At 43.5% G+C, this 144,179-nt stretch overlaps 2 protein-coding genes, 2 non-coding genes and 2 pseudogenes across 5 annotated transcripts in view; 3 read left to right on the forward strand and 3 right to left on the reverse strand.

Moving 5' to 3' along the window:
* Positions 1–9,050: 9,050 nt before the first annotated feature.
* On the reverse strand, positions 9,051–10,036 carry LOC142452661 (peflin pseudogene; annotated as a pseudogene).
* Positions 10,037–23,566: 13,530 nt separating this feature from the next.
* TRNAL-UAA (transfer RNA leucine (anticodon UAA)) lies at positions 23,567–23,649 on the reverse strand. The gene has a single exon. It is a non-coding gene; the product is annotated as a tRNA-Leu (tRNA).
* Positions 23,650–37,859: 14,210 nt separating this feature from the next.
* Positions 37,860–38,330, forward strand: LOC142452662 (galectin-1 pseudogene; annotated as a pseudogene).
* A 4,467-nt stretch (positions 38,331–42,797) lies between these two features.
* STX11 (syntaxin 11) lies at positions 42,798–78,659 on the reverse strand. Of its 2 annotated transcripts, none has more exons than XM_075554435.1 (2): positions 78,346–78,477; positions 42,798–46,047 (listed from the first exon to the last, which is right to left on the reverse strand). In XM_075554435.1, the coding sequence occupies exon 2, from the start codon at positions 46,040–46,042 to the stop codon at positions 45,182–45,184; it is 861 nt and encodes a 286-aa protein (XP_075410550.1). In that variant the 5' UTR covers positions 46,043–46,047; positions 78,346–78,477; the 3' UTR covers positions 42,798–45,181. The 2 variants fall into 2 exon arrangements, with proteins under 2 accessions (XP_075410550.1, XP_075410549.1); XM_075554434.1 differs by lacking the exon at positions 78,346–78,477 and adding an exon at positions 78,503–78,659 and having other exon boundaries at positions 42,799–46,047.
* Positions 78,660–96,738: 18,079 nt separating this feature from the next.
* On the forward strand, positions 96,739–96,902 carry LOC142453842 (U1 spliceosomal RNA). The gene has a single exon (XR_012785426.1). It is a non-coding gene; the product is annotated as a U1 spliceosomal RNA (small nuclear RNA).
* Positions 96,903–135,880: 38,978 nt separating this feature from the next.
* Positions 135,881–144,179, forward strand: part of LOC142452663 (uncharacterized) — a 9,376-nt gene continuing 1,077 nt past the window's right edge. Inside the window, exons 1-4 of the mRNA XM_075553892.1 lie at positions 135,881–136,013; positions 141,443–141,569; positions 142,481–142,628; positions 143,777–144,179. The exon at positions 143,777–144,179 is cut by the window's right edge and continues 1,077 nt beyond it. Of these exons, the coding sequence (XP_075410007.1) occupies positions 136,011–136,013; positions 141,443–141,569; positions 142,481–142,628; positions 143,777–144,179 (681 nt within the window). The 5' untranslated portion in view covers positions 135,881–136,010. The remainder of the gene's footprint in view (positions 136,014–141,442; positions 141,570–142,480; positions 142,629–143,776) is intronic.

Genomic DNA, 144,179 nt, shown 5'->3' on the forward strand with positions numbered 1-144,179 from the left:
TGCTGAAGATCAACGAGACACAATACGACTGGCTAAGAAGAAGCATTGCTGTTGACTAATGACTACAACTGTAATGTTTTCTGATCCTGGTTTGTGGGAACCTGTTAACTTCCCTTATAAATCCCCATAGTATGTGTTCATCCAATAGAGAAGTAGAATGTCATGGGAGGAATCGTTGAGGGTCAGAATTGGGTAAAAGGACAGAAGGTGGGAGATACAGTTGATCTCTGTCTTGTGGCAATTGGTCTTGGTTGGTATAGAGTTTGATTCTCTGCCTCCCTGCTGAATCTGCAAGAAGTCAGAGGAGGCCCCCAATAAATTTTTTCAGAGATCTTCCATAGTTTGTTTAGATGGCTTCCACCTCTGTCCATCCCTCCCACCACATCCTACTATTTATTTCCTTTCCAGATTGTATTACAAATTCAAGTTTCCCTGTTGGTCTACCTGTTTTAGTGTCTACTCTGTTTCCACTTCTAGACAGGGGCGGGGTTTCAGCTCTCTTATTCAGAGATATATCCTATTATTATCTCTTCTTATAGGAGATGCTCAAAGATCATGCTGTAAGGAAGGATGTGGAAGGGGGAGGAAGGGAGATGAAAGAAAAGGAAGAGAGGAGCGGAGGAAGAGAGGATCACTGGCAGATCAAGTGAAGAGGAGGTTTGGAACCTGGACATCCAGGAGCTCTTCAAAGGATGGATTACAGATTTCTACACAGATCTCTGAATTTAAATTTCTCAGGGGGAAATTGTGGTCATCTGTAGATTCTTGCGTAACAAGCACTTCAGGTGAGTGTTACCTTCAGACAAACTGAGGACATTTCACAGACCAGTGTGAAGCCAAGAGCAACAAGTTCTCAGGCCTCACTCCAGACCTAATGAATCAGAATCTGCATTTAACCAGGTTCCCACATGACTGCAAACTACTGAGTCAACAGCTGGCCTCTTACCATAATGCCATTTGAGGTCCTTCCACCTTTGAGTGGAACATGGAGTCCTGGGCGCCCTTGTGTGGGAAGCAGGGCTATAAATGTTCCTACTCTGTTTGGCACTTCTAGGCAGATGGCAGCCTCAATCATGGGAGTTTCTTAAAATTGGAAGCACGGGAGTCTTTTAAAGAGCAGTTATTCAGAGACATTCCATTCTGAAGCCAAAAAGCGATCTCCCACCCAAGAAAGGAACTCCAAAGAGCCACACCAATGAAAGTTAATCACCACAAGGAGAGAGAGAACCACACAGAACAGCCACGTACTAACGCAGAGAAATTATCTGTCCATTCAGTAAAACTCTAAGGTCTGCTTGTGGGGAAATCTGTAGGATGAGGGCAGAAATTAAAGGAGCGGGAACAGGCCAAAATCCTTCCATGAATCATGGACTCTGTAAACTGGTATCAGATGTTCTCTAGCCAAAGAGCTGGGGAGAGTTGAGCAACATTCCAGATTCTTCCAAATAAGGCAGCCCCAGTGGAAATCTTCTGCTCTAAAAGGCAAAATAAAATTCCTATTACCTGATGGTTGATTTGGCTTAGAATGAATTAATTGCTATAAAACTCAAGTGCATATATTTACGAGAGCCTAGGATTGTGGCGAGCTATTTTTAAGAAAGAATAGAAACACTTTTATTTTTTAACAGAGTGAGATTTTCCAAGTATCATTTGGGGATACGGGTAGCAGAGATCCAGGGAGAGAAGCTGCCTTTGGTTTCACTTGGTAGTCAGGGAGGAAGCGGGGATTGGTTTTCCCACTGTAACATAGCAACATAAGCCAGTGCTGCTCCTCTAGCCTACATACAAGGAGAGATGCCAACTGTCTCACAAAAGGCTTTTCCAGAAGGTACAGAGATGGCCCTTAGCGAGCCTGTGACTCCTAGACACCATACCAGAAGTGACTACTTGAAACTGCATTTGGATTTCGCCAAAACAAAATTCACTGCCATCGAGTCAATTTCAACTCTCTAGAGATCCCATAGGACAGAGTAGAACTGACCTTAGGAGTTTCCAAGGTTGTGAATCTTTTTTAAAAAATCATTTTATTGGGGGGTCTTACAGCTCTTACAACATTCCATACATCAATTGCATCGAGCATATTTGCACATGTGTTTCCATCGTCATTTCCAAAACATTTTCTACTTGAGCCCTTGAGGCTATAAGTCTTTATGGGAGCGGAAAGCCTCATCAGTCTCCCACAGAGCAGCTATTGGTTTTGAACTGCTGACCTTGTATCTAGCAGCCCAAACTCACGACTCTTCCAGGATGCCCTAGCCTTCACCCTTACCCTCTCCTATTCTCTCTTCCTTTCCCTCTCCTGTTTAGGGGAGGTGGGGGAGCAAATAATGGTATAGCGTACATCATCACCACATGCAAAAAATGTGACGATGGCATTAAAATGACAGATTTGGAAAACACTGTCCATAGGGATGCTTGAATCCACTCTCTACTTTCTCTGAAAAACAGCAAAACGCACTGCCTTTGAGTCTCGTCTGATGTGTAGTGGCAGTATAGGACACGTAAACCTCCCCTTGCAGATTCCCAAGACTGAAATTATTTTTTTATTTTTTTCCCCCGGACAAAGATCAACACTCTAATAGAAATATCAAGCTTATAAAAAAGAAGAAAGCATTAATGGATAATAAACATTTTTTCTTTAAAAAATTTTTTTTTCTTTTTTTACATTTTATTAGGGACTCATACAACTCTTATCACAATCCATACATATACATACATCAATTGTAAAAAGCACATCCATACATTCCCTGCCCCAATCATTCTCAAAGCATTTGCTCTCCACTTAAGCCCTTTGCATCAGGTCCTCTTTTTTTTTCCCCCTCCCTCCCCTTTCCCCCCTCCCTCATGTGCCCTTGGTAATTTATACATCGTTATTTTGTCATATCTTGCCCTATCCGGAGTCTCCCTTCCCCCCCTTCTCTGCTGTCCCTCTCCCAGGGAAGAGGTCACCTGTGGATCCTTGTAATGAGTTCCCCCTTTCCAACCCACTCACCCTCCACTCTCCCAGCATCACCCCTCACATCCTTGATCCTTATTAAATAAACATTTTTTAAAAGATATTTCAGCTTACTTACTGGGGTAGGTAGATTTTTGTCAAATTGAATGTGTTTGACACTGTTGGGACAGAGCCCAACCTGTCAATATGCTCCCAACCTGCTGAGCCTCCTAGGAAGCTTTTTATGGCAGATCCCGGGGAACCTTCTTCTTTCCCTCTGCCTCTTTGCTTTCCGGCTTGCTAGGACTCTGCCTGCCTCCAGATGCAGGACCACAACCCTGAGAGCTGCCAGCACCCTACCATGTTTCTATGGTTCTTGGATCCACGTGACTCTGCACATACCAGCCTGTGATCTTCCTGCATCTAACTTCACCTGTTGTGTCATCATTTCCCATCCAGTGTCCTGAGTTCCTATCTAGGAATCATACATTTCAAGATCTGTCTTGAAGTACAATGCTGTGTGTGATAGGATCATATCTATCTGAATGTAAGGAAGTCCAGTCAATACAACTGTTACTCACATCTGTGCACCAACTACTAAAGGTTCTGACGCAAGTGATGGAGACATTGAAGAATTCTCCCAACATCTTCCGTCAGAAATGGATCGGGCATACAATCAAGATGCCTTGATAATTATTGGTGATTTAAATGTAAAAATTGGAAACAAAAAGGAAGGGGCAGGCACTAGTTGGGAAATATGGCCTTGGTGATAGAAACAAAGCTGGAGATTAGATGAGAGAATTCTGAAAAATCAAGGACTAATTCATAGCAAATATCTTTTATCAACAATATTAAAGGTAACTACACATGGGGACTTCTCCAGATGTAACAAACAGAAATCAAATTCACCGCATCTGTGGAAAAGGCAATGGCAAGTTCAATAACAGCAGCCAAAACAAGGTCAGGCGCTGACTGTGAAAGAGAGCACAACAAATTGTTCATATGCAAGTTCAGATTGAAGCTGAAGAAAAAATGGTAAGTCTATGAGAGCCAAAATATGACTTTGAGTCTATCCCACCTGAATTTTGAGAACATCTCATGAAATGATTTGACATATTAAACACTAATGGCCCAAGACCTGATCAGCTGCTGCTGCAAAAGACCTCTTCAAAGTGTTGAAAAGCAAGGATGTTACTCTGAGTGTGCCTGACCCAAGCCATAGTGTTTTCAATTGCCTCATACGCAATTGTGGTAGTGACATAATCTGTTGTCAATTTGAGAGTCTTAAGAGTGAAGGGGTGGAGGTTAGCCTGACAATCGGGTCACAGCTTGATGACCTCATCTGGAGGGGCTAAGGAGATAAATAGCTGTTGGAGGCCGGACACATGCTGTGAGACATTCCTGTTGAGAAGTCACATGGAGCTACGCTAGAGCCCTGGAGCTGAAGGACCCGCATAGAGACCCCTGCCAGCCCTGAGATGCTTCCACTACCACTGGATCCACAAGACTTTCCACCCACTGGGCAGTGATCTTCCTGCATTCAGCATCATTGCATGTGTTGTGTGAGTCTGAAGATGAATTTATAGATTAGTATCGGACATATAGGCTAATATCGGATTTATGAACTTGATCTGGATTGGGCTGAGATATTTTCTCAATATTCAACTGCTCTTTCTCATACACATATGAGTGTCTATGAATTTGTTTCTCTATTCTACCTGGACTAACACTTGGATATAAAAGTTGGACATTGAATAAGAAAGACCAAGGAAGAATCAAAGTATTTGCATTATGGTGCTGGCAAAGAATATTTACAGTATCATGGACTGTGTGGTAGTTATATAATCATTTGTCAATTTGAGGATTAAGAGTGTAGGGGTGGAGTTATCCTGTCAATCAGATCATAGCCAATGAAGTCTCTGTGTGGGCATGTCCTTCTCCAGAGAATTTTTAGAAATCTGTATTTTTTCCTACTTGAAGGCGGGAGATTCTCAGTCACTGCTCACTCCCATGGAGACACTCTACTGACAAGACACATGGCACTACGCTGATAGACCCTGAGCCATGGGAACTGGAAAAGCGACTTGGAGACCCATGCCAGCACTGAGATGCTTACAATGACACTGGATCCAAAGGCTTTCCACACACTGGCCTATGATTGTCTTGTATTTGGCATCATTATATGTGTTTTGTGAGTCTGAAGAGGACTTTATAGATTGGTATAAGACATATGGACTAAATATTAAACTTAAGGACTTTATCTGGACTGGACTGGGATGTTTTCTCACTATACAATTGCTCTTTTATATAAAGCTCTTTCTTATACACATCTGAGTGTCCATGAATTTGTTTCTCTTGTCTACCCAGACTAACACAGGCTGCGAACTGCAAGGTAGATTAAAAACACCAGGCAGCTTTGGAGACAGACAAAGCTTCCTACTCCCCCATACTCTCAGGAACAGGCCTAAAAACCAAGACACAATATACATATAGTTGTTGGGCTATTATTAATCATTAGAGAGACACAATCAAAACTCTCTCACTATAGCAATAATAGTACTTTTATAAACAAACAAAAAATAACAATAACAGATTCTGGTGAGGTTGTAGGGCTATTGGAACTCTCATACAACCATTGTGGAAAATGGAAAGTACTTTCTCAAAAAGCTAAACATAGAAATAATATCAGTAATCTCACTCTTAAGTCTATATTATAGGGAAATGAGAACTTTGACCAGAATAGACATATGCACACCCATGTTCATTTCACCATTATTCACAATATTAAAAAGATACAAACATCCCAAGTGTCCTTCAATAGGTAAATGGATAAACAAATTGTGGTACATGCACTATGTGAATTACTATGCAAAGATTAATCAACAAAACACCTCACAACATGGACGAATCTGAAGGACATTATGTTGTGTGAAAATAAGTTACTCATAAGAGGACAAATATTGTATGAAACCACTCTATAGAAAGTCAGATTTGCTTTACATCTATAAGGAAACATTCTTCGATGGTTACTAGGGATGCTAGCAGGAAGGAGGGAGAATGATGACATAGATAGTGCACACGTGTTAAATCTGGGAAATGGAAAGGCAATATGCAATATGGAGGAATTCATCACAATGTGACAAAGGCATAAGGAAGACAAGTGCTCAAGAGTAAAGGCCAACTACAGTAAATACTACAACTGAAATAATCCCTCACCAACAGTGATAACAAAGTAACCTGTGAGGGGATGCATTAGATGATATATATGCTAAATAAGTGTGGGAAGATGTACGAGATTACACCTGCATGCACATCGCGATCAGTACCGCTGTGAATTTTTCTACCTACATATTTGTAGGTGATGCCTATATACCAGTACACAGATATAAATGAACACATAGGGGGGCACGGACATGAAAACTTCTTAAATATAACCCAACACCACACAGGTCTGAGTAATTGGGGTTGAAGGGTAAAGACAATAGTCCTGGGAGGTATCTAGACCAAGTGGCATAACTTAGTACATAAAGACATGGCTCTACATTCGGGTTTGGTGATTAGCATCTGGAGTTTGAAAAACTTTGGAGCAGACAACTACAATACAGCTACTGAGCTCTTCCTGCCAAGAGAAAGCAAGGTGTGACTGTGACGGAAACCCAAGACTCAAGGAAGTCATTAGGCCAAAGGACTTGTAGTTCACAGGAACCCCAGCACCTTCTAACCTGAGACCCAAAGAACTAGGTGGTCCCTAGCCACCAATACTGATTGTTCTGACCAGTGACATAATAAAAGGTCCCGGTTTGAATGGCAGAACAATCTATAAGAAAATTCAAATTCATAAAAGAGAACAAAGGTCCAGACTTATCAGTGTGCTAGAGACCAGAGGAACCCCTGAGACTATTTCTCTAAGTTACCTTTCTAATGTAAAACTGAAGCAAATACCAGAGGCCACCTCTGAAACATATAATAGACTGGCCTGTAACACAAATAATAACACGGGGGAGGAATGTACTTCCTTAGAAAAATCGATTACAAAAATGACAAAGGCAGGGAGGGGTAGAGAAACTGGAGGAATGGAAACAGTACCCAAGGAGGACATGGGGGAAAACACTGACACATCTCGGATTACAACCAATTCCTCAATGTGTTGGTTAGAATTTATGTCAAGTAGACACTCCTGGGTGAAGGGAGAGAGGGAGTCCAACCTATCAATCAGGTTGCAGCCTAACGACACCTTCTTGGTGTCATTATTGCCTCTCGTCTTATAACTGAACTTAAGTCATAGTGAAGTCCAGATGGTGATCCAGGAAGAAATGTACGACACTCCTAAAGAACTGCTAGAGTTTTCTAAAATGTACAGACAGAAACCTGGAGAATATGTGTCGAAATGGTTGTTAAGTGTTTAGGATAATGATACAAGGACCATAAACTTGTAACCGCGTGAGTTTACCGATACGAACCCACCAAGTTTAGATTCCTAATTCAATGTTCAGCTCAGGATATTAGAAGGTCTAGTAGGTTATTTGTTTAGTTTGCTGAAGCATGGGTTGCAAGATGGCCGACACCAAGTCAAGTCAAGTTGGTGTATTATAGAACAAATGCTATTATGGTAGGAAAAGCCAGTGGGAACCATTAGCGCTTCCTCTGCCTGGGAAAATAGTAAACCAAGAGCAATACCACATTCCTGGAAGGATGGCAGAGATTAGTGTCACCATCAAGGACTTGAAGGATGCAGAGGTGGTAATTCCCACCACATCCCCTTTTAACTTGCCTATCTAGCTTGTGGATAAAAACAGATGGATCTTGGCGAATGACAATGGATTATAGTAAGTAACTAGGTGGTGACTCCAATTGCATCTGCTGTTCCAGATGATGTAGTTTCCCTGCTTGAGGAAATTACTCTCTGGTTGGTATGCAGCTATTGATCTGGCCAATGCCTTTTGCTCATTTCTGGTTTCGAAGGACCACTAAAAGCAGTTTGCTGTCTGCTGGCAAGGGTAATGATATACTTTGACAACCCTCCCTCAGAGCTATGTCAACTCTCCAAGATGATGGCATAATTTAGTCCACAGGAAAAGATGAGTTTGAAAAATATTTTCAAGAATGGAATCACAGATTTGACTAATGTAATAAGTGTAATGGAGAGTACTTTGAAGGTGATAAGGTTGTTTTGTAAAAAGGAAAATAAAACCAATTTAATACATAGCTTTGGGGATAAAAAAAATCCATTTCGTTCTTATTTTTTGTTTGTTTGTTTTTTTGCAGGAGTTACACCTCGTACTACTCCTAATCATCTACTTACCACATTTTTGCTTCCTGCCCATGTAATCCTTTGCTCTTCTGGCCCAGAGGTCTTAGTTCCAAAGAGAGAAGCAAGCCTACCTGGAGACTAAGCATGATTCCATTGAATTGGAAGTTATGAATGCCCCCTGGCCAATTTGGATTCCTCATGCCTCTGGATCAACAGGCAAAGAAGGCAATTCCTATATTGAGTGTTGTCATTGATCTTGATTAGCAAGGGTAAATTGGATTAATATTTCAAATTGGAGGCAAAGAAGAATATGTCTTGAATCTAGGAGATTCCTTATCTCTTAGTACTACTATATCCTGCGATTTAAGTCAATGATAAAGTACAGGACATCTAGTCTGTTGTTGCTTTGTTTTGCTTGTTGTTGTTGTTTTTTCTCAGACACCTCATTGTTTTATTGAAGCTTACACTTTCACTGGACATTTGGCCCCAGATGTAACACAAAACAGACCCTGGCAAGTGGATAAACAAAACACCCCCCCCCACACACACACACCCCTTGGCAGTGGGAGGTGGCAACCGTCAGCCAAGCATGGCAGGCAAGTGGGACTCCAAGCTGGGAGCATGGCAGCCTGGCCCAAGTCCCTCCAGGCAGCTGGAAGGTCCCCCCACCCGGGGACGTGCCGGAGTGACGGGGGGCGGGGAGGGGGGCTGAGTGTAAACACGCGGGGGGCAGGCAGCTCTCTCGGGCTCGGTCAGATCCCATTTCGCAGACAAGGGGCTCAGCAGGGAGGACGCACAGGTGAGGGGTGTAGCTGCTAGCAAGGGCTTCCCACTGGTGTCAGGACAGAGGAGGGAATGCTAGAGTATGGGCGGGTCCCAGCTGACTGGACCCTAAATCCATGGCCACAGCTGGTGACTCTGCTGCCTGGGGCTGTCAGGACATCCACTGCCTAGGCCGTCCTCATGCCTGGCCCCACCTGTTTGGTGGCTCTGACGCAGGAGCCCCCGCCCTCCTGGGAAGCGTGCTGTAGAAGTCCAGGGAGAAGGTTTTGCTAGGAAGGGCAGGGGAAGGGGAGGCCCACATGCCCCTCCCACTCTAAGGGGCCCAGAACAGGCCAATCTGGAGATGGGCGGGGTCAGAGCAACCGAGAGGCTGTCATGGTGACGAAGTCCTCGAAGCTGAGCCGAATGTTGCCCTGGACAGCGGTGTCTTTCTCCCTGAAGGCTTCGGTCAGCACCTGCAGCTGGGTGCACACCTGGATGAAGCGGTCCAGCTGCATGGAGGGATTGGCGGAGCGCGGGCAGCAGCGGGAGACCAGGAGTTGGCTGAACTGGGGGCTCAGATTGTAGCCCATCTGGGACAGAGCCTGCTGCAGCTCCGAGTAGCTGATGGAGCCCGAGCGGTCGCGGTCACACTGCTGGAAGAGGCTCTTCCATTGCAGGATGAACTTCCACAGGGCTGAGAAATCGTAGATGTCGATGCGTCCCGACTTGGTCTTGTCAAACATATTTATCATCGTGAGGCAGGTCTCGTCGTTGAACGAGGACCAGTTGGAGTTGACCAGCGCCTGCTTCAGCTCCTTGATGGAGATGTAGCCCCTGTGGTCAGCGTCCACCGACTGGAAACAGGAGTAGGCCTCAGGATCCACATTGGGTGGAACCCCACCTGGAGGGCCCTGCCCATAAGGCCCGGGCTGCTGGGCACTGTAGGCGTTTGGAGGCGGCTGACCATAGGGGCTCCCCGGGGCTGCACCGCCATATGGTCCTCCTGGCATTCCAGAAGGAAGTCCCCCAGGGTTGGGGTGACCATAGGGTCCGCCACCAGATGGTGGTCCATAAGGCTCTCCAGGGGCAGGTAGCTGGACATGGCGACTCTGACGATCTTGTTTGTTTTTAGAAACAAAATTCACATTTTAGATGGAAACAAACTATACAAAATCGATTTTCTTTTTTTTCTGTTTCGAAATTTTCCCCTCCTTCTTTTTATTTATTTAAATCATTTTACTGGGGTTCATGCAACTTTTTTTTCTTTTTAAAAAAATCATTTTATTGGGGGCTCCTACAATTCTTACCACAATGCATACATACATACATACATACATTGTGTCAAGAATATATGTACATCTGTTGCCATCATTCTCAAAACATTTGCCTTCTACTTGAGCCCTTAATATCTGCTGCTCCATACAGCTCTTATCACAATCCATACATACATCAATTGTGTAAAGTACACTTATACATTCATTTCCCTCATCATTCTCAAAATTCGCCTTCCACTTGGGTTCCTGGAATCAGCTCATTTTCCCTTTTTCCCTCTCTCTCCCTCCCCGCTCTCCCCTCCCTCATGAACCCTTAATAATTTATAAATTATTATTTTATCTTATCTTACACTGCCTGGCGTCTCTCTTCACCCACTTTCCTGTTGCCCACCCCCCCCTCCCCAGAGAGGAGGTTATATGTAGATCCCCAAGATAGGCTCCCCTTTTCTACCCCCACTTCCCTCCCAGTATCGCCACTCTCACCGCTGGTCCTGAGGGGTTCATCTGTCCTAGATTCCCTGTGTTTCCAGATCCCATCTGTACTGCTGTGCATCCTCTGGTCTAACCAGGTTTGCAAGGTAGAATTGGGATCATGATAGTTGGGGGGACAAAATTGATTTTCTTTATGAAAAAATATCTGTAACATTCCCTGTATGATTCCTAAATAAACCACAAAACATTTCATTTGTTTTTTCCAGGTTTTGCTTATAAATCTGTATGAGGCAGTGGGTATAGTCATGGGAAAAGGCCAAAGAAAACAGAGAACATCAGTTGCTGGTGTCCAAGGCCTCTAATTCTGTATTCACCACGAGACAGTGCAGCACACCTATTTTAATATCACTAAGAGTCCACACTCTTCAATACCCACCAGGCAGAGACTCGTGACTTGCTAAGGGCAAGGGAAATACAGAATGGGCAGTGGAAAAGGATAGTTCTAAATACCAGTTATGGCCATGTGACCAGCTGCAGAAACAAGGACTACAACTGTTAAGAGAATTTCTGAATTGTAGGTGTGTCCAAATATTTTTGTTTTGTTCACTTAAAAAATATAAGATAATAGTGGGGTTAGTCTGGTTGGTAGGCCTGCTAGTTGTATCATGCTAGGAAAAAATGTGATTTTATTATTGCCTTTTTTTGGTGATTATTTATGTCTAAAGAGTTGTGTACAGGTGCCAAGTTGGCAAGGGGTGGTCTGTGATGGTTGCTGGAATTTATGTCAACTAGGCACTTGTGGGTGAAGGAAGGAATGGAGCCCAAACTATCAATTAGATTGAAACCTGGTGACACTTCATTGGAGTTGTGGCCATTTGTATGAGAGAGAGAGAGAGAGAGAGAGAGAGAGAGAGAGAGAGAGAGAGAGAGAGAGAGAGAGAGAGAGAGAGAGACCCTAAGTAGAGCTGAGTTCTCTTTGGCCTTTCACCTTCTGCCAAAGTTGGATCTTGAGTCTGGTTCACTGATCTCCTGTTGTGTTGCCTGCTGACTCCAGGAGTTGTCAGCAGACTGCCGTCAGCAGATTCATTTGGCTAACTACAGCTACAGAAGAAGCCTGACTTGAACCAGGCTGGCTTACTTACTTCTTCAATGGTATAAGCCATTTCTTTATATAAATCTCTTTCTATATACATACCCATCTGAGATAGTTAAGGTTTATTGTGCCAACCTGGCCAATAAACACAGGTGGGATTAATTGAAAGGTGGAGAGATAAAATAGCTCGGTGAGCCTCGCCTTTCAAGTTGATGGTCTGCTCCTTAGTCAGCCCCTGGCCTCATTTTGGCTGCTGATACTAAGCTTCTTCATTGTCTCTTATCACAGATGTAGTCACTTTGATTCCTGTGTGTTCCCTGTGGAGAAGTCCACATACATAATTGCCATTTATTGAAGAAAAAAAGGATATGCAATGAAGACATCCTTGGTCGTTCAAAATTCCATCATGAGAGCTCCAGCTTTGTTTCTATCACCAAGGCCATATTTTCCAATTACATCTTTCCTTTTTATTTCCAACTTTTTAATTCCAATCACCAATAATGATCAATGCATTGGGATTGCATGTTTGATTAATTTCAGGCCAAAAAAAGTTAGTAGAATTCTTCAGTTTCTACATCACTAGTTTTAGTGGCTGGTGTATAATTTAAATAATAGTTTTATTAACTGGATTTCCATTAATTCATGCCAATAGTATCCTATCACAGACAGTATTGTATTTCAAAATAGATCATGAAGTGGTCTTTTTTGATAACAAATGTGATTGCCATTCCTTTTGAATTTTCCTTTCCTGGCATAATAAATCATATGAATACCTGATCAAATTGATCAGTATCAGCCCATTTCAGGTCACCAATGTCTAGGATGTTGATCTTTATGAATTCCATTTCATTTGTGACAATTTTCCATTTTCTTAGAATCATACTTCATATAAAATATGTTTGCAGCTGTCTCTTCTTATTTTGAGTCATCTCCCATCAGTAAATGAAGGTCCTGAAAGCTTTACTCTATTCACGTCATGATATAGACTCTACGTTGAGCTGACAACTTTTCCTCAGTTGTATTTTGAGTGTCTTCTGACCTGAGGGGCTCAAATTCTGGCAACATTCTGACAATGTTCTGCTGCTACTTACAAGTATTTTTTAGCATATCTGACAATATTCTACTGCTGTTCATAAGGCTTCAGTGGCTAACTTTCAGAATTGGAGAGTCTGTTCCTTCTTTGTGGTCTATTCTCAGTCTGAAAGCTCAGGTGAAACCTGTTCACCTTGGGTGAGCCTATTGGTATTTGAAATACAAGCCACGCGCAAGTAGAAAGAACTTGTTTTTGAAATATTGATGGCAGCATATGTATAAGCGTGCTTAAGACTATTGAATGTTGCATTGTTATAAGATGGTAAGAGGCCCCCAGTAAATTGATTAATTAAAAAAAATAAAAGTCACAGAGCTTCCAGTGTCACAGTAACATGCAAGCCACAGTACAAGAGACTGACAAATGGTGGAGCCTGTGACTTAATAAACGCATAGCCTGGCTCAAATACTCCTGAGGCTTAGTCAGTGAGAATTCATTTGTTCAAAGGAAATGAACTCCACAATGGGGTTGTTAGGGATTGAATTACTGCTGTCCCCCATCCCCTCCCCGACCCCTTTACTGACCTCAAAAAATATATGTGTCGAAGCTCTAACCCCTAACCTTTGAATGTAACCTTCTTTGGAAATAAAGTTTTTCTTTCGTTAAATTAATGAAATCATACCGGAGTACGGTGGGCCCTTAAAAGGCAAACCACAAACCTGAGATCAGAACTAGATGGTGGTCGGTTGCCAGGACTGATTGTTCTGCCCATGGGCACAACAGAAAGTCTACTAATCTAAACGGTTAGATTAGTAGAGGGATTTAGAACCAAACTCTAAATTTGTCCTATTAAGAGGAGTGTTTTGATAAAAGGGAGTACAGGCCCACAAACACCTACTCATGGAGAAGATGAATACCACGTACAACAAAGGCAGATGAGTCTACAAGCTCAGGAACAACAAGCATTGCTGGCAACGACACAAAGCTGACGAGAAAGGAATCATCTAGAACAGATAGGACCTCACTCTATACATAGTCTAACTTCAGGCTACTGCTCCACACCTGAGACAATCAGGTCTGTTCTTCAAAGCCACTCACATGGAATGGTTTTATTTCAGCATCACTGGAACGTTTAGAAAGGTGGTGAGATGGAATTTCTGCACCTTGAAAACGGAGTCCAGTTACCACATGTCAAATTCACATCAAGCAGATTTGCCAAATGACCAATTTGGCAACATTGTCAATCAGTTTTGCCAGCTTATCTTAATTAGCTTTGGCCAGATATTTTCACATATCTATGTATCTTAAACTTTAATTTTGAATTCAAAACCCTCAGGGAAAAGATCCAAATTTTATATTAAATTAAAATGTAATTGCATTGTATGAGCCCCAATAAATTGTTAAAAAATGTAATTGCAAAAGAAATCAGAATTAGATGAAACGATCTTGATGCACTTAAAAGTTATGAACTGAAAGATTTCTACATGAAATGCTGAAAGCTTGGGACAAATGAGCATTATGTGAAAGTAAATGGTGATTTTTAACATCCTTATTACAGTTGCTATTAGTGAATTTTGTGGATACCGGGAAATTAGGCATACCAGCTTACTCTATATATTAGCTTTTATGGAATTGGCTTTCAGCAAATGGGAATTGATCAAATTTTATCCTGTTTCTGCTTTTGGTTAGCTTCCATCATCTGAAAAAGTTACCTTATGTTGTAATAAGGTTGTACCTCTAGTGTTTTATTTAACCACTATTTCCTTTTCCAGTACATAATTAAGGGATTTCATTTTGGAAGCAACTAAAATAGAACAGGCAAGAATGAAGAGAATTAAAAATGAACCATTTTTGAACAACCAGTGATGTTTTTTCCCCCAAGAGCCTGGGAGCGGCTTCCCCATAATGAACCAAGAAAATTTTGCTGCAGAAAAAGGAATACTTTTCAGCATAACTTGGCAACCTCCATTGGGTAAAAGGTTGTATTTTCAGGAAGGCCCTGATACCAGTCCATTTCTTGAGTGAATACAGAGACTGCCTGTTTGCATATTATCCTGATGAAATTAGTTTATTAAGGTACTTGTATGGGCTGTTTTCTGCAAACTCAACTGAGTAAAGAATCCTCCCCACCCCCACCCCACCCCCAAAAAAAGAATTTCCAAAAAACCTTTTCTTTTTACACCAGTTTTTAGTAAATTGGGGGTTTTTTTTTTGGTTGTTGTTTTTTCCTGTAATTGTCCAGGGAAGAGGATTAGAGTTTGTAACTATGGTTGCATTTTCAATTACCGACTAAATTGCTAGAGAGAAAAATTGCTTTCTATAAATAAGGAAGAATCCCCGAATACAGCTTCCCTAGTCCTTGCTTTGCAAGTCCATTCTGAATTCGAAAGCTCTGGATCTCAGTTCAGGAGAATGATGAGGTATTCGACTCCTGTAGAGAGACACAGTCTTGGAAGCCCTCAAGGACAGTCACCTTGACCTAGAAGGTTGCTACGCATCAGAATTGACTCAATGGCAGTGAGTCCTCAGTTTGCTGATGGACTAACCCAGCTTGGGGGCTGACATGGTAGGACTCAATATTAAAACCCTTTATAAATAGACAGCAATGAGTGATTGCCTTTGACAACTGAGTTAGTTCTCCCAACTTATTCCATAAACCTCAATTAGCTTACACTGTTAGAGGAACTGGAGTACAAAAGCAAACGGGTTCTCAGCACCCGGTTTCCAAAGTGTCATTTGGGTGGGTTAAAGGTGCATATTAATTTGACTTCTGCACCTCCTGTTCCTTTTCAAGGGAATAAATAATTACAGGGATTTATCTGTGAAACGAGCAAGCTTGAGCGGCTGGATGGGGAGAAGCCGCATAATGGTATCATTGCTTCTGCCTCAAGCGAAGAAAATGGTGAAATATATTTAGCAAGTGATAACACAGGGCCCTGAAAAGGAGATAAAAAGAAGAAACTGACTCTACATGGTTAGAGAACCCTACAAAACATTACGTTTCAGCAACAAGGGAAAAAAAACCTCTGGAAAATATAACCGGGGGAAAGAAGCAGAAAAGCTTGCACATTTCAACTTTCTGCTCTGATTCAAACCCTGTAAAGGCAGGCCAGTTCCTCGGGGGCTTCTTCCATCCTGGTTTCCAGCCTCCTTCCACGAGCTACGTACTCCATGTTGCTTAGAGCTCTAATGCCTTCCTGGGGTCAAGGCCAATGTCAATATGAAGCCAGTGGCCATCATTAGTGTTTCACTTCCTTTCCCAGTGTCTGTAAGAGGGACTTGGCAGGATCATGGTGCCTGACATAAAGATTTCACAAGAGGGGGGGGGTGCTCTTTTCCAATGTTCTCTTTCCTTGACAAAGATTTGGCTTCTGTGCAAACATCAACTTGCTTTAAAGGACCTGAAAAGGCAAGTCAATCGAACAATTGACTTTTTAACTGACTTGGCCATTGACTGCAAACAAAAACCCGCCAAATTACTTTGTGTGCTAGATACAGTCTTGGAGCGATCTTGAATCCTTCTTTGCATAGAATCTCTGTTTTTCCTCCTGCCTCTGTCTTGCCTAACCTGCCCATCCTGCCTCTTCCCAAGGCATCCTCGACTGTCTCGCGGCCAGATTCAAGCAACCATCTATTAGCTCCTATCTTGTTTCCCAAGTCACCAAGAAGTGGATCTAGTTACCAGTTGAAGAAATGGCATGGGGCCACATCTGCCCTCCCACGGCGACACAAAGGAGCAGGCATACCCAACCCCACACCAGTTCAAGGTCAACTGCCACAAGGCAAAGCCCACCCGTCTTTACCCTCCATCTGCCTTTGCCTTATTCCAACGCCTACCATCTCTCTTTTTGCAGGCACTCTACTATGCTGGATTCAGTCATTCACTGTCAACACCATCGAACAACAACAATGATTCAGGTAGGTAGACTTGGAATCTGGCCAAACCCTGGCTAAAGCCACCGCTGTCAAGTTGATTCCTAGTCCCTTGATAGGGAAGTTTGGTGGAAGCAAATAGTCTCATCTTTCTACCACAGCTCAGTGGGTCACTTTGAACTGGTCTTTTTTGTCAGCAGCTGAATGCTTAATCTAGTGTGCCACCAGGGCTCTTTGGGGATCTGATGACCAAAATCAAACCCACTGCCATCAAATTGAGTCCAAGTCAGAGGGATGCAATAGGGTGTGGGGAAACTGCTCCATGGGGTTTCCCATAGGATACAGTAGAACTGCCCCTGTGAGTTTCCTAGACTGTCACTCTTTTTTAAAAAATTAATCATTTTATTGGGAGCTCTTACAGAAATTATAACAATCCATAATCAAGTTAGATCAAGCATAAGTTTACAATTGCTACCACCATCAGTTTCAAAACATTTTCTTTCTTCTTGAACTCTTTGATCTCAGCTCTGTTTTATCCCCTCCGTCCTCCACCCTACCCTCCAGGAACCCTTTTTATATTATTCATTATTTCATTTGCCTTATCTTACACCATTCAATGTATCCATTTACCTGCAATTCAGTTATTCGTTCCCCTCGAGTGGGGCTATGCAGTCATCTTGCTATCAGTTCCTCTCTTCCCATATCCTCAGGGAATCACTACTCCCATTACTGTTTCTGAAGGGTTATCTATCTTGGCTTTCATGCATTGAACGCTCTTACTTATACAAGTGAACATACCCAGGTCTAACACGATTAATGAGGTAAAACAAGACCATCATAGTAAGAGGAGGAAATATAAAAGAACTAGAGCAGCTGTTCTCAACCTGTGGGTTGTGACCCCTTGGGGGGGGGTCAAACAACCCTTTCACAGGGGTTGCCCAATTCATAACAGTAGCAAAATGACAGTGATGAAGTAGCAAAGAAAATAATTTTATGGTTGGGGGTCTCCACAACCTGAGGAGCTGTATAAAGGGTTGGGACATTAGGAAGGTTGAGAACCACTGAACTAGAGGATATTTATGTGTTTCATCAGTGCTATACCACTCCCTAGATTTATCATCCTTTCCGTGTGGCCCTTTGTGAGGGACTATCCAGTTATCTTACAGGTGGGTTTTTGGGTCTCCCCTTTATTCATGCTCCTTTATGTCAATTTGATTGCTTGTTTTTGGACTTCTGATACCTATCCCCATCGACACCTCGTGATCACACAGGCTCTTGGACTTCTTCCATGTGGGCTTTGTTGCTTCCCTGCTAGATGGCTGCTTGTTTAATTTCAAGCCTTTGAGACTCCAGATGCTATGTCTTTTAATAGCCGGGTACCATCAGCTTTCTTCACCACATTTGCTTATTGCACCCATTTTGTCTTCAGCTATTGTGTCAAGAAGGTGAGTGTCATACCTCTGTCTGATTATTCGAACAAACTGTTCTTGTACTGAGGTAAAATTTAAATAGAGGCCCAAAGTCCATCTGCTTCTTTGTCATATTTATATACATATACATATAAATATACCTATCTTTATATGTTTACATATAAAAATATCTATATTTATACCTATATATAATATTTACTTTCTTTTTCTCTTTTTCTTTCAGGGTTGCAGTGTTAGCTTTGTGTGTAAAGTCCTCTGCCAAGCTGAGACTGTGGCCTGTCCCCACCCTCCCGGCCCACAGTGAATGTCAAAGCACCAGCCATCATAAACATGTTCCTGGGAGTATGCAGGGGAGACACAGAGAAGGCACAAGACACATTCACACACTGTCTTTTAAGGTTGCTTTCCTGGAGATGGTCCAGTAGCCCTTCTCCTTATAAGTGACTGCCCCGACTTACTGACACTGCTGCTCCCCGCTATGACGGAAGCCGCACAATGTGGCCTTTCTTCCAGGAAGCTTTGTGTCCAGTTAAACAATTACGAAGTAACAAGTGGAGAATAGGTGGAGGAGGAAGGCAGCTGGCCATGTCAGCTACATTGTTTTCTGGAGAATAATATAGAACCAAAAGAAAATATCTGGGCTCACTTGAGGAGGGCAGGAGATGAAAATGTAACTTCCGTAAGAAGATTTTTGCGCCGAAAAAAAATGTATGCAGGAAATAATGGACTTCCAGGGGACTTTTAAAGGGTTTTCATGCACTCCCGGCTTCTGGCACATCACAGCGTGGTGGGCAGCTCCTGCTCCTATAATTTAGGGGCCTACAGGCCGGAGAGGAGGCCAGCAGAGCTCTTAATCCGAGAGCCACAGAGCCAGGAGTGGCAGAACGCTTGTGGGCGGGCGGGCGGTTCTGAGAGGCTGCCAGGACTGAGATTGTTTCCCACAGAAGCTCCTCTGTTCTTCTGTGCTGCTCCAGGGAGGACACCCACTTCTCTCGAGTTTCCAGGCTCCTCTGGGGGGAGGCTTCTCCCCTCGTCCATTCAAACCTCCTTTTGTTCAGAAGCTTTCCTCGCCCTCACTCCTTGCCCCTTCCACACGACCACAATCTCAAGAATGTGATCTTTGCGCATAACATTCTGCTAAATGTTGCACGGTTCATAGGAAGTACTCGGGGTGCTTCAGACAACTCACAGGACCTTCAGAGTTTGTTTTTGCTTCTCTCAATCGCTCTCATTTTTCTTGGCAAGGTCTCCATTAAAGCATGAGTGTATCCTGGATTGGTGGCTTTTATGGTATTTCTAAGCTTCGAAACTCACACCAAACCCACTGTTTCAGAGACCCTCGATAGGATTTCTGAGCCTATAAATTGTTTTGGCAGTGGAGAGCCTCATCGTTTTCCCATAGAGCAGCTGATGGGTTTGAACCACCAACCTTGTTGTTAGTAGCCCAACGTTTAGCCCATGTCACTACCAGGGCATGCTCTCTCTCTATATAGGTATGCATATATGTGTAAAAGAATTTGAGAGGCATTCATGGGTAAAATTGCTTATTTTATGATTTCGTTGAAAGGTGACATCCAAGAGTAGTTTTAGTTCAAAGTTTAAAGGGTGTAGGGTATCTAAGAGAGGTAACCTATAGGGTTCCCTAGGTCTTTGCTTGTCCTCTATGTGTGTCCTTTTAAAAAATTGTTGGCTTCGTTCTACAATTTTTCCCATTCTTCTGAGACTGTGTGTTGTGGCACTTGTCAGAACAGTCAGCAGTGATAGGTGGGCACCATGGAGTACTCTGGTCTCTGAATAGGCTCATGAAGGTAACTGGTCCGCAGACTAGTTTCTTCTCCCACCCTCTGGCTTCCTTCTTTCTCATTTGCTCCAGCTGAGCAGAGATCAACAGTTGCTTCTTCGATGGCTGCTTGTGGCCTTTAAAGACTTCAGAAATCTACCTACCAAGCCAGGATGTAGAATAGAAACCTTGCAGACTGTGTGTTGCCAATTGACTGAGACAGAAGCTACTGTCTATCTTATCCTCTTCTGCATCACAACACCTAACACGGTGGTGCCAATTCTATGACTGAATGAACGAATTGCTCCACTGGAGTTAGAGGTCGTCTAGCTTGTGGTACTGGCATCTTTCTGCAAATCTTTCAGGCATTTTGAAAACATGGGCAAAAATCATCCGTTTCCATTAGCTGGCTGTCACTTGGCATTAGGTGAGTTGATGGTGCCGAGATGTGGAAGCAGCACAAGAGAAGTCCAGTGGGAGAAAGTCTTCTTCTTCTTCTTCTTAAATCATTTTATTGGGGGCTCATACAACTCTTATCATAATTCATACACGCATCCATTGTGTCAAGCACATTTGTATATTTGTTGCCATCATCGTTTTCAAAACATTTTCTTTCTACTTGAGCCCCTGGCATCAGCTCCTCGTTTTTCCCCTTTTTCCCTTACACTTGATCATTTAGAAATTATTGTGTTTTCATGTCTTACACTGACCGACGTTTCCCTGCAGGAGGAAGTCTTAACTCTTGATCCACCCAGAGGCCTTCACCCCCGGAATGAACAAGTGCGTCCCCAGCTCACTGTGGTGTGACGGTGACTCAGAGGAGACTAGAAGCACCATGAAAGAAACTGGGTAACCTGGGTTCAATTAGTACATTATCTCGATCGTTTCAACTCATTAGACCACTTTAAAATTTCCTTTTAGTTCCAGGTGCACTTTCACATGCTGTTTGTGCACTGATAGGATGAGGCATTGCATTGAATCCCTGAAAGAGAGCTTCCCTGCCTACTAATAGAGTTCAAGGCCACGCTATAATCTATGGTGCACTTTGTTGTGCTTAAAAAGCAAGATATTGTAGATTATTTTTGTACATCTCTCAAGTAACACGGTCTCTGATTTTTCTTATGTGGAACAAAATTGAAAAGTCACGTTGCATTTAAAATCCAAGCAGAGCTGGGTGGGTCAGAATTGTTAGAGTCTAAAAAAATGTGATCAACATCCTTAACATAGCTATTTGAGACTAACCCAATGGGTGTGGTGCCCAGGGGAAAGCAATAAGCTCACCACTTCTCATGGATTTCAATGTTACAGCTTAGACTTCTGGGTTTTAGCTTTCTATTTTAAATAAAAATTACTCAAGGAGCTACTTGGATTTTTATGTAAAAAGTAATTGTTGATGGTAGATAATTCCGTACGTAAAGGTTCTTAAATATGAAAAGAAATCAATGAATGAAGCAAAAGAATGAAATTTATGTCCCTCTCCTCAATTTTCTGTCTTTTGAAAAATCTCTCTCTTGTGAATGATCTCCCTTTTCCCCCTTCTGTAACTGACATGGAAAGTCCAGTGTATGCCCACCAGCAGAATCAACACCACAAACCACTCTGACCTTTGTAATGAGACTGGGCTCATAATTTGTATGCACAAAAGTATCACCAGCTTATTTATTACAGTAACTCGATCTACTGTGTGCTTCCATACGCCAGGCACTTTCTAAGACTTCCTCAGCATCATAGTGAACTCTCTCACAAATTGTTGAGGCAACTACTATTAGTGTCATTGCCATTTTATAGGCGAGTACATAAAAACTTTGAGAAGTTCAATATCCTGCAAGGTCAGCAGTTCAAAACCACTAGCCACTCCCTGGGAGTGCGGATCATGACAAATTGTGGAAAACATTGAAAAGAAGCGAAGTTCCAGAACACGTCGCTGTAGGCATGCAGAAACTGGACAGGGACCAAGAAGCAATCATTCAAACAGAAAACTGCATAGTTTCCATTACAAAAGGTGTGCAGAGGTTGTACCTTTTCACGGTATGTATTCAATCTGGATGCTTAGCAAATAATCCAAGAAGGACATGTCCTAAAGGAAGGAGAGCGTGGCATAAGAACTGGAGAAAGGCTTATTCACCTGCCGTACACAGGTGGCCCAACCCTGCTTGCTCAAAGTGAGAAGGCCTTGAAGCGCTTGATGATGAAGATCAAGGATTGCAGCCTTCAATATGAATCACAACTCATGGTCAGAAAACAATATTCCTCACAGCTGGATTCACAGACAAGATCATGAGAAAGGAGAAAAGATCAAAGTTGTCTAGGAATTCTTTTTGCTTGAATCGGCAATCAATGTTCATGCAGGCAACTGCAAGAAATCCGGTGATGGGTTGCCCTAGGCAAATCTGCTGCACAAAACTTCTTTAAAGTGTTGAAGAGCCAGGATGGTACCTTGCGTTTGAATTACAGTGCTGGTGAAAAATACTGAAAGTGCCGTGGAATGCCAGAACAAGCCAATGTGTCTTGGTGGCAGTCTTATCATAACACTGCTTAGAAGCAAAGATAGACTTCATGCCTTGTACTTTAGACAAGTTCAGGAGAAAACAGCCCCCGGGAAAAGACATCATGGTTGGTAAGCAGGCGATGGGTGGCAAAGAGGAACCCCCGGGGTGAGATGCGTGGACACAGGGGTTGCAACATGGGCTCGAAGATAACAACTGTGAGGCTGGTGCAGGGTCGGTAATCTTCCACTCTGCTGCGCACGGAGGGGTCCAGACGAAGCGGAACCAACTTGGCGGCATAGAAGAAGAAGAAGCAACAAAGCCACAGCCTAGGGTCCCACTCCACTGCTTTCTTTAAGATGATTTACTAACAATAGCAAGGCTTGCCTCTCTTGGATAAAAGGTTCCACTCACACACACCCCCACCCCCGCTCCCATGGCTTTACTAAAACTCAAGTCACCGTGGTCTACTCTACTTTGAGAAAGCAGCTCCTCCCTGGTCACATTTTGAGTGCCCTTCGACCTGTGGGGGCACAGGTGGCCGCAGGTGGAGGGGGGCATCCTCCAGCACTCTGTCCGTCAAGGAGCTGCTTCAGTATCCGACAGAAGGGTTTCCAGCAGGTATTTCCTCCGAATCCGGGGGCCGGTCCTTCGAGTCGGTTGTGCTTCGTCGGGGGCTCCGCTGAAACCTGTTCCCTTTGGGTGGCCCGGTTGGCCCTTGGAATCCCGGTGACCCGGCGCGGAAGCCGCCGCCGCGGAGTGAACGACCAACCGGTGGCCGGAAGTCGGAATCCCGCGAACCGTTCGCCTCCAGCTGCCAGGAGGTGTCGCTGTTTGAACGGACTGAGCCGGGCGTTTCCAGCCTCCGCCTGCAGGCCCAGCGCCCGCAATTAACTTCGGCGGGAAAAAAAAGGGGGGGGTGGGGGTGCTTTTTAAACTTTTCTAAAGACGCGGCCACCTCCCGGGCCCCGCCCGCGCCCCAGCCCCCGGCCCCCGGGCCCGAGCCGAGCCGAGCGGGGCTGCAGGATCGCAGGGCGGGGCCCCAATACCGCCGGCCTCCCGGGCCCGAAGCCGCTGCTCCCGCCAAACCCTCTGCGCCACCTGCCCCTTGGCCAGCGGCCCGGCGGAGGGTGAGCCTCCCTTACCCTGACGAGTACGTTTCTGAGTTCAAGGTGTTTAAAAATTTTTTTTCCTCACGGAAGGAAGAAAAGACCACCTACCAGGAGTGGGGTTCGAACCCACGCGGACATATGTCCATTGGATCTTAAGTCCAACGCCTTAACCACTCGGCCATCCTGGTGCCGGCGCTCATCTTGCTCCCCGCGCTTCCTACAAGCTGTACGCCGCGTCCGCCTCGCGCCCTCCCGCGGGAGCGCCGAGCCGCCGCCATCCTCCGGCGCTTCCCGACGCGCCAGCCGGGCGGCCGCCTTCCCTCCGCGGCGCAGCCGCCTTCCCTCCGCCGGGCAGCAGCGACGCCAGGCGGTGCAGGAGGCCGCCCGGGCGCCGCACGCCCGCCCACCCCGGTTCCCGCGGCTGGTGGAGGCCGCCGGGCAGCTGCCTCGAGGGCGTCCTCTAGGTGGTTGGACGCGGACGAGCCTTGCCGGGAGCTGCCGGGGAGTCGGCCGCGGCCTCCGCCTCTTGGCGCCCCGGTTGCACAACGGAAGGAAACGTCCCGAGCGCCCCGACCTGCGCGCCTGCCGGGCGGTCGTTAGGGTGCTTGACCAATTGTTGCAGCCTCGTCCATCCCCGTCGGACACCAGCGTCCTTCTTTCCGCCAAGTGTCTGTCCGTCTCCAGGGACCGACCCTGCGGCCACCACGTCGAAAGTAGGGGAGGGGGCCCAGGCGCTGCCAGCCGCTCTTCGAAGGTACCTTCTGGGCCTCCTTCCGCGGACACAGGTTCGTTGCCCTTCCTGGGGGGCCAGTGTATTTTCTTTTTGGGGGGGGGGCAGGGTATTTTCAAGATGCTCTGCCAACACCAGCATTGCAATATATCGGTTCTTTTTCGGTCTCCCTTATTCATGATCCAACGTGGATGGGGCATTGGAAGTGCCAAGGGTGGGCCTCCGGGAGACGTCTTCGCTTCCCAGCACTTTAGAGGTCATTGGCCATTGGCCATCGACATGCCCAGCGCAAGTGATCTTGTGATTGCTTGTAATTGATCTTTTGATTGAGTGTTGAGTGTAGACGCCAGTCAAACGAAATCCTCCACCATCTCAACGGTTTCTGTTGCTCGTGACGCTTCTACTTGATTTGGGGTTTATGTTGCGGTGTAATCTATAGGAAACGTGGTAGTGTTGTTACTCCTGGGTAACTGATTCAAGTCCTTTTCGTTTTCAGCAAGTAAAGTTGTTTCATCTGCACGGTGCGGGTTGGTGAGAAGCCTTCCTCCAATCCTGATGCCATGTGCTTCCTAGAGGCCAGCTTCCAGGATTCCTTGCTCAACACCCAGACGGAGTGGGTGTGATGAAAGGGTACAAACCTGACACACACCAGGCCGGATCTGAAGCCGCCCTTGTTGTGTTTAAATTACTGCCTCTTGCTCTATGTGTACGTTCCCTGTGAGCACAATTAATACTCAGGAATAACCATTCTTTCCAATGTAATCTATAATTCATTATGATCTACACAGTTTAATATCTTTGTGTCAATAAATATAGGAAAACATCTCTTTGATATTCTCTGCTTCCAGCCGAGATTCCCATGGCTTTAGCAATGATATCTCCATTCTAGTTCCTCTTCATTCTGGGGGGGTGTGAGGGAGCAAGACAAAGAAGATAATCCATTAAGTCCATGTTTTAAGGGCTGTGTGTTAGGTAGTTCTTGTTGGGTAACTATGGGGTTGATGCTGATACAGACCAGCTGCATGAAAGAGTAGAACCACCTCATGGAGTTGGGTTAGGTTTTATTCTAATTTTTTATTGTAAATTAGGTGAAGGTTTATAGAGTAGACGATCAGTTTTCCTTTCCACAATCCACATACAGGTAGTTCTAACTCATATATATCTACAATCCTTTCTCACAATCTACTTCCTCCCTGTGTTTCCCGTCCCAATCCTCCTTTGAGTCCTCTGAAGCCTGTCCATGGGGAAGTGCTCCCCTGTTGATCACAAGGGGTGGTTTAGTCTAAGGTGTGCATACCTCCACAGTGTTATTGCTCCCCTTAGTATTTTGGCTGAAAATTGAGCCCCAGGGATGAGTTCCGTTCCCTACCTGAAGGGTGACGGAGGCCCTTCTTAGGATTTTGAGTTGTGTTGCCCGCTTTCCTCCCACTCAATCCAGGACCGATTCGTGCGATCCCTTTCCCTTGAGTAAGTCCAATAGTCCAATAATTGGACTAATTATTTCCATGTGTCTTTGGGTTTTCATCACTCCTCTTTCCTCCAGATGGGAGGAGACCAATAGTTGCCCCTTAAAGGACCACTCATGAGCTTTTAAGACCCTAGTCGCTCCTCCTCCAGGTAAGGCAGAGAACACTGTCACTGAACTACCCTGTGCCAATTGGCTGCGGTGTCCTCCGAGACGATGGTTGATGGTTCTGAGCCCCTGTTGGTGTTGGGTTACGTTTTCATAATTTTATCCTCTGGATGCTCCACCACGGTCGTGGATGTTTTGCAGCAAAGGTCAATGAATGCACATGTACCGACATCCTTGGTGAAATCTATATATGTTCATAGGTACACGCCCACTCTCCTTCCCACACCTGTTCAACCTGTATGTCCAGCCAAGCATCTACTTGTAGATGACCACGATTGCACAACGGCGCATATAATAGCATTTGTCTCTGTTGCCCTTCACTCTTGCAAAACTTGAGAGGGTGGGGTAAAGTTTCCTGCTTTCTACTGCCTTCCCCTTTACCCAAGTTCACCCTTGTCTATTCTGCTGCTCATGACTTTCCTCCCCTCCCTCCTCCCACTTGTAACCATCAAAGAATGTGTCTTTCAGCATGACAGTCTTTTCTTGCTGTCTCTCAGTGGTGATCTCATATAATGGTTGTTCACTTGTGACTGACTCATTTCACTCAGTGTAATATCCTCCAAAGCGATCGACGCCAAGAGGTCTCACGGATTCTTTAAGGTCTCCTGGCATCCCACTGTGTGTGGACCAACGTTTACCCATTCTGCCCTGATGGCCATCGAGGCGGCTTCCAGCTTCTGTGATCGTTACAGCTGCCGTGGCTGGAGAGTGCCTTTTGCTCTTGTTAATACCACGATGCACAGTGGCTGCACGGTGCCACCCGCCGGGTCTGGAGGTCCCTGCTTCTCCTCACCCTTGTCAGCATTGGTGAAGGAAAGTGATGTAGCCTTGTTGTCTAAATTTGCATCTCTCAAATGGCTAATCAGTATTCTTTCATGGTAGGCAGGATGGCGTGTGTGCCCGTGCCAGAGCTGGTGTTTATCCATTCTTCCCCTGATGGGCATGGAGGCTGTTTCCATCCTTTCTGCGATTGTGAACCGTGCACTGGTGCCCATGGGCGTGCATGTCGTTCTCCTTGTCGCTGCTCTTCTTTCTCTCGGAGAGACAGCCAGTAGAGGGATTACTAGGCCAGGAAGTGTTTCTCTTTCCTTCCTTTTGAGAAAGTGCCTAAAAAGGCTCTTTATTCACAGAGCTAACCCTTGTATTTTAAACCTTTTCATTTCAATTTCTTGGTAACTTTATTTCTCGTGTGACTTTGAGTTTTCTTTCACCTTATAATTTTTTTCTTTGTGTTTTGAACTAGAGGAAGAATATCTTCATAGGGGGCAACAATGAAGTAAGCCGACAGTGCCTGTCTCCCAGACCCGTGAGGTCATCTGACAAGGTAGAGCTCTCCAGCAGCCCTTCAGGATGGGAGGCCAGGCTCAAGTGGTTCATCTTTAGGGAAAGGCAACCCACAGTGTAGCCAAGTCGGCAGGCACCAGGTGACCGGGTGAATGACGACCCTGAGGAGCAGGAGACTATAGGACAGCTAAGGTAAATGCTGAAGGGGCTCTGGTGGCGGAGAGGGCTACGCACTAAGCTGTAACCACAAGGTTAGCAGTTCAAACCAATCAGCTGCTCCACAAGAGAAAGATGAAGCTGTCGACGCCTGTGAAGATTGAAAGTCTAGGAAACCCACATGGGCGGTTCACCCTGTCCTCTAGGGTCCCTTACTTGATGGCAGTGAGAGCAGTTTTCTGGTAACTGCTAGAACATCTTTGAGTTTACACCACCAGGAAAAACAGCCCCCCATCTGCGTGGTTGTAAAAGGAGATAGGGATGCCATCCAGGTATGGGAGGAGCCCCGGAGACCATCACTCTAACACCACAGTTCTCAATCTGTGGGTCATGACCCCTTTGGGTATCTAACAACCCTTTCACAGGGGTCGCCTGAGACCATCAGAAAACACATATTTCTGATGGTCTTAGGAACCGAGATATCACTCCTCCATCCGTCTCCAGGCAGGTCTGCCCACATGCAGATACTCCCACATATGAGTACCCGATGTGAAGACTGTTTGTCCATGCTACACCATGCTTTAAGACAAAATTTCATTTACTTGTCATTAGAAATAAATATTTCACAATACATAATTGCATATTGTTTTTATGATGAATCACTATAATTATGTTCAATTTGTAACAATGAAAATACATCCTGCATATCAGATATTTACATTACAATTCATAAAAGTAGCAAAATTACAGTTACGAAGTAGCAATGAAAATAATTTTATGAAAAAAAGAAGACCTATTAAAAAGGGCTTAAGCAAATGATTTGAAAATTTTGAGGGCAAAGATTGTACAGATATGCTTTACACAATTGATGTATGTATGGATTGTGATAAGAGTTATATGAGCCCCTATAAAAATGTTTTTAACAAAAAGAAAGAAAATAACTTTATGGTTGGGGGTCACCGAAACTGTGTTAAAGGGTTGCAGCATTAGGAAGGTTGAGAACCACTGCCCTAACACAACCTTGTAACTTGGAAATCAAGCCACCAGTAGAGGTCCCCTTTCAACCAAATAATAAATTAACCCAGTAAAACACAGGAACAGTGGTGAGGAACGTGCGTCTTAGAAAATGGAGCATCAGAGGCATGTGACCAAACAAGCAACCTTTGACCAAAAGCCAAGAGAAGAATACAAGGAAGAGCTGGGCAACTGGACAGATGGAAACGAGGAAGACAGACTGGAAAAGGCGAGCGTGCTCTGGTTTACAGAAGGCTACGGCAGACAGGGAAGGGCCAAACTCCCTTTATAGAGCCCCCACTGGGAATAAGCCTCTTGGGCCATTGACAAGGGGTGGGAAAGCCCTGCCCTCAGCCAGAGTGTGCTAGAAAGTGAACTAATGCAGCTATGTTGTCACGTGCCATCGAGCCGGCTCCAACCCATAGGAGCAGAGGTGCTCAGTACATGGATCATGATCTACTAGTCGATTGCAAATGTAGTGTGGGTAGATCGCATGCCATTAAAAAAATAGACGCAAGCCTATCATCAATCCCATCACTTAATTGACATACAGCGCAGCCAATCAGATGCAATCTTAGGTGTCAAACGCAAACTGCTCAGTGCAACAAAACTGACAAGCTAAGTTATCGCCAATTTTTAGACCTCGGTGGGTTTTTTTTCTCTTAAACGTAAGAAAGGGTATTAAAATGAGTGGGGAATGGACCAAGTAAGAAGACAAAAACGTATCACTTTCATACGGAATGGGAGATTTTGACACTACAAGCCGACCTTCAGCTGAAGTTCAGAGCTGCAGGAACAGTTCTGGAAGTTCCTCGCAGAGGGAAAGCACCCAAACACGAGAACATGTGCACTTCCTTGACTGCGTTATTCGGCTCTACTGATTTATATGTGAGTCAGCCTTTTCCCACATCAAGATCATTCAGTCCAAGTACCGCTTCACCATGACTGATGCTCATTTGGAAGTGTGCTTGAGGCTGGCTGTCAGCAGCTCCTGTCCGGACTATGAATCCCTGGCTCATTCCATTCAGTGCAAGTCATCAGCGTAAACTCAGGTCATGACAAAAAATATACATAGTTAATTGTATTGTGTTGTGGAATATGAACTCATGCGGTTATGCAAGGTACATAAATAAGCATTGTACATCAGAATTCTCAATGTATTTATGAATGTAATAAAGAAAAATAAGTATATGTTTTGCATTTTTGTAGTTGGTAGGTCATTTTGACTTGACCATTTTATAAGTAGCTCTCATGCTGAAAAAGTGTGAGCCCCCTGCTATAGAGCCCCTACGTTCAAGAAAAGGAAACATCGCCCAGTCCCGCTCCATCCTCACAGTGGCTCCTATGCCTGAGCCCATTGATGCAGCCACTGTATCCATCGATCTGGTCCAGGGCCTTCCTCTGTTTTGTTGCTCTTTTCGAAACGTGTCCTTCTGCAGGGACCAGTCTCTCCTGATAACACGTTCAAAGTACTGTATATACTGATGATAAGCTGAGTGTTTCAGCACATTTTTAAAGCATTTTTTGGTGGTAAAATGCCTAGCTGATATTCAGGGTGGCTAGCTGATATTCAGGGTGGCTAGCTGATATTCAGGGTGGCTAGCTGATATTCAGGGTGGCTTATATTGAATATATGCCGTATGTAAGACAACGTCTCCCCATCCTTGCCGCTAAGGAGCGCTCTGGTCATACTTCTGCCAAGACAGAACTGTACTGTCCTTTAGCAGTCCCCGGTACTGTCACTAGTCCAGCGCCACAATTAAATGCATCCAGTCTTCTATATCTTCCTTATTCAATGTCCAATTTCCAGGTGCATATGATGAGATGGAGAATACCATGGCTTGGGTAAGGCCCACCTAGTCCTCAAAGAAACATCCTTGCTTTTCAACATTCTAAAGAGGTTTTATGCAGCGGATTTACCTAAGGCAACATGTCTTATCTCTTGACTGCTGACTAGCTGTATGCAGATGCAGTTAGGTTAAAATGTAACATCTTATCCTTTGTTTTCCCTTCTTTGTTCCATGTTTATTCCCATTCTTATTTGTATTATTTCCTGCTTTCTTTTGGATTGAAAAAAAATGTAACCAATGACATTGAACTAGGTGTATAGCAATTGTTTAATGATAATCTAATTTTCAGTGTACACTTTCACAGAAAGTGGGATAAACTTTTATTGAAAAGAAAAGTGCTCATGAACTGTGAGGGTCGGCACACAGTTTGTGTGAGAACCCTTGAGTGGGAAGGGAACTTGCCCACTCAACTTTCTCTTAAAGAAAAGAAAATGGTCAAAAATAACCATTTTTGTAAAAGCCCCCAATAAAAGTATTTTTTTAATAAAAAGTAAAGCTTCTGGGGAATTTAATTAGTTTAGAAAATAAAGTCTTTGATACCCGTTGTTGGGGAGGGAGGGGAAACAGATTAGAAGGAAAAGTAGCTGCTTATGTAATTCAAGTTATCTGGTGTGTGTTTTGCATAACACACAGTAGCCATGCAAACGCCTAGAGATTTTTTTTGAAGAGTTGGAAACCATTTTTTGTATTCAGTTGTTGCCAGAGAGGATGGGTCTGAAGGTGCTGCTGATGTCTTGCCTCTACATAACTGGAAGGACAATGCTTCCATTGGTTGAAGAAGACTATAGGGAGAAGAGCAGAGTGTGGAATTTGAATAACCTGCGGAAACTTCCAGAAGAGGTCAAGTAGACCACAGGATATAAAAATCTAGCACTCAGTGGATAATGTAGACTGAAAATATTGATTGAATGACTTAGTCAAATGCCCCATGTGTCACACAACGGGGACCGGTCCTCAGACAGAGGGGCAGCCCCAGAGATAAAGCTGTGAAATATCCTGTCATCCCATGGAAAGGTGTTTAGATAAGACCCAGGTAAGTGCACCGGTTGTGTGTGTGTGTGTGTGTGTGTGTGTGTGTGTGTGTGTGTGTGAGAGAGAGAGAGAGAGAGAGAGAATCTGACAAGTGATGGGGACTGATATATTCTAGCTTGGGGGCAGCCTCTCAGGGGAGTTGCCTCCTCTTCGGACCTTGGGTGAAATGGAGACTGGGTGCTCCCTCCTTGCCGGGCCAACCAAAAAGAGCTGCTGGAGTCCATCTTCACCGCACAAAGTTCTGGAAATTCTCACCACCGCCAGTCCAGCCTCTGATTCCCGTTGTGTTCGAGAAGGACGGTTGTCCCATAGTGTTTTCAGTGGCTGAGTTGTTCCATGTTGATTGCCAGGCTTGTCTTGAGGTGGCGCTGGGTGGCCTGGACCGCCAACCTTTGGTTGATGGCTGAGCACACTAGCCATTTGTATAACACACCGACCCCACCCCACACGATCACCAAAATGAGGCTAAGCTCTGGGATGGATGACAGCCTCTCTAAAGCGAGGCAGAGAAAGAAGGCGGGGCCACCAGCCACGTCCTTGCTCACGAACAATGTCGGTGAGGAGGTGAACTCGACTCAAGAACAGGAAAAATAGATGTAACTCTATGCTTTCATGCTACCAAGCTCCGGGGAGCAGTGCCCTCTCCCCCTTTTCATAGTGACCTTCACCACATTGGATGGCTTGTGGCTGGGTGTGTGCAGGTGTGGCCGTGGAGAGGACAAACACTTTCAACCAAGTCCAGACAATATCTGGGTGGATGGCAATGGATCGCCTCTTTCTCCTGTAAGATGAAGCAGAGCGCATGGCACGCTGCACCTGAATGCATGAATCATTCCATTCCTCTCTTTGCAGTGACGTTTCAGGAAATGACTCCGTGGCGCATTTGGTCCCCTGGCATCGAATTCTATGTGGAGATCAAATGATGTGCTTTGGTTTATGCACACCGACAGATTTGAAGAGAACGATGTCTGTGTATGCATTGACATTTTTTTCTGAGTAAAAGGCCAGCTCAAGCAAAGAAACAATAGACTAAATGAAGGAATAGCGTTGTTCTGCCTCCGTCGTCATCTCTACTGTTGAGAGAGAGGAGAATGCCGAGGACAGAAAGGGGCATATTCCCCCTCGGTTAGGCGTGATAACAAGCAGACCTACAACAAAATACATTCAGATGCAACTTCATACAAAAGTCTTGCATTGTGAGAAAGTTGGTAACATTTTTAGGTGTAAAAGATGTTTACTCGTAATATTTTGTAAATTCACTTGCCATAATGAATTTAAGTCTAAACAAAATTATATCATAGAGTATCACGAGATATAGTAACATCAAATAAGGCCCAGAGGGCCTACACTGAGCAAAAAAGAAAGCCTTCTCTTTTAGTCACAACCTGCGGCCCTATGGACATGATGGGCCAATTAAGGTCTATCCTCACAGTTTCCATTGGGGAGCACGCAGGGCTAGAGTTGGTTCACAGGAGTTGGTTTTTAACAATTCCTACTTGCCTTTCTGATCCACCTCCATTGTATACATTATTTCTCCCTGCTCTTTGCAAGTCCTGGGGTCAGTTGCTCACTTTCTGCCCTACCATCCAGGTAGAGCCAGGCCATTTTTCTTCCTTCCCTCTTTTCTTCCTTCCTTTTTGAATGTTTATTTTATATTGCAAACTCATCACACCATAAACTTATTCATTCAAAGAATTTTTTTCCCCCTTCGGTCTTTCTGTCTCTTACTGAGAAGTTCAAGGTCAGCAGCTAAAAGGAGGCCAGGGGCTGACTCTGGAATGGGGAAGGAAAGGATCTTCTTCAACATTTCCTTGGACCCCATTGTGCTCTATCTGACCATATGTTATTTTTGTAAAACATGTAGACAAGTAACATTTACTGAGTTGACATTTTTCCTGTTTACAATTCAGTGCCACCACTTGTCTGTCAGTGTGCTGTACTGGGGTGGCTTGTGTGTTGTGTGATGCTGGAAAGTATGTCACTGTGTTTCAGGTACCTGCAACGTCACCCAAAGTGAATAAGTTTCAACAGAGCTTCCAGATTAAGAACAAGCTATGAAGAAGGACTAAGCTGTCCACTCAGAGAAATTGGCCCCTGAAAACCTTATGGATAGCATCAAAACATTGTCAGATGCCAAACACCTGAAGAACATTGTCAGAGAGAGTGCCTGAAAATGAGCCCCTCAGGTCAGAAAGAACGCACAGTATGACTCAAAAGAGTCAGCCATAGTAACACAACCTTCAGGACCTTCCTGTGATGAAGCAACAAATGCAAACATAAGTTAATCATCAGGATTGGGATATATGGAAATATGAATCTAGGAAAATTGGAAGTCAGCAAAAATGAAATAGAACTACATAGAGATCAATATTCTAGGTGTTAGCTGAAAAGGACTGGTATTGACCATTTTGGATCAGAAAATCATATGATTTACTATGCTGTGAATGACACAATCTAGAGAAATGGAATTGCATTCATTGCTAAAAAGGGACATTGCAAAATCAATCTTGAAGTACAATGCGATTTGTGATAGGATTATATCTGTCTGTTATCAAGGAAATCCAATCAATATGACTATTATTCAAATTTATACACCAACCAGGAAAATGAAAAAATCAAGAATTCTACCAACCTCTTCAGGATGAAATTGATGAAACATACAATTGAGATGCATTGATAATAATTGACAATTGTGGAAAAACAATTGGCAATTGGAATGCCAAAGTCAGAAACAAAGATGAAGTCAGGAAATATGGTATTGGTGATAGAAATGAAGCTGAAGATTTCACAATAGAATTTTTCAAGATCAGTGACTTGTTCAGAGCAAAAACCTTTTTTCAACAACACAAAATGTTAGTATACACACGGGCTTCCTCAGATGGAATACATAGAAATCAAACTGACTAAATCAATGGGGAGAGACACCAGAGATGTTCAACATCAGCAGCTCCAAAGAGGACAGCAGCTGACTCTGGAACAAACCATCAGTTGCTGATATGTAAGTTCAGATAAAGCTGAAGAGAAAACAAGTCCAGGAGAACCAATACATGACCTTGGGTATATGTCACCTTAGTTTTCAGAACATCTCAAGAATAGATTTTCTGCATTGAACACTAAAGACAGAAGAACTGAGGAGCTGTGAGCTTACTTCAAGAACATCATTCATAAAGAAAGCAAACGGTCATTTAAAAAGCAGGAAAGACTAAAAAAGATCAAAATGGATATCACTCGGAAACCTGCTCTTAACCATTGAGAACTTACGGCAAATGGAAGAAAGGAGGAAGTAACAAAGCCAAACAACATTTCAAAAGCTCGAGAAGACAAAGTAAAATATTATAATGCAAGGTGCAAAGACCTAGAGTTAGAACACCAAAAGGGAGGAAATTCTCAGTATGTCTTAAACTGAAAGATGTAAAGAAAATAGTCATGCCTTGAGTTGCAGTATTGAAAGAATCTATGGGCAAAAGAGCGAATGATGCAGGAAACATCCAAAGAAAATGGAAAGCGTGTACAGTCCCTGGACCAAAAAGACCTCGTCGACATTCCACCATCTCAGGAGACAGCATATGAGCAAGGACCCATGGTGCTGAAGAAAGAAGTTCACACTGCACGAAAAGCATTAGCCAAAAAGACGGTTTCAGGAGTGGATGGAACACCAATGGAAATGTTTCAACAAGCTTTTGAAGCCCTGGGAGCACTCACTCATCTATGCCGGGAAATTTGGAAGACTACTATGTGGTCAACGGACTGGAAGAGATCTCTGTATGTGCTCACTTCAAAGAAAGGTGACCCAACAAGGGCTCATACTACAACAGTATCATTGATATCACATGAAAGTAACATTTTGTGGAAGATCATCCAACAATGGTTGCAGCAATGCATTGTCCAAGAGCTGCCAGAGGTTCCGGCCAGATTCAGAAGAGGCTGTGGACCAAGGGATATCATTGCTGATGTCAGAAGCAGCAGTTGAGAGATCAAATGCCACGTTGCATTGGGTAAATCTGCACAAGACCTCTTTAAAGTATTGAAAACCAATGTATTGGAACTGAAGCGAATGTACCAAGCGACAATTCAAGAATCTCAATTACTACATGAATCGTGTTCTATAACCACTACCAACACCCATTGTCATACTTTCCATCCTCATAGGAACTCATGCCAAACCAACAAGCCCCTCTTTTCCCTTCATTCCCAACCCTGTGAACTTGACCACCAATTCTCAAGTGATGGTCTGTGGGAGCAGGGGCAACATTGCCTGTTGAAACTGTGGTTTCCTTTGGGGAATGAAAACATGTTGCAAAGTCACTTCGAATATTGACAGTGGCCAGGGCAAGGAGCTAAAAATACTCGAGTTTACCCCCCTGATAAGATGCTGGTGGTTTCGTGGTGGAGTTGTCACGTTCCTTGCTGCAGACTCAGGCTTGATTCCCAGAAGCTCATACATGGGCAGCGACCATCTCTTTATGGAGGTCGGTGTCCTGCTAACTTGCTGAACGGATTTCAGCCGAGCTTTCAGACTGAGAACCTCTGATCGGCCTGCTGATCAACTTGCAAAAAGTGGCCAATGTCAACGCTATGATCCCACCAGCCACGGATTTTTTGGTTTGTTTTATTTTAAACTTTATTTCAACATAACTGTGCTTACAGAAATACACTCGTAATGGTTAATAGAATGCAATTTAAGTTTAACTCATCCTACATAATTTGGACCAAAGACTTGGTCCGTGATTTCAGATTCAAAACAAAACAGGGATTTGCAATCAGGTTTATTTTGTCACCGATTACAAGTACAAATATATAAAAAGATTCTGCTGCAAAGGGAGGCAGCAAGAACCACGAGGAGTTTGCCTTTGGTTTGCTTCAGGAAAACACCTGTTGCACTGTAAAAGTTAAAAAAAAATCAGTACAACAATTGTGTTGCAGTTTTGATGCCAGCTTATAAAAAGTTTAATAACTAATGAATGCAGGTTTCGGGGTAGAGCCTGTACACAAAACACAACCACTGTTAACACAGTAAATTGCATGAAGATTGTAAATCTACACACACCACGATTTGTGTCATTCCTTGCCATCGAATGAACACTAACATCTTGATTCACCTTCTGAAGCCAACAAGGAACCTGGCTAGAAAATGGCATACTGACTGTAAATGTTCCTGATTTATACAGGAAGGAAACAGTGAAGCTTCATCCCCTGCTGCTCAGTCCAGAACGGATCATGTACTACATGTTTGGATTGGGGCAGTGTTAGTGCCTCAACTGCCGGGGGGCAGGAGTGACCACTAAGTTCCAGCGAGTTTAGGCGCTGAGGCAAGAGGGTTGCTGGGTTGAAAAGGGATCCTGGCGCAGAGTTGTTAGGGTTTTTGATAAACATGTGATAAAATTTCTGCAAGCAGCTTGGAGACAGCAAAGACAGGACTCGGTGTGAGAGGAGGTCCTGCAGGAAACGTCAGTGGAGCACCACCAGCTTCTCATGGTTTCAAAATCCTGCCATGGCCTGTTATGCTCCTGTTATGCCCCTCATCGGGCCTCTGATAATAATCTGTGAGCTTTTGCTTTTAGCTCTTTGTGTGTTTAGATTCTTCAGCTTCTTCACCCTTACTGCCGACCGGCCCGGCCCCAAACCTTCCAACTCTTAATCGCCTTCTTTGCCCTATCTCAGCAAGAAATATTTCAGACAGAAAATGTCGCCCCATTACCAATATTAAGAAGTTTGGAATGTTTGGGTTGGGTCTGAACTAGGCAGCCCCCGTTTGGACCAAGCTGAAGCAGGTCGGGGCCCTGCACTGTGCTTCCCTGCACATCCCGAAGATCAACAGCAGCCTGCACCAGATAAGATAATTGCCAGATAAGATAACCAGTGAAACCAGATGTTACTGGTTCAAAGAAAGCTGCAAGGAGTCCACAAGCAATTCTCCGGATTTCCAGACCCCATATGCTAATTGCCCTACATTCCTCACCACCCCTTTTAAACCCTCGCCCCCAGCTGCTGAGCATGACTTCCCTGACCTGTTGGCCTAGGTCATGGAACCTCCTCCCGGAGCTCCCCTCCCCCTCCAATAAAGCTATTTCTGTTTCTGCTCTCCCTTGTCCTGTCAGTTATGTCTGCCTTCCTCCCTGTTCTCCTCCCTGTCCCTCAGTTTCGCCTTTACTGGGGCAAGGCATTCTTTCCAGAGTCTATGCTCACAGGGCAGGCTGCCATGGGGTCATCGTGGGTTGACATTCTTACTAGCACTCATACAAACAGTCCCCAAATTCCAAAGCCCATGTGACTTTAGCAGTGACTTTAAGAAATAAAGGGCCCTCCCTGGAAGACTAGAGCAGTATTCTCAACCAGTGATGAAGGAGGCTTATCAAGAAGGCTTAGCCCACTTTTAAAGTTCTGGAGATTGGGCCAGGCTGGGCAGTACTTAGTTCCATCGTGCTTGGGGTCACCGTAAGTCTGGGGCAAACTCAAAAAGGAACTCTCAAGGACAGGATAGAACCACCCCTCTGTGTTGGAGTACAAAGCCCTGAGGTTCCCGCTCAGAGAGGCTAGGGGTTTTGAGCTGCTGACCTCGTGCTTAGCAGTCCTGTGAGTAAGCACTATGCTACTGGGGTTCCCCAGCAGCCACTGGCAACTCGGCTGCATTAAAAGAACAGAGATGATCTCTCCTCTCGGTGGAGTCTTGGGACAGCTGGTAGATCACCTGCCCAGATCACCTTGCACTTAGCCATGGCCTGTGGTCTGGTGGCCAGCAACCTGAACCTCAAGCCCGGGACCTGCCTCCGGTGCGGGGCCAGGTGGCCCCCGACGCCAAATGCTTCGTGCTGAACTTGGGCAAAGACAACAACCTGTGTCTGCACTTCAACCCTCGCTTCGACGCCCACGGTGACACCAACACCATCGTGTGTAACAGCAAGGACGCCGGGGCCTGGGGCGCCGAGCACCGGGAGACCAACTTCCCCTTCCAGGCTGGCAGTGTCGCTGAGGTGTGCTTCTCCTTCGACCAAGCCGACCTGAGCATCAAGCTGCCAGAGGGACACACATTCAAGTTCCCCAACCGCCTCAACCTGGAGACGATCAACTTCCTGGAGGCCAATGGCAACTTCCAGATCAAGTGTGTAGCCCTTGAGTGAAGCAGCTGTGTCCCTGGACCACAGTCCCCAATAAAGGCAGCAGCCTTGCATCGCCCTGAAAAAAAAAAAAAAAAGAACAGAGATGCTTTGGTTTCCCAGGCAGTTTACTTTTCCTGGGTTAGTGCATATTCTAAGATCTTGCCACTTGGTGACACTTCTTGTTTGTCAAGGTTCTTCCATAAGTCAGATCACAAAGTGTTGATAATGATCGTGAGAAAAGATGTTACCACATCCATGCCCTTTGGAAGCTGTGTGTTATCAGGGTAAACCATGGGCAAGGCCAAAGAATGAACTCGCTAAACATTCTTTCCCCAACAAAAAGCCTTTTCTTTGTCAGGTTGTGGTACTAATTTCTTTTAAAAGAATTAATACCAGACTGGTCGGTCCCCCAAGGAAACCAAAAACTAAACTCTGACTGGGCCAACGCTAACGCATGGTGACCTGAGTTTCAGAGAATAACTATTTATGGAAATAAAGCCTGGAGCAGCTCGTAGTTTCAAACTGCTGACCTTGCAGACCACAGTTCAAAGAGTAACTAGTATGCTACCAGAACTCCAAAGGAGGCAGATATTGAAGATGTCCTAAATATCCAACCATTCCAAGATGTTGCAGTGCTCCGTTTCTCCACCCTATTCCTCGCCTTAATATATTCTCTCACATCTTTGAGTTTTTCGAAATGGTTCTCATGGTGATGATTGCTGCTAAGTCCCAAATCCAGAATCCACACTGCTGTCTGGAGGGTCTCCCTCATCCACTCACGAGGCTGTGGCCACTGGTGAAACTAAGGCAGGAGGTGATCAAGCGCCACTAACAGGTCCTGCAGAGGTAAGCCAAAGGCAGGGGCCACAGCCAGAGGCCAAATATAGCTGAAAGCCAAAGCAGGTCTTCTCAGCTGCAGCCAACGCTGAGTCAGGAAATGGAGATCACAAAAGGGAAGGCTTTCCGGGAGGTGTGGTTACTGTGTTTCAGCAGCTCGGACTTTACAGGAAAACAGATGATTTAGTAAGTCCAGTGAGGCAGAGACTAATTATACAGCCTCCTTAATCCTGTTATGGCCAACTCCCTCCAAATGGGATGCATCACAAAAGGGATTCTGGCTAGAAGGGGGGGCCTGTTAAGCCATTGACTTTCTTTTTATCTAGGGGGTGGTACTTCTTGCTACTCACTAGAGATTTGTTTTCTTGATTTGGCCTAAAGTAGTCTTCTGAAAGAGTGGGGGCACCTGCAGTCTGCCAGCCAGCTGGCTCCACAGGCCTGGGCTATACAGAAGCAGGGCAGCTGGCTGCACCACCTCAAAGTTCAAGCACACCATAGTTGATGAGTCAATCCTGAGTCATGGAAACATGTGAGTCAGAAAAGAACTCAGCTGCCCACAGATGGGCTTTGGGTTTCCACTCTGCACTCCCCCCTCATTCACAATATGATTGTTGTTCATTGATGCCTGATAACTGATCCCTTCAACACCTCGTGAACACACAGGCTGGTGTGGTCTTCCATGTGGGTTTGGTTGCTTCTCAGCTAGATGGCTGCTTATTTAACTTCAAGCCTTTAAGACTCCAGACGCTATATCTTTTGATAGCTTATGCTCCCACTTTGTCTTCAGCGATTGTGTCGGGAAGGTGAGCATCATGGAATGCCAGTTTAATAGAACAAAGTGTTCTTGTGCTGAGGGAGTACTTGAGTGGGGGCCCAATGTCCATCTGCTACCTTAATACTAAACCTATAAATATCTGTACATAGATCTATTTCCCCACCATCATAAATATTTCACATATATACATACCTGTATCTAGATATCTATAAATTCCCTTTATCTCCTGGTTCTTTCCTCTATTTCTTTTTACTTTCCTCTTGTCCCACTACCATGCTCAGCCTTTATTGGGGTTTCAGTAATTCCTTTCAGTTACATTACCCTTGATCAAGCCCTACCAGGTCTCCACCCTCCTCACCACCGATTTTAGATCACTTGTTCCTTTGTCCCCTGAGTTTAACCCACTTCCTTTCTCCCACCTCCCCTCTCCTATGTCCCCCTGTAACCGTCAGTTCATTGTTTTCTCTAATGGATTGTCTATACAGGTATGCTCCCTTCTTGATACGCTCCATTTTGGGGGGTTCGGACTTCACTGCTTCCTCCCATATGACCTCAAAAATGTCCTCTGTTGCAGTCTGCTCCACAGAAGGGTCGTGGGGAGATGAGCCAGTCAGGATGCAGCATAGCAACGATAAAATATACAACTTTCCTCTAGTTCTTAAATGCTTCCACTCCACTACCCCCACTATCAGGATCCCAATACTACCTTACAAATCAGGCTAGACCAGAGAATGTATACTGGTACAAATAGAAACTGGAAACACAGGGAATCCAGGACAGATGACCCCTTCAGGACCAGTGCTGACAGTGGTGATACTGGGAGGATGGAGGGAGGGTGGGGTGGAAAGGGGCAACTGATTACAAGGATCTACATATAACCTCCTCTCTGGGGGACAGACAACAGAAAAGTGGGTAAAGGGAGACATCAGGAAGTTTAAGATATGACAAAATAATAATTTATAAATTATCAAGGGTTCATGAAGGAGGGGAAGGGGGAGCGGGGAGGGAGGGGGAAAATGAGGAGCTGATACCAAGGGCTCAAGCAGAAAGCAAATGATTTGAGGATGATGGCAACAAATGTGCAAATATGCTGGACACAGTGTTTGGATGTATGGATGGTGAGAAGTATTGTATGAGCCCACAATAAAATGATTTTTAAAGAAATAGAGAAGAACTCAGTTCCATTGGGCTGTTTGTTTGTTGTTAGCGTTTGGCTGTGATTTGAGTGAAAGCTTCCAGAACAATTGGGTGTTCCACTCCACGATTCAGACACATTGGATTGGTGACACTGATGAAGAAAGAAGACATTGACTGCAGTCCCCACAAAGTAACAGCTCTCCTGCCTTTCTCCCACTGTCCTTCCCTTCCTGTCCACCCTCGATCCTTTCCCATCCTCCCTAGCCCTCCTGTCCCTTTCTGCATCCTGGGCGTTATGCTGATTGTTTGAAGGGATGCTATTGTTCACCTTACAGGCCTATTATGTGGCTGAAAGGTAAGGCTGGGGTGGTGGTGGTGGGAGGGGTGGTGGTATGTGTGAATTCATTTCCAGGTCTGAAGAGTGACTAGGAGCCATCATCTGGGATGAGAGGCGGGAGTCCCGTTCCATCTGTCTCCATGAAACCAGTACGCCTGGTCTTTTAAAATAAGAATTTTGAGGTTTGTCCCATTTTTCCCAATTCTCTCCAGGACCTTCTCGGGCCTTTCTTCTCATGGCGGTCAGCAGTGGTTTCCACAGGGTTTTTCAGATCACCAGGCCTTTCTTTCAAGGTGCCTCTGGGTAGACCTGAACTGCCAACCTAAGCACAGTAACCCTGTGTACCACCCAGGGACGCCTGGCAGCGCAATGGGAGGGCAATTTAGGACCCTAACTGGAAAGCTGATGGTTCGAACCCACGCTCTGCTCTGTAGACCGATGTGGCAGCGTGGTTCATTAAAACTGGACAGCCTTGGGAACCCTATGCAATTGTCTTACTCGGTCCTAAAGGGTCCGCTGTGGGGCTGAACCAACTTGACAGCTATGGGGTTGGTTTGGGGTCATTTTCTTCTTAAAGGAGCCCATGCTAGCACACTGGGTAAGCACCTGAACCCACCTGAGACTCTGAGAAAGACCTGAACCCGTGGGAGAAAGTTATGATGTTTCCCTAATAATCCCCAGGCAAGCTACGGGGCTGTTCTCTGTCCTATCGGGTGACTGTGAGTCAGAGTCAACTCGGTGGCCCGTGATGACAGCAGCATTGCCTTATTGAAATATGCTTACAGTTAGTTTCCGAGCAGCACGTTTCTGGCAGGCCCTTTTCCAGGTGCATGGCACACTTGATGGCCAGTTTGGGCTAAAAGACTCAAGGCCTCACCCAGCCATGTTTACCACACAGCCGCCTAGTGTTTCCACTCAACCTCCCTCATGTCATCAATGAGCTTCAGGATGCTCAGTAAAGTTCGTGAACCTCATAAAGATAAATCTTTGGAAATGCCATGAGGAAAATCCAATTGCCAGAAAAGGGCATGAAGTGGAGTGTGGGTCAAACATACCAATGGCTGTGAGGATAATGGGGATCACACAGGGCTGGGCAGTGTTTTGTTCTTTGCACATAAAGCTGCCAAGAATGGGAGGCCAGTCTGTGACAATGAACAACAATGTGGACCAGGGAGTTGAGGCACAAAGATACTGGTTTAAGGAGCAGGTCTGCGCCTGATAGCTATTATGTGGTAAACTCAGGGTTCAAACCCATCAGGGGGTCCAGGTCTGGGCTCTTAACCACTATGTGAGGTTATTTAAAAGCAGGGGAGAAAATGCTTGCCTTTCCATAAGCAAGAGTTTGCCAATTAATACACAAAAGTGTTTTGTTTGGACCTCATTCTCCAGTGTAAAATGCAGGAAATGAAAGGACATACAAAGCCTTCAAACTCCTTTGCTTTTATGAATGAGTCTTAAGAGGGTAATAAAAGGTGACTTACACTTGGTTTCCTGAGCAGCACATTTCTGGAAGGCCCCTTTCCGGGAGACATGGCACACTGGATGGCGTTTAGACTAAAAGACTAAACTGTTAAACAAGTTTAATTCGCCAATTCTTGTTGGAACGAGCTGATGCTGTTAACATATATCCTCTACCATAAAATATTTAGCAGAATGACTCCTCAGTCTCCCAAAGAGCAACTGGTGGGTTCAAACTGCTGGCCCTCTGGTTAGCAGCTCACCTGTGGGTGGCAACCCACTACATCACCAGGCCTCATTCAATGAAGTCAAAGTTGAAACAAACCCTGGAGTTAGTTGAGAAAGAAATCTGAGCTAAGCTTGGCGTGACTTGGTTTCTAAATTCCTCATATTTACCCATGAAATTATAAAGCAGACATAGACCTCTTCATGGTGATCAGCAGGTCAGTCAGGGAGTTCTGAGTTCACATACACTGTTTACTTCCTTTAAAATGTTAACTTCTGACGGCTGCTCTGAGAACTGCGACTGCTGGTTAGCCCCTGCGCTCATTCAGCAAGCGATGCGTAGAACATGGGAAGAGTGACTCAGAACCAGGGTGAGGTGTGGAAGGCCATCCGGTTATGTAAGTGAAACCAAGTTTCTAAGACCTGGCGACGTTTGGCAAACTAGTATGACTCAGGAAAGAACTCGTGTAACTTCCTATAGTTTTGCACTGTTGTTTTCTTTTTAAAACCTTGTAATCCCATCCAAATGTTGTAGCATGAAATAGCTCGTAAAAAGCTTTTTAAAAAATGGAAATAGGAAACGACCAAGATGTATCAATACATTCACATACATAAAAAGGGGCCTTTTTCAAATGCAATATTTACTATGCCTTCTTGAAAACCAGGATTCTTTTATTTTAAATTACTCCATTTTAAGACATGAATGGTCAACAGTAAAGCAAAAGCAGTACTTCCAGGAGCATGACTTTATTTTCTTGTTCCTTATGTCTTCGGCCTTCAACATCTGTCTTTACACCGTAACCAGCACGGAACTGTTCACAATCAACTCTTAATCCCAGCTGGGCTGGAGAGAAGCAAAGCCTGGAGCAAGAGGAACTCAAAACAAGGAAAACAACACCAGTAACCAAAAGTATCCATCTCTCTGGCTATGTCATACTTAACAAAATTAAACTAGTTTTTATGTACTCACATTGGTGAATATTAGTATTTTACACTTCCATATATGTGCGCATATATAAGTAAAAAGGTAAAATTTAAATTATTTTATCAGTGAAAAAATATATAAAATGTGACTTGTACATACTTCAATTGAGTGCTTGCTCAATGCTCAGTGCTTAAAAATATCTGGATAAAAATTCCAAAACCTGTACTGGTGGAAGGTAGTCTTAGAGGAGAGGTGAGGGCATTGTGCGGGTTTAGTGGGACTGGAGAGGGCAGGGAGTAAGAACAGAGGTACTTCTAGGCTAGAAATCACATAAAACAGAAGCATGAAGGGGGCTGTTTTTCCCCAGGTCAATTTCACAAAAGTGGAATAGAACCCCAATCCCCCAAAACCCCAGCGCCTCCTAGTCAATTCCAAATCTTAAAAACCGTAGCCACACGCTGGCTTCTTCAGATCCTGGCTTCCTCCTGCACACCTCGTGCCAGAAGAGAACTGGGCTCCGTGGGCTTTCAATGGCTCTTTTCAGAAGCGGATCGCCGTCGTTCTTCCAAGGTCCCTCTGGATGGGTTCAAAACCTCTCAGTGCCGGTTAGCAGCCCACTGCATGAACTGCACCACCCAGCGATCTTAAGGACGCTCTCGGGCAAGGCACACAAATCTTTTAAGTTTTGCCAGTGAGTTCACAACTATTAGGAAATGCTGAACTGACTTCCGCCTGAGTTTTCCTGAGACCAGGGCACATGCCTTGCCCACTGTCAGTCAGTCACTTCATTATTTGGTTCTGAGGGCAAGCATACACGGTGTGTGGTCACCCTACATCATCTCAGTAGGTTTTGCTCATGCCAAAGAGCCCCGCGGCAGCGTGGTCCTGCGGGGGCTGCTACGCTCAGGGCCCGCAGTTTAAACTACCAGCTGCGCTGCGGTTTCTCCCGGGGACCAGGCTTTCTACTCTCATGGGTGCGGTCTCGGAAACCCGGTCTCGGAAACCCACGGCGGGCAGGCCTCCTGGGTCCACTAGGGCCGGGATGGATCAGGATTGCCTCGATGGCAGTGAGCTTTTGAGTGAAAGAAACATCGACAGTGTCAGCCTCGGTGCAGACACTCTTGGGCTGCAATCTGGAACCTTCGATTTCTCTCTTGAAAGACTGAGCTCCGAGGCCACCCGGGAGGCCCGCCTTGGGTGGCCTTTCCCGCTGGGGCCTCGGGCTTGCTCCTAGTTGAGGCAGGGGCAGCAGAAGCAGCAGATGGTCCGGCAGGGGTTCTTCTTCGTGTACTCCACGGCCTTGCGCACCTGCGCCTTGGCCTCACCGGTGTAGTCCAGGGTCTGCAGCACGTTGTGCTCGATGACGTTCAGCGTGTCGGCCTGCTCCTCCACCAGCACGGCCATCTGCAGGAAGAGCTCGTGCACGTCGCGGATGCGGCTCTCCAGGCGCAGCAGCTCGCGGTGGCGAGTCTCGATCTCGTTGAGCGCGGCGCGTGCGCCCTTCACGTCGGCCAGCAGGTTCTCGGAGAACACGTCCCACTTGCCCTGCTCGAACATGTCTTCGATCTGGTCGCCCGAGACGTCCTTGCCCATGATCTCGAGCTGGCGCTGGATGCGGATCTTGCAGTTGGCGCGCTGCTTCATCTCGGCCTGGTTGTAGTCGTGCATGGCGCTCTGGAAGGTGCGCGTGAGCGCGCTGTACTGGGAGCGCGCGATGCGCGCCACCGCCGAGTGCTCGCCGTGCTCGGCCTCGGCCTTCTCGCTGAGCGCCTTCATGGCGCGCAGCTTGCGGTGGATGGCCTCGCCCCGCGCCTTGATGTCCTTGGCGATGGAGTTGGTGTCGCGTTTGATGCTGCTCAGGCGCCGCATGGACGTGAGGAAGCGGGCGTTCTGCTTCCCCAGGCGCTTCACGTCGGCCATCAGCTGCTGGTTCTCCACCTGAAGCTCGTGGATGTCTCGGTACAAGGCCTCCAGGATGTGGTCCGTCTCGAAGACGATGTCCTCGTGGGGGGCGTCAATGTCGTCCTCATCGGGGAACTGCTGGTCACAGTGCCTGGAGTAATCCAGAAGCTCTGCTAGGCGGTCCTTCATTTTGCCTGCAAGCAGAGAAACGGAGGTTACACTTGATCCCTAGCGAGAGTTACATACTTCACATTCACGGGAGGTTCACGAACCTCTTGCTCAGCGCTCAATTCTCTATCCCTGACTCCGGTGAAGGAGCGCAGTAATCTACGTGTGCTTTCCTTGGCTTACATGCAAAGGAACCATCTGACCTCTCGGCTGGACGAAGACGGTTCTTTCTCTTTTCTTTCTTTCTTTTAAAGTTGTGCCTTTTGCTATGCACTGACAGCTTGAATCGGTATGGTACCAATATTTCTTTTGTTTGCTTGTTTTTAAACAGGTTTACTGGCATATCATTCACACAGGCAATTCAATCGTTCAATCGCATTGAGAAGGTTGTACAGTCATCACCACCATCAGCGTTAGGACATGCTCGTCATTCTGTACTCATCGTTATTAGCTCCCCATTTCCCCCCGACCTCCCCTGCCACACCCGCAAGGAACAATTCATCCAGTTACTGTCCCCAGAATTACCTATCCTGGGTTTCATACATAAAAAAGATAAACAAACAAAATAACAAGAATAAGAAACGGAAAGCAGGTGAAAGCCTCAATAAAAAAGAAAGCAGAAAACAGTAAAAAACTAGAGCAAGTTTAAGTGGATCATAAGGAGGATCAAATGATAGGGTGTTAATTTTCCCCTTATTGTAACTGCAACAATCCACTTCCTAATACATTAGACATGTTAGCAAGGCTACCCACATCCGGGGGCTTAATTCAAGTGTGTTCCCCCACCCCCTTTTTAAAGAAAAAGCTGAAACAAAAGGGAGAGCAATTGATAGGATGTTACACTTTGACCTGACGAAGTCTGCCATAATCCACTTTACAATGCTCTCTGTATAGCAAGGGTATTCCCGTCACTGATCATCAGAGGTTAAATCCATGTGTGGAACCCGCAAATGGATTCGGGGCTTTCACTGTCATCCACTATAGCTTTCGGCAGCCAGGCATTCACAATTTAAGTTCTAATGCCATTCCCTCCTTCAGGTTTGGGTAACTATTTATAGTCCTTGGATCACACATGTTGGTGTGCTTCTTCCATAAGGACTTACTTAGATGGCTGCTTGTTTGAAAACAAGCCTTTAAGATCCCAGACACTGTTCTTTCTGAGAGCTTGGCACCATCTAAATTCTTCTCCACACTTTCCTATAGCACCCAGAGCTTCAGTGATCTCTTCACGTGCTCGAACAGTAAGCGGGCCCTGAAAGACAGTCATATTTTAAGCTAACAAGAATCTGCTTTGGCACCCAGAACTCCGTAAGAAGTGTAAAAATTTACATTACTTAAACTCATGATGGAAAAGAGCCCTGTTAATACACTGAGTTATGTGTTGGGCTGCCAATCTCAAGGTCGGCAGTTCAAAGCTACCAACCAATCTGTGGGAGAAAGATGAGGAACCCCAGCAGGTACTTGGACACTGACTGATACTCAGTGCAGTGTACTCACTAGAGTCAAAAGATGGAAACCACCGAAGTGACCATGCACAGGATGTAAAGAGTGACAATCTCGGAAAGTTACAGAGGCACTTCTATCCCGTCCTGTAGGGAGGGTCACTCTGAGTTGGGATCAATTTCATGGCAGTGTATTGGGAGCGCTGATGGTGTGGGTAGTGGTTATGGGTTGGGCTGCTAACCACAAGGCCCACAGTTTGAAGACTACTATTATCTATTTATCTATAATACTCTATTACAGATATAATTTATTCATTCTATTGAGTGTCACTTGGGTAGTTTCCATCTTTTGTCTACTGTGAATATGATACAATGAACATCAATGTGCAAATATCTGTTGGAGTTCCTGCTTCCAGTTCTTATGGGAATACGCCAGGAGAGAACTGCTGGGTCCTGTGGTGACTCCATGTCTAACTTGCTGAGGGACTGTCAAATTGTTTCCCACAGTAGCTGCGCCATGTTACATTCCCACCAGCGCTGGGCAGGGTTTCAGCTTTTCCATATCCTCCCTGATACTTGATAGTTGCTGTTTTGTGTTTTTGAAAATGTTTGTTTTCCTCTTGTTGTGTTTAATAATTGCCATTCTTTTTTTATCTTACTTTTAGTAGGGGCTCTTACATCACTTATCACAATCCATACATTCATCCAGTGTGTCAAGCACATTTGCACATATGCCGCCATCATCATTTTCAAATAATCATCGCCATTCTAATGGGTATGAAGTAGTATCTCATTGTGGTTTTGATTTGCATTTCTCTAACATAACTGCACTTAAAAGCCTATGTATGGAAATTTTCAAGCATACACAAGCCTAGCAACAGTAATATAACAATCACATTTACTCACCATGCCCAGCAAGATTTGCCCATGTTTAATGTTTTTGAAACCAGCTGGCAGCTCAAGCAGAATTTTCATATTTTTACAAAAGTGATTCTGGGTACTTTTTGCTTGTGTTACAGGGGGCAAAAAGTTTCAACTGTAACGTATAGAGTTGCATTTATTAAGTACTAACTGGGAAAAACACAACCCCTCTGGCTGAAGGAGACCAGTGACTCAAGGCCATAATGGCACCTAAGGACTGACAGAAGATCAGCCGCTTCGACAGGACACGGAGCACAAGGGACGTGCTCCCCAAAGCACGACTGGCTGCGGAGGAATGCATCATAATTACAGACAGGTTACAGACGTGGGGTGGCATGACTGAACGTGTACATTATGCTAGACGGCAAGGCTTACAAGATGGGTTCAGGGCCCTCCAACCAAAGCAGCCAGGGTCTGATTTATGACCATGCAACCTCACAACCCCAGTTTCCATCAAGGACACCCCTGACAAGTCCCTAATGGAGAGACTGACTAGGATAGTGAAAGTAATCCACTTGCAAACACACTCTGCCTGAGGGCAGAGCTGGTAATTTACTGGTGAATGGTCAAGCAGAACTCCGTGGAGGCCAAGTGTGTGTGTGGGCTCAAAAAATGGATCTGGGGCTTTCGCCGTAACTAACTGTAAACTTCTGCAAACGCAGTGCTCACAATGTTAGACCCCGTTACAATGGGCAGAGCAGAAGCATGATCTCTCCATACACATGAGTATTTCCCCTGCCCCCCGCTCGCTGATATAAAAACCTTTCCTTTTCACTAGTATGTATGAACACACAATAAAATATTGGACGTTTTGCCATTACAGGAGACTTTGTGGCTGGGAAGAGTCTCTGTGATATAATTTGCAGGCTGAGGGGGGAAGGGCGTAGTGGCACTTAGTGGCTCCTCAGTTGACCGGGGAGCTGAGCCTCAAATGTTTCTCTAAAGCAAGAATTAAGATGTATTTAATAATAGAAGGGAAATGGGGGAAATATAAACCATGCTCTCCCATGTGACTTGATCGCTATATACGCACAGTTATTAATACAAGTTCCTCTCCCGAAGATTGAAAACAGCCAGGAAGGTTACCATCCTGGCAGTGACTGCCAGGCAGGAAGATCCAGGCTTCCCTTGGTCCAAATTTCTTGATATTCAAATATTTCCTCATGTAGACAAAATGTAAAACTAGAACACAAATTGGGGTGGCGGGGGTTGTGAGATCTAGTAGTTTGAGGTATCGCATTAGGTTGCTCGCCACAAGGTCAGTAGTTCAAAACCATCAGCCATTTCTCAGGAGAAAAATGAGGATTTCTAGTTCCGTAAGGAGTTGCAGCCGCGCAAACCCCCAGGGGCAGCTGTACCCTGTGGCAGGGGGGTTCACCCTGCTTCCTGGGTACTTCGTCTCTGTGACATTATCAATTTGAAGAGAGGTTTTGATTCTTCGGAAGGCGGAATGGGGTTGAGAGACAGACAAATGCCAGAAGCAAAATCTCTGATGTAGTGAAGAAATGTGAAATTGTTCACTACAGATTAGTAAATGAACAAGTAAATAGTAAGTAAGCATCAGCGGTGCTTACCCTGGGAATTGGGTAATGTGACAGTGACAGTGACAGTAGCCAGGCACTCAATAGGCCCTTTTCATGGAATATCATCTTTAACTGGCACGAGGGTGCTCAGTTATACGGCCATGATCAAGGTTGATGAGTCATGAGGGAGGCTGAGGAACTTATCTAAGGTCACCATAAGTGAACAGAGTCCAGAAAAGGCCTTTTCACCATTACTTCCCGTCTTTAATGGAAGTGTGCAAGGATTTTTTAAATTCATCACTAAACAAGGAAACATGAAACCAGAGATTTTTTTCCCCACACCAACATTTTAAAAATAGAATTTTAAAAGATTGATGAGAGTGCTCAATAAAATGTTAGAATTGTACATTGGGAGGGTCCTTCTGGAAGATACTTTAGCTGTATGAATAAACCAAACCACCAAGTCAATTCTGACTCATAGATCCTATATAAGGTTTCCAAGGCTGCAATTTTTTAAAATCATTTTATTAGGGGCTCATACAACTCTTATCACAATCCATACATACATCAATTGTGTAAAGCACATTTGTACATTCTTTGCCCTCATCATTCTCAAAACATTTGCTCTCCACTTAAGCCCCTGGCATCAGCTCATTTTCCCCCTCCCTCCCCACTCCCCCTCTACAAGGCTGCGAATGTTTATGGGAGCAGACAGCCTCGTGTATTTCCCGTTGTAGAGCAACAGGTGGGCTTAAACTGCCGACCTTGAAGTCAGCGGTCCAAATCGTACCCAACAACGACACCAGAGCAGTTTCTCTCAGATCAGCAAGTTTGAAATTTCATACGATTCTGAATTCTGTTCTGCATTTTTCTCCTCCTCTGGCCAGGACCTTCTGTGGGATCCCCAGCAGAGGGATCAGTAGTGTTGGCCAAGTGCCACCTGGTTTTCCTGGTCTTGACTAGTGGAGGCTGTCAATAGTGTAGCTCATTTAGCGGTGAGACTTAATTTCTTTCCTCGCTGTTCTTTGCTCTGGATGCAGAGAGACCAATAGTTGCACCTGACATAACTGCTCTCCAGCCCTCTTAAAGGGTCCTTAACCCCAACACTATTCCCCAAAGTAGGGCACGGAGTGTTGTCTTTGTGGACTCTGATTATTCTGCCTGGCCACAAAGCCCCTAAGCTCAATGACTCAGTCCCTCAAGGTGATGGGTTATGGCTAAGAAAGGTTCACATTTTGCCCTTATATACTCGATTAGATCGACGGATATACGTGTGGCACATGGGAATACGAATGTAGAAATATCCTTTCCCGAACCTCGTATATGTTTGGGGTGGTTAGGTGCCACCGAGTACGTGACAGTGCAGAGCGATCCTATGTACAAAAGACACATGGCCCCACCCTGCACAATTATTGTTGTGTTTGTTTTCCTTTCAAACCATTTCATCTGCTCCTGTAAAGATTTCAAAATCTTAGAGATCCAAAACGGCAGTTCTCTTCAGTCCTATTAGGTCAATATGTGTCAGAATTGACTTGATGGCAGTGTGTTTTAGATTATGGCAGGCTAAGATACTAGATAAACCTCGTGTAGTAATGGTAAACTACCCGCGAGCCAGCATCTCTCTACAATCAAACCTAGTAAATGAGGAAAGAATTTAAGGCATGATCAAATTAAGGCATTGTGCTAGCTAATTGATGAATAACCCATAAACAATCGTTACAATCCTATTATAATTTCCCATGAAACAAATGGGTTCCATGAAGATGAAGCCCCTTATCCCAATCACACACCAAGAGAGAAACTGGGCTTGAAGTCCGCATCCATCAGGTGCTGTGCTCAGGCCTTTCCCGCTACACTCTGCCTGAAACCCGTCTGTACGGACAGGTAAGGTCACGTGGTGGTGGAGCTAGCAAGTCCCCTTCCCCCACCCATGTGGGTGTTCCCACCGCCTCCCACTAAAGTGTCCCTTATCTGGCTGGTCAATCGGGATTGAGAAATTGTCCGGGGGCTGTCCAGCCTCTTCCTTTTCCTTTCTCTGAAAATGGGCGCCCATGACCTTCTGTCCACTGCTTCTGGCTGTGGGTGGGAAAGGTCAGCACTGCCCAGTGCTCCGGGGGAGGAGGGTGGTAAGTCCACCTCATTCTGGGGTCAGCTTAGAAAGTTCATTTTCCCACAGATGTGAGCTATGCTCCCTAACTTTGCCTTTATGAGTAACCAAGGTGATACTCTGGGGGACCTTGACTGCTTTTCTCTTGGTATTTCTCAATCACGATAGACCCAGGAAGGCTCCTTAGAAGGGAGGGTGGTGAGACTTCATCTCCCAAACTTGGGATATGCTACTAGGGGAGACCAGTCCTTGGGAAAGGACACCATGCTTGGTCAAGTAGAAGGACTACAAAAGGGGGGGAAGACCCTCACGAAGGTGGATGGACGCAGAGGATGCAACAAGGGGCTGCAGGCCTCACCCAGCGCAGCAATTGTGAGAACGGCACAGGACTGGGCCGTGCTGCTCTGTGTGAATCAGAATCCATTAGACAAGAACAACAGGTAATGACGCAGAGAAGGTCACTATGAAGGAAGAAAGCCATTGTTATAAGTAGATGCTTACATTTACAGCCATTGTTCACATACACCCACATTTCACTTTCCCAGGTCTGCCACGCATGGTTAGCTGCCACAGTGGAGGCGCGGATTCCTGAAGACTCCAGCCATACCACGTTCGACGGCTGTGCTCCAAACGGTTGTCACTGGCTGGCTTCCAGAAGTAGACTAGCAGTCTGTCTTCAGAACAGGTTTGAGCAGGGAACTACCAACACAGCAATATGCCTATGTGTCAGCCTCCGATTACACGCCAAGTGAAATGACCAGGAATCAAACGTGCGTCTTCCACACGAAGATGAGACTTTTACTACTGCATACTGTAATAAGTGATAGCAATCCAGGTTACTATTTTAATGCCAGTGAGTGTCAGGATAGTCTTCGTTTTTTAGTGTGGCTGTAATAGAAATACCACACATAAATGACTCTAACAAAGAGAAACTTAATTTTCTCACAGCTTAGGAAGCTAGACAACCACTTGTCGGCCGGTCAGTTTGCCAGACTGCGGTGGCTTGCAGGTTGAGGTAGTCCTGGACGCCATGCCACCATTATTTCAAGTCCCTACACGGTCAGCTATCACAGAGGTTTCAGTGGAACTTGCCGAGTAAGACAGGCTGAGAAGAAGGAAAAGGTGGCTCACAGTTGAAAACTAACCACTGAAAACCTGATGAGCAGCAGTGGGATATCGCGTGATGTCGTGCTGAGGATGATCGGCTTGGGTTGGAAGTCGCTCAGAACACAACTAGAGAAGAGCTGCTGCCTCAAAGTCAAGGTGTCATGACATGGAAGGACCTTATTTTCTCAGGTGGCACACGGACAAGTGCGACGCAGCAGCTGCAAACAGCTATGAAGGATCAGAATGCGGAGTGTACAAGATATGAACCTGGGAACGTTGGAAGTCATGAAAAATGAAATGGAACGCATAAAATGTGCCGCTGTTGGCTAATGTGACTCAGTCACTCCTCTGGCTGACTATGTCCGCAGCAACCAAGTGCAGAGGGACAGCACTGCACACGTCATCACGAAGACCAGTTCTGTCTGTGACAGGATAATACGCACACCTAGTAAGAAGACTATTCAAAATTACACACCAACCACTAAAACCAACGATGAAGAAACTGACTAACTCTGCCAAAGTCTTCAATCTAAAACTGATCAAGCCTGTAATCAAACTCACAGGTAATTTCTGGTGACCGGAATAAGGAAGTTGGAAGCCAAGAGGAAGGGTCAGTAGATCGGAAGGAAAATAAGGCCCTGGGGACAGAACGACTCAAGATCACATGACAGCGTTCTACAGACCAACGCTGTCTGTATTGCAAATATTTGTGTTTAAAAACAGAAATGGGAACGATACACAGGCCCTCCAAACTAACTCAAGCATTGAGTTACAATCTTGGAGAATTCGATGGGCAAAATATGGAATGATGCAGAAGCATCCAAACAGACAGAAGAAACATAGATAGCCACTGTCACAACATAAAGAACTGAGTGACATTTAATTATTTCATCAGGACATGACGGCATTGAAGGAAAACGTCCCAAGCTGCCAGGGAGAATACACAGGAAGCTAATCCACTACATTTGTGGAAAGAGGCTGGAGAAGTTCAAGATTATCAGCCCCAACAAGGCAAGGGGCTGGCCAGGGAACAAACCATCAACTGCTTCTATGAAAGTTCAGGATGAAGGTGAAGAAGAGGAAAACAAGTTCGCAAGAGTCAAGTACAACCGCGAGTCTATCCTCCCTGAACTGAGGGGCCTTTTAAAAAACATTTTGACCTATTGAACACCAAGGACCAAAGACGAGTTGTGCGATAGCATCAGGGACATTACACACAAGGAAAGCAAACGGTTACTAAACATACAGGAAAGAGAAAAAGACCAAAATGGATGTCAGAAAGACTCTAACTCGCTCTTGAATGTAGAGGAGATAAAGCGATGGGAAGGAATGAAACAAAAGCGCTAAAGAGAAAATTTCAAAACAAAGTATGATGAAACATGCAAGACCTGGACTTAGAAAACCAGAGGGGGAAGAACACTTATCAGCATTTCTCAAGCTGAAAGAACTGAGGCAAAATTCAAGTCTAAAGATGCAATATTGGGCAACTCTCCTACGTGAGAAATCTTGAACGGTGCATGGAGCACCAAGAGAACGTGGAATCCACAGCTGCTACACCAAACAAGAATTGGTCAGCGCTCAGCAGTTCAAGGGGTGGCGTATGACCAAAACCAATGTCCTGAAGGAATAAGACGAAGCTGCGAAGAAGGCACTGAAGAAAAACAAGGTTCCAGAAGTTGACAGAATATCAGTTGAAATGTTTCAACAAGTATACACAGCAGAGAGAAACACTCATCCATGCCAAGAAATGTGCATGGCAGCTAACCCGGCCAGTCAACAAGAGCGCCAATAGTTGTGCCCAAGTTAAAAAACAGTGATAACAAATGTGGAATTATCAAGTCTTACCATGATTGTCACATACAAGTAAAATTTTACAGAAGAACATTCAACAGCAGTTTGAAGAGGTACATGCAGAACGCTGCCAGAAATTCAAGCCAGATTCAAATGGAAACATAGATGAGGACTGGGATCGGGTAGATCTTGGCTGAAAATACAAGATTTCCTTCATAGTTTTACTAACTACACAAAGATATTCAACTGTGGATAATAACAAACTATAGATACATTTTTTAAAGAATAAGAAGGCTATGACACTGGATTGTGCTTGGGTTGAACCTGTACATAAACGGAGATGGTTTATGGTAGAGAACCCTCTAAGAGAATAAGGGGAGAAAGCTGTGTGCAAAAGACGGGTCCTTCCACCATACTTATTCAATCTCATGCTAAGCAAATAATCTCAGAAGCTGGACTATATGGAAGAAGGCTTATTAATAACCTGTGGTATGCAGATGATTCAAACTTGCTTGCTGAATGTAAAGGGGACTTAAGCATTTACCGATGAAGATCACAAATTACAGCACTCATTAGGAATTAAAACAATGTAACGCAAATAAAAATCCTAACAATTGGGCAAGCTCTGAGCTAAAACAAAGCCCTCCCCTCTTCTAAGGGTCCTTCCAGCTAACCTTCTTCCAGGGCAGATTTGTTTGTTCTGATGTTGGTGACCAGCATCATGAGGAAGAGAATAGTTTGAAGCTGTCAGGGTTTCGTTTTCCTTGGAGCCACAAGCAGAGCTCATGGAAGCAGAAATCAGAGGAGGCTGCACAGGACTTTCTTTAAAATGTTAAAGAGCCAAGATGTCACGTTTAGGGTGATTTTGTGTTGGGCCCAAGTCAAGGTATCGTCAATCGCCTCATCTGCATGTGGAGACTGGACAATGAATAAGGTATTTCAGAGAACTGATGCATTTGAATGATGATATTGGTGGAGAACACTGACAGTGCTCCGGAGTACCAGAACAAACACATCTGTCTTGTAGACATCTAGCCAGAGAGGTCCTTAAGTAAGAATGGCATGACTTTATCTCACATACTTTGGACATGAAATCAGGAGGGACCTGTCCTAGAGAAGGATATCATGTTTGGTAGAGAGTTAGTGGAAAAGAAGACCCTCCAGAAGATGGATTCACACAGTAGCTGCTAGAATGGGCTCAAACATAAACAATTATGAGGATTGTGCAGGGCCAGGCATTGTTTCATTCTGCTGTATCTAGGGGTCACTAAGAGTCAAAACCAATGACACATAAAAATAACAGCAGGATGGCTAGCACTCCAAATTCAGAGTGCTAAATCAAGGAGAAGGGAGCCAAGTTGGTGTAGTGGATTACACTTGAGCCGCTGGTTCTCAGGTCAGCAGTTCAGGCCCAGCAGTCACTCCAGAGGAGAAAGAGGAGGCTATCTACTCCTGTAAAATTTTATGTACTGGAAAACCCATGTCTTATAGGGTTGCTATGAATCAGACCTGACTCAGTGGTAGGACGTGTGGCTCAAAGGGAAGCCTTTTTCTCTCTCTGTCACCTTGGGTGACGGCCATTTTCTCTTCAACTTGTTTTTCCCTCCTTAAAAACCTTCATGTGTCTTTGAATTTATTTCAACACATCTCTGCTTCCATGCTTTTGTGTGTAATCTCTTTTATAACTCAAGAGACTGATTCAAAGGACACTCACCACTAATCTCGCCTCCTTAACATAACAAAGACAACCCATTCCCAAATGGCATTCAAACCATAGGCACAGTGGTTAGACGTCAAAACACGTGCTTTCAGAAACACAACTGGATCCATAACATGACTATGAAAGCACCATCATATTGCCACATTACACATTACATAACATCCATAATATAATGACCATGAATTCACATCCTGTTTTCTTAAGTTGACCTCTTAAATGCTCTCCGCCCACCAGTATTTGTACATCCTCTTTGTGGAAGGTTGCAAAAAGAAAAAAAAATTGACTACACATACTTTGCAACTCCTTCCATCAAGAAGTAGATACTGTTTCTCAGTTCCTTGCACTGGAACTTGACCTTCAGAACTGGGACTTTTGTCAAAGAGATAACGAGGGAATAGGAGAGAAGCAGAGGCTTGAAAAACAATGGACGGATGTATATGTATGGATTGTGATAAGAGTAGTATGAGCCCCTAATAAAATGTTTTAAAAAAAAGAAAAACACTTTTTGACAAGGCCTTGCTCTCGGGACCTTTGTGGCCACAAGGTGAAGGAGGCTGAAGGAGCTTGCAAAAGGATAAGGCCCAGCCTGCTCAGTCATCCCAGCTTCACCCAAGCCCCAGCTAACACATGACTAGCCACATGAATGATCCAACCAGCAGCACGCAGCCAACCAAGAGAGCCGTGACAAATAACGTAATTATTTTTAAGCTACTAAGACTTATGGTGACCTGATGAGCTGTGGATGGCATTAAAAACATCATACATGAAGAAAGGAAAAGGTCACTAAAACAGGATATAAAAACTGATCAAAGTGGATGTCAGCAGACACTGACACTTGATCTTAATTGCAGAGTAGATAAAACAGAAGAAATGATGCCGTCAAAGAGCTGAATAGAAAATTTCAAAGGGGAGATCGAGAAAGCAGAGTAAAATATTACACTGAATTGTGCAAAGACCTAGAGTTAGAAAATACAAATGGAAGCACACACTCGGCCTATCTTAAACTGAAAGGGCTCAAGAACAAATCCAAGCCTCGAATTGCAATACTGAAAGATTCAATGGGCAAATACTGAACAATGCAGGACGTATCCAAAGAATACAGAAAGCGGTTCATGATTTCAAGAGGGAGCATGTGATCAAGAACCCACGGTGCTGACACAAGGGTCTAGCTGAGCCGAAAGCATTAGCCAAAAAAGATGCTAAGGGCTGATGGACTACCAGCTGACATGTCTGAACAGGCTGATGAAGCACTGGGAGAAGCCACTAGTCTATGCCAGGAAATTTGGAAGACAGCGACTTTTCCAGCTGACTAGAAGAGATCCCGATTTGTACCCATGCCACAGAAAAGTGACACCCCCCCCCAAAAAAAGTGATCCAACAGATGCTCAATTTAGAACAAAATCAATGATATCACATGCAAGTAAATTTGGCTGTAGATCCTCCAACAATGATTGCTGCAGTACATTGACGGAGGTTCAGGCCAAGTTCAGAAAAAGAATCGGGACAAGGGATATCACTGCTGATGTCAGATGGATCTTGACTGAAAGCCAAGAATATCAAAACACGGAAAGATGTTCACTTGTATTTTATTGACTGTGCAAAGACATTTACCTGTGTGGATCATAACAAACTATGGAAAGCTTATAGAAGAATGGGAATTCCAGAACACTTCATTGTGTTGTGCAGAACTTTAAGTGGAACAAGAGGCAGTTGTGTGAACAGAACAAGAGAATGTTGTATTGTTTAAAATCAGAAAAGATGTGTGTCAGGGTTGTATCCTCTCACCATACTTATTCAATTTGTATGCTGAGCAAATAACTAGAGAAGCTAGATTATATAAAGAAGAATGCAGTATCAGAATTGGAGGAAGACTTAACAACAACCTGCAATATGCAGATGGCACAACTTTGCTTGCTGAATGAGAACTTGAAGCAGTTGCTGAGGAAGATCAAGGATTGAAGCCTTCATCGTGGATTACAACCTAATGGGAAGAAAACCAAAATTCTCCTAACTGGACTAATAGGTAACATCATGATAAAATGGAAAATACATTGAAGTTCTCAAGGATTTGCTGGAAGCAGCAGTCAAGAGATCAAATGACCCACTGCACTGGATAAATCTGCTGCACAAGACCTTTTTTCAAGCATTGAAAAATAAGGAGGTTATTTTGAGGACTAAAGTGCACCTGACCCATGCCATGATATTTTCAGTTGCTTCACATGAATATGAAAGTTGGAGATTGAATAAAGAAGACCGTAAAAAAAATCGATGCATTTGAATTATGGTACTGGTGAAAAAAGAAACATTGAAAGTACCACGGACTGCCAAAGGAACACAGAGATCTGTGTTGGAAGAAGCGCAGGCAAAATGCTTTAGAGGCAAGGATTTCATCTCATGTACTTTGGACATGTTGTCAGGAGACACCCGTCCTGGAGAAGGACATCATGCTTGGTAAAGTATAGGGGCGGCAAACAACATGGAAGACCCTTGACAAGACGGTTTGACACCGTGGCTGCAACAATGGGCTCAACCGTAAGACCCACTGTGAGGGTCGTGCAGGATCAGCTGCCGCTCATTTTGTTACATAGGGTCACTATGAGTGGGAACCATCTCGAAGGCACAACAACATAGAACAAACCCTAACTGATATATCGCATACACTGGAACATAAGCCAACCCGAGTATAAGTTTTTATGGCTTATACTTATTGACTCGAGTATAAGCCTAGGGTGGGAAATGCAGGATGAGTTAACACAGAGACCAGAGGGGAGAGACGGAGCACAGCCACAGACACATCCTTACCAGTTCAGCCGCCTGCATAAGTGAATCACTACAGGTACTTCTGCGAATTGGAGCCGTCCATGTCATAGGGCAGCTCTGATTGGTTAGATGTGAGTAAACATTCAAAGCCCTGCAGTGTCAGCGGGGCTGTTACACCTCGCTGGGGTACCACTGATCCGTGTATAAGCCGAACCCCAGTTTTTCAGCACATTTTTTGTGCCGGAAAAACTGGGCTTATACACGAGTATATGCGGTAACTATTGACACCTTGAAGTAGAATGCTGCTATGTTAAAAACATAAACACCTGAACCGTTGGCTTTGGGACTAACCAAGAGGCGATGAGATATCAGGTAGCAACACCTGGGGAAATGGCCAGCCGACTGTTAGTAGAGCCCAGAAAAGTGCTGGTAAGATGCTGCAGCAGACTGGAGAATAGGTCGTCCATGCGGCACAGCCAACGAAGGGGACCATGCCGAGCAAAGTCACTGCGCCACACAACGATAAATACTGTATGAGCTCATGAGACCATGTCAAAAAGTGTTGCTACAACATCAGGTTCCCGTCCAGTGCCACTCAGCTGGTTCTGAATCGCAGGGCCCTTGTCCAGCAGTATGTCTGAAGCACTGCCCACAGGGCACCATCCTCACGGTTACTAGGTTTAAGCCCCTTGTTGCAGCCACTGCGTCACCCATCTCACTAAGGTTCTGCCTCTTTCGCTGACCTTCTACGGAGCACGATGCCTTTTTCTAGAGGCCCCTGGAATCACAGATACCTTTATCAGACACATATCTAAAGGTGATGCTACTGTTTCTTGACATATCCTCCTCCTAGGTCTGTACCCTTCTGAAGGCAATGTTTCTCTCTAATTCTTCCTTGAAGAAGTCGGCACGCTTCGACTTCTGCCACCTCATCCTGGCACTTGCTGGCACTCTTGACATACCCACAACATGTTTCTTTCAAATGCCTTTTGAATTTTGGGAACAAAAACAGACTTACTCTTTTTTTTTTTTAAGTCCTAAGGGGTAAGAACAGTGTGTTAGGTGGAAGGGACGAGATTTCCCAATGAAATTCTTGTGGGCTTATTTGCTCTAAGAATGAGGAGGTACTCTGTTAGGATGGGGGAGGAAATTCCTCAGACTTCCCTGAACTTTTCCTAAGCTATCAGTTTTCAATTTTGTTAATATTTCCAACTAATATGTTCCTGGGATCATCCTGTGTCCATGGGGAAACCGTATCAAAATTGTCCTTTTGAAATCCCCCCAAAACAGACCACAACATCCTGAGCCAACCTTTCTGGCTTCGATGGAGCTGCTCTGGCAGCTCCGCTCTGTTCTGAGTGAACATTTGCTGCGAACGTGCCCTGCTCAGACTAAGGCAAGCGCTCCACTGACAGGAGCCACCCACTGACCGCACAGACACGTTCAGACACATTTTGTTTGGGACAAACCTGTGCAGGTATGAACTGGAAGTTTAGTAACAAGACTTTTCAACTGACCCTGGAATTGAAGTAAGGAAATATAGAGAAACTAAAGATTCCTAGTGGCTGGGAGGGATGGATAGAAGCCAGGAAGGGGAAGTTTTGCATAAGGGATACTGAGCTTATGTTAAACGTGATCGAATGATTTCAAAAATTATAGTAAGAATACTGTATATACTCGAGTATAAGCTGAGTTTTTCAGCACATTTTTATTATTTTAAAAATACTTTTATTGGAGACTGTTACATCTTTTATCGCAATCCATATGTTCATCCAGTGTGGCAAGCATTCAGCACATTTTTAATGCAGTTTTTGTGGTAAACTTAAGTGCCTCGGCTGATATTCGGGTCAGCTTATACTTGAGTATGTACGGTAGTTGTAAAGCATGAAGAATGTAATTAATATTGAATTGTTCATATAGATATTGTTGAGAAATACAGTCTTGTTATACTGGAAAAGCTAACTGATGGTGCCCTCATTGGGTTCCTCGCGGCTCCTTATGATGTATAATTCCTCCTAACGGCTGGAAGACTGGCCATGGAACCATGAGTAAATCATCATTTTAGCAAAGACGCTCGCATTCAGAACAAAAGCTTATTGATAAGAGTTTTGAAACACATGCAGACGCAGCATGTATAATTGTCTCGATGATTGGCTAACCAAAACTCCTTGCCATCAAATCAATTCTGACTCTTATCAAGTCTATAGGAAGGGTAGAACTGGCCTTTGATTTCCAAGATTGTGAAATGTGGTGGGATTAGAAACCTCTTCTTTCTTCAGAGGAGTGGCAGCTCCACCCGAACCACACTGCCACCAGGGCTCCATGACTGATGGTCAAAAACCCAAACAGCCCCCGTCATTGAGTCCATTGATGCATTGCGATCCCATAGGGCGGGGTAGCCTGCCTTTGTGATTTTCTGAGCTGGTAACTCTGTATGGGAGTAGAAAGCTTTGTCCTTCCCCTGAAGAGTGGCTGGTGGTTTTGAACTGTTGCCCTTATGGTTACCAGCCCAACACGTAACCAACACTTCACTAGGGCTGATGACTAGCCTATGCGTGGTTATTGTAGTTGTTAAGCGCCTTCCTATGCTAATAAGTCTTCCTCCAATCCTGAAAGCTGCGCTCTGCTTCATATAATCCAGCTTCTCTGAGGATTTGCTCAGCACACAGATTGAACAAGTATGGCGAGAGGATACAACCCTGACGCAGACCTTTCCTGATTTGAAACCAAGTGGTGTTCCCTTGTTCTGTTCACACAACCACCTCTCGATCCATGTACAACTTCCTCATGAGCACAATGAAGGGTTCCAGAATTCCCATCCCTCCCAAGGTCACCCACAGTGTATTAGGGTCCACACTGTTGAATGCCTTTGCATAGTTGATGAAACACAAGTCGACATCTTTCTGGTATTCTCTGCTATCAGCCGAGATTCATTTAATGTCAGCAAGGACATCCTTCGTTGCACGTCCTCTTCTGAATCCAACATGACCTTCTTCTGGCAGTTCCCTGTCAATGTGCTGCTGTAACATCTGTTGTTGGATGATCTTAAGTACAATGTTAAAGAATCACTGCAGCAAGAAGAACTAGTCGAGAGTCCACCATTTCAGAAGGTAGCATATGAACAAGAACCAGTGGTGCTGAAGGATGAAGTTCAGCTGCCCTGAATACATTAACAAAAAACAAGGCTCCAGGAATTGACGGAAGACCCACTGAAATGTTTCAGATAGCTGAAGAACTGGAACCACTCACTCTTCTATACCAGGAAATTTGGAGGACAGCTACCAGGCTGACAGCTACTGGAAGCCACCCATACCTGTGCCCATGCCAAAGAAAAGTGACCCAACGGCATGCTCAAGCATCAGAATACTATCACTGATATCGTACACAAGCCTAGACTATCTGTCTTTACGGCATTTCAGTATGTTTAAATTATTCTATGCATACTACATGTAACAGTGTCTGAAACATACACATAACAAGAACACACGTTTCCTCTCTTTTTGAGGACTGGGGTCATAATCATGATCAGGAGGGGTAAAATGTTAAACAAAGATTATCTCACACGCAAGCAGCCTCCACCCTGACACAAAATGTTCTGCAAAAGCTGCTTGCTAGTGCAGTGTGCTCAAAGAGGAGTCCTTTAGCAAGGAGGTCAGGGCGGCCAGAGGTAAGTGGCTGGTTGAATCTAGGCTGAGTTTCAGTGTGATAAGAGGTTTTGAGAACTTGAGGAGCCAGTTTTGAAATGCAGCTGAATAGTTTTAAGAGTACCACAAGTCTCTATTCTTTCCTTTTTTTAAAAAAAAAGTTTTCTTGGTACATAATTTACAGATCTTACAATTCAATAGTTCAATGGTTCAATCATATTAAAGAGTCTCCATTCTTTAGAGGCTTCATCAAACCAAGAATCCTGGGCAGGCAAAGTGTAACATCCCCATGACATGACTGCACTACATTCCAAGACTTCCTTGTTCATCAAAGACTGTGTGAGAGGAGTTTCTTGCTATCATTCCACAAAGAACAAAAATGAGTGATATGTGAACGAGGTTTCAAAAGAATAGTAGGTCTCTATGGAATGTCAGAGATTCTCATGGCCATGCAAATCCAGTCTAGAGTGTTCAAGTCAATCAGGGTTGCCTTCCTTTCAGAGTTGCTAAGGAGCCCTGGTGGCACGTGTGGAGAATCGATGGGCTGCCAACTGCCAAACTGGTGTTCAAGCCCATCAGCTGCTCCAAAGGAGAAAGATGAAGCTATACAGGATTTTCGTGGCTATAAATCTTTACAGGAGCAGAGAGCTTAATCTTTGTCCCTAATTTCACCACAAAAACTGCATTAAAAATGTGATGAAAAAACTTGGCTTGTACTTGAGTACATACGGTAAATGGTGCACATCATTCTGCAAACCAGTCCACGGAGACTAAGATTTCCCACCTGATATCACATTGTGTCAGGGGTGAAGTGAATCTACACCGCAAGCCACCTGTGTCCGGTGGATATCTCAGCTTCCCTCTCCTGCTCCGTTCAGACTCTAGCAGCCCACACAGACCTCTGTCTCATCCCTAAGCCACCAGGGGTTAGGCCAGCAGGTACCAGCCACAAGCTTGGGAGTGCACCTGGCTCCCTCCACTTCAGGCTAGCCAGCCTCACTTCTTTTTTAGATCCTACAATTTACTGGACTAATTTGCAGTTTTATGTCCTAACAGCTTTAATGTAATGAAAGAGATGGAGAGATGCATAGGTTGAGGTCTCAGAGGGGTCAGAGTGCAAAGATGCCATGTTACCCAGAGGACACACTACTCCTTTTAGTGCACGGCCACCAACCAGGAAGCCCATCTGAGCCTCAGTGCCTTTATCAGTCCCATCGGGTGGCCCTGGCAGATTACAACATGCCCCCTGGGTATTGAGTATTGAATCTCCAGGTGGTTCCCTGTGGTTTGGTCACCAAGCTCCCCAATTCATTCACCCTCAGGTACAGTTGGGCTGGATCTTAGGAGTCCCAGTGGTGTAGTGATTGCTTGTTGAGTTGCTAACTGCAAGGTCAGCAGTTCAAAACCAGTAGCTGCTACTCGGGACAAAGAGGAGTCTTTCTATTCCCACAAAGAGTTACCATCTTGGAAACCCACAGGGGCAGTTCTACCCTCTCCTCTATGGTTCCTATGAGTTGGAACGGACTCAATGGCAGTGAGTTTGTTTATATAGTTGGGCTTGAAAGAAACAAAAACCAAAAGCCTAATTGTTTTCTGCAAGGTGATCACACCTCGAAATAACAATTGTGAAATCACTCTGAAAACGATAAGGAATTTTACAAAGACAATATTAGGAATTACTCTTTTAAATTATTGACATCCATAATTAGTCTAACTTACAAGGTAGTTGGTTGGAATCAGAGCAGGCCACGTGACTTAATATAAAATTATTCTATTTCTCCCCAGACCATTCAGCGAAGCTGGGTTACACAAACACGAAGGAGGCATCCGGACTGGAAGAAGGCGGACCGACAACCTGCAGTGTGCAGGTGACACAGCTTGCTTGCTCCAAGGGGGGACTTGAAGCACTTGCCGACGAAGATCAAGGATTGCTGCCTTCAATATGGACGATGTCTTAATGTAAAGAAGACCAAACTCCTCACAACTGGATTCAAGGGATTGTAACATGATCAATGGAGAAAAGGCGGAAGTTATCAAGGATTTCATCTTGCTTGGATTCACAATCAATGCTTATGGAAGCAGCAGATCAAAAGGTGCCTTGCAACAGGGAAATCTTTAGCACAAGACCTCCTAAAAGTGCTGAAAAGCAAAGGGATTACTTTGAAAACTAAGGTACATCTGACCCACACCATGTTATTTTCAAATGCCTCATATGTATGTGAAAGTTGGACACGGAGTAAAAGGAAGGCTGAAGAACTACTGATGCATTTGAATTGTGGTACTGGTGAGAAAAATTGAAATTACCATGGATTGGCAAAAGATCAAACAAATCTGTCTTGAAAGAGGTACAACCAGAATGATCCTTAGAGACAAAAATGGAAAGAATTCGTCTCACATACTTGGGCCATGTTATCAGGAGACCAGTTCCTGGAGTTGGACATCAAGCTTGGTAAAGTGGAGAGGAAGCGAAAATGAGGAAGGCATCCAACAGAATGGTTTGACACAGGGGATGTAATCATGAGCTCAAACTTAAGAACAATTGTGAATGGGCAGTGTTTCATTCTGTTGAACGCAGAGTTGTTATCAGTCAGAAACAGCTTTATGGCACCTAATATTACAACGCCCAGACCATTCAGGTGGTATGAAACAAGTGAGGTCCCCTGGCTGCTAGTATCAAACCTCATAATGTTAACACTTCACTCATTCATGCTAAATAGGTCATGGGAGACTCGAAGCACTTGCTGATGAAGATCAAGGATTGCAGCCTTCAGTATGAATTACAGCTCAATGTAAAGTAGACCCAAACCCTCACAAGTACATCACTGGGTTGTAACATCATGATAAATGAAGAAAAGGCTGAAGTTGTCAAGGATGTTGTCTTGCTTGGATCTGGGATAGCAATACAAAAACACCTGTCAAAGTGAGTGTAGCCAGGCCTGTACTGGGTCTGTAGCTATTACAATATTACAACAGAGAAGATCCTGCTTCACCAACACATTGTGGGGATACTGTGCTTCTTACAGTCTTATCTGTCCCACACTCAGAGCAAGCGAAGTGTGAAGCAGCGGAGCTGTCTTCAAGGTTGGAAAAGGCACAGATGCCATGGCGGGGCAGCTGAGTGAAGTCACTGCCAAGCTGCAGAGTTCCCTCAATTCAGAGAAGCCCACTCATCTAACCACCGTCTGGAAGAACTCACTGACTGCCCAGCACAGCTGAGGCAGCACCAGAGGGACAGAGTACAAGTTTGCTTTAAGGAAAAAGAAACTTTCCTAAGTTTCATCACAGGCTTTCCAATTTCTCTTCCGATATTTATCAAATACGTAAAGACAATTGAAATAAAGGATTTGTAATTTTTCCCCCTAAAGGCTTCTTACATTATTCTTTAAAAGGCTTGTTTACATAAAGGCTTTATTTTCTGCTCAGTGGCCAGAGTTTCCTAGCAATCCACTGCATCATTTTGTAAGCTCCATGTTTTAGAAACTGTGTTAGGCTGGGTTGACTAGAGAAACGAATCCAGGGGCATTCACATATTTATAGGAAAGAGCTTTATATGGAAGAGTGATTGTACATTGAGAAAAAATTTCAGCCCAGTCCAGATCAAGTCCATAAGTCCAATATTAGGCCATATGTCCAACAGTGGTCTATAAATTCCTTGTCAGACTCATGCAACACATGCAATGATGCTGAATGCAGGAAGATCACAGGCCAGTGGGTGGAAAGTCATGTAGATGTGATGGAAGCATCTCAGCGCTGGTGTGGGTCTCCATGTAGCTCCTCCATTTCTCTGAGTGTCTCAACAGGAGAAAGGTGAAGCAGAGAGAGAGAGAGCGTGTGGCCCACCTCTAGGGAGAAAGAGAGGAAGTTCCCACAGTGCTTATGAGAAGGCCATGGCCACAAGGAGACATCATCAGGCTGTGGCCTGATCGACAGGCTAGACGCCTCGTCTATACTTATTTATCAAGTTGACATGAAATTAAGTATATCATTGTTTTTCTTTCTTAGAACATTGGGTTAACTTCAGAATTTCTATTTTTCGAGAAGAAAAACTTTTATTATAAACCAGTAAGATAACATGAATATTTCTCTTTGGTAGTATGTATTAACATGTTTCTTCTAATTTCATCAATTCCTGTAGGAAATAGTCAACAGGCTGTGGCTAGATTTTATCAGATTAAGCTATATTAATGAAAATTTTAATATGTAGAAAAATAATAAAGAAATAAAATAATCCTATTCTATTATCAATTTCCATACTATTTTTACAACTCAAGTGACAGAATATTAATCGTCTATATTCACTCAGAACTTCAGGAAAAGTATGACAATAAGGCTGCTATATAGCAAAGTGTGGTGAAGAAGTCAGATCGTGCCCTGCAATCAGAAAGAATAGTTTCTAGGGTCTTAAAAAACTTGCCTTAAAAATAGCAGCCATGTAAATGAAATGAAAGCTAAGCTTACACAGAAATAGCACCTCAGCCCATGTGATTGTAAATAACAAAATCCAAGATCAGAAGAGGGAAATGTACTTAGGGCTTAAATTCTGAGCACCTGGTTTGCAGAATGCTATGGAGAACAGCGAAAGTCCAAAATCCATTTACAGAGAGTACACGGGGAATACGCCGGATCGAATACCCTCAGACCATTGACCAGGATGTGAAATGCCTACCCACCGAGTACATCAGAAAGTTAATTATTGCAGACATAGGCTAAAATTTAACATCTTATCATTTGTTTTCCCTTTTTTTAAATTGTTTCCCTTTTTAAAATTTTAATTTGTTTTCCCTTTTTTTAATTTGGCCTGTTTTTTTAATTATCTGTCTGTTTTCATCTGGATTTTTAAAAAATTAACCAATGTCAGCAAACAAGTGGCACAGAAATTATTACCGTATATACGCGTGTATACGCCGAGTTTTCCAGCACATTTTCTTTGCATTTTTTGTGGTAAAATTAGGTGCCTCGGCTGATATTTGGATGGTCTTATGCTCGAGTATATATGGTAAATGAAAACCTAATCTGTTATGTAAACTTCCACTGAGAACACAATGATTTTTATTTATTAAAACTGTATAAAGAGTTGGATAGGAGATATCAGGAGAAACAAAGGCTTGTGAGTGGTCATCTACATTATAATTTTGGTCTTTCCCTGCCTGGGACAAAGAGTGAAGAAAATGGACGAATTAGAATGGAAGCTATTTGTTCAATGGATTAATGGACCACATAAACATCAATCTTCATAATCCTGAGAGCAGACTACCTAGAAGGTGCCCGGCTACCTCTGCCCTGAAAAGAGCACATTAGAAGGTCCTGAATAGATGGGGAGACACGTGGCACAAAACTGGAGTTCACCAAGAAGACCAGGCTAACTGGCTGGCTAGAGACTGCTAGATCCCTGCAAATATGGTCCTGCGCCACTCTTCAGTTCTAGACATAAACTCATCCTTATGGCTCCATTTTCAGCCAAAGAATTATTAGGGGGATAATAACACTAGTGAGGGACACCTTCCTTAGGATAATTGTGGTAGTCACCTAATCTGGTGTCAATTTAAGGATTAAGAGTGTAGGGGTGGAGTCTAGGCTGTCAGTCTGCAGATAGCCAATGAGACTTCTGTGTGGGCATTGCCTTCTCCTGAGAATTCTGGTTAGTCTGGTACTTCCTCTTTGGAAGCGGAAGACACCCCTCTCTCTCTCTATCTCTCTCTGCTACTCCCTGGGAGACATTGCAGAAGACAAGCCACATGACGCAACCAGACCTCGGAAGCCAGAGAAGCCACAGAGAGACCCCTGCCAGAGCTGAGATGTTTACAACGTCACTGGACCCAAAGACTTTCTACCTACTGGCCTGTGATCGGCCTGCATTCGGCATCATTGCATGTGTTTCGTGAGTCTGAAGAGGACTTTATAGATTGCTGTTGGCATATGGGCTATTGTCAGACTTATGGACTTGATCTGGACTGTACTGGGATGTTTTCTCAGTGTTCAATTGCTCTTGTATATAAATCTCTGTCCGTGGATTGTTTCTCTAGTCTACCCAGACTAACATAATAATCAACCATTTGCGATCAAAAGGGCAGCATTTACCCCAGGATAAAGCTCCGAAGGATTAGGAAAGAAGGAAGCATGGAAACAGGAAGCACAAGGAGGAAACGGGATCAGTGATGTTGCATGGTGGTGACTGCAATCACGCGTGGCATGAACTAAAATATGTATGAGTTGTTGAATGTAAAACTGATCACTGCTCTGTAAACCTTCACTCAATCCACAATAAGAAGTTCGAAAACAAAGACACAAAACACACCCCGTGGGCCATAGTTCTAAAAGTCAAACAAAATCGCTATGACGTCATTCTAGGCAGCACACAGGAATCACCATAAATCGGAACTGACCCAGTGGCAACCAACTACAGTTATGTTTCAGACAAGGTGAGATGACACGATTAGCTTGGTGATCAGTGCTAAGCAAAAAAAGAAAAAGGGGCAAAGGGGCAAAGGTCATTTATAAAGATCTAGACAAAGACATGTACATATGCAAATATATATATGAGGATGGGGAAATAGATCTATGTGCCTATATTTATAGGTTTAGTATTAAGGTGGCAGAAGGACCTTGGGCCTCTACTCAAGCACTCCCTCAATGCATGAATACTTTCTTCTATTAAACTGGCATTCTATGATGCTCACCCTCCCGACACAACCGCTGAAGCCAAAGCAGGTGAACAAGTAAATGTAGTGAAGAAAGCTGATGGTGCCCGGCTATCAAAAGAGATAGTGTCTGGGGTCTTAAAGGCTTGAAGATGAACAAGCGGCCATCTAGCTCAGAAGCAACAAAGCCCACATGGAAGAAGCACACCAGCCTGTGCGATCACGAGGTATAGAAGGGATCAGGTATAAGGCATCATCAGAACAAAAAAAATCTTACCATAGTGAATGAAGGGGGAAGTGCAGAGTGGAGACCCAAAGCACATTTGTCGGCCACTGAAGATCCCCATACAGGGGTCTAGGGGAGGCGATGAGTCAGTCAGGGTGCGATGTAGCACCGATGAAGAATACAGCTTTCCTGAAGTTCCTAAATGCTTCCTCATCCCCCACTACCATGATCTGAATTCTACCTTGCAAGTCTGGATAGAGCAGAGGTTGTACACTGGTGCAGATAGGAGCTGGAGGCACAGGGAATCCAGGGTGGATGATACCTTCAGGACCAGGGGTGTGAGGGGAGATACTGGGAGGGTGGAGAGTGAGTGGGTTGGAAAGAGGGAACCGATTACAAGGATCTATATGTGACCTCCTCCCTGGGGATGGACAACAGAAAAGTGGGTGAAGGGAGATGCCGGACAGGGAAAAATATGACAAAATAATAATTTCTAAATTATCACGGGCTCATGAGGGAGGGGGAACGGGGAGGGAGGGAAAAAGAGGGCCTGATGCAAAGGGCTTAAGTGGAGAGCAAATGCTTTGAAAGTGATGAGGGCAAAGAATGTACAGATGTGCTTTACACAATTGATGTATGTATGGATTGTGATAAGAGTTGTATGAGTCCCTAATAAAATGTTAAAAAATAAAATAAAAATCTCGTGGGGGGGGAAAAATGGCTGCAAGAGTATAGAGTTGCCAGAAATTCAAATCACCTTCTGAAGAGGATGTGCGACATGTTCTTCATATAATTCAGTCTTTCAGATAGTGTTCACACCATACAGATTGAGTAAATGTGTGAAAGAACAAAAAACAAATCAACGAACAAAAAATCATATCATCGTGAATGAAGGGGAGTGCAGATTGGGGACCCAAAGCTCATCTGTAGGAAACTGGACACCCCCTTACAGAAGGGTCACAGGGAGGACATGAGCCAGTCAGGGTGCAGTGTAGCAACAATGAAACATACAACTTTCCTCTAGTTCTTAAATGTTTTCTCAGACCCCACCCCCACCCACCATCATGATCCCAATTCTACCTTACAAATCTGGCTAGACCACAGGATGTACCAAAGGATGTACATATAGGAACTGGAAACACAGGGAATTCAGGACAGATGATCCCTTCAGGACCAGTGCTGAGAGGGAGGGTGGAAGAAGGGTGGGGTAGAAAGGGGGAACCGATTACAAGGATCTACATATAACCTCCTCCCTGGAGGACGAACAACAGAAAAGTGGGTGAAGGAGATGTCGACAGTGTAAGACATGAAAAAATAACAATTTATAAATTATCAAGGGTTCATGAGGGAGGGGTGAGCAGGGAGGGACAGGAAAAATGAGTTGATACCAAGGGTTCAAGCAGAAAGCAAATATTTTGAGAATGATGATGGCAACAAATGTACAAATGTGCTTGACAGAATGGATGTATGTATGGATTGTGATAATAGTTGTACGAGCCCCAACAAAATGATTTAAAAAATGATTTTTTAATAGAAAAAATACCATGCCAAATTGTCATCATCTGCAATCACATTTGTTCACGTAAAGTCATGCATTTAAGTCTCACCGACTCTTTCTCCAACTTTTCTTATTTACAATAGTAAAACAAACATCTACTTAAGTCACCTTTAAGCCAGGTAAGGACCCATGTGGTCTGAATGAGTGCCTCCTTCCTGAGCTCCAAATCCTTGGTCCTTCCCATCCCACCCTTCAAGTCTTGGATGAGAGTAGAGTTAAAAGATGGAGAAAGAAAGGCCAGAAGCCTCAACCTCAGTCATTCGCTGCCTGCATGTCCCACTGCCTCACCAAATCCCAGGAAGCCCTACGACTAATAGCAGGTTGGGTCAATCCCAACTCACAGGGTCCAACCCTCCAGGGCAGACTTGAACAGCCCCCAAGGGTGGACGCAGACAGCCTCATCTTTCCTCTCACTGACCAGCTGGAGGATTTGAACTGCCCAACCTTTGGGCACAACCTTTCATCCACTGGGCCCCCCCAGTGCTCTTTCCACATAAATAAACTACATGAATATTCATTGAAGGAATGTACTCATCAGAATGATTATTTCTTTAAGGAATTAAAAATTTTTTTTCGTTGTGATTTGGGTGAATGTCAGTAATATTTTGATGAAGCCAAATCTCTCAGTCACAAAGACAAAAAAGGTAGCCAGTCTTTGTCCTGAAGATGCTCACAGGCTGGTAGGCAGGTTAATTACAAGAAGTGAGAGTGCTGATGAGGAGCCGGGAAAGCTTCCTAGAGGAGATGGTGTCTCACCTGAGTCTGAATGGTTTTACAGGAGTGAGCCAGGCAAGGAGAAGGCACCTGTAGAGAGCCTGAGCGAAAGAGGTGTAAGAAGTGCACGTAACTGAACGTGATAGGAGTAGATGAAACATGTGCTGCAGGAGTTTATGACGTCAGTGCTCCAGGATTTATGATGTCATTCTTGAGGGGACTCATGTCCATTGCAATGACCTGAACCCAAATCATGGGAGGGTTGAAAGGCCATCTCCTTCTGAAGAAAAATCATTTATTTCCAACTCAAGTGATGCACATGATCTATTTTCCTACATGGATGCCAAAATGCTCCTTTTCACCCTACGAGGTGGTCATTTCAAGGCCACCATCTCGAAGCTTCATGACATGACATTTCCAGAAACCTTCTTATGCTCCTAGGATTTCTTTTGATTCCTGAAAATTCACGGATTCCCCTCTTCTCTCCCAGACTCTTTAAGAATTAGGCACCTCCCATCGTGCTATCAAATTCCTTACACCCATAGCTCCCTGGCTCTTTTTTCCTCCTCTTTCCGCCTCCTTTCTCTAGCACCCTCAGTCAGGGGTCAGCCGAGGGCTCTGATTTTCTGTTGGCCACATCAGAAATTTCCAAGGAAAGGCAAAGCAGGCATGCCACAATGTCCAATGTTCTAGGATTAAGGCTCTTCCGTTTTTAACCTCCCAGGATTGGCTACGCTATCCTCCAGCTAGTCTAAATCCTCGGGGCCTTTGAGCTAAAGGCCAAAGAAAGATCTCCACTCTGCAAGCGGATGGTCGGGGTCAAACAGACCTCCGCACGGCCCTCGCAGATTACAATGTTCTCTCTACTGTAGTAGAAGATGCTGTGATACCCAAATCCTCCATCAGGACCCAGGCCCTCACTCCTCACTGGGAGTATTGGCTGGCAACCCAAGGTAAATGGGCCAACACTTCAGGATTGCCCTTGGCTGAAAGGACTACTGTGCCCAGGGCTGTGCCCCCTGCTTACCCCCAACAGTCAGTCAGGGGGGCAAGGGTACAAATGTCTGTGCTTTCCTCAGGGTGGCAGAACGAGTGTCTTAAGGACCAGCCTAATCACAAAGTTCCCTGGAAATGGTTAAGGCTCCAGTTCAATTCTTCCATCTGCCAAATCCTGCTTCCCTCTTTCCCTCCAAGAGCTCTTTCCAGCCTTTTTCAATAAACCCATGTGCACACCTCAGAGTTTCCAGGGAACATGATCTAAGACACCAAAAGTGCCTATTTCAGCCAAGGATTGATAGCCCTGCGCCTAACTATTTGGCTAATCATTGGTGGTCACTAAATATCTCCTTTTGTACCAACACAATCAGAATACACTCAACAACAATAATTCTACTATCTATCATCTCTTCCCTGTTAAGCCATTAGGAGAATTTAAAAAGATATTGCCTGAGTGTACACTGTAAACAATAGGGAGCCATACAATATAGCAAATATCATAGTATCTTGGCTTACCATCAGTAATCGAGGGAGGGGGAGGGCTAGGTAAGAAGTGTATCTATATTTACCAGAACTCAACTTACAAGTTTCACCCTACTTTCTCTCAGTTCAATAGATCTCATCGTTTATCAATACATGAGGTACAAAGCAGAAAATCAGAAATAAGATGTGTAGTGCTGCCACTTTGAAAATTAAAACAAACTCAGAAGGATCCTTATGCAAGTTCTTATGACCACAACAGAGTAATCTCAACTCTCCTCAACATTTGGAATTCACAGACTTTCCTAATAAGTTACACAATGAGCAGAGCCATGCTATTTTACATCTCTGAATGGGGAAACAAGTAAAACACAATTGGGTAAAAGAAATGGTGACGATTTGTCACATTCTTTTTTTATTATGCTGATTCCCCGATACTCTACTGAGAAGAACACTGAAGAGGGGTACTGAAAATCACCAATGCGAAACTCTGCCATATCCTAAACATGACCTTACTTGAATGAGATACACAAATCAGGTCTTGTAAACACAATCTCAGAAGAGTGGCAGATAACGGACTCATGCCGACAGATCCCTAGTAAACGTCACTGAACTGTGAGAACTGGGAGGAGGCTTGGCGACAACCTAAGTTTCTAACACTAAGTGATCCTTTGCTCTCAGAGAAAGCACAGTCCACGGAGGACACAAGACAAGCCCACAAGTTAGCCAAACCTTTCCCTTTGTTATTTGAGGGTTGAATGAATTGTTGTTATTAGGCGCTGCCAGCGAGCAGATACATGACAAATGAAACACGGCTCGGTCCTGTGCCATTCTCATCCTTGGTGCAGTCACTGAGTCAATCCATAATCCATCTCATTGACAGTCTTCCTCTTTCCCCCTGACATTCCTGATAGCCTTCTCGGGGACTGATCCCGCCTGGTAACATATCCAAAGCGTGTGAGACAAAGTCTCACCATCCTCTCTTCTAAGGAGCTCTCTGGCCGCACTTCCTACACCGTGACAGCTGGGTCTGTTCTTCTGGTAGTCCGGGGCTTTTTCAATATTCTTCACTGACCCCGTAATTAAAATTATTCTGTGGGTTTCCTTATTCATTGTCTGATGAAATGGTGATTGAAACAATTCTTACATGGACAATATATCTTAAAACTTCAAGCATTAGACATTTACACATTTTAAAACTTCAAACTTGTAATCACTCCAAGCCAATGTGCTGATACAGCTTAGGCACAGCGATTGTTGTTGTTAGGTGCTGACAAATTGGTTCCACTCCGAGCGACCTACTGCACAACAGAGCAAAACACTGCCCAGTCCTGCACCCTCCTCCCAATTGTTCTTATGCGTGAACCCATTGCGGCAGCCGGTGTCAATCCATCTTACTTAGGTAAACACTGTATTAGTTCAGTGTTTGTAATCCTTAAATGGTCCAAAGTAGAGAGAAAGATCATCAGCTCCTACTTATAGGGGGGAAAGCAGAGAATTAATTGAAGCCAGAGTAGGGACAATCATCACACAAGAATAATGAAGAGGCAGGGTTAGTTTTTGGTGGGGAGGCAGAGGGGTGGGGGGGGGGGAGAAAACCTCGTTAGTCAAAAATAGCCTTATTGGGACCAAAGGAATCTTTTACATACTCCAAATAGTACACCAGCGTTAAAACCCCAGAAACCTGCATCAGTTTGCAACGTCAACAGAGAACACTGGAGACACAGCACGGTTAAGTCCACTCGGTAAGATTCTGGAAGTTGGAGGCAGCAGGTAAAACAAGAACAAAATCAGGACCCCAAATCGGATGACAATCCAAGGATGTAAGATCTAGGCTTTTTAATGATCTGCCAGCATTTGTTAGTGATTCTTCATTTGACCTGCTCTGTAGATTCAGACCTCTGGCCAGCTTTCCTGCTTCTTCCCAGGACACTACAGTTTTTAGGAACAAAAAAAACCCCAAGTCTTAGGTGGGAGTCAATTCAACTCCACAGTTAACAGGTTTGGTATAAGATGTCTTGCCCTAAAGACATGAGTGCTGAGAAACGTGGACCTGGAAAAGCACACTGACCAGGGCAGCTACAGCGACACAGTTGTTGAAGTTCTGAGAACTTTCCGTCACTCTGTGTCTCCGTTTAAATTTTCAACTCTCAGGAGATAATTTCTGATCGTTTCAGGTTTATTTCAAGATCAACTGCATATTGCTTTAGAGTGGGAGTGGAGGGCATTGTCTGGCACAGTACTGCCACTGAATGGGGTCAATCTTACGTATTAAAGCCAGTCCTGGGTGAGGAAGAACTGTTGGCATCGGCATCAGGAGAATGACTCCAATTGGCTTGGCACACTGTCCAAAATTTCATTCATACATTCCTTAAGATGGTCTTCATCGAGACCGCAAAGGGCAAAGCAGAACTCTCCTACAGGGTACCAAGTGTGTAAGTCCTTTTAGGAGAACACTGCCACATCTTTCTCCCACTGAGCAGCTGGGAAGTTTGAATCACTTGCTGACTTTGCCATTAGCAACCAAGTGCTTACCCACTGCTGTGTAAAACACGAAGCAAAACAAAACCTATCTGCCATCTAGCTGATTCCAACTCACGGTGACTCTACAGTACAAAGTAGAACTGCTCCCTCCATTGGGCTCCCCCGGGCGGTAAATCTTTACCGGAACAGAAGAGCCTGTCTCCTTATCTAGTGCTTCCATGACAGAAGCCACTATCACACATGAGTGGCTGTAACAAACAGGAATTCAGTTCTTCATAGCTAAAGCAGCTCGAATTTTGAATTCAGAGCAATGGCTTCAGGGGAAGACTTTTTCTGTCCACTCCGAGGGAAAGCCCTGTCCCTTCAGCTTGTTTCCTAACTCCTTGGAGACCTCCAGGTGGCTCAGCGTCTACCTTCCTCCAAGGCTGCTTGTTAGCTTGTTTGTTTAATCTCTTACTGCTAGCCAGTCAATTCTGACTCATAATAACCCTACAGGGCAGAGGAGAATGGCCTTGTGGATTTCCAACACTGTAAATCTTTAAACAGAAAACCTCATTTCTCTCCATAGAACGGCCGGGGGGTTGGAACTGCTGACCTTAAGGTCAGCCACTGCGCCACCAGGGCTCTCTCTCTCTCTCTCTCTCTCTCTCTCTCTCTCTCTCTCTCTCTCTCTCTCTCTCTCTCTCTCTCTCTCTCTCTCACACACACACACACACACACACACACACACACACACACAAGCAAAGAAACAAACTCACTGCCATCGAGTCAATTCTGACTCACAGCAAGCCTCTAGGACAGGTAGAACTGCCCCTGTGGGTGGGTTTCTGAGACGGCAACGCTTGTTGACAGAAGTAGAAAGTCTCTTCTTTCTCCAGAGGAGTGGCTGGTGGTTCTGAACTGCTGACCTTTCATTTAGCAGCCCAACAAGGAACCACTAGCCCAGCAGAGCTCCTTAGCCACAGGTTCCAGGATGGACAGCACATATTCGGGGCATACAATTCAATCCCTATCGTAGTTCCTTTCTAAGAATTTACTATCCGGCTGCAACAAGGCATGTCTTAACCTTACTGTATTTTTCAGCTCCGACTGTCACCCATTCTCTTCAAAACCTGTCCTGTTGCTTTAGCTCTTAAGGCGAAAGGAACAGCAAAATGGTTGTCAAAATCATGAAATTAACTTTTCTCTTGGCCTCTGTGGCAAAGCACATGATTTTAATGGTTATCTTAGATCGGCCCAGTGACCTTGGCTGGTATGTCGTCCCATCAGGCGCTTTAGAAAATGACAAACTTGAAATGCTACTTCCTAAACCGGGGCCCCATATTAGCAGTGAGAGCACATACTTCGCATCTGTAAGTCTTGTTTTAAATAGAGACCTCGATTTGTAAAAGGTTCCTTAACAAACCCTTACAGTGAGGGGAGCAGCCCTGTGAGTCATTTTTGGATGCCCGTGTGGAAATAACAAAACAGCTCCTCCCATTGCTGAGAAACAGCGTACAGAGAGTGAGAGATGCACCGGAAGTGCAGGCAGCTCTGGTGTCAGCGAGTCTAGAAAAGGAGACAATCCCTCCTGGGCAGTGTGGCTCCCCAGGCAAGGCCATTGCGGCCGTCTTTGATCTTCTGAAAAAGGGAAGGCGCTGTGGATTTGGAAGGAAGTGTTTTCGAGGCCTATCAATTTCTCCCTTCCTGAGTCATTTAGGCAAGTTCAAGTCACATCTATGCTGTGTGTGTGTGTGTGTGTGTGTGTGTGTGTGTAAGTGCACCCCCATAGGAAGTGAGGAGATGATACAAAGTAATGACCCGTGTGTGTAACTACACCCTCATAGGGAGTGAAATGATACAAAGTAAGGACCCCCTCTAACAAAAAGAACTCCAGTCTTTTGATGTCAAACAACGGTCCTTTTAGATGGATGCTTTAAGAAGAGAGGCATTTCTAGAACAAATAATGTCTGTCCAATCCTACCAAGGCGCACTGGTGGCAAAGTGGATTATGCGTTGGGCTGCTAACTCACTACCATCAGGTCAGCAGTTCAAAACCACCAGACACTATGCGGGAGAAAAATGAGGCTCTCTATTCGTGTAGTTAGTTACAGCCTCGCAAACCCAAAAAGGCCTCCAGGGTCGCAGAATCGGAATCTACTTGAGGGTTCTAAGTCACGCAGCCCTAAAACACGCACTCCCTTCTCCCCTGGGGCCGGGGAAAACTTTGCTACCTGCATCTCAGAGAACCCCTAAAGTGCGGGGCAGATGCGTCGAGGGCGGGGAGATCGGAACTCGAACCGACAGCACCGCCTCCACGCGCGGACCCGCCTTGCGCACGCCAAGACCCGGGATGCCTAAGGAGAACAGACCCAAGAGGCCCAAACGAACCCGGAGCGACGCCAAGCGTGCGAGCCTAGCAGCCCCCTCCTGCCGCGCGCCGTCCCGCGCCGCCGCCGCCGCCGCGGTGGGAAGAAGCCGGTGGTGAGATTCTCCACGCTCCGCTCCTCCAGGCCTCGCGCTCGAGTCACCGGGCCGGCCCACAGCTGGAGACCAGGCCCCGCCCCGCCCCGCCCCGCCCCGCCCCGGACCACCGCTCCGGGCCCCGCCCCGCCTTGCCCCGCCCCGGACCACCGCTCCGGGCCCCGCCCCGCCCCGCCCCGGACCACCGCTCCGGGCCCCGCCCCTCCTTGCCCCGCCCCGGACCACCGCTCCGGGCCCCGCCCCGCCTTGCCCCGCCCCGGACCACCGCTCCGGGCCCCGCCCCGCCCACCAGCGTCAGCACCGGACTGTGGAGACCCGGGCCTGCGCTCCCGCGTCCGCGCGCCGTCGCTTCACACGGCTCCCCTCTCCGCGCCGCCCGCCACCCACCGCCCGCCGCCCGGACTTTCCCCGGGAATCCCCGGGCGCCGCTGACGTTCGCCGTCGGGGCTGTCTGTGCCGCGTAGGCGCGCGGCGCTGTCTCCCCCCGGGGCGCCCAGCGCGGGTAGCGGGCCGGACACCCGAGGGCGGCGGAGCCTGAGCGCCTGCCCGGGCCGACCCCCAGCCCCAGCCGGAGTCGCTCCTTGGTGCTCACGGGCACCGCTCGTGCCGAGGACAGCGGAGATCCGAACCTGCCAAGACTCGGTTCTCTGGGAGCTGCCACGCCATTTGGGGAGAAAAGGGCAGAGAAAGTACATTATGGAGAGGGTGGGTGCTACCTTTTAAACTAAGGCGGAGGCCTGACTAAGGAAGTACGAACTCCAGGTACGTTGATGGGGCGTGCCGAAGAAACACAAGAGCCCTTTGGAAGCTCTTTGACCAAAGCAGGAACAATATGAGCAAACAAAGAAGGAAGCCAAATTCACTTCGGAGGAAAAAGCCACAGAGAACCTAATGAAGAACACTGAACAACATTTCACGACTAGCAGTCGAACACTATCCGATACAGTGCTAACAGAGCCTGGCTTCTCAAAGTAGAAGTGAACGTGATGGAGAAAGGCTTTGGGGACCCTCTTTGGCCGATGGTCACGACTCAACATGAAAAACGGCTGGAAACAGCTTTCAATGATAGGAACTTTGTATGAAGTATGAGTCTAGGAAAATTGGAAGTCATCAAAAATGAAATGGATTGATAACCTAGTCATTAGTGAATTAGCATGGACTAATATTGACCGTTTGGAATCAGAAAATCATATGGTTTGCTATGTTGGAAATGACCATTTAATAGGAATGGTGTCACATTCATTTAAAAATAAATAACTACCAAGATCTTGAAGCACAGTGATGTCTGTGATAGGATAATATCTTTGCAAATACAACGAAATCTAGTCAATGCAATTAGTATTCACATTGGCCCACCAACCATTAAAGATGATGAAGAAATTAGAGAATTCTTCCAACTTCTTCAGTCTGAAATTGAGTAAACATGGGATCCAGATGCATTGATAATTATTGGCAATTGGAAACAAAGAGGAAAGAACAGCCATTGGAAAAGTAGGTGACAGAAACCAAACTGGAGCTACATGATAGAACTTTGCAATACCAACGACTTCTTCACCACAAAGGACTTTTTTTCAACACCACAAAAGGTGATACTACGCATGGACGTCTACAGAAATACACAGAAATCAAATTAACTGCATCTGTAGGAGGAAACAATGGAGAAGTTTAATATCAGCAGCTAAAACCAGGCCAGGAGCCAAATGTGGAACAGACCACATTAAATGCTCCCATGTAAGTTCAAGTTGAAGCTGAAGAAAAGTAAAAAGTCCTTAAGAGACCAAATATGGCCTGAATTTTGAGAACCTCTCCAGAATGAGATTGCATGCATTAAACACTACTGACAGAAGACCTGCTGAGCTGTGGGAGAACATCAAGGATCACTTACAAGAAGAAAGACGAAGGTCAGGAAAGAGAGAAAAGATCAAAATTGACCCTTAATCATAAAATACTAAAGCAAATGGAAGAAGTGCTGGAGTAAAAGGGCTGCAGCTTGAGAAGTCACAGTCAAGCCTGTACTGACCTGTGCAGACCTAGAATTAGAAAACGCAAAGGGAGGAACACATTCAGCAGACGTTAAACGGAAAGAACTACAGAAAAATGTCAAGCCTCGGGTTGCGATACTAAAAAGATTCTTGTTGTTGGTTTGAAACCAACTTCTGTGTCACAAAAGAATACAAGTCTCTTTCAGTTTTACTTTCTCTCCATGTCCACCACTCAGCAATGCTTCCCTGTGATGAGTACAGAATCTGGAGGCTGTGAGCCTTCTCTCTCTTTTCATTTTAACTTTCTTTGTTGTGCTTTCTTTCTCTTTTATTTGTGGAATAGAATACAGGCACAGGAAAACCTACTGTGTGATTTCACAGGCCATCTCATCAGATCAGTGACAGTATCCCATGGCACCCCTCACCCCCAATACGTGTTTGCTTTCGTTTTTCTTACACCCATACTCCTACCTCATTATCTCTCCCCTTCCCTCCCCACTCCTCCCTCATTCCTATCCTAGCCTCTTAGTAGGCTTTAAGGTTTCTCTTTTGGTTAAACCAATTTTCTCCTTTATAATAATGGTGTCATAAAATATTTACGTTGATCAGATTAACTTTGCTAAGCATAATGTTCTCTCGTTTGGCCCATGTCTTAAGGTGTTTGACAGACTTGTCATTGTTGTGTGTTTTTTTTTTTAAAGAATGCATCCTAGACAAACATGTGCATAAGCAAATGTGGTGAAGAAAGCTGATGGTGCCCAGATATAGCGTCTGGGATCTTAAAGACTTGAAGATAAACAAGTGGCCATCTAGCTCAGAAGAAACAAAGCCCACATGGAAGAAGCACACCAACCTGTGTGATCATGAGCTGTCAAAGGGATCAAGTATCAAGCATCAAAGAACAAAAAATCCTATCATTGTAAATGAGGGTGAGTGCAGAGTGGAGACTCAAAGCCCATTGGTAGGCAACTGGACACCCCCTTACTGAAGGGTTGTGGGGAGGAGATGAGCCAGTCAGGGTGCAGGGTAACAATGATGAAACATATAACTTTCCTTTAGTTCTTAAATGCTTCCTCCCCCCCCCCACTATTATGATCCTGATTCTACCTTACAAATCTGGCTAGACCAGAGGATGTACACTGGTACAGATAGCAACTGGAAACAAGGAATCCAGGACAGATGACTCCTCCAGGTCCAGTGGTGAGAGTGGTGACACCTGGAGGATGGAGGGGATGTGGGGTGGAAAGGTGAACTGACTATAAGAATCTATGGATAGCTTCCTCCTTGGGGGATGGACAGCAGAGAAGTGTAGCATATGACAAAATAATAATGATAATTTATGAATTATGAAGGGTTCATTAGGGAGGGGGAGTGGGGAGGGAGTTGGGGAAAATGAGGACATGATTCCAGGGGCTTAGGTGGAGAGCAAATGCTTTGAGAATGTTGAGGGCAATGAGTGTACAAATGTGCTTTACACAATGGATGTATGTATAGATTTTGATAAGAATTGTACGAGCTCCCAATAAAATATTAAAAATGCATCCTATTCCATTATATGAATGTACCAGTTTGTTTGTTTTTGATAATTTAACCAAATATTTATTTTTTTAATCCTCTAAAATCACAGCTCTCTCTCTAAAGAGAAAGATATTTTGTTTTCTCTTTTTCAAAACTATTTTATTGGGAGTTAATACCGATATCATATTGTTCCATATTTCAATCACATACTTATTTCCATGGTGCTTATACAATTCTACAGTCCCACCAACGATGTGTGAACATTCCATCCACACCAGCATCGATTATTTTCTAATATTGAAAGATTCTATGGGGAAAATATTGAATGATGCAGGAAGCATCCAATGAACACAGAAAGAATTGACAGAATGACTCTACAGAATTAGTCCAGGGCTGAGATGGCAACCCGGGAGGCACCTAGAGCCCCAACTAAGAGCTGCAGATGTCAAGTCACTACATTTTGGGTCAAGTCCCCGGGGGAAATGAAATAGAAGACTTGAGAGGATGTCATCACCATACGGAACTTTCTTATGTACGTGACCCTGCTGCGAGTCACTACATTTATCTTAAAGAAATTGGATAGCATATGAAGATGGGCATAACATGAGAATGTCTGATATGGAGAACCTGGTGCCAGTCTCTCCTCCCACCTGCAAATGAATAGACCCGGAAAGATACACCGCACTCGTTGTGTGTCAGAGTAGAACTGGTACTCCATGGAGTTTGGGGCAGCTGATTTATATATATGTATATTTGGTAAGTAGGTCACTAGACCTTTCCCAAGGGACTCTGAGGGACTTAAAGCTCATTACAATCTGTCCTACTCAGAGCCTCCAAATGCTACTTAACAGAGTGAAACTTGGGACTGAAAATTGAGCTCTGGACTTGGGTACATGAAGGTCAGCGGTGACCTTGATAACTTTTTTTGGTGGTGTGTGCAGACCAAAGTCTGACTGGAATGGGCCCTGAGGGAATGGAGAGACAGTAAGCGATACAGAGAAATAGGGCAGTAGCTGAAAGAGAATGCGTGTTTCTGTTTGTGTGCTAATTAGAAGAGATGCATGTTTGTATTCTTAGAAGTGATGAAAAGGTGATAATGACAGGGAGAGAGAAAGGATACTTCCTGGACCAAGATCCCTCTATCAATGTTTGAGAGGTGACAGATTCAGTCCCTGATGAAAACCGGCTTAAGAAGACAGGGAGTTTTTTCCTGGATACAGGAGAGGAGACAAGCACTGGCAAGCTTGGAGGAAGTAACACGGTTTCTCAATGAAACAGGAAGCAAGGTCATCTTCAGCTGAGTATGAGGAGAGGCTTGGAGATGCTGCCTCTTTGAGGAGACACGGGAAAATATGAAATAGTCATCTAGAACAGTGAGAGTAAATGGACTTTGAAAATATAATCATATTTTAGGGGTAACGATAAGGATCAGTGGTCATGAATATGAAGAGAGGCAGTTAGCCTAGCTTGTTCTCACCAGCTTTATTTACCTGCTTGACTGCAAATAAAACTAGACAGAGGTTAATTTAAGCAGAATCTGGTGGCGCCAGGTGAATATGATGGCGAGAGACAAGGTAGAACGAGGATAGATTATATTGAAGGACCATAGCAAGTACATCAGGAAAGGTGTGCATTGGGGTTGTACCCTCTCACCATATTTATTCAATCTGTGCACTGAGCAAATCATCTGAGAAACGGAACTGCATGAAGGCGAACGGCGCATTAAGATGGGAGGAAGGCCCATGACCAACTCTAATGTGTGCAGGACACAACTTTGCTAGATGCAAGTGAAGAGACTTAAAGTAATAGTTATGGATGCAAATCAAAAACTATACCATCCTTAAAGATAAAAATCCTCACAACCCTGCCAATATCATGATAAATGGAGAAAATCCTGAAATGGCCAATGACTTCATTTTACTTGTTTCCTACAATCAACGTTCATTGGACGTATCAGTGAAGAAATCAATTGATGTATGGTATTGGGAAAATCTGCAAACACCCTCTTTAAAGTGTTAAAAATCAAATACTTCACTTTGAGATATTTTCAATAAACTCATATGCATGCAAAAGCTAAGCAATGCATAGGGAAGACCGGAGAAGAATTCGTGCATGTGAACTACAGTGTTTGTGAAGAATATTGAATAGTCACGTACTGCCTGAAAGCACAAAGTTGTCTTAAAGGAGTGCAGCCAGAATGCTCCTTAGAAAGGAGAACATAAACACTTCATCACATCTACTTTGGACGCGTTATCAGGAGGAAGTAATCCCTGGAAAAGATCATCATCCAATAAGACACAGTGGTTGTAACAATGGTTGTAACAATGGGCTCAAACCTAACAACAATTGTGAGGATGGAGTCATATGGGGTAGTGTTTCATTCTGTTGTACACAGAGTTGCTGTGGGTTCGAAACGACTTGCTTGCACACAACAATTTTAGTTTGTGAATCCTGTCTTTGATTCCTGTTTAATACTCTGCTAGACCCACAAGGTGTTCTATGATTAAATGCATACCCATTAATAACCCTGCTGAAAGAGAATCGAGGTTAAATGAGGCAATTGTGATCAACAAACCCCAGCTAGCGCGTCTTCATCTAGAGCGGCACTGCCCATTACTAAGTACTGCTATTTAGATATCAGTTAAACTTAAATCCAATTAAAAATTCAGTTCAAGTGCTCAATTGTCGGTGTAGCTAATTCTACTGTATTGGAGAATCACGATAGAACAATTCTATCATTGCACACAGCTGTGCTCAATGGGTCTCCTTGGATCCTTTGTCTTGTCTCAGAGATTGTACTTGAATAAGCTTTTTCAGAACTGGCCAGTTTAAAGTTAAAGATTCTATTCCATCTTCATCTTTTTAGGTGAAGAAATGCACTGCCTCTTAGCAAGGTGGTGACTTTTTGGTCATGTCTCCAATTTATATGCTTCAATTTAGTTACCAGTTGGCTCTTGATGATTACCCCTATGAACACAGATTGATGTCACCATTTAAATCTTTCTCTAAACAATTTAAAACACATACCTAGTAAAATTAAAAAATCAAAACCTTCGCTGACATCGATTCCAACTCATAGCACCCCTACACAGGGCCTCTGAGACTGTAAATCTTTATGGAAACAGACAGCTTTGTCTTTGTCCTGAGGACTGACTGGTAGGTTTGAACTGCCAACCTTGAGATTAGCAGTCCAATGCTTACCCAACAGTGGCACCAGGACTCCTTACCGACTAAATTGTAAGCATGAAAAGGAATGGAATATGGTTGTTTTACTTGGTACTTTTACCCAAAGCCTCACACGGCACCTCACACACACCTCCCGTAAATATTTGGTGACTAATGAGTGAACAATAGATCACAGCAAGTGCTCTGGGCTCGACTGGGTGGAGCTCGGGGTTCTGAGGGGGCAAGGATGCAAGTGGCATCCGAGCATATCAAGATTTAGGATTGTACCTCCAGTTCCAACATAATCTAAATATTTTATTATTATGGAAAATAAAAATGTTAAGTTTCTCCTTATTGCCATTGTTCAAAAAGTAGCTTTAAACTTAATTTCTGTAAAAATTTTTCCATCATAGGTATATAAAGCTACACGGCTGTTTTATAAATATTTTCCACCCATAAACCTTGCAGCAAGAGAAAAAAAATCTAGATTTTTATAGTATTAGTATGTATGCCAGTTCTCTCTTCTATGTTCCTCTAGATCAGTTTCCACTTCCGCTAGCCTGCTTACTCTCCTGGGCCTGCGACCTGAAAGGATTGTTCTAATAGGCTCCTGTGCTTTGTGACTTCCTTTGGGCTTGGCCAAGGGTCAGTAGGTAAACCTTTGAGATAGAAGAACCAATACTGTCTCTCACACAATTAAAAAATTATTCTAGATCCACAACTGAATTTTCACAAACAAATGAAATCACCCTTATCTGAATAATATCCTTTAATTTTTTTCAATTTTACTTCAGGGCCACGTGTAGGTATGGAAAGAGCTACATAGGGCTCCAGAGCCCCAGCTTGCCAACCCCTGCACTTGACCGATGGGGATCTCTAGCAGGAGAGCAGAGACTTCCCCTAAAGTGGGGTACTCTACATGACTCCATCTCCTTCCTGGTTCCAGATATTTCTCCTTCTCATGATTCTCAGCCTTCCATTGTTGTTTGCTGTCACCAGGCTCATACCTTGTTATAGAGGTGGGTATTTAGGCAGATTAGATAGACAGATAGACAGACAGATGTGTGTATGTGTTGGTAGGTGAGTGGGTATGTATATAGCTACCATCAAATCGAATCAATAATGGCAACTATGTGGACAACAGAAGGTAATATTGCCCGGTTATGCATCATCCTTATGATTAGACAGTTTGTTCAAGTTCATTATTACAGCTGCTGAGCCAATGTATTTCACCAAGAGTCTCGCTGGAGCTCTCTTTCACTGAACATGATGTCTTTTTTCAATGATTTATCCCTCCTGCTATGTCTAAAGCAATTGAGTTGGACCATGTTGTTATGAAACATATGATTTTATTAGCTATTTTTGGAAATAGATGATCAGTCCTTTATTCTTAGTCATTCTGAGTCCCAAAGCTCTGTTGAAACCTGTCCACCACAGGTGGCCCTCTGTATTTGAAATACCAGTGGCATAGCTTCCGTCCTCATAGCAACATGTAAGGTACCACATATGATAAACTGACAGAGGGGTAGTGGAACTTTGTAATAGTCCCCTTGATGTTTGGTGACTGATGAGTGAATAAAGATCAAAGCAGATGCTCTGAGCTGAATTGTGTGGAGCTCAGGGCTCTGAGGTGGCATTATACAAGTGGCATCTGGGCATAAAAACTTAGATTTTGAGTTATGTTAATTTGAATGTATCATCTCTTTCCTATGGTGACTTTTAACTGATACAGCATCCTCAATTAGTAGCTAGATTATAGTTCCCAAAACACAACTCCAGACATTCTATACCTACAGTCCTAAAAAAAATGGTCCCTAATGATATTACCATACCATCATACCCACCGGTTAGCATTATAAAGAAACAATATCATATGAGACACGATACAAAGATGTCTTCAGGTCACTCAGACTACAGAAACATACTCAGTTTCACAGGCAAAAAGGGCTTTTTATGTATAGCTTGTCTACATAATATGTAATTTGTGGAAGCATATGAATTTGTAGATAGGCTTATTTTTAAGGTTTTAAATATTTCTATTTCTAATAGGTTTTCAGTTTTTCTAGGCATGCGATGAAGGCTACACTTCAACACTTCAAACAATTCATCAGTTCCTGGCACATACAAAGTTTCTCCCCCCTGAAGTTCAAGATTCAAGTGTAAATTTGTTAGCAAGCTCTAGAATGCTAGAAAATACACGTCAATCACATAGTAGTAGTGCCAATACCAAAGGCAATCTATACTTGCTTTTTGGTTATAATCAACAACACTATACTATATCCGGGGAGAACGATGGGGCTTTCTACTCCTGTAGAGAGCGACAATTGCAGAAACCCACAGGGGCAGTTCTACCCTGTCCTGTTGCTAGGACAGGGCCTCAACTTAATGACAGTGAGTGAGTTTATACTAACATTCACTGAGCCCTGGTGATGTAGTGATTGTGTGTTGGATGTCAATCTACAAAGTCAGCAGTTCAAAACCACCAGCTGCTCCAAAGGTGACAAACAGGGCTTTCTACTCTTGTAAAGAGTCATAGTCTCAGAAACTCACAGGGGCAGTTCTACCCTGTCCTGTCGTGTTGCTGCGAGTCAGCACCAACTCAGTAACATTCTCATATTTTATCTCTTGTAACCGTCATCGCATATTTGTGAGGTGTGTACTCCTCAAACCCATTTGACAAAAGATGAAAATGAATGCTCAAGCCAGGTCTTCTCAATCTCAACTGCAGTTAGGACAGATGGCTAGATTCAAATCCTAGTGTCCAATATAAAATCCAAGCTCTTTCTTAAAAACAATGAACCCAAGAGCAGCACCAAGACCACAAAAGGATCGAAACGCTTTCCCCCACGCAAAACGGACTTTCCAAAGTACCTACTTGCCTTCAAATGACAGTGTTAGGAAATGTTAGGAAAACTTAGTGAAAATTACTCTGAAGAGAAAAGATAACATAGAAAGTAAGTGCTTTCTCTCTTGTTTTATTTATTTTTCAGTGTAAGGTACCTAAGGAGTAGAAAGCAAATGGTGGAAATTATATTATTTTGGTATTAGTAAAAATTGTATCCTTGTTTACAATGACTTAATAAAGACACAGTTCCATTTCTATGGTAACCTAAATTTCAATGAAATGAAAACTCCCTTCTAATATATTTTCATCCTTCTTGGAAGAGGCTTAAGTCCAGCATATAATAGTTGCTTCATTCATGTAAATAAAACAAAACTTGACTGTGAAAGTGTGGCTAATAAAAGTGTGGTAGAAAAAGAAACAAAATCAGTAATCTGCTAAACAGCACTTATGGAATGGAATACCATTTTTCTACAACTGTGATTTTGCATAACAGGTTGCAAAAGTATTTTACGATGAAGCTGTTACTCAAGAGTCATTTGTGGTCAACGCCTTTTGCATCACTGCTCTGACCTGCGGAACTGTTAAAAGTGAAACCAAGAGGGGCAGGTAGAACATAACAAGTTAGCTGGGCCTTCGTCTACAGTCGTTCAGGCAGAAGCTTCTAGTTACCAGTGCTGAATTAGAATAATTAAGTTCATTCTCAACTAGTGTAACTGTCACAAAAGAACTACATATTTTTATATCCATATTCAGGTTACTTAGATGAGTTTACATGATTGACTTCTACATTATATACTTTTATACCCAAAAACCTTACTTTGGGGTAGAGGCCTTGTCAGCTCTTTTTCTTCTTCATCATCCATTTCTTCCCATTGGTGGATCTCCATGTTTTTGTCCCTCTTGTTTTTTTTTCCTTCAACGTCCTCTTCAGATGAACTGATTTCCCCTTCAGAGATGGTTTATGATTTCCCTGAGCTCATGAACCCCAGCCAGTATCCTTCTATCATTCTGAAGAAAATAAAGAAGAACAAGGTTGGCATCACAAAAACAAATGTGTTTCAAATGAATGTGTGTTTAAGATGAACTTACCCAAATTGATGTAGGGAAAGCAGGTTGCATTCTGCACCAGGAACACACAGATTCCAAGGACAAAGTGAGCCTTTAGGGATATCTGCCCTGGTGGTGATGGCCTAGGGGAGGACTCCTTGCGGAGATGGGCAGAAGCTCCTTTCCGTTGGTGGCACCTGGCCTTACTGGGGTGTCCGGGTGATGAAGAGGGATCTGTGGGCTGACAAGCCCTTGCATCACAAGGATTCAGTGTCGAAAGTGGGCAGCTCTGGCTGATTTCTTTAAACCTGTGTTCTGCACATTGGTGATGAACAAAAGGGAGTTATGAAAGACAGGAACTTTTGTCACAGCTCCACATCCTTAGTCACAAAAGAAACATTTACAAAACAGATGGAGCGGGTGCATCAGAATTCATCACGGGTTACATTACAAATTTGGCCTTCATCTATTCATTTTCATAGGACCGCATCTCTCTGACTCAGATCTCCTTCCAAGGAATACAATATATATCACTCCAGAATTGATCACAAATTATTTCAACTCTCATGGATGTACTGGAATATAATATTGTTGTGTGCTATGGAGTTGGTTCCAAATCAGAGGGAACATACAGGACAGAGTAGAACTGCCCCATAGGTTTACCAGACTGCAGTCTTGACAGAAGCAAATGGCCATGTGTTTCTGCTGTGGAGCAGATGTTGGGCTCAAACTGGAGCTCAATCAGTTAGCAGCCAAGCATTTCATTCTTCTATTAACACACTTCAACTTACTCCAACTTACACATGATGTAGATTCTTTGTCTGCAGACTCTTAAAAAACCATAACTTTTCATCGCTTCTTGACCTTTTGGCTAAGATCAAGTGTAAAAAAACTATAAAATTTCAAAAAAAAACCCACAAAAACTATAAATTTTCTAACAATCTGCACATTCAAATTATGAAATTAATATTACAACAGACAAAAATAATTTAGCATTATTTTAATGAAACAAAATAATAAATGATCCTTCTAAAACAGAAAAATATATTTGGGTATGTCTTAGGCTAGGTTCTCTAGAGAAACAAAACCAGTGAAACTTATCCATACAGATGCAGAGAGGTTTGTTTCAAGGAAAATGGCTCCCGCAGTTCCAGAGGTGACCAAGTTCCCAGTCGATGGCTCAGATGTCAGGTCAGAGGCTTCTCTAACTCGTGTGGCTGCAGGAGTTGAGGAATCCAAGATCATCAGGTAAGATGGCAGGCTACTGATCAGCAGACTCCAGCCTGAAAGATAAAAGGCCAGATTCAAGCCTGATGCATGCAGCAAAACGCAAGCAAACTTTCCCACAATGTTCACTTATACTGGAAGCAGGCCACATTACTGAGAGAAATCACATCATGTCTCATCATGAAGAATTACTGTGTCTTAACTGCCAAGCTGCTGAGAATCTGAACCCAGCCAAGTTGACACAGACTTTAACTATCAGAGACTATCCTATGTTTCACTTACAATCTATGTGATTCTATTTATTTTTAAAACAGCACATGCATTTTCTGATCTTCTTTGTTGTGATTTTTTTTAGATGAACTTGTTAGTCTTGAAAGACTCCAAATCTGTTTCAATTTTATTTTTCCTCCTCTCTCTCTCTCTCTTTCTGTCAAAGTCACTTAGACCAGTACTTAGGTTTGAGGAATAAGGAATCTAGAGGGATGTAAATTATTTTAACCATAAATTCTTTGTTAATCATCAATCCCTGATTTTATAGAGAAAATCAGATTAGCACACAGTAAAATAAAATGCTAAAATGTAAGAGTTTAATTTAATGAAACTATCTCTATTGAGTACTCGTTATCATATTCAGTGCTCCTGAAATTGAAATATTAGGTGCTATACAGATCTTCTCAAAATATATGGTTTGATGTTGTTTGTTATCAGGCACTGTTAAGCAACTCTACGTGTAGCAGAATGTAATCATATTTGGTTCTGCCCCATCCTCACAGTTGTTATATTGGTATAGAAGAGTTACCTTTTTCTTATGCTGTCTGCACTGAAAGGTTAAGGACTAATGAGTTATCATGTTTGCGACTTAATTTTTACGTGTAGTAGCCTCATTCTAGATGAACATGGACTTGTGAGTGAAGGGAGACATTGCACAGTGTAATAATTTATACATTATCAAGGGTTCACGAGGGAGTGGGGAGCAGAGCAAAAATGAGGAGCTGTACCAATGTCCAAATGTGCTTGACACAATGGATGGATGTCTGGATTGTGATAAGAGTAGTATGATCCCCCAACAAAATGATTTTTTTAAAAAAGAGTTGTACAAGCCCCCAATAAAATGAGTTTTAAAAAAAAGACGAAGAAGATGAAGTCAGCAGATCATGGTGTCCACACATGGCAAATGTGGCTTGAAGAAAAAAGACAGGTTTTTCTTCCATCACCGTGGGTCAATTTCAGTAGTAACAAGGAGACCAGTAAGACTTTTTTCCTCAAGCAATAAAACATAGAAGTTAACATCATGGAAATATTGAACACTAGTACTATTCCCATCCAAATATAAATAAAAAATAAAAGACTCAGAACAAAACTAGTGTACACGTATGTGTGTGTGTCGTTGTTGGTAGGTGCCATCCAGTCAGTCTGACTCAGGGACCCGATGGCCAACAGAACGAAACCCTGCCCAGTCCTGCGCCATCCTCCCAATTGTTCTTATGTCTGAGCCCATTGGTGTAGCCGCTGTGTCCCTCCTCGTCAAGGGCCCTCCCCCTTTTCACAACCCCTCCACTTTACCGAGCATGATGTCCTTCCCCAGGGACTAGTCTCTCCTGACAACATGCCCAAAGTACTGAGGTGAAACCCTGCCATCCTCGTCTCGACGGCCCCCTGGCTTTACTTCTTCCAAGACAGGTCTGTTTGGGTTTATTTGCAGTCTTCTTTGCCAGCCCCGGAGTTCGCATGCATTGATTTTCACTCCAGTCTTCCTTATTCAATGTCCAACTGCGCACGCCTATGAGGCGATTACAGCTACCACGGCTTGCTTCAGGCTTACCTTCATCTTCAAAATAACATCCTTGCTTTTCTGTAAAGAGCTCTTGCTCACCACTTGTCTGCCACTTTGTCATACTGTGGTGCTTTGTGTGTTGCCGGGGTGCTGAAAGCTGTGTCACTGGTATTTCAAATACCGGTAGGGTCACCCAAAGGGGACAGGTTTTCAATGGAGCTTCCACACTAAGAACAAATGACAAAGAGGAAACAGGTTGTCCACTTCAGCGGGATGAGCCACTGTTCACCCTTGTATAGCATCGAAGCGCTGTCTGTGTTTAGAGAGAGAAAATGAGCGAGACAGAGTTGGAGAACAGAAAAACCAACAAAGCAAAGTGATTGGAGAAACCACTGACCTGTATGTAATTTAAATACCTTAGGGAGTGAAGGGATGGGGAAAATATTGGAGGAAATGGTCAAAAGTTTTCCAAATTTAACAAAAGATTAGGATCTGAGATGTTCTGTGAACACAAACTTAAAAACACACACCTAAAAACCATTCCAAAGCACATCATAACAAAACTGTTGAAAATTAGTAATAATGTGAAAATCTCTAAAGCAGCCAGAAAAAGAAAAACACATTGCATACAGAGAGAAAAAGTAAGTATGACAGAATGTTTAACCCAGATATAATTCACATGAGAAGAAAATTTACTAAGTGAGATGGAAATCGGGGCGGGGTGTATGCAGTGAATATAAATTTCAAAACTATGATATGAAATAAAGTCTTTCCCAGACATATTTAAACTGAAAGAATTAATTACTAGCGGATTCACACATGTGAAAGAAAGTTCTTCAGGTAAAAAAATGATATTAGATGGAAATATTAGTCTTTTATTAGAAATGGTAACTACATAGGTAAATATACAACCCTTTCCTTTTTGCTAAATATCTTCCAAAGATAATTAACTGATCTTCTGCTTTGAAAAGAGTGCAAGACAAAGCTGCCATTATCAATATTTATATTCAAGATTATACTGCAAGTCCTGTGCAGAGCACTCAGACAACAAAAAGGACACAAAGGGCATCCAAGCTGGAAAAGAAGTAAAGCTATGTCTAGTTGCAAACTCTGATTCTTCACATATAAAACCCTAGAGATTCCCTATGAAAACTATGTATAACACAAGGATTCAGAAAAGTGGCAGGGTATAAGGTCAACAACAAAAACCACTGGTGTTGCTGGATACTCACAAGGAGAACTCCAAAAAGAAAAGAAAACAAAACAAAACAAAAAAAACAAAGAAAAGAAAACGATTCCATTGACCGTAGCCCCCAGAGGATCAGATGCCTTCAGAGCAAACTTAACCAGAGATGTGGAAGGCCTGTGCAGAAAACGAACACACACCTGCAAGAAACTGAAAATGACTCTCATCACTGGAAAAACCTCATTTAATGCTCAGGGTTTAGAAGACACAGCATTGTGAAAATGGTAATACTTTCCAAAGTTATTTATAGATACAATGCAACGCCAATCTCAATTTCAACCACATTCGTGAACAAAATGGAAAACAAATATATCACCGACTTCATAAGTGAAGGAAAGAGATCCTAAATAACCAAATCTGTTTTGAAGAAAATCAAAGGAGGAGGCTTCGTATTTCCAGATCTCAAAGCTTGATGTCACCACAATGACAAGTCAGACACATTATGCTGCTACAGACACCTAGGACTGACACAGATGCACACCGAGACAATGGAATAGAACCGAGAACCCAAAATTGCACCTGCCCGTCTGTGCGCATTGGGAAGTGGGTTACGGCACAGGGAGTTAGGTTCAAATCTAACACCTTATCATTTGATCTCCCTTTTGACCCATTTGAAAGTTGTTCTAGTTTTTCACCATTTTCTGTTTTCTTTTCAACTGGGGTATTTCTTTAATTTATTTTGTTATTGTTGTTAGCTTTCTTGAATCTCCATTTTTTTCTGTATGGTTTTGGGTATGAAATCCAGGGTGGGTGAATCTACAGAGACTAGATCAATGTTTCCTTGGGAGCACGACAAGGAAGCTTAAGGAAATAGGAGGCATTAACAGGGAGTACACAGAAGAAGAAAGTGTTCTGCAGTTGATAAGGGCAATGATTGTACAACTCTTCTTGATATGCTTGAACTATTGAGTTGTATGATATTTGGATTATGTCCCAATAAAACTGTGTTTGGGGGGAAAAAAGCAGAAATAAATGCAATGTTGACCCCAAAAATGAATCTGATTCAAACTTAAGACAACACACAAAAACTAACACAAAATGTACCAAATACAAAACTATGAAGTTAAGGCTAAAACTATAAAGTCACTGAAAGACAATATAAGATAAGGCTATGGGATCTAATTTTTTTCAATAATAGATTATCAAAACAATTACAAAGATACAAAGAATAGAAGACAATTAAGATCTGGGATCTCCTAAAAAATCAAATGCTTGTACTCATCAAAGCACTTTATCAAAAATTAGAGCTGACATGTGAAAAATCAGCTGCTAACCAAAAGGTCAGTAGTTTGAACCCGCCAACTACCCCTGGAAGAACGATGTGGCAGTCTGCTTCTAAAGATTTACATCCTTGAGAACACTGTGGGAACAGTTCTATAATATTCTATGGGATCACTATCAGTCAGAATTGATTCAGTGGCAATGGATTTTAATGGCTAATGATCATAAGTAACTCTGCATGTTTATTAAGTGCCTGAATGTCCTCTTTTGTGAAGTGTCTATGTTTCCTGCTCATTTATTAATGTGATTGTTTGACTTTTGGTTGTTGACGCTTTCTAAATGTTTTTTAGACTAAACTCTTGTCAAATATATCCTTCCCAATGAACCTACAGATTATGTGAAAAACCTTTGGGAATACCTACTGTTCAGTGACTTTGCTTACATTTTCTACAATATGTCACATTCTCATTATCTTTATCCTGGTTGTTCTGTTTCCATCAGTTGAGCTTCCTTGTCCCCCCCTTAACGTCTCATCTTCCATCTAGGTCAGCAATTTTCAACCTGTAGGATGTGACTTCTTTGTGGTTGAATGACCCTTTCACAGGGTCGCCTAAGGCCATTGGAAAACACATATTTCCAATGGTCTTAGGAACTGAGACATCTCTCCTCTATCCATCTCCAGTCAGGTCTGCCCACATGCAGGTATGTCCACATATGAGTACCTGGCATGATGACATCATCCCACCAACCCCATCACATACATCCATAAAAATACAGGTGTATGTGACAGGGTTGGTGCCATAATGTACTTATATGGACCAGTCATACATGTGTAGAGAGCAGCTATTGTGTAGAAAGCAGCTGCTGTGTTGAAAGCAGCAGTATTGGAGGTAAAATGACACTTCATGAATTATAATTACTGGGTAAATGTAAAATCATGTACTGTAAAATCATCAATTACTGCAAATATATATATTTATATATCAATACCATGAGAACTTAATCTGGATACTGATCAGTCTTTTTATATTCAGCTGTGGTTGATGTGAATACTGTCCCTTTGTGATAATAACAGGTATGTAAAAAAACAACACAGAATGGTAAATCATAGGAAACTTTAATGAACTTTATTGACTGAACTATGCCATACATCATCTTTTGTATTATTAAAGCTACTATTATCTATTATTTTCATTAGCAAACCATCCCATGATAATGGATCATGTAGAGAAGAATGTTAAGAAGAGAAAATATAGTGAGGATTTTTTTACGGTATGGTTTTACCTCAATAATTACAGCGAGAATTTAGAAAAAGCAATGTGTTGTTTGTTGTGACGTTCTATCAGGCAAATCTATGAACCAAAAAAACTAAATTGCCATTTTGATAGCAAGCATCAGAGCTTTGCTGGCAAGGATCCCAGCTATTTTAGAAGCAAAGCTGATGGACTCAAGAAAGCCAGACTTGACACTGGTGGCAAGTGCCACAAACAAAACGTAGCAGCCGCTGAAGCTTCATATTTGGTGGCACTCAGAGTTGCCTGAGCTATGAAAGCTCACACCATTGCTGAGGATTTGCTGTTGCCAGCAGCCAAAGACATTGATTGATGATTAGAGATGAATTCGTTACAAAATTGAGTGCAATTTCCTTATCTAACGACACTGTCCGCAGAAGAATAGATGACATGTACTGATATTCTTAATCAGGTAGCGCAGGAAATTAAATCTGCTCCACTTCCAATATTTAGCATCGAGCTTGATGATTCTAAAGATGTAAACTGTTCACAGTTACCAGTTATGTGAGGTATATTAATGATGGCGACTTTAAAGATGAGGGTGTTGTTTGTTTGTTTTTTGTAAACCTCTTGAAATGACAACTACTGCATGTGATATATTTGACATGGTTCATTTCAGAAAGAGCATAAGATCTCTTGGGGAAAGTTTGTGTTGTTTGCAGAGATGGTGCTCCAGCTATGCTAGGATGTTGATCTGGATTTCAATGTTTGGTACTGAATGAGTCACCAAAAGTCATCGGAACTCACTGTATGATTCATCTGCAAATATTAGCAACGAAGATGCTGCCACCAGAGTTACAAGAAGTAATGAAAAGCGTCATAAGTAACACTTACCTGGCAGGGGACACACCATGATCACGAAGGTGGTTTTCCCAGGGCGAGGCTTATCCATTGCACTCCAGACGTGCTGACCCCTGTGATTTCCCCAAAGGTGGGAAACTCGACTGCAGAATTTGTCGTAATGGGGGACTGCATTCGCGCTCTCTCCTGAAAAAAGAAAAGAAAGAAAGGCATCATAAGTTCTGTCAACTCTGTAAAGGAGAGCACTTTAAACAGTTAACTGTTTTCGCAACTGTGCAACGAATTGGGTGCGCCGAATAATGCTCTGCTATTTCACACTAAAGTGAGATGGTTGTCGAGAGGAAGTTTTAAAATGTGTATTTGAGCCTTGTGATGAACTGAAATAGTTTTTTAATCAGAAAGCAAGACCACAGTTCAAAGCACTTTTCAGCAATCAATGTGAACTGCAGAAAATAGCTTACTTGGTTGACATCCTTGCCATGATCACTGCAAGGACCAAATGCACCATGCCTCAATTTGTCTGAAAAGATCTGATCATTCCAAATGAAACTTCAGCTTTTGGCAAAAAAAAAACAAACAAAAAAACTGGATGAAAATAAAATTTACATGTTGCCTGGCTTATCTACTTTTTTTGAGAATTTGACATTGAACCAGACCAAAGGATTACGATTATAATTTCTGTGAAAGAACACTTGCACATGCTTGCAGATGAAATTTCATCATACTTTCCAAATCTACCTGACTGCCCATTTGCATGTTCCTGAAGCCCATTCACAGTCAAAGTTGAAGATGTTCCTGAGACAGCACAAGCAGAGTTCATTGAATTTATTAACAGTGATGCAGTGAGAACTGATTTCTCTATAATGCCAGTTACAAAATTCTGGATCAAGTGTTTGCAGTCACATCCTGTTCTGTCTGAGACTGTGTTGCACATTCTTCTTCCATTTTTAACAACACAACTTTGTGAAACAGGGTTTTCCAGTTTGTTGGCTATCAAGTCTAAATACAGAAGTGGACTTGTTGTGAAAGATGATCTTCATTGTGCTCTTGCAAAGACAGCTCTGAGAATTTCTGATCTGGTGAGAAAGAAGCGATTTCAACCTTTGCAATTACATTGACTTTTTACGCATACTGTTGCAAAATGTAGCACTGTAGTTTACTGTTGTTATATTAAGACTGTTACCCATGCTTCAAGACAAAATTTCACTTATTTTTAATTAGAAGTAAATATTTCATAATATATAATGACATATTGTTTTTGTGATGAATCACTTTTCTTTAATTATGTTCAATTTGTTACAATGAAAATACATCCTGCATATCAGATATTTACATTATGATTCATAACAGTAGCAAAATTGCAGTTATGAAGTACCAATGAAAATAATTTTATGGTTGGGGGTCACTACAACATGAGGAACTGAATTAAAGGGTCGCGGCATCAGGAAGATTGAGAACCACTAGTCTAGAGTAATGTTGACTCTTAGGCCTCATTTAGATGATTTTATAAAGGAGCATGATGATACTCTTTATTGTATGAGCTAGACTATCTTTAGGTTGATGAAAAATCTCCAAGAGGTGTTTGAGTTCCAGGTTTCAAGGATATCCCAGGACAATTGTCTTTGGGATTCCTCTCATTTTACCGGTTTAATTGTTGTTATTAGGTGTCATCACGTCAGTTTTATGCAACCCTATGCTCAGCAGAACAAAACACCACTGTGATGGGTAGGTTTATTGTGCCATTCTGGCCAATGAACACATGTGGCATTAATTGAAGGGCAGAGAGATAAATGGCCCTGGGAGACTTGCCTCTCTTGTCTCTTGCTCTTTGATGATCGGACCAGTGTGCGGCTGCCTTGCTTTTTCTCTTTCTCAATCTGCAAGCTACACTACCTGTGGGGCACCTACCCCGTTGACTGTGTTGCTGTAGTTTGAGGTTCCTTCAAGACCTGTTTTGCCGTGCTACTGGAGTATACATCACTTGGGCTGGGGACTATCAGACCCTGTCATCTGGCTGACTGTTGGTGACCTGCCTTTCTGTTTGCTGCCTGTGCCCAGATAGCCTGAATTGCTCTACAGAGGACTACCTGGCGGCCATCAAGACTTGAAGGACTGCCAGTGTATTAGCTGTCTCATGGGAATGAGTTGCATTGAGCCATTTGTACTGCTTTACTGATTAATTAGCTATTTATTTCTTATGTTATTTCTTATATCTATATAAGTATACATAAAATCATGTGTCCTGGTTTTGTTTCTCTAGAGAACCTTGTCTAACAAAACCACCCAGTCCTGGGCCATCATCACAATTGTTCCTATCTTTGCGCCCACCATTGCAGCCACTGTACCAATCCATCTTACTGTCTTGTTGAGAATCTTCCTCTTCTTTCCTGCCCCTCTACTTCCCAAAACATGATGTCTTCCTCCAAGCACTGCTCTCTCCAGAGTCTCATAGCCATTTAATAACTCCCTGGTAATAGTTGATTAATTCTGGCTTTATTGAGGACTTTGAGTTGTATTTTTTTTACTTTTCCTATCCTACCCAGGACCATCTATTGAGACCCTCGTTGGAATAGTTGCTAGTGGTAACCAGGCACTAGACTTAGTTTTTCTAGTTTCAGTGTAGGTGTCTTAGTCTGGTTTCTCTTGAGACAAATATATATATATATATATATATATATATATATATATATATATATATATATATATATATATATATATATATATATATATATCTCCCGCCCACCTCACTGCCAGTGAGTTGTTGATTCCAACTTATAGTGATTGTCTTGGATCTAGGAAAAAGTTGAGCTACCCCTTTGGGTTCTGAGACTATACATCTTTACAGGAGCAGAAAGTCTTTCTCCTGAGCTCTGTGTGTACATGTGTGTGTAGCGAGAGAGATTTATATCAAGGACATGACTTGCACAGTTGGAGAGGTAAGAAAGTCCCAAGCCTGTAAGTCAAATAACTTGAGAAGCTGAAGGATGAACGGATGAACCCACGACCGGCAGGCTAGATGAGGGCTTTAGGCTACAAAAGCAAATGAATTTAAGGTCATTGATTTACTGACAACTTTCCAAATCAGCCGAAAGTATGGCAAGCTTTCCTGTAAGGGAGAATGTATCCAAGGTTGGCAGGTCAGATGGCAGGCTGCTGACAACTCCCAGGATCCTCAGACAATACAGCTCAAGAGCAAAGAACTTTGGGGGAAGTGCAGCTTCTTATGGCCTTCTATCCATATCTCTGTAACTCTCACCTAATGATTGGGGGAGGGGCATGCAAATAAGCGGTGTGAACACTATTAGAGGGGATTGGTCAGTTTTTGTTAGCATTCCCCTGTGTATAAGAGTGCTATCACAGAAGTAGGAACAGAGAATTTCCGGGAATAACGAGGAAGAAGAAGCACCAATGAAGCACATGAAATGGCAGGGTTAATGCCACACAGAGGCTGTGGCAAGGAGACCATGAGACAGGAGCATAGCTGAAACTATGAGACTGTGAAGCTGAGCAGCAAGTGGGCTTACTGACCCATGAATGGAGGAAGAAGCCAGGTGATCGTGTGGTTAAAGAAGCTGAAGACTAGACAGAGATTTGCCTGCCTGACAAGGAGAGACATTCCTGGGCGGGGGGGCGGGGGTAATGTCTGTAGACTTAATGTTTTCTGATCTTACCTAATGTCATCCTGTTAATTCCCTAATAAATCACCATCATTGCAAATGTTGTCTGTGAGCTGTGTAGGGCTATTACAATGGCTTATCAAACTCAGCAGAGACATAGAGTTCTGTGGGAGTAATATTTGGTGTCAGAATAGAGTAAAAGAAAGATGGAGAGTGGAGTCATATCTGACTGCGGCCTGAGGCAACTGATCTTAGACTGCTGTGGAAATGGGTCCTCGTCCGTGTGTAGCAAGAGGAGATCAGATGTGTCTTCCACGTACTTTTTTGCAGGAAGGCTTGGATAAATTTTGGCAGTGTAGTGGGATCTTTTCTCAAAGGGGCCTCACCTCCCTTTCATTCAAGGGCTTGTGAATCCTATAAACTGGTTCAATTTGGGGACTGATTGAGGGTTTGTTAGGTAGTAGGATACGGAGTTGTTCCTCTCTCTGCCTAGGGGTCCCCTACAGGAGGTTGAAAGCCAATGCAGGCTAAAGGGTATGTGCCAATTCAGACCCTAGAGCCACTAGAACTTAATTCAGCCAATTGGACCAACCAGTACTGTCAACCACGCCTCCCAGTGGAAGTCCCCAAAAGTCATGAACCGGGAGACCACCCTCTCTTTTCCAGCTGCTCCTCTGCAGTTCTGATCATCCAGGCTGGGGGTCTCTCTCTCTCTTTCTCTGACATCAGGCCATCACGTGTGGGTGTGCAGTGCCATGAGGGTGTCTGTGTTCAGTTACTGTAATGCCTGAGACTTCTTCTGTCCTTCATAAAAACTCACTTGGATCACAAACCAGGCTTCGGTGTGAATTTCTTTCTTGGGGGAAGCCAAGAATCAAGGTATTTCCCACCCAAGAAATATAACAGGTTCATGGTTCTCTAGTCTGTCAATTCAGCTCTGACTGCTGTCCACCTGACCTAGAATTCTTCTGTTTGTACAGATCAAGTACATATTTAGGAAGTTTTCCATTAACTTCACTCCTAGGGCCACTTCAGCAATGCAAAAGTTGACTCTACATGTGGACTTCTCCAGATGGAATACACAGACATTAAATTGACTACATCGTGGGAATAGATGATGGAGAAACTCAGTGTCTGCAGCTAAAACCAGGCCTGGGGTTTGCTGTGGGAAAAAAAATACTAATTGCTCATATGTAAATTGAGGCTGAAGCTGAAGATAATTAAAACAAGTCAACAAAAGATGAACTATGACTTTGAGGATATACCACCTGAATATTGAGAACATCTCAAGGACAGATCTGACACATTGAACACTTATGACGGAAAAGCTAATGAGCTGTGGGAGGACAACAAGAGCATCATCATACATGAAGAAAGCACACAGGTCATTAAGAAGACAGGGAAAGGAAAGGATTGGGGTGGATGTGACGAGAGATTCTGCAACTTGTTCCTCATCGTAGAGTAGCTAACGTCAATCAAAGAAAGGATAAAGGCCAAGAGCTGGATAGAAATGCTCAAAGGGCTGCTCTAGGAGATAAAGCAAAATATTATCATAAATTATGCAAAGACCTGGAGTTAGAAAACTAAGAAAGATGAACACAGGCAGCATATCTTAAAATGAAAGAGCTACAGGAAAAAAAAACTCTTGAGTTGCAATATTGAAAGATTTTATGGGCAAAATATTGAATAATGCAGAAAGCATCAGGAGAAAAGTGGGGAAGAATACAGAGTCCTGTATCAAGAAGAACTAATCAACAGCTCACCATTTCGGGAGGTAGCAGATGGGCAAGAAACCATGGGACTGATAGTATTAGCCAAAAGCAAGCCTCTAGGAATTGTTGGATTGTCAATAACAATGTTTCAACAACCTGATGAGGCACAGAAAGCACTCATTCATCTATGCCAGGACATTTTTCCAACTGAAATCCATATTTGTGCTCATTCCAATAAAAGCTGGTACAACAGAATGCACAAATTATGGAACAATATCATTAGTAACACACATGAAAAGTTTTGCTGAAGATCATCCAAAAAAGGTTGCAGCAGGCAGTATATTGACAGAGCTGCCAGAGATTAAGGCTAGACTCCGAAGCATGTGGAACAAGCAATGCCATTGCCAATACCAAATGGATCTTGGCTGAAAACAGAGAATACCACACAGATGTTTACTTATGTTTTATTAATTATGCAAATGCATTCAACTCTGTGGACCATAACAAACTATGGATAGCCTTGAGAAGAAAGGAGATTCCAGAACACATCATTGTGCTCATGTGGAACCTGTACGTGGATCAAGAGGTAGTTATATGAACAGAACAAGGGACTAGCACATGGTTTAAAATCAGGAAAGGCGTATGCAATGACTGCATCCTCTCAGCATACTTATTCATTCTGACTTCTGGGCAGATAATCTGGCTATAATCTGTGTTAGAAGAAGTAGGGCCAGAGTGCTCTTTAAAGGCAAGGATTGCAAGACTTTGTCTTATACACTTTGGACATATTGTCAATATAATTCAGTCCCTGGAGAAACATCATGTTTAGTAAAGTGGAGGCGTGGCGACAAAGAGGAAGGCCCTACAGAAGATGGATTGACACAGTGGCTGCGTCAATGGGCTCAGGTTAGGAACAAATGTGAGGATGGCACAGGGCCGTGTCGTGTTTTGTTCTGTTATGCAAAAGGTCTCTGTGGGTCAGAGCCAACTCTATGGCACCTAACAACAGTTACATATTATATGAAGAAGAATTCGGTATCAGAATTGAGGATGGCTTATTAATAATCTGTGATATACAGATGATACAACATTGCTTGCTGAAAATGAGGAGGACTTGAAGCACTTGCTGATGAAGATGAAGGATTGCAGCCTTCCAGATAAATTACAACACAATGTAGAGAAAACCTAAATCCTCACAGCTGAAGAAGGTTCTCCAGTGAAGCCTCTGTGTGTGTGTGTGCCTCAAATTCATTGATATCAAGTCAATTCAACTCATGCCAATCCTATAGGACAGAGAACTTCCCTCAGTGGATTTCAAATTTTTATGGGTGTAGAAAGCCTCATCTTTCTCCCAAAGAATGGCTGGTGGTTTTGAATTGTTGAACTGACAGTTAGCCATGCAACACATAACCCTTTACACCCCAAGGATTTTTAGATAGAAAGATAGATAGATAGAAATAAAATTGTATATCAAGAATATGGATGACAATTGTAGCAGTGGGCACGTTTCAAGACAATGGACCAGTTATTAGACAAGATGAACTCAAGATCTGTAGGAAGATGACAGGCTTGTTCTTGCAGAGGCAAATGAACCCAAGGTTGGCAAGTAAGATGGAAGGTTATTGATGACTCCCAAGATCAGCAGACATTATGGCAGGTTGTTGGCTCAAGTCCAAATGACTGGAGGTTAATTAGCCAGGTAGATGACCCAGAGGCAGCAAAAAGCAAACAAGCTTTTTCTACTGTCCCCTTATATTGGAACAAGGCCATACCACCGAGCAACTGTCATTGGATGTGAGCTATGATTTAAGTTAGGGTGTTGGCTCCTAATTGCTGACTGGATGTTCATCAAAGATCCCATTATTAGGTGATTACACTATGGTAGGACATATTGTGGAGGAATACTGGGTCATAGCTGTCAAATTAATACATAGGAAGATTAGGGATAAAGGGTGTTGTCTCCACCAGATGCCTATGCTAAACAAAAATTAGCCAGCCATGCCAAGATAAAGGGGTTGGAAAGAAATCAGGCACATGTTAGACACCTATGGGGACGACCCAAAGCTGGGGATGCTCACACCAAGGTCACCTAGGCGCAGGTGATGGTCAACATGGGTGCCAACACTAGGCACCAGCAATATTATGTCACACGTAACTAAACTCAGCCACTAAGAATGGTGAATGGCCAATATCCTCTACCACGCCCCACCCCCACCCCACGTGGGGATAGGAGGAGATAAATAGCACAGATCGAAGGCAGGCTGCTCTCTTTCAGGGACTGTCCTTTAGGTCGGAGGGCGGGATTTCTCCGCCCAGTGTGTGCAGTGGCCCCAGGACTCTTGGTTCTGTTGGCTCTGCTCTCTGGCCACTATCCACGTGGGTATTTTGTGCTCCGCAGCAGCAGCTATTTTCGGCCACGGACTTTCCCACGGCTCCTGTCACGCGGCTGTGCACGCTTTCCAGGACAGCCTGAACTTTCCGAGACTGTGTGACTGGACACTTCCCTTTCGCTCATAAAAGTCACCGGTTACCAAAGTGCTCCTGCCGCGTGGATTCTTTCAGCGTGGAGAAACAAGAACCGAGGACAAGCATACCAGAAACCTAACGGAACCACCAGAAAGAAGTTGATAGAAAACCTGTCAAAGAGGTTCAATCCAACCAGAGAAAAATGAGGTTATCTGTTCCCGTGAAGACTTAGAGCCTCAGTCGACTCAGAATCAACTCAGTGGTCCTGGCTTGGCCTTTTCCATTTTGGATTCACAACAGGGAAATGTACGATTTAAGGAATGCTGATGATTAATGGCATTTATGATGATGAATACAAGTGAAAATAACAAATATCACAGATAATGTACACCAGGTTTTTGTAATTATTTCAGCCTCTTTCCGTATAATGTCAAGAGGTCTGGCTTAATTAGAAAGCGCTCTCTGAACTAGCTATTTTGTTGCCATTTTTATTTATTCCATAGTGATATTACAGAAGCTCTGGTGAAGTACTGGTTACACACTGGGCTGCTAACCATGAGGTCAGTAGTTTGAAACCATGGCCCACTTCACAGGCGAATGGTGTGACTTGCTATTCCCATAAAGAATCATAGTCTCTGAAACTCACAGAGTAGTTCTACCTTGTCCTAGAAGGTCCTTATGAACCAGGTGCTGTTTGATAACTGGTGGACTGGTAATTACGCCAGTGGTTCAAACTCACTATCTGCTCCATGGGAGAAACATCAGCTGTTCTGTTTATATAAAGACTCACTTATAATGCATAAGAAATGCTCCATAGGGCCATGGTGAGTCTAAATCAAGTTAAAGGCAGTGGGCTTGTTTGTTCGTTCATTCGTTTGTTTTTTAATATGCTACTCAGAGACCCTGGACGGTGCAAACGGTTAACTTGATTGCTTGCCAACTAAAATACTGAAGGGTTGAGTCCAGCCACAGACACTTCAGAAGGAAAGTCGGAAAACGTGCACAAACTCAGGTACTGAAATCATAATAGAAGGAGAGGGGACCTTCCCTATGGGCACAGTTCTACTCTGAAGCAAATGGGGCTGTCAGGATCAGAATCTATGAGTTGACAGCTGTGATAGTTAAAGTTTATTGTGCCAAGCTGGCCGATAAACGCATGGGATTAATTGAAGGACAGAGAGATAAATGGCTCGGTGAGCCTCGCTTTTCTAGTTCTCGGGTCTCTTGCTCTCTGATGGTCGGACCAGGGTGCAGCTGCCTTAGCCAGTTCCCTGCTTCAGCTTGAAAGGCTCACTTTCTGAGAGATATCCCTTAGAAGAAGCCACATGGACCTAGCCTGATGCAGCCCTGGGTGCTGGAGCAGCCGTGTGGAGACCCCTGTCAGCACTGAGATGCTTACATGCTCACTGACTCGGCTTTCCTCCTGCAGTCGGACTTATTACGTCTGTTTCATGAGATTGAGGGGGTCTTTGTAGATGGGTTTGGACTGGCCTGGGTTGGGTTGGGATGCTTTCTTAACTACACTTACCCTTTATATAAAACTCTCTCTTAGGTAAGCAAGCGGCCATCTAGCTCAGAAGCAACAAAGCCCACATGTAAGAAGCACACCAGACTGTGCGATCACGATGTGTCGAAGGGATCAGGTATAAGTCATCATCGGAACAACAACAACAAAAAATCTTACCATAGTGAATGAAGGGGGAAGTGCAGAGTGCAGACCCAAAGCCCATTTGTTGGCCACTGGAGATCCCCACACAGAGGGGTCTAGGGGAGGAGATGAATCAGTCAGGGTGCGATGTAGCACCGATGAAGAATACAGCTTTCCTCCAGTTCCTAAATGCTTCTTCCCCCCTCCCCCCACTATCATGAACCGAATTCTACCTTGCAAGTCTGGATAGAGCAGAGGATGTACACTGGTGCAGATAGGAGCTGGAGGCACAGGGAATCCAGGGTGGATGATACCTTCAAGACTAGGGTTGTGAGGGGCAATACTGGGAGGGTAGAGGGTGAGTGGGTTGGAAAGAGGGAACCGATTACAAGGATCTACATGTGATTTCCTCCCTGGGGGATGGACAGCAGAAAAGGGGGTGAAGGGAGATGTCGGACAGGGCAAGATATGACAAAATAATAATTAATAAATTATCAAGGGCTCATGAGGGAGCGGGGAGGGGGAGTGAGGGGGGAAAAAGAGGACTTCATGCAAAGGGCTTAAGTGGAGAGCAAATGCTTTGAAAATGATGAGGGCAAAGAATGTACAGATGTGCTTTACACAATTGATGTATGTATGGATTGTGATAAGAGTTGTATGAGTCCCTAATAAAATGTTTTTAAAAAACTATCTGTTATAAAATATGAGTATCTATGAATTTTGTTTCTCTTGTCTACCCAGACTAACACAACAACTCAAAAAAAAAAAGAACAACAACACCAATATCTCATTGTCATCGAGTCAATTCTGACTCATAGAGACCCAATAGGGCAGAGCAGAACTGCCCCTGTGGATTTCCTAGACTGTAACGCTTAGTGGGAGTAGAAAACCTGCCTCATCTTTCTTCCATGGAGCAGCTGGTGGTTTTGAACTGCTGGCCTTGCCAGCCAACATGTAACCCTTGTAACCCATTATATCATCAGGACTACTGGTACTGGTAGTCGTCACTTCAAAATATGGGCTTTGTTATGTTACTGTCTTGCTCCACAATCTTCAATGGATCTGTAAACTCCAAACCAAACTCACTGCCATCAACTCAATGCTGACTCTTAGTGACTGACCCCCTGCTCCCCTACCCCCAGTTGGTTTCTGAGACTGTAACTATTTGTGGGAGTGGAAAGCTCAGTCCTTCTCTCACAAAGTTGCTAGTGGTTTTGAACAGCCGACCAAGTGAATCTCAGGCCCAACCACTACACCACCTGGGGTCTCCTCAATGAATCCTTAGTTCTTACAAATTAAGTTCAAAGGAGTTTACATGTTATAAGAAGTCTTCCAAAATACCACTTCAGCTGGATCTCCCTTCCTTCTCTCTCACCCTCTCCACTTCACATGGTCACGCTTGCTGTTCCCTGACGGTCCCAGGAGCTTTCAGTTCAGTTTTGCTTTTCTTATGACCAGCCATCCACCAGAGTGATCTCCATAGGAGCCTGTCTCCACCACCTTTCAAAACATCGCATCCATTCCAAGCCTGTCCCCAAATGCCATTTCTTCTAAAACTCACTGTTCATCAGTTCTACCCCTTCTCCAAATTTCCACTGTTTTTATGTTGCCTTGCGTTTTCATAAATTACAATCTTTTCATATTTGCTATCATGGTTATGTTGCAAATTAAATCCTATTTGCTACACTTCGTTCACCTCTGTGGTTGGGTTAGCACCCAGTTACTGATGTCTCTCTCAATAGCTTGAAACTATCCAATTAATCTGCCATGGCAACATTGAATTCCTAGAAGAAAAGAGGAAAAAAAGTCGGCTGTCTTTGTATAAAAGACTCATCTGAACGGAATCAAATGCTTTTTCAACAACCCAGTATTGCTTATTGCACGTTTCTCCCTAAACCTGTACATAGACATTTGGAATGGTGATTTGTGTTAGTCATAGGAACACTAATGTGCACTATTTTCAGCTCCAACAAGGAAGTGAGCGCTTTTCTATTTTTATCAGCAGTGTTATAAATTATCTCAGACACTTGTTAGTTTATTTAGCACGTCGCTGGTGTTACTTAACTTTCTATTTTAACCTGTCAGGACCACATAAAAATAAGAAAAGAATTTCTTAAAAGAAGAAAGGCAATTGTAGTTTTGTTATCAGTAATTTTTTTTGATAGACGGTAGTAAGCAAAAAGCTTCCATGGGAGGTTGTCTCAGCATTAAGATATGACCACAAGATTATTTCAAACTCACTAGAGGAAACAAGATGGGTATGACGGTAGAGGAGAGAAACAGAAACTGAATGGGTCAGAGGGCATTCAGACGAACCCTCGAGTGCCGGAATGCTTCACGCTAATTAAAGTTCAAACCAAACCAAACCAAACCTTCACCACTGATTTTATTTCTTAACACCACTGGGTGGGGCTAGAGCCTCCATAAATTCTATTTGGTCAGGCATTTTTTTAGCACTGCATTTTCTGTTTTCCCAGTTTATTCCACTACAAGTAAAAGAAACGTAGTGTCTATGCAGTGGATCGATCCCTTTTCTCCCTTGTTGCCGCCTCATCAAACCAAAACCCAAACTCACTGCCACTCATTGTGACCCTAAAGGACACGCTAGAACCGCCCCCTGTGCATTTCTGAGACAGCCCTGTCTTTATCCGGAGGAACAGCTAGTGGTTTCGAACTACTAACCTTATGGCTAGCAGCCCCTCTCCTAACCGCACCACTAGGGCTACTTATTCCCACCTCTGGTAACCACTAATAAGTTTGATTACCATATATTAGCTTACGTCCTATCAGTGGGGTCACAGAGCATTTGCTGTGGATTATGTGTGAGAAGAGATGTGCCCCTCGGCATAGTGTCTTCACAGTACACCCATGTCCTAGAGTCTTTATCAGGACTCCATTTCTCTTCTTCTGTTGTGTGGATAAAGTATATTTTATTCATCCATTCATCTGTGGATGGGTATTTAGATTGTTTCCATGTTTTGGCAATTATGAACAGTGCTGTAATGAATATTGATGTGCAGATTTCTGTATAATTTTCTGCCTTTAATTCTTTAGGTCCTCACCTGAGAATGGGACTGCTGGGTCACATCTTAGTACTTCTTTTTTTAAATCATTTTATTAGGGGCTCATGTAACTCATCACATTCCATACATACATCAATTGTGTAAAGCACATTTGTACATTCATTGCCCTCATCATTCTCAAAACATTTGCTCTCCACTTAAGCCCCTGGCATCAGCCCCTCATTTTTCTCCTCCCTCCCTATTCTGCTCCCATGAACGCTTGATAATGTATAAATTATTATTTTGCCATATCTTGCACTGTCTGACATCTCCCCTCACCAACTTTTCTGTTGTCCATCCTCCAGGGAGGAGGTCACATGTAGATCCTTGTAATCGGTTATCCCCTTTCCACCCCACCTTCACTCCACCGTCCTGGTATCGCCACTCTCACCACTGGGCCTGAAGGGATCATCTGCCCTGGATTCCCTGTGTTTCCAGTTCCTATCTTTACCAGTGTACATCCTCTGGTCTAGCCAGATTTGTAGGGTAGAATTGGGATCATGATAGTGGGGAAGGAGAAAGCATTTAGGAACTAGAGGAAAGTTGTATGTTTCATCATTGCTACATCAAACACTGACTGGCTCGTCTGTTCCCTGAGAGCCTTCTGTAAGGGGATGTGCAGTAACCTACAAATGGGCTTTGGGTCTCCACTCCTCACTCAACCCCTCATTCAAAATGAGATGATTTTTTTGTTCTGATGATGCCTGATACTTGATCCCTTCGACACCTTGTGATCACACAGGCTGGTGTGCTTCTTCCATGTGGGCTTTGTTGCTTCTGAGCTAGATGGCTGCTTGTTCACCTTCAAGTCTTTAAGACCCCAGACACTATATCTTTTGATAGCAGGGCACCATCAGCTTTCTTCACCACATTTGCTTATGTGCCGCTTTGTCTTCGGCAATTGTGTTGGAAAGGTGAGCATCATGGAATGCCAGTTTAGTAGTACAAAATGTTCTTGCATTGAGGGAGTACTTGAGTGGAGGCCCAATGTCCATCTGCTACCTTAATACTAAATCTATATATATATATGCACACAGATCTATTTTCACATCCTCATATATAAATATATTTACATATGTACATGCCTGTATTTAGATCTCTATAAATGCCCTTTACCTCCTGGTTCTTTCCTCTATTTCCTTTTACTTTCCTCTTGTCTCACAGTCATGTTCAGCCTTCATTAGGGTTAAAGTAATTCCTCTTGGTTACATTACCCTTAGTCACACCCTACCAGGCCTCCTACACCTTCCTCACCACCAATTTGGATCACTTGTCCCCTTGTCCCTGGGTTTGTTAAGACTACGTTTTACCCCATCTCCCCTCTCCCATGTCCCCCCAGAACTGTTGATCCTCTTGTTTTCTCCTCCAGATTGTTCAACCAGCCTGTCTTATTTAGATAGACCTGCAGAGATAATAACATGAACAACAAGACAGAGCAAAACCAAGCAACAAATAAAACAAAACAGCAACAGCAAGCCAATGACAAAAAACAAAACACAAGAAAGAAAATCTTATAGTTAATTCAAGGACTGTTTGTTGGTCTTTAGGAGTGTTTTCTGGTCAAGTCTGATGGACTGCTAAGCCCTGGCCCCAAAGTCTAATTTTGGTGTTCCCTGGGGACTTGGTTGCTTTGTTCCCCTTGCTGTTCTATTTCACGCCATTAGTGTTTTGCCTCAGTGTGGTGGGATCAGATCGGTGGAATTCCCACACTGTGTCTCCAGTGTTGTCCCCTGTAAGGTCAGTGAAGGATGTTGTGTCTCATAGTGGGGCTGGCCATTTGGTCTTCTCTGCTCTGAGCAGGAATCTCTTTGTCAAGGCTTGGCGGGCCAGAATGTGCTCCACTCTCTCTTTCTCCCCCTTCATTTGCTACCATGTGCTCTGATCAGAAATGACCCTCTTCTGGAGCTACAAATTCAGTGCTGTCCTCTGAAACAAATTCTTCTGGCGGGAGGGGCAGGTGCCCACGTAGTTGGGATTCAGGCCGGCCCCGCAGACCTCCCCACTGGTTCCCTACCATATCTTAGTTCAATAGCTAACTTTTTGAGACCATTCCTACCTCTTCCACAGTGTTGTACCCCACTGCATTTTCACCAGCAATGGCTGATAATGGCTCTAGTGTTTCAACACTCTTTTCAACACTTGCTAATTTCCTTTTTTGTTGTCTTCCTTTGAAGGGTAGTTTTCCTGGATACAGAATTCTAGTTCAGTGGGTTGGCTCTCTCTTAACACTAAAAATTCCATTCCACTCTGCTTATTTAAATAGAGTTTTAAAGCAAAACAAAAAAGCAAACAAAACCCTACTGTCTAGATGATTCTGACTCATTCTTAAAACAAACAACTCACTGACTTGTCTTTCTCCTATTGAGTGGGAAGTGGTTTTGAACTGCTGACCTTGAAACTTCAGTCGAACCCAGTACACCACCAGGGTGACTCTATATAGGGTTTCGGAGGCTGTAACTACTTGCTGGAGCAGAGTCTCATCATTTTTTCATGGAGCAGACCCTGGCTTTGAATTGCTAACGTTGTGGTTTGCAGTAGGGATGACCCACCAGTCTGTTGTGATTCTTAGCTGTGCTCTTCAATAAGAATCCTTTCTCCAGCTATTTTTGGTATTTTCTCATTGTTTTTGTGAGTTTGACTATCACAAGATGTGGTTTTCATAATATTTATCCTCCTTGGTGTTCCTAACCATTCTTGAATCTTTGGTGTGCATCATGAATTTTCTAAATTTCTCAGACATTACATCCTCAAATATTTCTTCTCTACATTTTTAGTGTAATTTAGGATATTCTCAATTTTTTGGTGGTCTATAATAACTCCCCCACAGCCTTGGTTATTCAGTTTATCTTTTTCATTCTTATTATTCTTACTTGCCTTTCAGCTTTGAGAGTTTCTATTAGCACATTTTCAAGCTAATTGGCTTTGCCCTGCAATGTGATGAACTTGTAAAAGATTGTCTTCATTTGCGTCACAGGTTTTGTTTGGTTTTAATTTCTAGTATACCTTTTGGTTTGGTGTGTTACAGTTTCCACCTGTCTGCTTACAGTTGATCTTTGATAAAGGAAAAAAACACATGCAATGGGGAAGAGAAAGTCTTTAATAAATAGTGCTGGAAAAGCTAGATAATGAAAAACAGAAAGATGAACAGGTCATATTTCACACTGTCTACAAGATGGGTCAAAGATCTAAATGCAAATCCTAGTTTGGGGTAAAGGGAACGGGGGTTGATGAGTGGAAGGAACTGTTGTGTGCCGTGTTGATTGCATTCACAATTTAACAATTCATATGAAAATGGAAAACTTAAACTATAAAGATCATCAATTAAAAATCAGGGACAACTTTTGAGGCCCTAATAGATGACACCAATATACAATTAAACATGGTTAAAAATACAGAAACATCAGAAGATAAATTAGGTGACTGGAACTTCATAAAAAATTAGATACTTAATGTGCATCCAAAAGGGTGTAATAGAACTCACACACTAGAAAACATTTTGACAATGTCACATGGGAAAAAAAGTTACAACTTATAGAAAAATTCAACACCTCAACAAGAAAAAGACAAATGACCCAATTTAAAAATGGACAAAGAACATGAACAGACAGTTCTCCCAAGTAGACATCCAGATGGGCAACATGCAGATGAAAACACATTGGAAGATCATGAGTCATTCAAGAGATGAAAATCAAAACTACAGTGAGACATCACCTCATGTTAGCATTCATAGGCAAGAAAATAAGAAATGCTTGTGAGGGTGTGGAAAGACTGGAACCTTATACACTGCTGGTGAACCTGTGCAAGGGAGCATCCACTCTGGACAGTGATGAGGCCATTCCTCAAAAAGTGTGAGTTGAAATACAATATGGCCCAGCACCCCCCTACTTGGTGTCTAGAGAAATAAGATCTGCCACACAAATTGAAATATGCACACTCATGTTCATTGCAGTGTTATTCCCAGTGATTTTCAGACGGCAAATTGCTCAGCCTTTTCACTCACTTTCACACATCATTCATCTCCTTGCGACTCGGTCATAATACTTATAGTAGTATTAGCAGTAGTGATTACTTATCACATGCCTATCCTCTATTAAATGCTGTTAAACATTTTATCTTATATTTAAAAATAAAGGGGTGAATTTAATTTAACTTTGTGTTAAATTTATATGAAACTTTAAAAATCATTTAATTGGGGCTCGTACAACTCTTATCACAATCCATCCCTACATCCATTGTGTCAAGCACATTTGTACATTTGTTGCCAGCATCATTCTCAGAAACTTTTTATTTTTACAATAAGTAAAAATACTCACCTTTCCTTTTTTTGGGGGGGGGTAGTGATCATTGATTGCAATGGTTGTACACTCACAGACAATACTCATGATTACAGGGGTTCTCAGAGAAGCTTAAAGGTTACAAAATGCTAAGGACACAGGTCTTTTGTCTGCAATGCTGCTTTTCAGCTGTGCAAGCAGCCATGTGTCCGGCCTCCAGGCTCTCAGCCACGTGGTCCCTTGGCCAAGGGCTGGCAAGTCTGCCACTCTGCCTCATGGTCTGAGTGCTCCCATTGGGCTCTGCCTCTTGGTCTCCGCACAGCTCCTCTGCTTTGTCTCATGAGGTAGGTGCTTCAGCCTCAGGTGCTTCTGCTCCCTCTACCACTTCATATGGGAATCTCCCATAGACTCCACTAGTAGCTCTTCTTTCTTTTTCAAATTTTTTATTTTAAATTTATCATTTTATTGGGGGCTCTTACAAATTTAACAATCCGTCATTCAATAGTATTAAGCACACTTGTACATATGTTGCCATTAACATTTCCAAAACAATGTCTTCCTACTTGAGCCCTGAGTATCACTTCCTCTCTTCCCCTCCCTCCCCTCTCCTCGCCCCTCCTGAATCCTTGATCAATGCTATGCAAACAATTATATTGATGTGAAAGAGGGGGGTTAGAGTAGAGACCTGAGAGGTTGGAGATGGAGGCATGGAACAGAGATAGAATTTAGCCAGGAATGTGAAGTTGAGAAAGATTTTATTGAGGCAGGGAAACAACTTCTGGGAGGGAAGGGAGAGGAGAAAAAGGGATGGGGAAATCTTGAGCCCCCAGGCAGGTTCTGAGACCCAACTAGTCAGCTCAGGGAAATCGAGCCTGGCAGTGAGGCAGTGGGACATATAGAGAGCTTGAGCCAAGGACGTATGTACTGATAAGGGGAAGGAAGGCCTCCTGGTGTTGCAGTTGTGGGGTCTGAGACAGAATGTGGTCTGTGAATAAATCATCCTGGAACTCTGAGGGAAGGGGCTGTACAGACCCAGCCTGGAGAGGTAAGCTCCTTGAATACTGGAGGCAGGGACTGCGCAGTCCAGCTCTGGCCTTGAGAGGTGGGGGTGGGGGTGGTGGAAGGGGCCACACAGTCCAGCAGGGTATCTTGCCAGAGAGCTGGGGGAGGTGGCTGCATGATCCCGACCTGGTCCAAACAAGACCCAAAGCCCATCTGTAGATGATTGGCCATCCCCCCACAGAGGGGTTCCAAGGAAGGGACGATTCAACTAGGGTGCAGCATAGCACCAAGGAAACACACATCATTCCTCTAGTTCAATGGAGGCCCTTTCCTAATGCCGTGACCCTTTAATACAGTGCCTCCTGTTATGGTGACCTCCAACCATAAAATTATTTTCATTACTACTTCATAACTGTAATTTTGCTACTGTTATGAATTGTCATGTAAAGGTCTGATAGGCAGGATGTATTTTCATTTTGTTACAAATTGAACATAATTAAAGCATAGTGATTAATCACAAAACAATATGTAATTGTGAAATACTTATTCCTAATGACAAATGAAATTTTGTCTTGAAGCATGGTGTAGCATGGGGAACAGTCTTCAAGCCGGGTTCTCCTAGGTGGGCCTATCTGCATGTAGGCGGACCTGCATGGAGGCAGATAGTGGAGCGGTGTCTCGATTCCTAAGACCATCGGAAACATGTGTTTTCCGATGGTCTTAGGTGACCCCTGTGAAAGGGTCCTTAGATCCCTAAAGGGGTCGCGACCCACTGGTTGAGAACCACTGCTCTAGTTCCTGAATACTTCCTCCTCCCTTTCCCTCACCCATGACTCAGTTCTACCTTACAAATCCGGCTAGACCGGAGTACACACATTGGTATAGATAAGAGCTCTGGACACATGGAATCCAGGACAGATCGAGCCCTCTGGAACAGTAGTGGGCATAGCAATATCATGATAGTAGGGGAAAGGTGGGGGGGAAAGGGGGAACCCATCACAAGGGGGATCGAAAGCAGAAAGGTGGTTGAAGCGAGACAACGGACAGTGTCTAAGGCACGTTTCATTTTTTAAAAATTTTAAATGATAACTTAGGGAGGATATTTTTGCCTAAAGGGATTGTTTATATGCGCAGTGGGAGAATTACTCAGAAAACGATATGGAGAACGCTTGCACAGCATGAGCCACGTAATTAGTGTTACTGGATTACACACAGTTTGCAGAAAATGAGCATTCCCTTGTTTTCTTAGCATGTAATCATTGCCTCCGTTTCCCTTTCCCTTTGGCGTTGCTTTTTACCAGATTTCATCTGAACAAAACGGTGGGCAGTGAAAAGTACAATGTGACCTGCCCTACAGCTGCGCAGTGTTCCGCTGGTACGAAGGTCCATTGACTGCGAAAGACAGCTGTGGAGCGGGATCAGTTCTCATTGCTATCACATAAGTGTTCACAACCTTTCAGTACCGCAAGATTCTGGGGAAAATGTGTTACTAGCTGTTTTCACTGGCTATTTTATGTTGCTATAATATATAGTAGGGGCCCTGGTGGCATAGTGCTTATGAATTGGATGACGATCTGCAAGGTCCCAAGTTCGAAACCACCAGCTGCTCCCCAGGAGAAAGACAGGGTTTTCTACTCCCCCAAATAGTTACAGTCGCCTCTCAGTAAACTCACAGAACAGGTCTATTCTGTCCTACAGGGTCACCCTGGGTCAGCATCAACTTGATAGGAGTGAATTTGGTTTACCATAACATATATTTTATTAGATGATGGGCATTTTAAAATTTCCACATAAAATAATTTCATGTTGTTGGTGGCTTTGTTTTGTTACGTGTAACAAAAAGCATGAGTTGTTTTCATAATTTAAAAAAAGGCAAGAACAGATGTGCTTTACACAATCGATGTGTGTATGGATTGTGATAAGAGTTGTATGAGCCCCTAATAAAATGATCTAAAAAAAGGCAAGAGATTAAAAAAAAGAAATAGAAGCTATTTCAAGCCCCAAATAATGTAGCTGTTGTCAGACACCATCAAGTCAGTTCTGACTAATAGCGAGACTATGCAGGAGAGCAGGAAACACTGCGTGGTCCTATATCCTTCTTGCAATTGTCCCCGTGTACACTTCAGCCCATGGTTCCGGCCACGGTATCCATCCATCTCGCGAAGTGTCTTCCTGTTTTTCGCTTGCCGTTCCTCCTTTCCAAGCAGGACTATGTCCAAAGTATGTAAGATGAAGTCCTCGAATGGATACATTGGATGGTGTAAGATACGGCAAAAATTAATAGTATAACAATAAGTTCCTGGGCATGGGGGTGGGAGGGGATAAAGGGGAGCTGGTATTAAAGAGTTCAAGAAGCAAGAAAATGTTTTGAATATGATGCTGGCAGCAACTGTACAATGGCACTTGATCTAATTGAATTATGTATCGTTAAAATATCTGGAAGAACTCCCAATTAAATTTTTTTTTAAAGATGAAGTCTTGCCTACTCCTGACAATCTGTCTGAAGTATGTAAGACAAAGCCTTGCCTTGCCATCCTGGCTCTAAGCCACACACTGGCCAGTCTTTTTCCAAGACAGATTTATTTGTCCTTTATAACAGCCCGTGGTATTTTCAATATTGTTCTCCAGCACCACAATTCAAATGCATCGATGCTTCTGTCTTCCTTACTCAGTGCCCAACTGTCACCAGCGTGTGAGTCAAGGGAAAACGCAATGGCTTGGATTAGGGGCATCTTCGTCCTCAATGTAACATCTTTGCTTTTCATTTCTTTAAGGAGGTCTTGTGCGGCAGGGTTACCCAGTAAAAAGCATCATTTGATCTCTTGACTGCTGGTTCCATGGGCATGGAATATGGATCCAAGCAAGACAAAATCGTTGATAATTTCAATCTTTTTCCTATTTATCATGATTTTACCTATCGGTCCAGTTGTGAGGATTTGGGTCTTCTTTACACTGAGTCACAATCCATACTAATGGCCGCGATCATTGATCTTCATCAGGAAGTGCCTCAAAGCCTCTTCACTTTCAGCAAGCGAGGGTGTGCTGTCTGCAACAGTGCAGTTTGCTGATAAGCCTTCCCGGATCTTGATGTCACATTCTTCATCATAGAAGCCAGCTTCTCTGACGATTTGCTCAGAAGACAGATTGAGTAAGTGTGGAGAGATAACATTACCCTGATGCACACCTTTCCTGATTTTAAACCATGTGCCGTTTTCTTGTTCTGTTCACACACTGTCTCTTGATCCCTGTACACGTTTCTCACAAATACAATCAATTTTTTCCTGGAATTTCCAATATTCTCAAGGTTTTCCATAGTTTTTTATGATCCATACAGTGAAACACATCAACAAAGGCAATAAAACACAAGTAAGTAACTTTCTGGTATTCTCTGCTTTCAGCTAAGATCCATCTAACATTAGCAATGATACCCCTTGGTTCATATTCTTTTCTGAATCCAGTCGGAACCTCTGGCAGTTCCCTGTCAATGTTCTGCTGCAACTATTGTCGGGTGATCTTCAGCAACATTTTACTTGCATGTGATATCAATGACATGGTTCTATAATTTGAGCATTCTGTTGGGTCACCTTTCTTGGGAATGGGCACAAATATGGATCTCTTCCGTTCCAGTTGACCAAGCAGCTATCTTCCAAATATCCTGGCATAGATCAGCCAGTGTTTCCAGTGCTTCATCAGCTGGTTGAAACACTTATGATGGGTATTCCCTCGTCCTTGTTTGGGGCTAATGCTCTCAGTGCGGCTTCAGCTATTTCCATCAGCACCGTCGGTTCTTGTTCATGTGCGACCTCCTGAAATGGTAGAATGCTTACTAGTTCTTTTTGGTAAATTGAGTCTAGGTAGTCTTTCCATTTTTTAATATTAAAAAATCATTTTATTGGGAGCTCTGACAGCTCTTATAACCTCCTATACATCAATTGTATCAAGCATATCTGTACATGTTTCCATCATTGTCTAAACATTTACTTTTTATTGAACTCTTGGTATCAGCTCCTCTTTTTTGTCCCCGCCCCCCATGATCCCATGCTAAATTATTAATTATTGTTATTTTCATATCTTACACTGACCACTGTCTCCAGTCCCCCACAGTTTCTGTTGTTTGTGACCCTGGGAGTGGTGGTGGTGGTTATATGTCAATCATTACGATAGGTTCCTGCTTCCTCCCCTCCTCTCCCACCTTCCCCCTACCCCCCTGGTATTGCTACTCCCATTCCTGTTCCTGGATTCCATGTGTCATGAACTTTTATCTCTTATCTGTACCTGTGCAAATGATCTGGTCTAGTCATCAGTGAAAGGCAGGACTGGGGTCATGATAGTAGGGTGGGGGGTGGGGGTATCAGGAAACCTCAAGAAACCAGAGGAATATTATGTGTTTCATTGGTGCTGTACTGTGCCCTGGTTGATTTCCATTTCTTCTCGAAGCTTCCTGAATCATTTAATATTTTGTTCATAGAGTCTTTTAAGATTGCAACTCAAAGATTAAATTTTTCCTCGAGTTCTTTCAGTTTAAGATGCAATCTTCATTTTTGGCTTTCTAGCTCTAGGTCTTTGCACATTTCATTATAATGTTTTGCTTTTCTTGAATTGTCCTTTGAAATTTTCTGTTCACCTCCTTGACTTCATTTCTTCCATTTGCTTTAGCTAGTCTGTGATTAAGAGTAAGTTTCAGAATCTCTTCTGACACCTACTTTGATCTTTGCTTTTTCTTGTCTTTTTAATGACCTTGGCTTTCTTCAGGAATGACATTCTTGATATCTGCCTAAAGCTCATCAGGTTGTCTATCATTAGTGTTTAATGCATCAAATCTGTTCTTGCAATTCAGGTGGGATAGACTTAAGGTCGTATTTTGGCTCTTGTGGACTTGTAATTTTCTTCAGCTTTAACCTGAACTTACATATGAGCAAAGATGGTATGTTCCACGGTCGGCCCCTGGTCTGATTTCAGCTGCTGATATTGGGCTTCTCCATCTATGGGCTTCCCATAGATGAAGTCAATTTGATGTCTGAGTGTTGCACCTGGAGAAGTCCATGTGTATATCACATTTGGTGTTGCTGAAAGAAGGCATTTGCTATGAAAAAGTCTTTGGCCTTGCAAAATTCTATCATGCAATGTCCATCTTCATTTCTATCAAGATCATATTTTCTAATTACTATCCTTTTCTGTTTTGTTTCCACAGAAACAATGAATGTTAAGGAATTCCTTCTGATTGTGTTATTCCCGGCATGGGATATATGATTTTCTGATTCAAAATGGCCAATATCAGTCCCTTTCAGCTCACTGACACCTAGAATTGACACTTAGGAATCCAATCTTCTTGGATTCCATTTCATTCTTTACCACTTCTAATTTTCCTTGATTCATACTTCGCACATTCCAACTTCCTTACATCAGCAGATTTTTGCATTAGTTTCTCCTTATTTTGAATCATGCTCCTTTAGCAAATTCAGATCCGGAAGGCTGCAGGCCCTCAGGTTTTACGTGACTCATGTCACCAAGTGACATCACTTGGAGAAATCAGTTCCTCCTCAGTGACATTTGGAGAACCTCTGACTTGAAGTGTCCATTCGTTGGCACTACCCTCACCCCCTAAACTTTTTGCTTTCATTCATTAAGCCTTCGGCATTTGACAACGTTTCCAAGCTACGCGTAAGATTGTCAGCTGATACTGCTTCTGAAGTGGGTGGCTGCGTCTTCATTCGTTGCCTGTTCTGAGTCTGAAAGCTCCTCTGAAATCTATTCATTTGGATGACCATTCAGTATGTGAAACATCAGTCACATCATTTCCATCATCACAACAGCACACAGGCCACCACAGTATGACAAATTGATAGACAAATGGTGGAAATAATATAGTAATCCATAGGTCTTCAGACTCACTTGTGGTCATAGATGAAATGAAGAATAGACTGTTAGTGTGACAGAGATGTACTACTCATATCGTGGTTATTGAATTTGTATTAATTATCTGAGTGGGCGGAGTTCGTGAATAGATGGTAGCAGGTTACTTATATAGAATACTTTCTGTCAGGCAATATGCTAAGAGCTTTCCATGGGTTCTCTCACCTAATCCTTGCCACCACCCTATGCAGTCAAGCAAAACAAAACAAAAAACAAACCTTTGCTATTGAGTCGAACCTGACTTATGGTTACCTAAGTGTTACAGAGTAGAACTACGCCATAGAGTTTGTGTGGCTCTAATCTTTAGGAAGTTGGTCACCAGGCCTTTCTTCCAGGGCATCACAGCCATTTTTAGGTTCATAATCAAGTTAACACTGTTTGCAAGACAACATATACATAGAGAAATTATGCATAGAGAAAACGGGTATAGAGAAGATAGGTAGGAGACCTTCACAAGTAAAAGTGATATAAGCAGAGGCTTGAAAAGCACTCCTGTTAGGGGTACTAATGCTTCTCACCTGGCCGTGTTCTAGTCCACTAGACATACAGTTGCCATGAGCTGGAATTAATTTGATGGCAACCAACAAGAACAACTACTGGAAACCCGGAAACCAAAGAGAAGGCCTAGACAGAGATGGTATTTCAATGTACCTCCATAGGTCTCCAAAGGCGGAACACGTAGATACTCTCTTGCCCTGGCACGGAGCACCCATCTAAGCAGGTCTTCCCACACCACCATTTGCCATGAGGTTACTTCCAACTCTTGACGACCCCAATTGGATCGGAGAACTGTGGTCCATAGAATTTTCAATGGCTGACTGGTTGGGAAATAGATTACCAGGTCATTTTCTCCAGGTGCCTGTAATTGGACTTGAACCTTCAACCATTCATGTAGCAGCCAAACCCCACCAAGAAACACCAAGCTGAAAGAAAAAAAAAAGAAAAAGAAACACCAAGCTGAACTTAAAACCAACAAAAAAAATCTCGAACCCTGGCCACTAAGTCAATTGCGACTCATAGTGTCAAACCCTATCTAGGGTTTCCTTGGCTATAAGTCTTTACAGGAGCAGAGAGCTTCATCCTTCTCCCTTGGAGCAGCTGATGGGTTTGAACCACCAGCCTTGCAGTAAGTAGTCCAATGATTACCAAGACTCCTTAACAACTCTGAAAAGAAGGCAATTCTGATTGCCTTGAACACTCTAGACTGGATTAGCATGGCCATAAGAATCTCTGACATTCCATAGAGACCTACTATTCTTTTTTAACTTACTTCACATACCACTCATTTTTGTTCTTTGTGGAATGATAGCAAGAAACTCCTCTCACACAGTCTTTGATGAACAAGGAAGCCTTGGAATGCAGTGTCATCATGTCATGGGGATGTTACACTTTGCCTGCCTAGTATTCCTGGTTTGATAAGGTCTTCAAAGAATATGAGAGACTTGTGGTCCAGTCAAACTTCCTACCTACTCTTCAAAACTGGCTCTTCAATTCTCAGAATCTTTCATCACACTGAAACTCAACCTAGGTTCAATCAGCCCCTTTCCTCTGGCTATTCTGACCTCCCTTCTCAAGGCATCCTGTTGGAACACGGCACCATCAAACTGTTTTTGAAGAGCTCTCTTGTGTGTGCGTGATCATGGTTATGTCCACAGGTCTCATAAAGAAAGGATTACCCGCTGCCAAGGAGTCCAGGAAGGAAAAGAATGCTTGGAAGCAGATTGTGCTAGCAATTGTACAACGCCGCTGGATGTGACTGAATGATGAAATGATAGGATATGTGTATTAACTCCTACATAAATTAAAAAAACAGTCTTACAAGTAAAAAAGAAAAGAAAAGAAAGGGTTACCCTCAAATGTGATAAAACACATGTCTTCTTGTTATGTGCACGTTTCAAATTTACTTTAGCATACAATCTGGGTAGAGTAAAATCATAAACATATATTGAAATGAAACTAAGATATATAATCTCAAAGCTGCAGGAGGTTCAAGCTAGATTCAGAAGAGGATGTGGGAAAAGGTATATCATTGCTGAAGGTAGATGGATCTTGGCTCAAAGCAGAGAATACTTGAGAGATATTTACTTGTGTTTTATTGACTGCACCAAGACATTCGACTCTGTGGATCCTAACAAACTATGGATAACCTTGAGAAGAACGGGAATACCAGAATATTTGATTGTGTTAAGTAACTTGTACATGGATCAGGAGACAGTTGTGTCAATAGAACAAGGTAATAATGCATGGTTTAAAGTCAGGAAGGGTGTGCATCAGGATTGTATCTTCTCACCATACTTGTTCAATCTGTATGCTAAGAACATCATTAGAGAAGCTGGCTTGCAGGAAGAATGTGACATCAGGTTTGGAAGAAGGCTTATCAACCTACGATAAGCAAATGACACAATCTGGCTTGTTGAAAGTGAGGAAGACTTGAAGTACTTACTGAAGATCAAGGATTGTAGCCCTCAGTATAGATTGTGACTCAATGTAGAGGAGACCCAAATCCTCACAACTGGACTGAGAGTAACATCATGATAAATGGCGAAAAGGCTAAAGTTGTAAGGATTTTTGTCTTAATTGGATTCACAGTCACTGCTGTGATCCAAATCGATGCCTTTGAATGAAGGTGCTGGTGAAGAATATGAAAAATACCATGAACTGCCAAAAGTCTTGAGCTCAAAAGACATGTGGCATTGAGTAAATCTGCTATACAAGACTATGGGGGACCAGCCTCCACAACCAAATGAGTCCTAAGGGGCAATTGTGTAGTTGAAGGGTAAATTAAAGAAATATCAGACAAGGCATGGAAGGGCTCACCTCTTCCATGGAGACCAGAACAAGAGAAAGAGCTAATGTATTTTCTGACAGGCTTAGATAGTCTCAGGGCATGCTAGCCATGTCATACACATATGTAGGTAACAGGAAGGGGAGGGACTAGTGGCAAACACTTGACAAGAAGGCACTCACATAACAAAGTGGGAGGGCCCCAGAGTTAAGACAATGGCGTAACCTTGGTTGTCCCTGAGCTGGCTTGACCTTAGGTGTCCTGAGCTCTTCTCCAGGGGAACAATCTATGATCCTTATCAGAAGGGATTTGGCTTCACCTAGGGTGGGGCAGACAATAGGGTTTGATTGCTGATGGTAGATAGCCTGTGGGCATCTTTAAGCAACCTATTATGGGAGGAGATTGTGGGGATGATTTTTAGTCAGGAGAATGTGACTGGGATCTATCAACAACTCACAAATGTGAAGGCCTTCCTCCACCAGAGTCTACCTCCCAGACTGTTAATTATGAGTGTAGAGAATTTGTCCAGATACACTCTCTTCCTGGTGCTCAGTTTCCCACACAAGACATCTTTAGAATGTTGAAAAGCAAGAATGTTACTTTGCAGACTACACTTGATCTTAGCCAAAAGGCCGAGAAGCGATACTTTGCAGACTCTTAGGTATGCATGACACAAGCCAGGGTGTTTTCAATTGCTTCATATACATACGTGTGAATGTTGGACAATGAATAAGGGAGACGAGAAAAACTGATGCTTTTGAATTAAGGTGCTGGTGAAGAATATTAAAAACACCACGAGCTGCCAAAAGAGCAAACACATCTCTCTTGGAAAAAGTATGGCCAGAGTGCTCCTTAGAAGCCAAGGTGGCAAGACTTATCTTAGCTATGTCAGGAGTGAGCAGTCCTGAAGAAGAACTTCATGCTTGGCAAGGTGGGGGGGGGGCGTAAAAAAGGAAGGCCCTCAAGGAGATGGATTGACACAGTGGCTGCATCAATGGGCTCAGGCACACGGACAATTGTGAGGAAGGCACGGGACTAGCCATGTGAGACAGACGAGCACTGGCCACTGTTAACGCCATCTTGTCGGCTGCTGAATGACCGGCCTCCTTCCCCCTGCCATCTAGTCCCACTAGTGATTGATTTTAGAATGTCCTCTTATGTTCTCAAGATCAGAACATTGTAATTAATAATATTGTTTATTCTCATGTTGTAACCAGGATATTACTATTTTTATTTTATTAACTAGGATGTTATAATCAATGTTGTACCTTGTAATGCTCACTAATTCTAAAGAATAATAACATTAATTTTGCTTTCTGTTTCTATCCACTGTAGTAGCTCTAGGAAAAGCTTAAACAGCCTTGAGAAGAGTGAAGCCATTTTGAGCTAACAGAAGCCATTATGAACTATAAATGAACTTGCTATGAACTATAAATGAACTAGCTGATATTAGGGAGGCAGGCTGTGCTGACAAGTTCAACGGACTGTACCAAAGGAAATGTATGTTCAAAAGGCTTGGACCAAGCACTCCCTCAATGCATGAACACTTTCTTCTATTAAATTGGCATTCTATAATGCTCACCCTCCTGACATAACCGCTGAAGCCAAAGCGGGTGAACAAGCAAATGGGTGAAGAAAGCTGATGGTGCCCGGCTATCAAAAGAGATAGTGTCTGGGGTCTTAAAGGCTTGAAGATAAACAAGCGGCCATCTAGCTCAGAAGCAACAAAGCCCACATGGAAGAACACACCAGCCTGTGTGATCATGTGCTTCTGAAGGGATAAGTTATCAGGCATCGAAGAACAAAAGTCATATCATTGGATGCACACCTCCATGATATGATCGCCCGAGGACAAACAGGTGCATAAGCAAATGTGGCGAAGAAAGCTGATGTTGCCCCGTTATCAAAAGAGATAGTGTCTGGGATCTTAAAGCTTTGAAGGTAAACAAGCAGCCATCTAGCTCATAAGCAACAAGGCCCACATGGAAGAAGCACACCAGCCTGTGTGATCATGAGGTGTCGAAGGGATCAGGTATAAGGCATCATCAGAAAAAAAAAATCTTACCATAGTGAATGAAGGGGGACGTGCAGAGTGGAAACCCAAAGCCCATTTGTCAGCCGCTGGGGATCCCCTCGCAGAGAGGTCTAGGGGAGGAGATGAGTCAATCAGGGTGTGATGTAGTACCAATGAAGAATACAGCTTTCCCCCAGATCCTAAATGCTTCCTCCCCGCCCACTACCATGATCCGAATTCTACCTTGCAAGTCTGGATAGAGCAGAGGATGTACACTGGTACAGATAGGAGCTGAAGGCACAGGGAATCCAAGGCGGATGATACCTTCAGGACCAGGGGTGTGAGGGGCGATACTGGGAGGGTAGAGAGTGAGTGGGTTGGAAAGGAGGAACCGATTACAAGGATCTACATGTGACTTCCTCCCTGAGAGACAGACAACAGAAAAGGGGGTAAAGGGAGATGCCGGACAGGGAAATATATGACAAACTAATAAATAATAAATTATCAAGGGCTCATGAGGGAGGGGGGAGTGGGGAGGGAGGGGAAAAAAGAGGACCTGATGCAAAGGGCTTAAGTGGAGAGCAAATGCTTTGAAAATGATGAGGGCAAAGAATGTACAGATGTGCTTTACACAATTGATGCATGTATGGATTGTGATAAGAGTTGTATGAGCCCCTAATAAATTGTTTTTAAAAAAAGGCTGGGAAGAACAACTAGAGAGATTATTGTTCAACTAAGAGCAGTGATTGTTTGACTAAGAATGGCTAACTGCACTATCCTTTTACTGGACCCGGCTTGCTTGCACACCTGCACATCGCAAAAGTATAAAAACCTTTGGAAAAGTGAACAAGGCACTGCTCAGTCTCCTCTTAAGAGGGCTGCCAGTCCCTGTGCAGGTAATAAAACCTTTTCTTTTAAACTTGTGTGCGGCCTGGGTTGTTTTCTTTCTGGGAATGGACAGTAGGCTACAACACCATCTTTGCTAAGTCCTAGACAAAGGATGAATGAGTTTTTGCCTTTAAAGATGGTCTGAAATGCCCACTCGGGACTGCAATCAAGCGTTGCTTTTAGATCCTTGCAGTCCGGTTATAAGCAAATCAGACTCTTCTGAGTTTCAAGACATTATAGGAGTAGTCATTTATTTGAACCCACAACACATGTCGTGCATAGGGCTGCTCAGTGGTACCTCGTCATAACAATCGTCTAGGCTAGCAATCATCAAATGTCTGATCGCTGTCACTTATCAAGACAATTATGCATGTTGCTATGTGCGTGTTTTAAAATCCTGTCAAACTTTGGCTTTGAATGTGACAAACTTTACTTTTTCCGAATCATGATTTATCCTTGATTGCATGGCCAATCATCTAGTCTCTCTTTAAGGAATTATACATATTAGGGAGCATAGAGAAACTCAGATGAGAACATCAGTTAACTTTTCCCTTAGAGCAAACCATCCATAAACAACAATGTTATCATTTCTTAAACTATATACGGACATTCAATAACGTTAATTTTATTCTTCATATTATGCAACAATTCCAGCTATCCTTTGCCAAATCATTCTACCATGATTAATACAAACTCACTCCCTGCTAAGCAAAAACTGACCTTTTCTCCTTCCCCTCCACCCCTCCATACCACTAATAAGCCTTTATTTCTTTATATTTCAGGGTATGTCAAAAATTTGCTACCTGAAATCCAGTTTATACTTGTATGGGTTTATTCTTTTTTTTTTAAACAATTTATTGGGGCTCATACAACTCTTATCACAGTTAATACATATACATACATCAATTGTATAAAGCACATATGTACAGTCTGTGCCCTATTCTTATGGGTTTATTCCTAACAAAATGCATTTAGACACATCTCTGAGATCAGTAGATGGCTCTAGACCAGTGGTTCGCAACCTTCCTAATGCCGCCACCCTTTAATACAGTTCCTCATGTTGTGGTGACCCCCCCCAACCATAAAACTATTTTCATTGCTACTTCATAACTGTAATTTTGCTACTGTTATGGATCAGGCGACCCCGTGAAAGGGTCATTCGACCCCCAAAGGGATCGCGACCCACAGGTTGAGAACCACTGCTCTAGACAACTTATCTCCGTAAAAACATGCTTTATTTTCAGTGGGGTACCTTAAAAAATGTCCAATCAAAACAGTGATTTTCCAAGAGATCTACTAGACCAATTAATATCCAAGGCAGAAAAGTCAGCTCAAAATATTATAGCAACAATGTTTTAGGATTCCACAAGGATAACTTTGATATATTCTTCTCAAATGACACAATATGATCACAGGAGGGTGTTGAGATGAAGTTCAAAGGAAACTGAAACTATATTGAGAGAAAAAGTCCTGGGAAGATGCACTAAGGACCTTTTCCCTGTCATGACAACGCACATGTTCTTTGTTGAAGAGCAGCAAGGGCTATCCCCAACGAATTTCATTGGGACCCTCACCCTATCTACCCAGCATGCCTGATCTTTCCTCTCAGGACTTATTTTCCTTCCTAAATCTCCAAGAACATTTCAAAGAAGCATTCTATTGTGTGTATGTACCAAAGTGTATTGATCCATTGATGACATCCATTGATGACTATTCAGGTTGTTTTCATCTTTGTGTTCTTGCAAATAGTGCTGAATAAGCATGAAACATATAACTTATTTTTAAGATAGCAACAACTCAAAATTAGCAAAGGATTCATTGGTTCCAAGTAGAAAAAAAAAATACAGATACAATTTATGAGTAAAACAATAAAATTGGCTATTATACTTGGAAGTCATTAGAACTAAACACAATATTAACAGAAAATTTTCATTCTCTCAGCAAAAGCCTCAGAATGGATTCTGATTTGCTTTGTGGCAGGCACATGCCAACTACTGAGTGAGAGGTTGAAAAAGGAGGTCGGGGCTGTGCACCAAGCAGAGGAAGGCCCAGGTGGTAGACAGGCCCCTCCTGCCGGTCTTGGGTCTTTCGGCACCAAGATGAGAGGTTGGAGACGGAGACTCAGAACAGAGATAGAAATTAGCCAGGAATGGGAAGTTGAGAAAGATTTTATTGAGGCAGGGAAATAACTCCCGGGAGGGAAGGGAGAGCAGGGAAGGACGGGGGCATCTTGAGCCCCTGGGCGGGTTCTGAGACCCAAGGAATTATGTCAAAGAAATTGTGTCTTGCTGAGAGGCAGTGAGACATATAGAGGGCTTGAGCCAAGGACGTATGTACGGATAAAGGGAAAGAGGACCTTCTGGTGCTGCAGTTGCAGGGTCTGAATCAGGATGTGGTCTGTGAGTCAATCATCCTGGAATGCTGAGGGAAGGGGCTGTACAGACCCAGCCGGAGAGAAGAGCTCCTTGGGACACTGGAGACAGGGACTGCACAGTCCAACTCTGGCCTTGAGAGGGGTGGGGAGGAAGGGGCTGCATAGTCCAGCGGGCTATCATCGGGGAGAGCTTGGGGAAGTGGCTGCATGGTCCGGACCGGCCCAAACACTGAGCCAATCTCTGTGGTCAGGTTCTTTTAGAACCAGTCATGTGCTTATATTTAGAGCTGGGAATTGAAGTCTGCCTAATTTAAACTATTTGGATAATCTCATACACTTTATGAGAAGGGTGTTATTATAACTCCAATTTCCTATTGGAAAACTGAGGCTGAGGGAAATGAAGCAACGACAAAACAAACAGACAAACAAACAATCTTCACGGCTGGTACTTGACAGAGCTGGCATTTAGCCACTCAAGTGTGAACTTGGAGAAACCGCACTCTTCAACCTTCTAGACAACCCCCGCCTTGATTAATGGTGTATTAGGATGTTTGATACTGTCCCTTATCATCGGAGAAGCTAGCAGGATCATGAATGTGTAATATGCCCCCTCCTCTGTAAGCCTGATCAAAGTAATAAAATCAAGCCCCCACCCCCACCCCACTGCAGCAAACCAAACCCAAGGAGTGATAAAATCAGTATTGATTAATGGTTCATTTTGCCTACTAGCATCTTCAGTAACACAACAGGGATATGACTTGGCCATGATTAAAAGATTAACACAATCTAAGACCCAGAATAAAACCATACCCAAGGTGAATTGGGGGTGGGGGAGCATGGGATGGAGACCCAATGCCCATCTGTAGACAACTGGACATCCCCCTACAGAGGGGTCACAGGGATGAGATGAGCTAGTCAGGGTGCAGTATAACACTGATAAAACACACAACTTTCCTCTAGTAACTGGACATCCCCCTACAGAGGGGTCACAGGGATGAGATGAGCTAGTCAGGGTGCAGTATAACACTGATAAAACACACAACTTTCCTCTAGTAACTGGACATCCCCCTACAGAGGGGTCACAGGGATGAGATGAGCTAGTCAGGGTGCAGTATAACACTGATAAAACACACAACTTTCCTCTAGTAACTGGACATCCCCCTAACAGAGGGGTCACAGGGATGAGATGAGCTAGTCAGGGTGTAGTATAACACTGATAAAACACACAACTTTCCTCTAGTAACTGGACATCCCCCTACAGAGGGGTGACAGGGATGAGATGAGCTAGTCAGGGTGCAGTATAACACTGATAAAACACACAACTTTCCTCTAGTAACTGGACATCCCCCTACAGAGGGGTGACAGGGATGAGATGAGCTAGTCAGGGTGTCGTATAACACTGATAAAACACACAACTTTCCTCTAGTTTTTTGGTGCTTCCTTCCCCGACTATCATGAACTCACGTCTACCTTACAAATCGGATTAGACCAGAATATGCACACTGCTACAGATAAGAGCCCAAACCACAGGGAATCCAGGATAGATAAATCCCTCAGGGCCAACAAGGAGAGTAGAGATACCAGGAGGATTAAGGGAGGGTGGGGGAGAAAGGGAGAACCCATTACAAGGATCAACTAGAACCCACTCCCAGGGGAATGAATAACAGAAAAGTGGGTGAGGAGCGATGGAGGATGATGTAAGATATGGAAAAAATAATCTATAACTTATCAAGTTGTGAAGGAGGGTGGGGGTGAGAGGGAAGAAACGAGAGCAGATATCAGGGGCTCAAGTGAGAAAAGAATGCTTTGAAAATGATGATGGCGGCATATGTGCAAATGTGCTTGACATATTAGAGTAATGTATGAATTGTAATAAAAGATGTAAGAGCCCCCAATTCTTTTAAAATTAGGGGAAAAAAAGATGAACACAAAACATTTCCCATTCATTTGAGAGGGCCTTAATCCGGTCTCTTTTACCCATGAATACATCAAAATATTTTGATTTCATCTTAGTTTTATTTTATTTCTCTTAATTTTCACAGGATGCTCTTACCAACTTCCTTCAGCTGACTGGATATGGTACTCAGGAAGCACACACGGTCAACTCTCTTACCTAGTTAACATTTTGTGTATGCATTTCCCAGCAACAGCAGGAGACACAATAATTAAGATTATTCTTAAATGCTCATTAAATATTCAGTAAGACAGACCATATGCCGGGTTATGATCCAAACTTTAACAGCATATTAAATGAATGAATGAATGAAAAAGGAGTAGCCATTCACTGAAATGAAACACAGTGATAAAAGTTTAACAAATTACTTCTATATGCAACAAAACAGATAAAAAACAGTCAAACATTGTGTTGACTATCTAAAGTCAGAGACAATACATTTCACACAGGATTATTCCAATTATGTGAAGTTCTGGATTGGACAAATGTTAAATCTACAATAACTGACGTATTATTCCCACATTGAATATCATCTCAGAAAAGAATCGGAGGAAATTTTTGTCAAAAGTTTCTTGATTTTGTTAATAGGTCAGGAACCTGATGAGTACAACGGGACCTTGTTTATTACCATTCGAGAATGAATTGGAGGCTGACACTATTCTTGGGAACAAAGTCGTTGTTACAGAGATAAAGAAGCTTACAAACTGAGACAGATAGGGACCAGGTAACACTCACCTCTCTCTCTGAGTAATCACTTAGCTGGCTTTTATGAAGGGTTTTAGGCTAGAAGGCCACTCAAATTTATTCCTTACTTTCCTGGGGGCAGGTGGGGTTTTGGAGGAAAAGGTGGGGTTATGATCACTGATTATGAAATAGAAAAATATCAAGCAAACCATCCTTAACAGGCAAAAGCAGCCATGATAATTCAGATCAATTAAAAGGTACATCCTGGAATAAATGGACAGGTTGACTGAACTACCCTATCTCAAGTTCCTCTAACGGTGTTTTTCATAAAAACTTGGTGTCAGACATGCACTGTAAGCGACCACCTGCCCCAGATAGCCACTGCTATGTGAACCAGGAAGAGGGAGGCTGCCCTCCAAGAGCTTCAGCAAGCATGTGGGCATTCCAGAATAAGTTCAGCGAATCGTCCCAGCAAGCCTTGGGGTGGACTCTCTCTCCTATCCAGACAGCACATGCACTTGATTATCGAAGTCCCTCCTATAGCCAGCAATTTCCCGAAGACCCCATCCATTCCCAGAATCACGGTATGTATAACCTCCTTACTGCATTTATCGTTAGGTGTCATAGTCGGCTGGGCCCTGTGTAGCAGAAGGAACCACTCCCGCTCTCACATGCCGTATGTGTGCGTTTACAATCCTTCCGTTTTGCTCAGGGTCCTCCTTTCTTTTGAAGCGCCTGCATTTTAGCAACATTTGTTTGTTCTTGGCAGCCCATGGCATTTCCAGTGTTCTTCGCCAGCACCGTACTTCAAAGGCATCGATTCTTCCCTGGTCTTCCTCATTCAATGCCCAACTTTCCCATGCATAGTAGGCGACTGGAAATACAAAGGCTCGCGTCAGGTGCACTTAGTCCTCAGAGGGACATCCTTGCTTTTCCATACTTCAGAGGTCTTGTGCAGCAGACTGGCCCAACACAATGTGCCCTTTGATCTCTTGACTGCTTGCTTCCGTGAGCATGGACTGTGGATCCAAGAAAGACGAAATCCTTGACATCTTCAATCTGTTCTCAGTTCATCAAGATGGTCCCTACTGAAGCAGTTTTGCGGAGACCTGGTGACAAAGTGGTTCCACGTTGGGCTGCTCACCTCAAGATCACCAGTTCAAAACTACCAGTCTCTCCGCATGAGGAAGATTTAGTCTCAGAAATCCACGGGGCAGTTCTACCCAGTGCTGTAGGGTCACTATGGTCCGCATTCCCTTCACCTGGAGGGCAGTGAGTTTACAGAAACTTGCATTTGGTGGGGTGGGTGGGGGAGGGCTTAGTTATAAAAACTCTGAAAGCCCTTAGTTTCGGGGTGGTGAGGCAAGGCCTCTCCCTTGTAGGGGTTGGATTGGGAACGGTCCTCACCACCCCCCCTCCCGCCCCCACTTCTGAAAGAACAGCTGGGCTTCCTCCACGTCTTGACTGGGAGCCCCCAACCCAGGGAGCCTGCCTCTGGGTGGGGCAAGGAGACTCCAGGGGAGACCACGCCTCCCAGACGCCTGAATGGGAAGGGTGTGTCCGGGGTCCGCAGTTACATTCAGTCCATCCTCCTGCCCCTGCCCTGGCTCCCGCTCCCGCTCCTGCGCCCGCGGACTTGCCTCCGAGACCAGTTGGCGCCATCCCCCGCGAGCCGCCCCGTGGACGCCGCCCCGGACTTCCTCCCACCTGGGGACGCGCCATCCCGGCGCCGGGTCTCCGCTGCTGGGGGCCTGGCCGAGGAGGCGGTCGGAGCGGGTCTCTAGTTGCAGCCACAGGTAAAACCGCGGGAATCCGCGCCGAGCACCGGGCGGCTCTCGGGCCGGCCGCGTCGGCCTCACCTGGGACTTGGTGGAGGGGCAGGCAGGTGGCCCCACCCCGGGGCGGGGGGATGGCGGGGAAGCTCCCGTGCCCTGCCCCCACGCCGGTAAGGCTTTCCCTGTGGGCCCCTTTCTTTCTGGTCGTGCCCTTCCACCTCTCCCCTACCTTCTCTTCCTCCCCCCGCCCTCCCACGGCCACATCCTCTGGGACCCGAGAGAGGGCGGGGCTAGAACCGCTGCCCTCGGGGACCTGTGCTGCGTCCTTTACGGACCGCACACGCCTGCACATCTAATAAGTAAACTGCGCACATGTCTGCACTCGGCCCCGTCTGTTCCTGCTTCAAGGGGCATATTTTTTTCTCTTTTCACTTTTATTGTGAATCAAGTGAAGATCTACAGAGCGGGCCGTTAGTTTTACAGTTAGGGAGTTGTACGCATTTTATGCCCATCCATCCAATTTAGTTCCCTTACATCAGGCTATCTGGCCTATCTCACTTCCTGTTTGCATTTCCTGTTTCTGTTGCACCTTGTAAGGAGCCCTGGTGGTGTAGTGGTTAGCGGTGCTCTGTTAACTGCAAGGCTGCCAGTTCGAAACCACCAGCTGCTCTGCAGGGGAATGACTGGGCTTTCTACTCCCATAAACAGTGACAGTCTTGGGAACCCACAGAAGGTCACTGTTGAGTCTCATGGCAGTGAGTTTGGTGCTGTAAGGTCTTTCTCTCCGGGCTAAATTCCAACCCCGGTCCTTGGCTTCACACGAAAAAGAATTCACGCTGGTGCCAGGCTCGTGGTCCAAGTGAATTTAATGAGAGTTCAAAGAAGCTTCAGGTTTTACGCGGCACCCATAGGATTCCTTTGACCATGTGGCCTGGCAGAGACTGCTCAGTGTCACGCAAGGATCTCTCTTCCAAGTTTTCCCCCCGAAAAGACCAGACAAGCCCCTCTCCCCCTTGGTTCCTGCCTTTTCAAGGATTCCCCGGGGAGGTGTGGTGAACTACCCCAGGTCGCTCCCATTGGCTGAATTGCAATCACCTGGCCCAAGTGGGCTGATCCAGGTTTAACACCCATCTGTGCCCACCAGCAGGAAAATCCAGCTTTGTCCTATGCTGGCTCTCCTGGGCATGCGTCAATGGGTTTCCCAATCCCTAGGCTAAGCTACCTAGCTGCTACTCACCAAAGTGGGATATAGAGCAGTGGTTCTCAACCTTCCTAATGCCACGACCCTTACACAGTTCCTCATGTTGTGGTGACCTCCAACTATAAAATCATTTCCGTTGCTACTTGATAACTGCAATTTTGCTACTGTTATGAATCGCCATGAATCTGATATGCAGGGTTTATTTTCATTGTTACAAATTGAACATAATTAAGGCATAGTGATTCATCACAAAACAATATGTAATTATATATTGTAAAATATTTATTTCTGATGACAAATAAATGAAATTTTGTCTTGAAGCATGGTGTAGCATGGGTAACAGTCTTCACGCCTGTACTCCTATGTGGGAGTATCTGCATGTGGGTGGACCCGCCTGGAGACAGATAGAGGAGCGGTGTCTCGGTTCCTACGGCCATTGGAAATATGTTTTCTGATGGTCTTAGGCAACCCCTGTGAAAGGGTCATTCGACCCCCAGGTTGAGAACCGCTGATAAAGAGCTTTCTTTGTCTTTGAACTGTTAGACCAATTGCTTTCAGTGACAGCCGCCCCCAGGACCATAAGCCTATTCTTGATCACAAGGCCTGTATCTAAAATGGCTCCTCTTTGTTGTCTGTGCTTCATTAGGCAGGACTTGTTGATTATTTCTGGTCCTACAAAAAGGAAGATTATGATGGGGACTATAGCCTCCCTCTAATAGTTAATTCATAGGTATTTAGGACAGATGCATTAAGAAACAGAAATTTGAACTTAAAAACTCATTGTAAAGACAATTTAGACTCATTGGAATCTTATAGGTATATTTAAGACTATGGTTACCCCATTTTCTGGAGAAAACCAATTAGTAAAAGCCATATTTTGTGGAATTTTTTGAGTGTCAGGCATATATTTTAGTCGAGATTGTGTGAGGAGCAGTATAGCCAATCAGCAAACATCTATGGGTCAGATGTTCAACTGGTTTTCTCCTACTCAGTAGCTACAGAGACTGATGAAGCCAAGACCAGCAAGAACATCACAGGCTAGTGGCTGCAGAGGCAGAGGCAGACCAATGCATGGTCAGTGGACTTGTGAGTGGAGAGGCGAATGGATCCAAGGTCAGCAGAGCAGATGACAGGCCACTGATAGCTCCTGAGATCAACAGGCAGCATGGCAGTCCATTGGCTCATGTCCACCGAGTCAGAGGTTGATTAGCAGATGTAGGATCCAGCCCCAGCAAAGGTCAAACACACTTTTTAAGTGTCCATTTATATAAGTAGCGGGCCATACCCCTGCAGACACTTCTGGACCCAGAACTGTGATAAAGATCATGCAGGAGAGAACATTTACATTGAAACACACCACCCCCCTCAAAAAAAAAGAGAGACTAGGAGTCATCAGGGGACCCAAGAATGGAAAGCACTAGAAAGAGCTGAGAGATGACTTTTTTTTTTTGAGAGATGACTTTTTACAGAATACTTAGTGATTTTCTAATTTATTTCTCAGAAGCTTAGAGATTGTGTTGTGATTGACAACAGATTGTAAAGCAAAATATTCAATGAAAAGAGAGAAATGGGGGAAAAAATGAAGCAAAACTAAAAAAAATTCATTGCAAAAGGAAAAATACTGATCACAAATTACAAAGTTGTGAATGAAATAAATAAAGTGGGATTTTTAACTCTACATATCCTTCTCATTTCTCTTCCATTTCAGGTCTGAAGAGTGGAGCAAGAACGAATCAATTCAGGCAGCTGGAGACACAGGCCAACCATTGTGCCTATCCTTAAGTAACAAGTAGGGATTTCATCTGCATGAACTGTTGGTGGAGCAAATATTATCCCTCTTCCATACAGCCCAGGATCTGCTTACATTCCTGTCCATCTTGCTGAAGGGACTTCTCAGGCTTAGAAAGGACAGCAGCGAGAACCAAACAATGGTGAGTTATGGGGAGAACTGGCTAAGTGGGTGAGGCGTGGTCTGAGTTGCGATGGGACTAGGGGTTCTCAATGAAGAAAGGGCAGCAGAGGCGATCAAGAGACAGCCCTGGTACGCATCAGATCCACCTCCACTCTCATTAGGCCCTCCTTCTATGTATATTTGGCTTTTTCAGATTTGGGTACCTGGGGTCCTGTTCCTTAGAAAACCTTGCTAGCACCCTGGGCTATGGCCATCCCCATCCTGGCCTTTGGTGCACCATGTTGAATGCGAACCTCCTGACGGGATCCTGAAGATGAGCAGCGTGGAAACCTAGCCTTCCGTGTCTCATCTCTCCTGACAGGTGTCTTGACTCCCCCCAGTCAGGGGACCATTTTCTGTGCACTTGTAGACCCACGTCTCACATTGTGTTATGGGCTGGAAACCCAGAAGAGAGCATGACCAGGGGAAGACCTTGGGTGTTTATTGGGTCCTGGGTAGTGGTGATGTTCTTGGGACATAACCTAAGGTAGTGGTTCTCAAACTTCCTAATAGCCGACCCTTTAATACAGTTCCTCATGTTGTGGTGATGAATCTCCCCCCCATAAAATTTTTCTCTTTTTCATGTGGTTTATTTATTTATTAAAATATCATTTTATTGTGGACGCTTACACTTTTGTTACAATCCATACATCGATCGCCGCTGGCATGTGTATGCATATGTTGCCTTTTTTTAAATTTCCTATGCCATGGTCACAATTTTTTGTTTGCTTGTTTGAGACCAACTTGTTTGTCACTAAAGCCATTTCTTCCTTTTATAACATAAAATTATTTTCATTGCTACTTCATAACTGTAATTTTGCTACTGTTATGAGTCAGGCGCCCCTGTGAAAGGGTCATTCGGCCTGCAAAGGGGTTGAGAACCGCTGACCTAAGGTCTGACACTGGGGACAGTGACTTTGGCTAGATCTTGTGTGGAGTCCCCAGACCCATTATTTTTAAAACCCCACCCCACCAACGGGGAATGCTTTTATCTCGATAATTTGAAGTGTGCGGAAACATGAATCTCCAATCTAGGACCTCATCCTCCTCCACCTACAGCTGATATTCAATCTATATTCAGTTTTATCCATAGGCTTGGATTAGAATCTAAGATTAAAGTGTTTGCTTTTGCAAAAGACACTTAATATACAAAGGAGCTTCACACAGAGGGGTCACCTTAAGATCACCCCAACCTATGGCAATTTTAACAGCATTTTTCCACATCGAGCCCTCAGCAATTTATCAAGTTCTTTTGGTTTTCTGATAATGATAATGATTCTAAAAGTTGTCTCTGTTCCTGACATTTTTTTCTATAGCAAAATTTTTGTAGGTGTTTGCGATGTGGGGACGGCAATGTGCCTGGTGAGGTCACTTCTGGGTTCAGTATGCTCGGGGATTTTCTTGTGCAGGTGAGGGTGATGACTTCCAAATCTCTGTACATTTCAATTCAGACAGTAGAAGTCTTCGTTTGTGTTTGTGTCATAATTTTGTTCATTATTTTTTTTGTAATCATTTTATTGGGGACTCTTACAGTTCTCATCACAATCCATACCTCCATCCATTGTGTCAAGCACATTTGTAAATCTGTTGCCATCAACATTTTCAAAACATTTCCTTACTACTTGAGTCCTTGGTATCAGCTCATTTCCTCCCTCCTTCATGAACTCTTGATAATTTATTTACATATATTTTTTCATGTCTTACACTGGCCACTGTCTCCCCTCACCCACTCTTCCGTTGTCCATCCCCCAGGGAGGAGGTTATATGTAGATCCTTGTAATCGGTTTCCCCTTTCCAATCTACCCTCCCTCCATCCTCCCAGTACCACCACTCACACTACTGCTCCTGAAGGAATCATCCACCCTGGATTCCCTGTGTTTGCAGTTGCTACACTGTACCAGTGTAGATTGCAAGGTAGAATTGGGATCATGATAGTGAGGGGGCAGGAAGCATTAAAGAACTAGAGGAAAGTTGTATGTTCCTGTTACTTTCTTTGTACTACAGTCATTGCATCCTGTGAAAAAAGGACATCGTATGATTCGGACCGTCTGTGAATGCCTTGTTACATACTGGCAGGATCTGGGTTATGAACATCTGACTTTCAATTATTCTGCAGGGACACCATGTCCATGGATGACTTGAAGTATTGTTGGAAAGTAGAGATTTTCCTTGAGTCCTCATTTAACCCATAATTAGAAACTTTTTTTTGGAAACTTTTGTAAAGTCTATTATATTAAAAAATTCTAGGTATATGCAATGGTTCATAATTTTAAGGGGGTGCTACTTTGCAAATCACATCAAAACATATCATTATTATTATCCTTACTGTATCATTACATTAAGGATGTGTTCACGTTTTTTTGATCTTTTGTGTGAGTGAAGTTTTGAAAGCAGTTTATTATGCTAATCTTTTTCTCTGGTCAAGTTTTCTGAATTCTGTTGTACCTTACGTGTCCATGGGTGTACATATGGCTGGATGTTACCCAGTGTACACTCTAGAGCATATGACTGTATTCGTTTATGCTGTTTTTGCTTTTCCAGTTTCCAAATATGTTGAATCTGCTACCAGAGACTTTTCCCTGTCTGGGGATAAGCAGTGTCTACCTTCACACTTCTGAACATAGAGGCCAGTGAAGGTCACCTTGGCTTCTGTGCCTCTCTCTAAGTTGGGACTTACTGAAATCAGTGAGCATGTGAAATGTACATGAGTGGTGGCAAAATCATCACTGCCTATTTTTGAGTTTTGGGAATTGAAGTGTGACCTTTTTTCCCTTACCAGATCGGGTTTCACTAGCTAATATTTTCTAAAATGATTCTTTCCTATCTGTGCTAATTTTTAAAAAGTTTATTATGCTTCTCGTATACCATACAGCTTTAGTTTCTTTTTTTTTTAAATTGTTTTATTAGGGGCTCATACGACTCTTATCACAATCCATACATACGTCAGTTGTGTCAAGCACATCTGTCCATCCCTTGCCCTCATCATTCTCAAGCTTCAGCTTCTTTGTGTGTTGCTTTATCCATAGATTTTCAGCTGGTGTTTACATACATATCTGTGTACAGATACATAGATATGTAAATTATACATAGATATGTAAATTCACTCTCCACCCTCAATGTATGATCCATATAATTTCCTTTGTTGATTGTTTTATCTACTTTGCCAACATGAAGTAGGCTGTGTGTCATTGTTGTTTAAAGCAATTTTAATAAATGACGTAGCCACAGTGAAGAGTCTGAAGGGAAGATGTCTTGTCTGAGCCATGGACCTTTGATAGGGACAGCACCTCTGGCGTGTGTGAATTGAATAGGATGTTTCCTTTTTCTCCTCTCCTTACTGCCTAGCAGTACTCTGGATCACACAGTCACGGCGCAGGAACGAATCCTGGAACAGGTCTGATTTTTTCAGTTTTTGAACTGGAATGGTAGCTGAAATGGGAAAAATGAAGATTGAAGGCCTGGTAGGAATTAATCTCTCCCTTTGAAAGCAAAGGTGATGTACACATTGCTTAGCAAGAAAATCTCTTGTCACATTTTCATCAGTTGGAAGCAGCGGTGCCAGGCTCAAAGATAGCAGCCAACAACTGTGTTCTCAATCTGTGTTGCTCTCACAGCCCTGCCAGTAACCAGTGTCCCTCATCAACTCCTACAATTCTCCCTCCAGGGCTTTATTTATTCGTTTTCCTGTTCCAGTCACCTTTCTGGTTCACCAAAAAAAAAAATTTAAATTCAGGACTGCTCTGTTCCACTTCCTTGGCCATGACTGAATTGTTGAAACCAATCCAAAGCCCTGCTTTGCTTAGCTTTTAGTTATTCAAATGCCATGCTTAGGAAATGCATGAGAATTAAATGATCCATTGTGCTCAAAAAGTATGCAAAAATGTTCACAAATTGTAGCTCAATATATGGAACATTTATTATTACTCTATTGTATAATCAATGTTTGTGCTTTGGAGGGATTTAAAAATATATGTCTTGTGGTCCCCTGCAGTGAAGGAGACGGTAGGATTTTTGGATTTAAGTATTTTTGCTCTAGTAGCTGTGACAGCGTCATACCAAGAGTGATTGGCTATGACATGGCCATTGCACCACTTTCCGCACAAGCATGGACTTGGCTCTAAAGCTGCTTGGCTCTAGCAACCAAATTGTAGCTTAGTAGGTTTCTTCTCTCTTCCTACATGAAAAATCCAGTGGATTGGTGCTGTTTCAAAGAGTTCACTCTTTCAGACCTTGGAATTCTATGAATCAAGGTTTAGGTAGTAATAGTTGGGTGTCCTCCAGGAACTACAGATGTGAGAGAATTTTGGAGTGGAGCCCCTAGGGGGGCTGGTGTATAATTCTAAGTTTCCTAGGCTTCTCGCTCAATTTAACTGATAAATGATCTCTACTTCAATTTATAATTTTTTGTGTATTTTTGGTAAATAATTTATAGAGCAAAATATTTGCCAATTTAACGGTGCCTTGCCATATAAACTGGTGATTACATTGCCTACATTTATCATGTGCATTGATTACAAAACAGCATAGTCTGTTCTCAGTCAGTACAGTCAAGGACATCCTTGTTTCCGCAGAGGTAGTGCTCCTTGTCATCCTGTAACAACTTAGACTGTGTTTTTATGAAGACTCTCAGGTTCATGTTCGTTGAGGAAGCAGTAACTAATAACCATCCTTCAGTTATATCAGGCTTCAGAATGTGAAAACTGTAGGCAGATTTGTATTCTTAGATGAACTGTTTTTCAACTATTATCTTTTCCTGTCTTTATGACAGGACAGAGGTAAGACAATGAGAGAACAACTACGTTTTTGAAAATAGATAACTGACAGGTAAGCATTCTTAATTCTCTGAAAGAATGTCCTTTTTCCAGCAGGTAAACCTGCTACCTCCTGATGTCCTAGAATTCAAGATGGTGCGACCAGTCAAGGGTCTGGCATTGCCAGCTCGTTGGCCAAGGCCTTGGTGGTCTATGGCAGCAAGGGGCAAAAGGAAAAGTGGCCACTTTGCAATGCTGCCTCTACCTGCCTTCACCCTGTTTGTTTGTTTGTTGTTGTTTGTGGCTTTCCTAGCAAGTCTTATAAAAGGAAGTGAAATAATTCATCAGAAAGTGAGATCTGAATTGGAGCATTTCTCTGTTTTGTAACTTAGATCATACGGAGAGAGGATAAAACTGCTGTTGGTCACAACCTGTGGAGTGATCATTTTAGTGTATTGCAGATTTGTGCGGCTGGATACAATCATTGAGGATGTGAATATTGTTAGCCAAGGGGAAAGCCTAGTGGCTATACACCAGAGATACAGAACCTATGTCAAATGTTTATGAAATCTCAGTTCCTCGTAACTCTAACTTTTTGTTCTTGTACACATTAGTGTACATAGAATCTTGCTGATCTAGAATGCATTCGCTGTTTTAGGATTCACTGGTCATTGAGGAGATTGCCATACGCTTTAGCCAGGAAGAGTGGTCTCTGCTGGATCTTGCTCAGCGGAAACTCTACAGAGATGTGATGCTAGAAACCTTAAGAAACCTGGCCTCGGTAGGTAAGAATGTAATCAATTTCTTATTTATTCTTTTAGTGAAAATAATATTTATTCTTTAACTTTTCCAGTATTTCTGCTGAGGAATAAGAAATTTTAAAATAAAGTGTATATGGTCCATTGGCCTACATACCTCACATATCTTAGGATCTCCGTAAACATAAAATTCTCTCTATATTAAAGTAAATGATCATTTCTCTTGTGATTAAAGACTCTGGGGTGCATTAAGTGTTATAAGTGAAAGTATTGGATTTAGAGGTCACTTTATTACAATGACAGATGTGTGTTTGGGGACTTTGTAGAGATTTTAACTGCTTATTACATGGTTATCTTCCTTCAAATAAACTCACACTTGTCTGTTTCCAGAGACGTGGAAGAGCAGTGTTTTGGCTCACTGTCAGAGAAATGGTCATGAGTTTACACTAATTTCTGCATGAACGTTGTGTCATCTATACCCATTTGCTTTCCAAGAGAAGCAAGGACAGCGGAGATAGGGATTATCCAGGGCCAGTCTGTTGAAGAATACCAAGGAAGCATGCATGTTAGAAAGATCAGGCTTGTGTAACGGGAATTATATTCAAATCAGCCAACTAGGGGAAAAAATCATTTTGGGTAGAGGACACAACTTGACAGATAGCTTACTGTAATGACTAGCAATCTTCTCACACTGATCACCATGGAGACCCTTTTCCTCCTTTCATGTTACAAATAGGTGTCTCCAATAGCTTTCTACTTAGCTCCAATTAGAACTTTCATGTCACCATCAGCCTCAGTCTTCATGAACATACTTCCTAATAAACTGCTTTTTAACCACTGCTAAATTGCTGAAAGTTCATTCGCGGCAGCATTTCCTCTCTAATATTTCTTTCCTTTTTGTTTCACTTTGTGAACCTCACCTTGAATGAATTGATCAGTTTTCCCGGACGTTAAAGATGGAGAAGAGTTAGCCAATGAACATATAATGGTGCAATTAAGGAAGATTAATACCTGGTCCTCCATGTTAGATGAATTCTCCAAATTAGATGTCAGTAAAGATCAGCATAAAAATCAGAGACTTGTGAGGTGAGTGCCGCTCATACAAATGTAAACAGGAGAAAGTTCTAAGGAATCAGGATGGCATATACTTTAGATTTAGAGATGAACATAGACATAGTTATAATATATATTATGTCAAGCCAAACTCTGCCACTGAACCAATTATAATTCATAGTGATTCTCTAGGATGTTTTTTAAGTCTATAAATCTTCAAGGAAGCATATTGCACGTCTTTCTCCTACGGAGCTTCTAATAGGTTCAGAGTGCACACATTGAGTTATCACCTAAGCACTTGCCCAGTACTCTAGCAGAGCTCTTCCATTCATGAACACAAATAAGCGAGTTCTCAAGATGATTGGGAGGAGCCCTGTTGGCACAGTGGTTACATATTGGGGGCTGCAAACCGCATGTGCAGCAGTTCTGCAGGAAAGAGGCGGGGCTTTCTGCTCCTGGAAACAGGGACAGTCTTGGAAACCTACAGGAGGGTCACTGTGAGTCAGCAGTGACTTAGTGGTAGTTTGAGTGTGAAGAGAAATATCACTGGAAATGTTTTGTGACTTTCTATGTCCATATATATTTATACACATATATACATTAAGGAACTTCCAAAGGTTCGTGGAAAAATTGAATTAAAAGACAATTGAATTTTCCCATAAACTTTTGAAGTCCCTTTGGGTGTGTCTACATGTGTACATTTACACTATATAAAACAGTGAGTCAATGAAAACAAGACAGACCCTCAATGAGATAAATTGATACAGTGACTGCAGCAGTAGGATCAGACAGAAACTGGTAAGGTTGCCACAGGACTAGGTAATGTTTCATACTATTGTTCATGAGGTTTCTGTAAGTTGGAACTACCTTGACAGTACCTTACAACAGTGATATATATAATCCCAAGTGTAAAATTATTTGTCTAGGGAACTTAAACAATACAATAATTTCATAAATGTGATCCAGATATCAAGTATTTTAAGCATCTTACACTTAGACCCAGCACTCAGAAAGCCACATCTTTCATAGAATATTGTTAGTTTTTGTTGTTACCTTCTTCACCTTGATCACAGAACCTATGACAAAACAAGTCATGACAAGATCCTTGTGCTTTCACTCTTTTTGGCAATGAAAAATGTGAACAAAGTTATTTCTAACAGCATGGTGTCTTTTTTTAACAGAAATAATTCAATCAAAAAGTTCTGTGAAAGGAATGAAGGCTATCATGGTGGGGAATCCTTCAGCCAGAGTCCTAAGCCTACTGTGCTAAAGAGATGCCGTCCAGAAGGAAATTGTCTTAAATGCCATGAGTCTGGAAAAGACCTAGAGAAGTCATCACATGACAGTCACAGCGGATCTCACGCTGAATGCAGTACCTTCCAATGGAAGGAATGTGGAAGAGCCTGCAGTTGTTCCTCTCACCTTAACCATCCTCAGAGAATTTTTAATAGCAACAAATCCCCACAATGTAAGGCAGATGAGGACATTATTTGTGCCTCAACCCTTATGAATCCTGTGACAACAATCAGTGGTGGAAAATGCTGTGAAGATAATACGTGTGGGAAAGATATCTGTACTGTCCCA

This window comes from Tenrec ecaudatus, chromosome 7 (genome assembly GCF_050624435.1).
Source record: "Tenrec ecaudatus isolate mTenEca1 chromosome 7, mTenEca1.hap1, whole genome shotgun sequence".
Taxonomy (NCBI): domain Eukaryota; kingdom Metazoa; phylum Chordata; class Mammalia; order Afrosoricida; family Tenrecidae; genus Tenrec; species Tenrec ecaudatus.

What these genes read in the sequence shown, in the direction of transcription:
- STX11 (XM_075554435.1), bottom strand. Translation starts at nt 46,042, where the DNA reads ATGAAGGACCGCCTAGCAGAGCTTCTGGATTACTCCAGGCACTGTGAC.